Raw genomic sequence first — 121896 nt, 5'->3', positions numbered from 1 at the left:
ACTAATATACATCCATCTTTAGGTCTGGGGTCAACACTCTTTAAAGTCACTGTCCGGTCCAAATCGACACATCTGTAGTCACTCTGTGTGACTGCAGACTTATGAATCCCCCCAGGGCACGCACTGTATGGTGCGAGGATTCGCTGGTTTCTGAGCCAGGACCGGAGGGTATGTATGCGTTATACATATTCCCAGGCCAGAGCCCATCCAGTGGGCGTGACCTTGCTGCATACAAGTGTATGGAGAGAGGTCACGCCCACTAGTCAGGCTGTGGCCAGGAATATATATAACGCACACATACCCTCCGGTCCTGGCTCAGAAACCAGCGAATCCTCGCACCACACAGTGCGTGCCCTGGGGGGATTCATAAGTCTGCAGTCACACAGAGTGAATGCAGATGTTTCGATTTGGACCGGACAGCCCCTTTAAGAATTCTTAATGCAAAAATTATAATATCAGAAGCTCCACTAAGTTTTCATAGAAATATTAAGCATGTTCATTTTTTCACCTACAGACAAGAGATTATACTGTATCTGATTCTTCATTATTTTACCTTTCAGCCAATATCTTTGTGCAGCTTGTGCAGTATGTCCTGTCTGAAATGTTTGTTCTTTATGTATTCCACAAGATAATTCATAAATATGTGAGCGTTGGGGGTCTGCCTGCTGAGACCTCAATGATCACAAGGGGTCCTAAAGTTCCATATATAAATGAAGAGGTATTTCGCATGTGTGTCCACAATCCATTCACCTCTAGCAGTCTATGACAGCGGTAGTGACATATGTGACAACCACTCCCATAGACAGTGAATGTAGTGTCAGTATTGCACGCAACAACTCCATTTACACTTTGTCCACGATGGTCCCAAAAATTGGTAGTCCAAAATATCACACATTTATCATCCATCATGTGGATAGATGATGTTTATGGGACACCCCTTTGCACATGAACTTTGTTGTGGTAATCTCTTAGCTCTGCTGATCTGGAAAGTCTGAAGATGAGGCTTTAAAATGGCAGCAGGGACCAGAACCGTTCTGCTTCATTTGTCTATCAATGTTCTCTGCTTCTTGTGTGACGCTAATCTCAGTACATCAGATCAATTGCTCCAGAACTTGTATCTAGGTCCTTTGATTTTGAGAAAGGAAAATTAAAACCAGCTAATCGAATTAGAAAAATGTTTGAAAAATGTATCAGAGTGCAAACCAGGACAATCCAAAACGACTTCCCAAAGTATTCTGTCTGAGTCTTAAATAAAAATCCATCTGCTTTGTAATTAGCTATTTTCTCTGATAGATTGTGCATCTTCACTTCCGAGGAGAAGAGGATCAGGACAAGACAGCCACAGGAACCTGTAATACAAGCACATGGACATATATGAATGTGCGGTACTGTAGGATAGTACTGTATTAGTACTCACACTTGAAGTGGTATCATGCTATATATATATAAAGTTTATTCTTATACTGAATTCAGAAATCATTTTATTTTTTTTTCTGCAAAAAAGGACCAATTTTCATCCATGTGCAATATTCCATTTTTAAGAGATTGTGGCCCATGTAATGTATCCGTTTTTATAATCTGTGCGACATCCATTAATCTCATCTGCAGGAAAGAACTGATGCAGATTTCCCAAATTTCTATATTACCATATTAAATATGTGCATTATTGCAATTTTTATATACAGTACGTTTCTGATGCATTTTTTTCCCATTCATTTAAATGGCTGAAAACGCTAATAACCCCTGAAAGGATTGAAAAGCTGCAGATTTATAAAAACAAAACAATCTGCAAGGTTAGTCAACAGCATGTGCATGAGATTTCAGAAACTTTATTCACTTTGCTGGTAATGTAAACACTAGGGTTGAGCGACTTTTAGTTTTTTAGGGTCGAGTCGGGTTTCGCGAAACCCGACTATCTCAAAAGTCGAGTGGAAACGGCCGATTATCACGAAAAGTCGGGGATCGACCGAAACACGAAACCCAATGCAAGTCAATGGGGGGAGCATAGTCGGCAGTGAGTGGAGGCCAGGAAAACACTTACAGTGCCCATTTTAATGGCAAAAACATCCATTCTTGTTACTGAAGCTTGTCAATCTTAATTTACCTTACAATAATAGTAAGGCATTGGAAATTGGGGGTCATTTGGCCAAAGTTGTGGGGGGTAGGGCTGGTTAAAGTATTTAGTGGGCCCAGGAAATCTGGAACACGTAACCGCAGTGGAGCAGGGAGAGGTAAGTATTTAAACTTTGCAAGTGCTGTGATCCTGAGCAAGCAGGGGGATCCCACTCGTTGGCATTGGCACTGGCACAGGGCCCCTCAAAGTTTGCACGGCGGGGGCGCCTCCCACCGGCAGCGACCCTTTTGCGTACTATGAGGGGGCCTGTGCCAGTGACGTTGCCAACGAGTATTCCCTCCCACCTGATGAAGGAACCTGCACTTTCATCTGCACCTTCCTCTTTGTCCCCGTGTAAGGTGGTATGGTATGCGGGAAGGGGAACCTGACTTTCGGCAGGGTCACATTCTGGCTGTGTAGCGTGCACAGGGAATGTAGCGTTCTGGGTCAATGTACCAGCAGACTCATCTATCAATGGCTGGGCAATGGGCAGGATGAGGAGGAAACACAGATATAGGCCCAAATAATAAAGTGGGCTAAATGCAATTCAAAATTGGTAACAGGACTAACCAGGGGGCATTGTTTTGTTCAGTGGAGTACAACTGTAATGAGAGGCTGACACAGTGAGTAGGCTCAAATCAGTAAGTAGGCTAAATGCAGTTCAAAATTGGTAACAGAAGTAAACAGGCGGCACTGGTTTGTTCAGTGTAGGAGAACATCAAGGAGCGGCAGACACCGTTAGTAGGGCCAACAAAACAAGTAGGCCAAATGCAGTGTTATATTAAAAACAATTTAACGAGAGCCTGAAGATAGAAGCTAGGGAAAGGCAACCTGGAGAATACCTTGGAGCGGAAGACACCGTTTGTAGAACCCAGACCCAACTTGTAGGCCTAATGCAGTGTTGTTTCAACAACTACTTTAACGAGAGCTTCAAGATCGAAGCTAGGGAGAGGCAACCTGGAGAACACCTTGGAGCGGCAGACACCGTCCCTACAACCCAGACCCAACTTGTAGGCCAAATGCAGTGTTGTTTCAACAACTACTTAACGAGAGCTTCAAGATCGAAGCTAGGGAGAGGCAACCTGGAGAACACCTTGGAGCGGCAGACACCGTCTCTACAACACAGACCCAATTTGTAGGCCTAATGCAGTGTTGTTTAAACAACTACTTAACAAGAGCTTCAAGATCGAAGCTAGGGAGAGGCAACCTGGAGAACACCTTGGAGCGGCAGACACCGTCTCTACAACACAGACCCAACTTGTAGGCCTAATGCAGTGTTGTTTCAACAACTACTTAACGAGAGCCTGAAAATGGAATTTCAGGACAGGAAACCTGGAGAACAGCATGGAGTGGCATACACCGTTAGTAGGCCCCAACCAAACTAGTAGCCCCACAGCAGTTGTTCGATTAAGAAACTATTTAACAAGAGCCTGAAAACTGAAGCTCAGGAAAGGCAACCAGGAGAACACCTTGGAGCGGCAAACACTGTTAGTAGGCCCCAACCAAACTAGTAGCCCCACTGCAGTTGTTCGATTAAAAAACTATTTAACAAGAGCCTGAAGATTGAAGCTCAGGAAAGGCAACCAGGAGAACACCTTGGAGCGGCAGACACCGTCTCTACAACCCAGACCCAACTTGTAGGCCTAATACAGTGTTGTTTCAACAACTACTTAACAAGAGCTTCAAGATAGAAGCGAGGGAGAGGCAACAGAGAGAAAATACCTTGGAGCGGAAGACTCAGTTTGTAGACCACAACGAAACTTGTGGCCCCAATGCAGTTTTATAATTCTGACAAGCTGAAAATCAGCCTTTTTTTTTTTTATTAGCGGACATCTGTATTAAGTGGCGCAGACAGACACTGCTAGTAGGCCTTACACCACAAAGTAGGCTCACTGCAGGATGAAAAAAAGTTACATGGGTACACGGTCGGCATTGGTGTGCTCAGCGGAGGACAAATGGAAGGAGGGACCGCAGACAGACTTAGTAGGCATAAAATTTTAAAAAATAGGCTCAAAGCAGTTTGAATTATCTTGCAGGGGTACACAGGCAGCATTGGTGTGGTCAGCGGAGGACAATTGGAAGGAGGGACCGCAGACAGACTTAGTAGGCCTAAAATAAAAAAAATTAGGCTCAATGCAGTTTGAATTATCTTGCAGGGGTTCACAGCATTGGTGTGGTCAGTGGAGGACAATTGGAAGGAGTGTCTGACACAGTTAGTACTCCCAAAAAATAAATAGATGTTAATGTCTCGCAAAACAACAAAACCAAAAAACAAAAGGGTGGCATATTTAGGTAGAGGGGTGGGCTCCTCTGCTGAGTTTCAGACATAGTAATTTGGCGCTAAGTATTTACTGGTATCAATATAGGACACTGACCCTGACTATTTTAACTAGCATCATACATGTCAACAAATTGGTATTGTCAGTGCCAGGCATTGAAGGATGTCAGCGCATAGACTAAACATTGGTGGAGCTGTGAGAGATAATTTTGCAAGTGGTAGAACAGTGTTTGAGCTGGGGGGGAAACTCTTGTGGCCGGTGGTACAGGCCCAGGGCCCCTCATGTTACAGCGGTGTGTCTAGCGTTGGTTGCGCGCCACCACCGCCAGAGACACTTTATTGTACTATGAGGGACCCAGTGGCAGTGCCGTCGACCAAAAGCGGGCACACCCACCTCTTCAGACAAACGGCACTCTCACGGGTGCTTGCGCCAAGTGGCGAGACCACGGCCCCGTGGGGGGAGTTAGCCCATTTAGGGAGGTGTAAACATGCTGGACAAACAGCTGCTGCAAATTAAGAGATTGGAACAGTCAGTAAGACCAGTCCACAAGCGAGGCCTTTTTATAGGAAAGCTAGGTGTCAGCCGGGAAAGGTGGGGCAAAATAATTCGAAATCCATGAGTGGTTCATTTTAATGAAGGTTAGATCATCAACATTTTGGGTAGCCAGATGAGTCCTTTTTTCGGTCAATATTGAACCAGCAGCACTGAATACTCTTTCTGATAGCACACTAGCTGCTGGGCAAGCAAGCTCCTGCAATGCATATTCTGCCAATTCAGGCCAGGTGTCTATTTTGGATGCCCAGTAATCAAATGGGAATGACGGTTGAGGGAGAACATCGATAAGGGATGAAAAATAGTTAGTAACCATACTGGACAAATGTTGTCTCCTGTCACTTTGAATTGATGCTGCAGTACCTGTCCTGTCTGCGGTCATTGCGAAATCACTCCACAACCTGGTCAGAAAACCCCTCTGTCCAATGCCACTTCTGATTTGTGCAACTCTAACACCTCTGCCCTGTTGCCCCCTGCAGCTCGTGTGAGAACCATCACTGGCGCTGTGTGCTGGGAATGCCTGAATCAAACGGTCTACAAGAGTTGCTTGTTTGGTTGCTAATATTTGTTTGAGGTTCTCATGTGGCATGATATTTTGCAATTTGCCTTTGTAGCGAGGATCAAGGAGGCAGGCCAACCAGTAATCGTCATTGGTCATCATTTTAATAATGCGTGGGTCCCTTTTGAGGATACGTAAGGCATAATCCGCCATGTGGGCCAAAGTTCCAGTTGTCAAATCTGCGGTTGTGCTGGGTTGAGGGGCAGTTTCAGGCAAATCTACGTCACTTGTCTCCCTCAAAAAACCTGAACCCGGCCTTGCAATGCCACCAGCTTCTATTGGCCCCGGAGAAGCTTCCTCATTCAAAAAATACTCATCCCCAGCATCCTCCTCCTATTCGCCCGCTACCTCGTCCTGTAGATTGCCCTGACTAGACAATGGCTGACTGTCATCAAGGCTATCCTCTTCTTCGGCTGCAGACGCCTGCTCCTTTATGTGCGTCAAACTTTGCATCAGCAGATGCATTAGGGGGATGCTCATGCTTATTATGGCGTTGTCTGCACTAACCAGCCATGTGCATTCCTCAAAACACTGAAATACTTGACACAGGTCTTGTACCTTCGACCACTGCACACCTGACAACTCCATGTCTGCCATCCAACTGCCTGCCCATGTATGTGTATCCTCCCACAAATACATAACAGCACGCTTCTGTTTGCACAGTCTCTGAAGCATGTGCAGTGTGGAGTTCCACCTTGTTGCAACGTCGATGATTAGGCGATGCTGGGGAAGGTTCAAAGACCACTGATGGTTCTGCATACGGCTGGAGTGTACGGGCGAACGGCGGATATGCGTGCAAAGTCTGCACACTTTGAGGAGCAGGTCGGGTAACCCCGGATAACTTTTCAAGAAGCACTGCACCACCAGGTTTAAGGTGTGAGCCAGGCAAGGAATGTGTTTCAGTTGGGAAAGGGCTATGGCAGCCATAAAATTCCTTCCGTTATCACTCACTACCTTGCCTGCCTCAAGATGTACAGTGCCCAGCCATGACTGAGTTTCTGTTTGCAAGAACTCGGACAGAACTTTCGCGGTGTGTCTGTTGTCGCCCAAACACTTCATTGCCAATACAGCCTGCTGACGCTTGCCACTAGCTGTCCCATAATGGGACACCTCGTGTGCAACAGTGGCAGCTGCGGATGGAGTGGTTGTGCGACTGCAGTCTGTGGACGAGCTCTCGCTTCTGCAGGAGGACGAGGAGGAGGAGGAGGAGGGGGGGCGAACGCCTACAGCTGTTGTGAAAGGCAATTCAGTATCACAATGGACATGGAGGTCAGAGCACATACAGTGATCTGACAATAACCCAAAATAATAGAACGAGCTCTGAGACGTGGGAACTCTGCAGACCGCAATCCCTGATCCTCTCCAAACACAACTAGAGGCAGCCGTGGATTGCGCCTAACGCTACCTATGCAACTCGGCACAGCCTGAGAAACTAACTAGCCTGAAGATAGAAAAAATAAGCCTACCTTGCCTCAGAGAAATACCCCAAAGGAAAAGGCAGCCCCCCACATATAATGACTGTGAGTAAGATGAAAAGACAAACGTAGGGATGAAATAGATTCAGCAAAGTGAGGCCCGATATTCTAGACAGAACGAGGATAGGAAAGATAACTTTGCGGTCTACACAAAACCCTAAAGAAAACCACGCAAAGGGGCAAAAAGACCCTCCGTACCGAACTAACGGCACGGAGGTACACCCTTTGCGTCCCAGAGCTTCCAGAAAAACAAATAGACAAGCTGGACAGAGAAAATAGCAACAAATAGCAAAGAAGCACTTAGCTATGCAGAGCAGCAGGCCACAGAAATGATCCAGAGAAACACAAGTCCAACACTGGAACATTGACAGGAAGCATGAATCAAAGCATTAGGTGGGGTTAAGTAGAGAAGCACCTAACGACCTCACCAGATCACCTGAGGGAGGAAACTCAGAAGCAGCAGTACCAGTTTCCTCCACAAACGGAAGCTCCCAGAGAGAATCAGCCGAAGTACCACTTGTGACCACAGGAGGGAGCTCTGCCACAGAATTCACAACAGTACCCCCCCTTGAGGAGGGGTCACCGAACCCTCACCAGAGCCCCCAGGCCGACCAGGATGAGCCACATGAAAGGCACGAACAAGATCGGGAGCATGGACATCAGAGGCAAAAACCCAGGAATTATCCTCCTGAGCATAACCCTTCCATTTAACCAGATACTGGAGTTTCCGTCTTGAAACACGAGAATCCAAAATCTTCTCCACAATATACTCCAATTCCCCCTCCACCAAAACCGGGGCAGGAGGGTCAACAGATGGAACCATAGGTGCCACGTATCTCCGCAACAATGACCTATGGAAGACGTTATGTATGAAAAAAGAATCTGGGAGGATCAGACGAAAAGACACAGGATTAATAACCTCAGAAATCCTATAAGGACCAATGAAACGAGGTTTAAACTTCGGAGAGGAAACCTTCATAGGAATATGACGAGAAGATAACCAAACCAGATCCCCAACACGAAGTCGGGGACCCACACGGCGTCTGCGATTAGTGAAACGTTGAGCCTTCTCCTGGGACAAGGTCAAATTGTCCACTACATGAGTCCAAATCTGCTGCAACCTGTCCACCACAGTATCCACACCGGGACAGTCCGAAGACTCAACCTGTCCTGAAGAGAAACGAGGATGGAACCCAGAATTGCAGAAAAATGGCGAAACCAAGGTAGCCGAGCTGGCCCGATTATTAAGGGCGAACTCAGCCAAAGGCAAAAAGGACACCCAGTCATCCTGATCGGCAGAAACAAAGCATCTCAGATAGGTTTCCAAGGTCTGATTGGTTCGTTCGGTCTGGTCATTAGTCTGAGGATGAAAAGCCGAGGAAAAAGACAAGTCAATGCCCATCCTATCACAAAAGGCTCGCCAAAACCTCGAAACAAACTGGGAACCTCTGTCAGAAACGATATTCTCTGGAATGCCATGCAAACGAACCACATGCTGGAAGAACAATGGCACCAAATCAGAGGAGGAAGGCAACTTGGACAAGGGTACCAGATGGACCATCTTAGAAAAGCGATCACAGACCACCCAAATGACTGACATCTTTTGAGAGACAGGAAGATCTGAAATAAAATCCATAGAGATATGTGTCCAAGGTCTCTTTGGGACCGGCAAGGGTAAAAGCAACCCACTGGCACGAGAACAGCAGGGCTTAGCCCGAGCACAAATCCCACAGGACTGCACAAAAGAACGCACATCCCGCGACAGAGACGGCCACCAAAAGGATCTAGCCACTAACTCTCTGGTACCAAAGATTCCAGGATGACCAGCCAACACCGAACAATGAACCTCAGAGATCACTTTATTTGTCCACCTATCCGGGACAAACAGTTTCTCCGCTGGACAACGATCAGGTTTATTAGCCTGAAATTTTTGCAGCACCCGCCGCAAATCAGGGGAGATGGCAGACACAATTACTCCTTCCTTGAGGATACCCGCCGGCTCAGATAAACCCGGAGAGTCGGGCACAAAACTCCTAGACAGAGCATCCGCCTTCACATTTTTAGAGCCCGGAAGGTACGAAATCACAAAGTCAAAACGGGAGAAAAACAGCGACCAACGAGCCTGTCTAGGATTCAAACGCTTAGCAGACTCGAGATAAGTCAGGTTCTTATGATCAGTCAATACCACCACGCGATGCTTAGCTCCTTCAAGCCAATGACGCCACTCCTCGAATGCCCACTTCATGGCCAGCAACTCTCGGTTGCCCACATCATAATTCCGCTCAGCAGGCGAAAACTTCCTGGAAAAAAAAGCGCATGGTTTCATCACTGAACAATTAGAACCTCTCTGCGACAAAACAGCCCCTGCTCCAATCTCAGAAGCATCAACCTCGACCTGGAACGGAAGAGAAACATCAGGTTGACACAACACAGGGGCAGAAGAAAAACGACGCTTCAACTCTTGAAAAGCTTCCACAGCAGCAGAAGACCAATTGACCAAATCAGCACCCTTCTTGGTCAAATCGGTCAATGGTTTGGCAATACTAGAAAAATTGCAGATGAAGCGACGATAAAATTTAGCAAAACCCAGGAACTTTTGCAGACTTTTCAGAGATGATGTTTTTTTCCCCTTTCCCCCTCCCCCCCCTTTTCTCCCCCCCTTTTCCCTTCTTCTTTTACAGATAAGTCTGTGATTTGGCACCCTGGGAACAGACGGAGGCCGTTATTGTGTAAATTCTCCCCTCTTTTTGGGTGTTTTTTCCTCCCTGTGTTCCTTGTCTGTCAAAATTGCTATGTAACCATTGTTTGTTAGCAGTGAATGTAGTTGCCATGGATTTGGCTATGTCTGCGGTTAGCCTGTGAGCGCAGGCGCAGTGTCGCGTGTGGGCGGACCTGGAGACCCTGGCGCTGATACGCTGTGGTGTCTCCGGTGTCGGCCATGCGGTGTTCGCTGTGCCTTCTCTCTCCGGCGCCGGCGCCTGGCCTGTGATGTCTGGCGCGTGCGCGCTGGGCGGCACCACGGGGGCGGTCACATGATCGGCCGTGTGGTGTGCTTCGTGCGCATGCGCCGGCGTTCTATGGCCATGTGGATTTTCTCCTGCAGGTTGGTTATCATTGGAGGGTCATAGACTTTGCGCCCTTTTCTCTAACGCTTGGTGATTGGACAAGGAAGGGGTTTGCCCTATCAAATGCATATGATTGGATGAAGCCTCACCATGACAACGGAGCAACGAACACAGCTATTGGCCTGTGAAGGGATGCTATGTTTTTTGTACTGTTTCTGTATATATTTTCTGTTATGGGTTATGTGATTGGGGTATTATTGGGTCTGTGATTAGATGTCGAAAGTGATTTAAGCACTAATTTTTATGTTTATGTATATTTAATAAAGGCCGCCCCTTGATGGTGATTGGTGCCCATGTGGGCTCCACACTATTTAAAGATGGCCATTACTGAGATTGTGTGTACTTGACAAAGGCCACCATGGCCGAAACGTTGTAACCTTTGATGGCAGAATAAATCGTTTCTTGGATCTCTATCACCCGGTATGGATGCTGCTCTTCTTTTCTATTTGTGATTATTTGGTCCGATTGGATCCTTGGACTTTGGAGCGTGCATCCTCCAAGCTGAGTGCTGATGGTTGATTTTCTTATATTTGACTGTTGTGGATCCTAACCAGCGTGCACCAGATTGAGGCTATGGAGCCTGTTACCAATCCAGAGGTGGGTGAACTGGATACTGCCTTAACTTTCTCATACACAGAGGAGGACGCAATACGGATTTTATCCGGTACCTCTAGTGACCATGCTTTTTTAAGTAAGCCTACGGCTGATATGATATGTAAAAGACATGAGAGTGAGAAGAGAAGGTCGTTCTCTTTTGAGTTGCATGTGACTACACTCACTGAATACTATAAGGCCCGTAGGATTCCTCATGGCCTACGCCCACACCTACGTCCGACTTTGTTGGTGGACAATGTTCAATTTTGCAACAAGTTTGAGTCAATCACTAACAAATTTTCATTTGATCTGATGCTCCTGAATATAGAGTTTCTCCGTAAGGAGATGGAGCTGATCAAGACATCTGTGATTGATTTAGAGCAACAATTGACCGGCTTGATGTCTGTGCAAGAATTGGAAACTTACAAACACAAACTGGAGGAAAATCTTGTTAAATTCCGGAGTGATATCGAGAAAACAAAAAGATCAAAATGGTTCCGCGATATGGAGGATTATAAGTCGGGTCGAATTTTTTCATGGCATCCGGGTACACAATTATCATTTAATAATAGGAGATCTAGACCTCTACAGCAGAAAAGGAGAAGGAGACCTCAGGAGAGGGATCCACAGAGGTTTGGGTTTACCACGGCAGAGTCTGATTCGACGGATGATTCTAACATGGGGGCTGCTTCTTCTTCCTCTTCGAGTTTTTTAGGGGCCAAACAATTGGCCATAACAGCAACAAAAGGAGGTACCGGAGAGGGGGGAGGAAGCACAAGAGATGGCGGCATGAGCAGAGAACGGAGGAAGTTTCACAGGTCCCCCATGAGGACACGGAACATGGACGAATGGCGGAAAGCGAATTGAATCGTAATGAACTGGTGGTAAATATATCATCTGTGCAGTTGTCAGAAATTGAACATAATATGTTGTCTAAGGGCTTGTCTTTTTGTCCGAAGAATTCTCCTGACTGGTTCCAGATTGAATGTGATTTGTTTGCCTTCTATAGAAGGTTGCGGCTTACCTCTTATTTTTCTGAGATACACCAGGGTGGTGATGAACCCACGGAGGGGGCTATGGGGGGTTTTACGCTTAAAGGAGCTGGGTTATTCAACAAAAGCTCTTTTCAACCCCAGGTGAAGAATCAATTTGTGGAGTCTTATATTACTCTGGTGGAGAGGGACATTAAGAAATTAAGAGAGAAATTTCATAATGGTGGATTTAACAACTTATCCAGTGCGGAAAGACATGCCTTGGACTGTCTCTCCAAGAATACTGCGCTTACAGTGAAACCGGCCGATAAAGGCGGTGCGGTAGTGATTATGGACACTGTGAAATATAAGACTGAAATTATGACTCAATTGTCTGATACTGCGGTTTATAAAAAGTTGAAATGTGATCCTACTGCTATTTTCCAGAGAGAGTTGCAGCTTCTGATCGATGAATCCTTAAACAATGGACTCATCGATCAGAAGCTGTCGGAATATTTGTTTGTTAGTGCGCCTATTACCCCAGTTCTGTACACATTGCCCAAGATACATAAGGATTTACTAAATCCCCCTGGGCGCCCTATTGTATCGGGTCGGGGGTCGATGTGTAATAAGGTTGCAATCTTTCTGGATAGAATTTTACGTGTTTTTTCGACTTCAGCCCGTTCCTATATTAGGGACACAAATGATTTTTTGGTGAAATTGAGTACCATCTCTGTGGGTGCCTCTACGTTTTTGGTTTCTTTCGATGTTGGTGTGACGCTATCGGGCTCGGATGTGCCCCCGGATTGTGCACAGTTGGTCCTCACACTGCTGGAGTTCATCCTCGGGAGGAATTTTTTCCTCTTTGGGGATGAGTACTACCAGCAGTTACGGGGTACCGCCATGGGGTCCAATGTGGCCCCCACTTATGCTAACATCTACATGGCGGTACTCGGGGACCAACATGTGTACAGATCCATCTTCTGGCGGCACGTCCGGGCCTGGTGGCACTACATCGATGACATTTTTTGTGTATGGGAAGGTAGCCATGAGTGCCTCCTTGACTTCTTGGCGGAGCTCAATGGTATACACCCGGAGTTAAAATTCACGATGACTTGTTCGGTTGACCAGGTACAATTTTTGGACACTTTGGTCTATAAAAAAGATGATAAACTTTGGACTGATTTATTTACAAAAGTGACTGACAGGAACAGTCTTTTGTGTTATGATTGCTACCATCCAAGACGTATGATGGACTCACTACCTTGGAGCCAGCTGATTCGGGTACGAAGAATAGTTACTGACACAGAGATGTGTGACACAAGACTTGACGAAATGTGTGATAAATTTATTCAGAGAGGGTATCCAAAGGTGAAGGTGTTGGGTCATAGGGACAAGGCGATCAGATTGACTAATGATGACCTACAGACTCATAACAGGAGGGATAAACCAAAACGAGTGCCGTTTGTCTCTACGTATTGTCCAGCCAGTAATGGTATTGCCAATATTCTCAATAAACATTGGGGGATATTACATAGGGGTTTGCCCCACATTCAAGATTTTAGTCCACGCCCTATATTGTCGTATAGACGAGGGCGTAACTTGAGAGATCGTTTGGTGAAATCCGACATTGGGCCAGGCAAGGTTACCATCCAGACGACATTTTGTCCTCCTCGGATGGGTAACTTTCCGTCTCAATTGTGCTTGCTGTGGAAATATGCTTAAGGGTGACAGCTTTTGTCACCCTCGTACTGGTAAAAAAATTATGATTAACGAACGGTACACATGTTCATCAAAATTTGTTATCTATTTAATAGTGTGCCCATGTGGACTAATGTACGTTGGTGAAACAACGAGAGAAATAAGAACAATGATAAGCAAGCACAAGAGTACGATACGTACAAATTTACAGGATTTACCAATTCCAAAGCATTTTAGTGAATGTAGACATTCCATCAATCAGCTGCGTTTTAGAGTCATTGATGGGGTTCCTGCTCTGAGGAGAGGGGGTGACAGGACACTCAAATTGAAACAGAAGGAGTTGAGGTGGATCTCAGTATTAGAGACGCTACAGCCCAAAGGCCTTAATGTAGATTATAACCTACAGATTTGCATGACATAGTTGAACAACATAGTTGAATAGATGGATATCTGGATAGATATATGAGATAGGTTGTAGATTCAGTCTCAATTAATGATGTTCTTGCTCCCCCGTACTCATTTAGGGTATGTGTTTCCCCTCTGTGTATTTTTAATTGTGCGCTATTTTTGCAATTTCTGCAAATTTTATTAATTTTGATATTTCTCTTCCCCTTTTTTCCCCTTCCCCCCCCCTTTTTCTCCCCCCCTTTTCCCTTCTTCTTTTACAGATAAGTCTGTGATTTGGCACCCTGGGAACAGACGGAGGCCGTCTACTAGTCTACTAGTGTAGACTAGTGGCCCTTTTAGAAGAAAAGGTGCGGGGTCTGGAAGAAAGAATAGCAACTTTGAAACTCATCAAAGAGAATGAAGACTTTCTAGACAGAACAGAAGCATCTCTACTGGTCACAGAAGGTGCAAAAAGTGTCAGAGAACCTCCAAAAGCAGATGAGTGGAAGCATGTGACCAAAAGAAGCAAGAAGACCATGGAGAAATCACCAACCACACAACTGAAGAACCGATATCAAATCTTTGTAGAGGATGAAGATGGCACACCCAAGAATGAAGCAATACCAGCAAGCAAAAAAGAAAAGGGCACACAGCAACAAGTGACAGCAAAAAGTACAGCCAAGAAGCAACGAAGAGTGGTGGTGGTGGGAGACTCACTACTGAGAGGCACAGAAGCAGCCATCTGCAGACCGGACATAACTGCAAGAGAAGTATGCTGCCTTCCAGGTGCGATGATCAAGGATGTGACCGATAGGATACCAAAGCTCTTCAGCTCCAAGGACGTCCACCCATTTCTTCTGATACATGTTGGCACCAATGACACGGCAAGGAAGGACCTACCGACAATCTGCAAGGACTTTGAAGAGTTGGGGAAGAAAGTGAAGGAACTGGATGCACAGGTAGTTTTTTCTTCTATCCTTCCAGTAGACGGGCATGGCACCAGGAGATGGAACAGGATCCTTGATGCAAACAACTGGCTAAGACGATGGTGCAGACAACAAGGATTCGGATTCCTGGACCACGGTGTGAATTACTTGTACGATGGACTCCTCGCCAGAGACGGACTACACCTCAACAAACCTGGGAAACACACATTCGCCAGAAGACTCGCTACACTCATCAGGAGGGCGTTAAACTAGAAGAAGAGGGGACGGGAAGAAAAACATTAGACTCGAACAAAGACGACCCAGGAAAACATACTCAGAAGGGAGGTAAGAACATTTCTAAAACAATCCACAGTGAGGAGATTGGAACAAAACAAAATCCTCTGAACTGCATGCTCGCAAACGCCAGAAGCCTGACAAACAAGATGGAAGAACTAGAAGCAGAAATATCTACAGGTAACTTTGACATAGTGGGAATAACCGAGACATGGTTAGATGAAAGCTATGACTGGGCAGTTAACTTACAGGGTTACAGTCTGTTTAGAAAGGATCGTAAAAATCGGAGAGGAGGAGGGGTTTGTCTCTATGTAAAGTCTTGTCTAAAGTCCACTTTAAGGGAGGATATTAGCGAAGGGAATGAGGATGTCGAGTCCATATGGGTTGAAATTCATGGAGGGAAAAATGGTAACAAAATTCTCATTGGGGTCTGTTACAAACCCACAAATATAACAGAAACCATGGAAAGTCTACTTCTAAAGCAGATAGATGAAGCTGCAACCCATAATGAGGTCCTGGTTATGGGGGACTTTAACTACCCGGATATTAACTGGGAAACAGAAACCTGTGAAACCCATAAAGGCAACAGGTTTCTGCTAATAACCAAGAAAAATTATCTTTCACAATTGGTGCAGAATCCAACCAGAGGAGCAGCACTTTTAGACGTAATACTGTCTAATAGACCTGACAGAATAACAAATCTGCAGGTGGTTGGGCATTTAGGAAATAGCGACCACAATATTGTGCAGTTTCACCTGTCTTTCACTAGGGGGACTTGTCAGGGAGTCACAAAAACATTGAACTTTAGGAAGGCAAAGTTTGAACAGCTTAGAGATGCCCTTAATCTGGTAGACTGGGACAATATCCTCAGAAATGAGAATACAGATAATAAATGGGAAATGTTTAAGAACATCCTAAATAGGCAGTGTAAGCGGTTTATACCTTGTGGGAATAAAAGGACTAGAAATAGGAAAAACCCAATGTGGCTAAACAAAGAAGTAAGACAGGCAATTAACAGTAAAAAGAAAGCATTTGCACTACTAAAGCAGGATGGCACCATTGAAGCTCTAAAAAACTATAGGGAGAAAAATACTTTATCTAAAAAACTAATTAAAGCTGCCAAAAAGGAAACAGAGAAGCACATTGCTAAGGAGAGTAAAACTAATCCCAAACTGTTCTTCAACTATATCAATAGTAAAAGAATAAAAACTGAAAATGTAGGCCCCTTAAAAAATAGTGAGGAAAGAATGGTTGTAGATGACGAGGAAAAAGCTAACATATTAAACACCTTCTTCTCCACGGTATTCACGGTGGAAAATGAAATGCTAGGTGAAATCCCAAGAAACAATGAAAACCCTATATTAAGGGTCACCAATCTAACCCAAGAAGAGGTGCGAAACCGGCTAAATAAGATTAAAATAGATAAATCTTCGGGTCCGGATGGCATACACCCACGAGTACTAAGAGAACTAAGTAATGTAATAGATAAACCATTATTTCTTATTTTTAGGGACTCTATAGCGACAGGGTCTGTTCCGCAGGACTGGCGCATAGCAAATGTGGTGCCAATATTCAAAAAGGGCTCTAAAAGTGAACCTGGAAATTATAGGCCAGTAAGTCTAACCTCTATTGTTGGTAAAATATTTGAAGGGTTTCTGAGGGATGTTATTCTGGATTATCTCAATGAGAATAACTGTTTAACTCCATATCAGCATGGGTTTATGAGAAATCGCTCCTGTCAAACCAATCTAATCAGTTTTTATGAAGAGGTAAGCTATAGGCTGGACCACGGTGAGTCATTGGACGTGGTAAATCTCGATTTTTCCAAAGCGTTTGATACCGTGCCGCACAAGAGGTTGGTACACAAAATGAGAATGCTTGGTCTGGGGGAAAATGTGTGTAAATGGGTTAGTAACTGGCTTAGTGATAGAAAGCAGAGGGTGGTTATAAATGGTATAGTCTCTAACTGGGTCGCTGTGACCAGTGGGGTACCGCAGGGGTCAGTATTGGGACCTGTTCTCTTCAACATATTCATTAATGATCTGGTAGAAGGTTTACACAGTAAAATATCGATATTTGCAGATGATACAAAACTATGTAAAGCAGTTAATATAAGAGAAGATAGTATTCTGCTACAGATGGATCTGGATAAGTTGGAAACTTGGGCTGAAAGGTGGCAGATGAGGTTTAACAATGATAAATGTAAGGTTATACACATGGGAAGAGGGAATCAATATCACCATTACACACTGAACGGGAAACCACTGGGTAAATCTGACAGGGAGAAGGACTTGGGGATCCTAGTTAATGATAAACTTACCTGGAGCAGCCAGTGCCAGGCAGCAGCTGCCAAGGCAAACAGGATCATGGGGTGCATTAAAAGAGGTCTGGATACACATGATGAGAGCATTATACTGCCTCTGTACAAATCCCTAGTTAGACCGCACATGGAGTACTGTGTCCAGTTTTGGGCACCGGTGCTCAGGAAGGATATAATGGAACTAGAGAGAGTACAAAGGAGGGCAACAAAATTAATAAAGGGGATGGGAGAACTACAATACCCAGATAGATTAGCGAAATTAGGATTATTTAGTCTAGAAAAAAGACGACTGAGGGGCGATCTAATAACCATGTATAAGTATATAAGGGGACAATACAAATATCTCGCTGAGGATCTGTTTATACCAAGGAAGGTGACGGGCACAAGGGGGCATTCTTTGCGTCTGGAGGAGAGAAGGTTTTTCCACCAACATAGAAGAGGATTCTTTACTGTTAGGGCAGTGAGAATCTGGAATTGCTTGCCTGAGGAGGTGGTGATGGCGAACTCAGTCGAGGGGTTCAAGAGAGGCCTGGATGTCTTCCTGGAGCAGAACAATATTGTATCATACAATTATTAGGTTCTGTAGAAGGACGTAGATCTGGGTATTTATTATAATGGAATATAGGCTGAACTGGATGGACAAATGTCTTTTTTCGGCCTTACTAACTATGTTACTATGTTACTATGTATTGTGTAAATTCTCCCCTCTTTTTGGGTGTTTTTTCCTCCCTGTGTTCCTTGTCTGTCAAAATTGCTATGTAACCATTGTTTGTTAGCAGTGAATGTAGTTGCCATGGATTTGGCTATGTCTGCGGTTACCCTGTGAGCGCAGGCGCAGTGTCGCGTGTGGGCGGACCTGGAGACCCTGGCGCTGATACGCTGTGGTGTCTCCGGTGTCGGCCATGCGGTGTTCGCTGTGCCTTCTCTCTCCGGCGCCGGCGCCTGGCCTGTGATGTCTGGCGCGTGCGCGCTGGGCGGCACCACGGGGGCGGTCACATGATCGGCCGTGTGGTGTGCTTCGTGCGCATGCGCCGGCGTTCTATGGCCATGTGGATTTTCTCCTGCAGGTTGGTTATCATTGGAGGGTCATAGACTTTGCGCCCTTTTCTCTAACGCTTGGTGATTGGACAAGGAAGGGGTTTGCCCTATCAAATGCATATGATTGGATGAAGCCTCACCATGACAACGGAGCAACAAACACAGCTATTGGCCTGTGAAGGGATGCTATGTTTTTTGTACTGTTTCTGTATATATTTTCTGTTATGGGTTATGTGATTGGGGTATTATTGGGTCTGTGATGAGATGTCGAAAGTGATTTAAGCACTAATTTTTTATGTTTATGTATATTTAATAAAGGCCGCCCCTTGATGGTGATTGGTGCCCATGTGGGCTCCACACTATTTAAAGATGGCCATTACTGAGATTGTGTGTACTTGACAAAGGCCACCATGGCCGAAACGTTGTAACCTTTGATGGCAGAATAAATCGTTTCTTGGATCTCTATCACCCGGTATGGATGCTGCTCTTCTTTTCTATTTGTTTTCAGAGATGTCGGCTGAGTCCAATCATGGATGGCTTGGACCTTAACAGGATCCATCTCGATAGTAGAAGGGGAAAAGATGAACCCCAAAAATGAAACCTTCTGCACACCAAAGAGACACTTTGATCCCTTCACAAACAAAGAGTTAGCACGCAGGACCTGAAAAACCGTTCTGACCTGTTTCACATGAGACTCCCAATCATCCGAGAAGATCAAAATGTCATCCAAGTACACAATCAGGAATTTATCCAGGTACTCTCGGAAGATGTCATGCATAAAGGACTGAAACACTGATGGAGCATTGGCAAGTCCGAATGGCATCACTAGATACTCAAAATGACCCTCGGGCGTATTAAATGCAGTTTTCCATTCATCGCCTCGCCTGATTCGCACCAGATTATACGCACCACGAAGATCAATCTTGGTGAACCAACTAGCCCCCTTAATCCGAGCAAACAAATCAGATAACAAAGGCAAGGGGTACTGAAATTTAACAGTGATCTTATTAAGAAGGCGATAATCTATACAAGGTCTCAGCGAACCATCCTTTTTGGCTACAAAAAAGAACCCTGCTCCTAATGGCGACGATGACGGGCGAATATGCCCCTTCTCCAGGGATTCCTTCACATAACTGCGCATAGCGGTGTGCTCAGGCACGGATAAATTAAACAGTCGACCTTTTGGGAATTTACCACCAGGAATCAAATTGATAGCACAATCACAATCCCTATGCGGAGGTAGGGCATCGGACTTGGGCTCATCAAATACATCCCGGTAATCAGACAAGAACTCTGGAACCCCAGAAGGGGTGGATGACGAAATCGACAAAAATGGAACATCACCATGCACCCCCTGACAACCCCAGCTGGACACCGACATGGATTTCCAATCCAATACTGGATTATGGGCTTGTAGCCATGGCAACCCCAACACGACCATATCATGCAGATTATGCAACACCAGAAAGCGAATATCCTCCTGATGTGCAGGAGCCATGCACATGGTCATCTGGGTCCAGTATTGAGGCTTATTCTTGGCCAAAGGCGTAGCATCAATACCTGTCAATGGAATAGGACACTTGCAAGGGCTGCAAGAAAAACCCACAACGCTTAGCATATTCCAAGTCCATCAAATTCAGAGCAGCGCCTGAATCCACAAACGCCATGACAGAATATGATGACAAAGAGCAGATCAAGGTAACGGACAGAAGAAATTTTGACTGTACTGTACCAATGGTGGCAGACCTAGCGAACCGCTTAGTGCGCTTAGGACAATCAGAGATAGCATGAGTGGAATCACCACAGTAGAAACACAGCCCCTTCAGACGTCTGTGTTCTTGCCGTTCAACTCTGGTCAAAGTCCTATCGCACTGCATAGGCTCAGGTTTACGCTCAGGTAATACCGCCAAATGGTGCACAGATTTACGCTCACGCAAGCGTCGACCGATCTGAATAGCCAAAGACATAGACTCATTCAAACCAGCAGGCATAGGAAATCCCACCATGACATCCTTAAGGGCTTCAGAGAGACCCTTTCTGAACATAGCTGCCAGCGCAGATTCATTCCATTGAGTGAGCACTGACCATTTTCTAAATTTCTGGCAATATACCTCTATCTCATCCTGACCCTGACAAAGAGCCAGCAAATTCTTTTCTGCCTGATCCACTGAATTAGGCTCATCTTACAGCAATCCGAGTGCCAGGAAAAACGCATTGATATTACTCAATGCAGGATCTCCTGGCGCAAGAGAAAATGCCCAGTCCTGAGGGTCGCCGCGCAAAAAAGAAATAATAATCAAAACCTGTTGAACTGGATCACCAGAGGAACGAGGTTTCAAGGCCAGAAATAACTTACAATTATTTTTGAAACTCAGAAACTTAGTTCTATCTCCAAAAAACAAATCAGGAATAGTAACATAGTAACATAGTAACATAGTTAGTAAGGCCGAAAAAAGACATTTGTCCATCCAGTTCAGCCTATATTCCATCATAATAAATACCCAGATCCACGTCCTTCTACAGAACCTAATAATTGTATGATACAATATTGTTCTGCTCCAGGAAGACATCCAGGCCTCTCTTGAACCCCTCGACTGAGTTCGCCATCACCACCTCCTCAGGCAAGCAATTCCAGATTCTCACTGCCCTAACAGTAAAGAATCCTCTTCTATGTTGGTGGAAAAACCTTCTCTCCTCCAGACGCAAAGAATGCCCCCTTGTGCCCGTCACCTTCCTTGGTATAAACAGATCCTTAGCGAGATATTTGTATTGTCCCCTTATATACTTATACATGGTTATTAGATCGCCCCTCAGTCGTCTTTTTTCTAGACTAAATAATCCTAATTTCGCTAATCTATCTGGGTATTGTAGTTCTCCCATCCCCTTTATTAATTTTGTTGCCCTCCTTTGTACTCTCTCTAGTTCCATTATATCCTTCCTGAGCACCGGTGCCCAAAACTGGACACAGTACTCCATGTGCGGTCTAACTAGGGATTTGTACAGAGGCAGTATAATGCTCTCATCATGTGTATCCAGACCTCTTTTAATGCACCCCATGATCCTGTTTGCCTTGGCAGCTGCTGCCTGGCACTGGCTGCTCCAGGTAAGTTTATCATTAACTAGGATCCCCAAATCCTTCTCCCTGTCAGATTTACCCAGTGGTTTCCCGTTCAGTGTGTAATGGTGGTATTGATTCCCTCTTCCCATGTGTATAACCTTACATTTATCATTGTTAAACCTCATCTGCCACCTTTCAGCCCAAGTTTCCAACTTATCCAGATCCATCTGTAGCAGAATACTATCTTCTCTTGTATTAACTGCTTTACATAGTTTTGTATCATCTGCAAATATCGATATTTTACTGTGTAAACCTTCTACCAGATCATTAATGAATATGTTGAAGAGAACAGGTCCCAATACTGACCCCTGCGGTACCCCACTGGTCACAGCGACCCAGTTAGAGACTATACCATTTATAACCACCCTCTGCTTTCTATCACTAAGCCAGTTACTAACCCATTTACACACAATTTCCCCCAGACCAAGCATTCTCATTTTGTGTACCAACCTCTTGTGCGGCACGGTATCAAACGCTTTGGAAAAATCGAGATATACCACGTCCAATGACTCACCGTGGTCCAGTCTATAGCTTACCTCTTCATAAAAACTGATTAGATTGGTTTGACAGGAGCGATTTCTCATAAACCCATGCTGATATGGAGTTAAACAGTTATTCTCATTGAGATAATCCAGAATAACATCCCTCAGAAACCCTTCAAATATTTTACCAACAATAGAGGTTAGACTTACTGGCCTATAATTTCCAGGTTCACTTTTGGAGCCCTTTTTGAATATTGGCACCACATTTGCTATGCGCCAGTCCTGCGGAACAGACCCTGTCGCTATAGAGTCACTAAAAATAAGAAATAATGGTTTATCTATTACATTACTTAGTTCTCTTAGTACTCGTGGGTGTATGCCATCCGGACCCGGAGATTTATCTATTTTAATCTTATTTAGCCGGTTTCGCACCTTTTCTTGGGTTAGATTGGTGACCCTTAATATAGGGTTTTCATTGTTTCTTGGGATTTCACCTAGCATTTCATTTTCCACCGTGAATACCGTGGAGAAGAAGGTGTTTAATATGTTAGCTTTTTCCTCGTCATCTACAACCATTCTTTCCTCACTATTTTTTAAGGGGCCTACATTTTCAGTTTTTATTCTTTTACTATTGATATAGTTGAAGAACAGTTTGGGATTAGTTTTACTCTCCTTAGCAATGTGCTTCTCTGTTTCCTTTTTGGCAGCTTTAATTAGTTTTTTAGATAAAGTATTTTTCTCCCTATAGTTTTTTAGAGCTTCAATGGTGCCATCCTGCTTTAGTAGTGCAAATGCTTTCTTTTTACTGTTAATTGCCTGTCTTACTTCTTTGTTTAGCCACATTGGGTTTTTCCTATTTCTAGTCCTTTTATTCCCACAAGGTATAAACCGCTTACACTGCCTATTTAGGATGTTCTTAAACATTTCCCATTTATTATCTGTATTCTTATTTCTGAGGATATTGTCCCAGTCTACCAGATTAAGGGCATCTCTAAGCTGTTCAAACTTTGCCTTCCTAAAGTTCAATGTTTTTGTGACTCCCTGACAAGTCCCCCTAGTGAAAGACAGGTGAAACTGCACAATATTGTGGTCGCTATTTCCTAAATGCCCAACCACCTGCAGATTTGTTATTCTGTCAGGTCTATTAGATAGTATTAGGTCTAAAAGTGCTGCTCCTCTGGTTGGATTCTGCACCAATTGTGAAAGATAATTTTTCTTGGTTATTAGCAGAAACCTGTTGCCTTTATGGGTTTCACAGGTTTCTGTTTCCCAGTTAATATCCGGGTAGTTAAAGTCCCCCATAACCAGGACCTCATTATGGGTTGCAGCTTCATCTATCTGCTTTAGAAGTAGACTTTCCATGCTTTCTGTTATATTTGGGGGTTTGTAACAGACCCCAATGAGAATTTTGTTACCATTTTTCCCTCCATGAATTTCAACCCATATGGACTCGACATCCTCATTCCCTTCGCTAATATCCTCCCTTAAAGTGGACTTTAGACAAGACTTTACATAGAGACAAACCCCTCCTCCTCTCCGATTTTTACGATCCTTTCTAAACAGACTGTAACCCTGTAAGTTAACTGCCCAGTCATAGCTTTCATCTAACCATGTCTCGGTTATTCCCACTATGTCAAAGTTACCTGTAGATATTTCTGCTTCTAGTTCTTCCATCTTGTTTGTCAGGCTTCTGGCGTTTGCGAGCATGCAGTTTAGAGGATTTTGTTTTGTTCCAATCTCCTCACTGTGGATTGTTTTAGAAATGTTCTTACCTCCCTTCTGAGTATGTTTTCCTGGGTCGTCTTTGTTCGAGTCTAATGTTTTTCTTCCCGTCCCCTCTTCTTCTAGTTTAACGCCCTCCTGATGAGTGTAGCGAGTCTTCTGGCGAATGTGTGTTTCCCAGGTTTGTTGAGGTGTAGTCCGTCTCTGGCGAGGAGTCCATCATACCAGTAATTCACACCGTGGTCCAGGAATCCAAATCCTTGTTGTCTGCACCATCGTCTTAGCCAGTTGTTTGCATCAAGGATCCTGTTCCATCTCCTGGTGCCATGCCCGTCTACTGGAAGGATAGAAGAAAAAACTACCTGTGCATCCAGTTCCTTTACTTTCTTCCCCAACTCTTCAAAGTCCTTGCAGATTGTCGGTAGGTCCTTCCTTGCCGTGTCATTGGTGCCAACATGTATCAGAAGAAATGGGTGGACGTCCTTGGAGCTGAAGAGCTTTGGTATCCTATCGGTCACATCCTTGATCATCGCACCTGGAAGGCAGCATACTTCTCTTGCAGTTATGTCCGGTCTGCAGATGGCTGCTTCGGTGCCTCTCAGTAGTGAGTCTCCCACCACCACCACTCTTCGTTGCTTCTTGGCTGTACTTTTTGCTGTCACTTGTTGCTGTGTGCCCTTTTCTTTTTTGCTTGCTGGTATTGCTTCATTCTTAGGTGTGCCATCTTCATCCTCTACAAAGATTTGATATCGGTTCTTCAGTTGTGTGGTTGGTGATTTCTCCATGGTCTTCTTGCTTCTTTTGGTCACATGCTTCCACTCATCTGCTTTTGGAGGTTCTCTGACACTTTTTGCACCTTCTGTGACCAGTAGAGATGCTTCTGTTCTGTCTAGAAAGTCTTCATTCTCTTTGATGAGTTTCAAAGTTGCTATTCTTTCTTCCAGACCCCGCACCTTTTCTTCTAAAAGGGCCACTAGTCTACACTTCTGACAGGTGAAATTGGATTCTTCTTCTGGTCGATCTGTGAACATGTAGCACATGCTGCAGCTCACCATGTAGGTTGTCACATCTGCCATGTTGCTCCTAGATCCTGCTGACTTGCTGTGTGTTTTCCTTCTTGTGTAATCTACTCAGCCAAGCTCTCTTGCAATAATGTCCTACAGGCGCGCGGTTTGGTGATGCTTTCGAAGCAGCTGGTCCCGGCTGTACCCAACGATCTTCTAGCTTAGGGAGACTTCGCTTCTCCCAGAAGGCACCTGGAATATGCAAATTAGCCTCCTGAAGCTTGAATCCCTGGTTTGGAGATGCTTTCGAAGCAGCTGGTCCCGGCTGTACCCAACGATCTTCTAGCTTAGGGAGACTTCGCTTCTCCCAGAAGGCACCTGGAATATGCAAATTAGCCTCCTGAAGCTTGAATCCCTGGTTTGGTGATGCTTTCGAAGCAGCTGGTCCCGGCTGTACCCAACGATCTTCTAGCTTAGGGAGACTTCGCTTCTCCCAGAAGGCACCTGGAATATGCAAATTAGCCTCCTGAAGCTTGAATCCCTGGTTTTGGGATAGGAATAGGAATAGGAATTCTTGGTTCTAACATAGATTTCTGATCAATAGTGTCTTGAATCTTTTGTACTCTTGCCGAGAGCTGATCCACAAATGAAGACAGACTTCTAATGTCCATCGCTACACCTGTGTACTGAACCACCCAAATGTCTAGGGGAAAAAAAAGACAAAACACAAAGCCAAGAAAAAAAAATGGTCTCAGAACTTCTTTTTTCCCTCTATTGAGAATCATTAGTACTTTGGGCTTCCTGTACTGTTGTGAAAGGCAATTCAGTATCACAATGGACATGGAGGTCAGAGCACATACAGTGATCTGACAATAACCCAAAATAATAGAACGAGCTCTGAGACGTGGGAACTCTGCAGACCGCAATCCCTGATCCTCTCCAAACACAACTAGAGGCAGCCGTGGATTGCGCCTAACGCTACCTATGCAACTCGGCACAGCCTGAGAAACTAACTAGCCTGAAGATAGAAAAAATAAGCCTACCTTGCCTCAGAGAAATACCCCAAAGGAAAAGGCAGCCCCCCACATATAATGACTGTGAGTAAGATGAAAAGACAAACGTAGGGATGAAATAGATTCAGCAAAGTGAGGCCCGATATTCTAGACAGAACGAGGATAGGAAAGATAACTTTGCGGTCTACACAAAACCCTAAAGAAAACCACGCAGAGGGGCAAAAAGACCCTCCGTACCGAACTAACGGCACGGAGGTACACCCTTTGCGTCCCAGAGCTTCCAGCAAAACAAATAGACAAGCTGGACAGAGAAAATAGCAACAAATAGCAAAGAAGCACTTAGCTATGCAGAGCAGCAGGCCACAGGAATGATCCAGAGAAACACAAGTCCAACACTGGAACATTGACAGGAAGCATGAATCAAAGCATTAGGTGGGGTTAAGTAGAGAAGCACCTAACGACCTCACCAGATCACCTGAGGGAGGAAACTCAGAAGCAGCAGTACCAGTTTCCTCCACAAATGGAAGCTCCCAGAGAGAATCAGCCGAAGTACCACTTGTGACCACAGGAGGGAGCTCTGCCACAGAATTCACAACATACAGCCAACTGTTTCCTAGACCGTGGGCTAGGCAGAGCTGTCCCAATATTGCTGTCCCCTGTGGACCCTGCATCCACCACATTAACCCAGTGTGCCGTGATGGACACGTAATGTCCCTGGCCATGCCTACTGGTCCATGCATCTGTTGTCAGGTGCTCCTTTGTACTCACAGATTGCCTGAGTGCATGGACGATGCGGTCTTTTACATGCTGGTGGAGGGCTGGCATGGCTTTTCTCGAAAAGAAGTGTCGACTGGGTAGCTCGTAGCGTGGTTCTGCGTAGTCCATCAGGGCTTTGAAAGCTTCGCTTTCAACTAACCGGTAGGGCATCATCTCTAATGAGATTAGTCTAGCAATGTGGGCATTCAAACCCTGTGTACGCGGATGCGAGGATGAGTACTTCCTTTTCCTAACGAGAGTCTCATGTAGGGTGAGCTGGACTGGAGAGCTGCAGATCGTGGAACTAGCGGGGGTGCCGGTGGACATGGCAGACTGAGAGAGGGTTGGAGATGGTATTCTTGCTGGTGCCCTAGATGCAGTGTTTCCTACTACGAAACTGGTGATTCCCTGACTGCTTTGGCCTGGTGACGAAACCTGCACATTTACTGCAGGTGGTGCGGGAAATGGTGGGCTTACAGTGAGGGAAGGGATGTAGCGTTGCTGACTAGCTTCATTGGCCGAGGGTGCTACAACCTTAAGGGACATTTGGTAGTTAGTCCAGGCTTGCAAATGCAAGGTGGTTAAATGTCTATGCATGCAACTTGTATTTAGACTTTTCAGATTCTGACCTCTGCTTAAGGTAGTTGAACATTTTTGTCAGATGACTTTGCGCTGATCATTTGGATGTTGTTTAAAAAAAATGCCTGACTGCACTCTTTCTACTATCGGATACCTTTTCAGGCATTGCAGACTGAGCTTCTGTAACCGGATGTCCACGCTGTCCTACAACTGGTTTTGGTTTTGCCACACTTTTTGGCCAGATACGGGCCTGGCAGATGGAACCTGTTGCGATGTTGATGCCTTCTGTGGCTCCTCCTCCTCCGCTTCAGAGCTACTGCCGCCTGCACCCTGTTCCCCCAATGGCTGCCAATCAGGGTCAACAACTGGGTCATCTATGACCTCCTCTTCTATCTCGTGTGCAACTTCGTCTGTGTCACCGTGTAAGCCGGTGGTATAGCGTTCGTGATGGGGCACCATAGTCTCATCAGGGTCTGATTCTGGATCAGTACACTGTGAGGGCAATGTTCTGGTCTGAGTCAAAGGAACAGCATAGTAATCTGACTGTGGCTGTGCATCTGTGCACTCCATGTCCGATTCAACTTGTAATTGGCATGGCCTGTTAACTGTTTCACTTTCTAACCCAGGAACGGTATGTGTAAAGAGCTCCATGGAGTAACCCGTTGTGTCGCCTGACGCATCCTTCTCTGTTGTTCTTGGTGAAGAAGACAAGGAAGCGACTTGTCCCTGACCGGGAACATCCACTAACGACGCGCTGCTTTTACATTTAGCAGTTTCAGAAGAGGAGGCAAAAGAGCTAGAGGCTGAGTCAGCAAGGAAAGCCAAAACTTGTTCTTGCTGCTCCGGCTTTAAAAGCGGTTTTCCTACTCCCAGAAAAGGGAGAGTTCAAGGCCTTGTGTAGCCAGACGACGAACCTGGCTCAACAGCTCAAGACTTAGATGCAATATTGCTTTTCCCACGACCACCTGATGCTCCACCACCACTACCTACTTTACCAGCTGGCAATGACCGCCCACGGCCACGACCTCTTCCACCAGACTTCCTCATTGTTTGAAAAACGTAACCAAACTAACGGTATTTGTTACTGTAAAACCAGTTACAAGGTGAAATCAAACTTCTGTTGGGTTTATATATCCCTTTATAGGTGGGTGAGACTGCAGGGAAAATCAGGCCCAATGTATAACAGTACACAGCTTCAGTGGCAGACAGATATGCCACTAACAGGACTGACACTAATGCAGACACTACCAATAAAAATCTCCCCTTTTTATTTTTTCTGGGAGAATATTGAAGAAATGTGGCCCACTCTTATACAGTATATGTTAAGAGGCACAAAATTAGAGACAGATGCCACACACAGCACTGGCAATGAGGCAGAATTGCCAATCTTAATCTCCCACTATTTTTTTTTCTGGGATAATTTCAAAAAAACTGGCCCAGTATTACACACTAGGTTTAATGTGGGAAAAAAATTAGAGACAGGTGGCACACACAGGAGTGGCACTGAAGCAGAAATGCCAATCTTAATCTCCCACTATTTTTTTTTATTTATGGGAGAATTGGCAAGAAATCAGGCCCACTGTTAGACTGTATGTTTTCTGTGCCAGAAAATGAGACACAGATGCCACACACAGGACTGCCACTGATACATATTTGCCAATTTTAATCTGCACCCTTTTTTTTTTCTTCAGGGAGACTAGTGAATAAATCTGGGCCACTGTATTAGAGTATATTTTCTGTGGCAGAAAGTGGCTTGAAGAGATATAACGAAAAAAAAAAAAAAGGGACTGTCCTACAATTACTATCTCCCTGCAGTAATCTCAGCAAAGTATGGCAGGCAGCAATAACAAGGAGTGGACTGCTGCACAAAAAAAGTCAAAAGTGTGGACAAACAAACAAGATAGCTGTGCAGAAAGGAAGGAGCAACAGGATTTGTACTTTGAAAAAAGCAGTTGGTTTGCACAGCAGTGTACAAACAGCAATGCAGCTATCAGGGAGCCTTCTAGGGCAGCCCAATGAGCTACAGCGCTGAGGAAAAAAAAATCTAGCCTCCACTGTCCCTGCTAAGAAAAGGTGGTGTTGGACAGTGGAAATCGCTACAGCACAAGCGGTTTGGGGGTTAATGTACCCTGCCTAACGCTATCCCTGCTTCTGACGAAGCGGCAGCAACCTCTCCCTATGCTCAGATCAGCAGCAGTAAGATGGCGGTCGGCGGGAACGCCCCTTTATAGCCCCTGTGACGCCGCAGACAGCAAGCCAATCACTGTAATGCCCTTCTCTAAGATGGTGGGGACTGAGACTTATGTCATCACGCTGCCCACACTCTGCGTCCACCTTCATTGGCTGACAAATGGCGCTTTTCGCGTCATTGAAACGCGACTTTGGCGCGAAAGTCGCGTACCGCATGGCCGACCCCAAACAGGGATCGAGTCGAGTTTCATGAAACCCCACTTTGCGACTTATGAAAATGACCGACCCGTTTCGCTCAACCCTAGTAAACACAACATCTGAACAAGCCCTAATAACTAGTGAAAAACTTTTTTTTATGTATTCTTTCACATGAATGGGAAAGTTTGGTCTGCAAATCGGACTAAAGTGGACATGTCTCCATTTTTTTTTATGTGGACCATCAGTCAGCAGGAAAAAAAGCCTGATGTGAATAGCACCATAAATATGTTTCAGTATTTTGGATGGAATATTTTTGGGATTGGAAACCCCAGGAAAATGCATACTTACCAACATTTGAATTCCTAATTGTGAGACCTTTTAAACTTCATCCCATTTCACCTGGAAATGCAGTCAAAATACCAGAAACACTCTTAGGCCTTTGTCACTCGTCAGTTCTTAAGGACCACAAATACGGACACATGCACACCCACTGTATTCAATGGGGGTGCACACATGTCAGGTTTTCCACATGGACCATGTGTCCATGTGGAAACCCGTAGACATGTCAATTTTTTCCACATGTCACAGACTAAATGCGTGCAGACTTGCACACTGAGGCCACACAAATTACATCCGTGTGACATCAGTGTGACACGTACCAGAGTGAAAAGCTCTGGTGGCATGCTCCGACGTCTGGGAAAAGCAGTGCAGTTATTGCTGTTCCCAGGGGCCGGGTGCTGAATTAAACTCATAATTGTTGCCTAATCTCCCTGAGATCAGCGAGACCAAGCGACGCTGATGAGACTTGTAGGTCAGTATCCGCTGCCTGGGAACAGCGCTAACTACAAGACTCATCATTGTCGCCTTATCTCCCTGCGATCTGCAAGACCAGGAAACATTGAAGAGACTTGTAGTCAGCACCAGCCCTGATATTAAGGCTTATGAAAGTTATATATATGATCATCATTATTCCTCCAAAATATTGAGCCTTATTGCCCGCACAGTTCAGTATATACTAGGCACCAAGTATAGTCTTATTAGTGAGTTTATCCTGTTTGTTCACCATCCCCTTAGTCTCATTTCCTGCCCCCTTGCGGATATCCTATATGGATCCTTGTTTCATTTTAATATGTATCATTTTCCCTTTTAATCATTTTGTTTTGCATACTCTTTTTAGAACTCACATCATCCATTGTTGAATTTCTGTGACCGGGTGGACCTTATTATATCTGGAATTGATCGTTTCACTAGCTGGGCTGACATAATTTAATCAGTGACATCACACAGCATGGAGCGCCTTTTTACTTGAATTACTTCATTATGGACCATGTATTTCTGTGTGCTCCTGTTTATATAACCGCTGTTGTCATTGTTTTTTATCTGTGGCATTAATCCAGCCAACCTTCCTTATATGCGGTCGTGCGCATGCGTTGTGTGTGCTCACCTTGCTGACAGCCAGAACGGCATCTCTATTGTTCCGTGCGTGCGCCTGGGGAATTCTCTTTCCTCGGGTGCCCGTGATGGGGCATGACGCCCTCTCTGACGCGGAGCGTGGTGATCGTCAAACGCATGCGCCGCTGGCACCGCTCTGATTGGTTTAGTGGTGACACGTGACTTATCACGTGCACACCTACCAATCGCATTTAAAGGTCCTGGTCCCGGTCATTTGTACTTCCCCTTGAGAAAGCTAGACCACTGGAAGAAGCGAAACGTGCGTCGGGGTTTTTTTTCATCTGGATCCTATCCAGTGCCCGCTGTCTTATCGTGGTAAGCGCTGCTGACTCATATTCTACCATATGCTGTGGGGAATCATTCACCACGAGCCTGCTTAATGACTCTCATGTAGTGGCAGCCTTGCACTTTACTTTTTCATCTATATGTTTCTGACAGCCTGCACTGGTGGTTATCCGCATGTCCCATCCTTATGCACTTTATTATATTGTATGCATGTTTTTAAGACATTTTTGGTATATAATAAAATATGACACTTTATAGTTCCTATTGACTCCTATTGGTCTCCTTGTGTTATATATACAGGACAGGTGCTGGGGGCCTGGGCTGGGCGGCTGCTGAAGTATATAATATACTTCAGCAGCTCAGCTGCAGCCGCCCAGCCCATGGCCGCCCCAGCTCACTCAGACTGTCAGAATACAGCGATATCATCGCACTCACTCAGGTGCCGGTAGGAGCTCCTCCAGAATCTGCCTGATAAGTTCAGCACTGCAACCAGGGGCGGGAGAGCATAGCAGGAGAACGTGCTCTCTCCGCCCACAAACAATGTCACGCTGGCTGCGTTCTTAACCCCTATGTGCCTGCCTGCCTTGCACGGACGGAGAAGATGCTTGTGCCAGCTCCCACTGCCTGCACCTGTAACACCTCCGTGCCCGCAAATTGAAAGGGCAAGCGGCCAGATGGATCTATGACAGCGTGACTGGGCCCCCCCATCTCGCCAGGGCCCCGGGATTTGCCCGGGTGCTGACGTCGGCCCTGTTTTAAATATATATAAAAACATGACATATAGAATGTATTAAAAAAAAATATTGATAATAATGAACCTATTCGAAAGAAACATGTTAATTAAATTCCCATCTGAAGACTACAATGTATCCCAATAAATGCACAGTCCAGAAATATTGCAATCGCACAACCGTTATACGTTAGACCCATTATGCTTCAGGGGTATAAGCACACCGTATAAGCCTTTAGTCTCAATAGAAAAAAAGTTATCGCTATGTAAGCTCCACCTGGGTGCTGCTCCACAGAGAAAAACAGTTTGCATAAATGTATCCAAAACAAGAAAAAGTAACAGCGCACTCACCGGTGTTGAGCAAAAAGCGATTTATTCACATGAAGTCATGCGGTGCAGGGAGGGTAGTGAAACACATACGGATGACAGGTGTTTCGTGCAGCAAGCACTTCAACAGATCCGCACTGGATCTGTTGAAGTGCTTGCTACACGAAACAGCTGTCATCCGTATGTGTTTCACTACCCTCCCTGCACCGCATGACTTCATGTGAATAAATCGCTTTTTGCTCAACACCGGTGAGTGCGCTGTTACTTTTTCTTGTTTTGGATACATGTATCCCAATAAATGACCTTCTATTCTTTAAAAAAGAGGAGAAAAAAACCTTATGGAAAAAAATCCATTCTCTCCAGGTTGGCAGCAGTCTCTTGCAAATACATCCATACTTCAAATGGGTGAGCAAATTCCTATACTTACCTTCTCAATTAATTATATCTTACTACACTTAGATAGCGCCACATTTTTCTCCTTTACGAACTTCAACACTATTCACTTGGAGATTTATATGAGGATCCAAGGGGTAACGTTTCTTCTTGCGGAGATTGACATACTAAGCATGCCGAGATGGGGAGACTTTTAAGCTGCAATGCTCCTCTGGGATATATGCAAATTGTCTCTTTAGAGACGAAGAAGACTAGAACTCTAGTGACACCTATAGAAAGTAGCAATCCTACAAGTCAATGTCGACCCTTTAATGAGCTTTGTCACATGACTGAGGATAAAAGCCAAAACCAGAATCTCAATTTGCAGACACTGTGTTTCGGGGTACTGCTCCTCGTCAGTGCAAAATGTGAGATCTGGTTTGAATTTGAGATTTCGATGGAAACCCTGATGTAACTACTCAGCATAGAGTGCAGGATAAATGTGATCCAAAATGCTATGCAAAATGTTTCCCAAAAAAGCTTCAACTTGTTCCACAAAAAAGCAAATCCCCACTCAGGTCCGTCATCTGTTAATAGAAATATTTTCTGTTCTAGAAAAGCACTATGGCTTCACGCCATCCAAAAGAAATCCAAATTCAGAGCTCACAAATCATGGCCCCCACTCTTCTGAGCCCCACAGTGTGCATAAACCACATTTAGTGCCCACATATTTGGCAGGGGTATAATTTCCAAAATGGGGTCAATTGAGGGGGGTATTCTGCTCTTCTAGCTCTTAGGGGACTCTATATATGAAGTTGGCAAATGAAAATTTGTGCTCCAAGAGTCTAATAGCACTCCGCCTCTCCCAAATCTCACCATGTGGCTATACAGTACTGTACAGTCACATATGGGGTATTTCCGCATTTTTCATGAGTATAATACATGCTGATATTGATGTATAATGATTATTTCTACATACATACTTTGGCATCCTATAGTTTTTTACATTGGTACTATCACAGTATAAACTGAAAGATATTATGTTGGTGTTTGACAGGATACTCTGCATGACATTATTTTGTTTTATATTGGTACCATGGCAAGAATTTTTTGTATGATGTAAAATCCTTCTATCTTTTTCTATGCCAGTAAATATGATATGTACTGGATATACCTGCAATTTTGTAATTGTTTCCATTGCACACATATATGTGTCCCCCCTCCCCTTTTATCCAGTTACATTTTTTGCTTCTGAATAAAATTTGACACCTTTTTTATTATTTTGGACTATTCAATGTCATTTTTTCTTTTTGTGCATGTATTTCATGAGGAGTTGTCCTATTGACTCCATATTTATACCAGAATGTTTTATATTATTTTGATCTATTTATAGTGTATTTAACATGTTTTCTCTTTCTATGAGTTATCTCTATTGAGCTTTACACTGTGCCTCAAAAGTAGTTTCTGATTATATGTAGGGTATTGGTGCAATCAGAAGAAATTGCACAACAAACCGAGAGTTCCATTTTTCCTATTTGCCCTTATAAAAAAAAAGTTTAGAGCTAAAAAAAACATTTTATCAGTAAAAATGTAATTATTCTTTCGTCACTGCCCCATGGCATAAATTTTTGTGAGGCACATGTGGTGTCAACATGCTCACTGCACTCTAGGTGAGTTAATTGAGAGGTGTAGTTTGTAAAATTGGGTCGTGTATGGGGGGGGTCTGCTGTTCTGGCATCTCAGGGGATCTGCCATGGTGACATGGCACCTCAAACAAGTGGAGTAAAATCTGAACTTCAATATGGCGCGTATACCCTTCTGAGCTTTGCATTGTGCCTCAAGAGTAGTTTTTTTTTTCTTACTACATATGGGGTAATTGCGTACTCAGGAGAAATTGCAGAAATAATTGCACAATGTATTTTCTTCTGTTACACTTGTGAAAACAAAGAAATTTGGAGTTGAAAGAACATTTTTGTGGGAAAAATCAGATTTTTTTTATTTTCATGTCTCTGCGTTATAAACTTCTGTAAAGCACCTGGGGGTTAAAGGTGCTCACCACACATCTAAATATGTTTTTTGAGGGGTTTAATTTTCAAAATGGGGTCATTTGTTGGGAGGTTTCCACTGTTTAGGCACATCAGGGGCTCTCCAAATGGGACATGACATCTGGTAATTCCAGGAAATTTTACATTCAAAAAGTCAAATGTCGCTCCTTCCCTTCTGAGCCCAACCGTGTGCCTAAACAATACTTTTCTCCCACTATTGGGTATCGGTGTACTCAGGAGAAATTGCACGACAAATTGTATGGTGCAATTTCTTTTGTTACCCTTATGAAAATGCAAAATTTGTGGATAAAATAACATTTTTGTGATGAAAATATGATTTTATTATTTTCACGGCTCAGCGTTATAAACCTCTGTGAAGTACCTGGGGGTTCAAGGTGTTCACCATGCATCTAACTACATTCCTTGAGAGATCTAGTTTACAGTTAGGTCCATATATATTTGGACAGAGACAACATTTTTCTAATTTTGGTTATAGACATTACCACAATGAATTTTAAACAAAACAACTCAGGTGCAGTTGAAGTTCAGACTTTCAGCTTTCATTTGAGGGTATCCACATTAAAATTGGATGAAGGGTTTAGGAGTTTCAGCTCCTTAACATGTGCCACCCTGTTTTTAAAAGGACCAAAAGTAATTGGACAATTGACTCCAATGCTATTTCATGGACAGGTGTGGGCAATCCCTTCGTTATGTCATTCTCAATTAAGCAGATAAAAGGCCTGGAGTTGATTTGAGGTATGGTGCTTGCATTTGGAAGGTTTTGCTGTGAAGTGAACATGCGGTCAAAGGAGCTCTCTATGCGGGTAGAAACAAGCCATCCCTAAGCTGAGAAAACAGAAAAAACCCATCCAAGAAATTGCTACAATATTAGGAGTGGCAAAATCTACAGTTTGGTACATCCTGAGAAATAAAGAAAGCACTGGTGAACTCATCAATGCAAAAAGACCTGGGCGTCCACAGAAGACAACAGTGGTGGACGATCGCAGAATAATCTCCATGTTTAAGAGAAACCCCTTCACAACAGCCAACCAAGTGAGCAACACTCTCCAGGAGGTAGGCGTGTCAATATCCAAATCCACCATAAAGAGAAGACTGCATGAAAGTAAATACAGAGGGTTCACTGCACGGTGCAAGCAACTCATAAGCATCAAGAATAAAAAGGTTAGCCTGGACTTTGATAAAAAAAAATCTAAAAAAGCCAACACAGTTCTGGAAGAACATTCTTTGGACAGATGAAACCGAGCTCAACCTCTACCAGAATGATGGAAAGAGAAAAGTATGGCGAAGTCGTGGTACAGCTCATGATCCAAAGCATACCACATCATCTGTAAAACACGGTGGAGGCAGTGTGATGGCTTGGGCATGCATGGCTGCCAGTGGCACTGGGTCACTAGTGTTTATTGATGATGTGACACAGGACAGAAGCAGCCAAATGAATTCTGAGGTATTCAGAGCCATACTGAGTGCTCAGATCCAGCCAAATGCAGCCAAACTGATTGTCCATCTGTAGTATGAAACGACGACCAATGACCCAAAACATAATGCCAAAGCAACCCAGGAGTTTATTAAAGCAAAGAAGTGGAATATTATTGAATGGCCAAGTCAGTCACCTGATCTCAACCCAATTGAGAAGCATTTCACTTGTTAAAGACTAAACTTCAGACAGAGATGCCCACAAACAAACAGCAACTGAAAACCACCACAGTGAAGGCCTGGCAGAGCATCAAAAAGGAGGAAACACAGCGTCTGGTGATGTCCATGAGTTCAAGACTTCAGGCAGTCATTGCCAAAAAAGGGTTTTCAACCAAGTACTAAAAATGAACATTTTATTTAAAATTATTGAATCTGTCCAATTACTTTTGGTCCATTTAAAAACAGGGTGGTACATGATAAAGAGCTGAAATTCCTAAACCCTTCATCCAATTTTAATGTGGATGCCCCCAAATGAAAGCTGAAAGTCTGAACTTCAACTGCATCTGAATTGTTTTGTTTAAAATTCATTGTGGCAATGTCTATAACCAAAATTAGAAAAATGTTGTCTCTGTCCAAAAATATATGGACCTAACTGTATGTAATGGGGTCACTTGTGGGATGTTTCATCATGGGCTCTCCAAATGCTACATAGGGTCCTCTCAAAATTCCTGCTATTTTTTAATTCAAAAAGTCAAACAGTTATCCTTCCATTCTGAACCTGCCATGTGCCCAAACAGTAGTTTTCCTCCACATATGGTGCATCAGCATACTTAGTAGAAATTGCAAAATCTTAACTTAAAAAAATTGGGGCTAAAAGAACATTTTTGTGGAAAAAATTGGATTTTTTTGTTTTATGGCTCTACATTATTAACTTGGGGGTTCAACGTGCTCACAGTACATGAAGACAAAAGCGCACAATACTCTGTTGTAAAAAAGTCACAGTAAATAAGCAAGTGCTAGTCAAAAAATGAAAAAAACAGGGTATTTAGTTAATATGTTTTTTTGCAAAAAAAAGTATGTTAAGCTGGTCCACCAATCGCCAAGGTATACCCATAATATAGCAGTCCTATCTAATGTATATAATCTTTGGTGGTGTGAACAGGTTTCTACAGACTTGTTCACTGTGCAAGTAGCCCATGTGTTTTTGGTGCTCACAGTACATCTAGATATATTCCTTGAAAGGTCTAATTTCTAAACTGAGGTCACTTGTGGGGGATTTCCACTGTTTAGGCACATCAGGGGCTCTCCAAACGGGACATGGATTCCATACATTTTTAAGTTCAAAAAGTCAAACTGTGCTCCTTCCAAGCTCTGCCATCAGGGCTGGGGAGTTAGAGTCGTGGAGTTTGAGTCAGTGTTCATTTTGGTGGAGTTGGAGTCAGTATAAATTGGACTGACTTGAACTCCTAAAATATATAATAAATTGGGTAGAGTAGTTCAATGAAGTATGTGCTGTAAATTTTTTCATAAGAATTTGAGAACGTTATGAAATGTCCTATAAATGTCTGTTCTATTCATTATCTAAGGATCTAGGCTTTTAGTTGTGATTAATCTGTGCTGCACTTTACAGTAGTGAGGCAGTGCTGTGGAGTGGGAGTCAGAGTCGTGGAGTCGGCAACGGAGTCGAAACTCAGGGAAATTGAGTAGTCAGAGGTTTGGCTTACCAACTCCACAGCCCAACTTCACTGCCATGAGCCCAAACAGTAGTTTTCCCCCACATATCGGTTATTCCCGCACTCAGGAGAAACTGCATAAAACATTTTGAAGTCCATTTTCTAATATTACCCTTATGAAAACAATAAATTGTCGGCTAAGGTAAAGTTTCTGTGAAAAAAAAGTAAAATGTTCATTTTTTCCTTCCATATTGCATTAATTCATGTGAAGCACCTGAAAGGTTAATAAACTTCTTGAATGTGGTTTTTAGGACTTTGAGGAGTGCAGTTTTTTTTTGTAAATTCTTTATAACAAAACAATAGGAACATTACAGACGTTTTATAATTGCAAAAATGAACAGTGACTGTTCCAATGTGAAAATGAACCAACTCAACAAGAGAAGGGTGAGGGGGAAATCAAAAGGAAAAGGAATAGTTTAAACCGCGTGGGTAGGGAAAAAGGACAAGGTATGAGAAGGGGAGGAAAAGTAGGGGGGTGGGCTCAACATAAAATGCAGTAAACATTGCAAGTACACACGTGAACACATCTAGTGCATAATCAATACAGTAGCAGATAATGTGCAAAAGGGCGATTGCGGGCAATGGACAGTGTTAAGTCTTATCTGTTCGCATGTTTTTCCAGGGAAACCAAGTTTTCAGAAACAGGTCATGATTGTGTACCTCCCAGGTCGAGAGTTCCTCCAGTCTGTAAATTTGATCTATTTTGGCGAACCACTCACCTAACGTGGGAGGGTTCTCGCTTCTCCAGTGTAGAGTTATTAAGTGTTTTGCAGCACATAATAATAAGAGAAGAAGGCCATGTTTAAATGGTTTAAAGTTACTTGTCAGACATGAAAGAATAGCTTCTGAGGCCGATAGGTTAGTTTTAATTAATTTAAGCTTTTTAAGGGTAAGATTTACATCCTCCCCAAAATTTTTGATTATTGAGCATTCCCAGAATATATGGGTATGATTCCCCTGATAATTATGACACCTCCAACATAAGTCAGAATCAGATAGGCCAAGATGATGGAGTTTAACTGGGGTCATATGCAGGGCTGTATTTGCCACTAGACACTTGAGGGAACATGCCTAGGGCGGGGACGATGCAGGGGGCGGCACCTGAGCAAGGTTTTTTTTTTTTTAAAGTCTTGGGTCACCTCCCGACCGACCGCCCCCTCCCCCCTGCCCCCACCCACCCCCCGCCCGCCTGCCTGCCTCCCACCCACCCTCCTTGAAGACGATACTCACCCTGCTCCAGCGATGCCTGGTCTCAGCGTCTGTAGCGCATCCTGAGTGAGCGGTCACGTGGTACCGCTCATTAAGGTAATGAATATGCGCATATTCATGACCTTAATGAGCGGTACCACATGATCGCTCACTCAGGAAAAAGGTGCTGCGCCGGGAGTCGGGACAGAGCCAGAGGGATGTCGGTGCGGCCGCGCGGTGTGGGACAGGTGAGTATGAGGGACGGGGGGGAAGAAAGAGGACGGGGAGCCCGGAGCAGAGCCATGGGGGAAGGACCGGGGGGGTGGAGAGATGAGCCATGCATACGGGGGGTTTATGAGCCATGCATACAAGAGGTGGGGGGGAATTATGAGCCATGCATACAGGAGGGAGGGAATATGAGCCATGTATACAGGGGGAATTATGAGCCATGCATACAGGAGGGGGGAATATGAGCCATGCATACAGGGGGGGGGAATTATGAGCCATGCATACAGGAGGGGGGATATGAGCCATGCATACAGGGGGGGAATTATTAGCCATGCATACAGGAGGGGGGATATGAGCCATGCATACAGGGGGGGGGAATTATTAGCCATGCATACAGGAGGGGGACGATGGTGGAATATGAGCCATGCATACAGGAGGTGGGGAGAATTATGAGCTATGCATACAGGAAGCGGGGGATTATGAGCCATGCATACAGGAGGGGGGGTGGAATATTAGCCATGCATACAGGAGGGGGGGGAATTATGAGCAATGCATACAGGGGGGGATTATGAGCCATGCATACAGGAGGGGGGAATATGAGCCATGCATACAGGAGGGGGGGAATATGAGCCATGCATACAGGAGGAGGGGGTGGAATATGAGCCATGCATATGGGATGGGAGGGAGATGAGCCATGCATACAAGATGGGAGGGGGGCATTATACAGTATTGAGCATCATGTGGGGTCATTATACAGTATGGAGCATCATGTGGGGTCATTATACAGTATGGAGCATCATGTGGGGTCATTATACAGTATGGAGCATCATGTGGGGCCATTATACAGTATTGAGCATCATGTGTGGCCATTATACAGTATAGAGCATCATGTGTGGCCATTATACAGTATTGAGCATCATGTGTGGCCATTATACAGTATTGAGCATCATGTGTGGCCATTATACAGTATTGAGCATCATGTGGGGCTATTATACAGTATTGAACATCATGTGGGGTCATTATACAGTATGGAGCATCATGTGTGGCTATTATACAGTATGGAGCATCATGTGTGGCCAATGGCCATTATACAGTATGGAGCATCATGTGTGGCCATTATACAGTATGGAGCATCGTGTGTGGCAATTATACAGTAATGAGCATCATGTGTGGCCATTATACAGTATGGAGCATCATGTGTGACCATTATACAGTATGGAACACTGTGTGGCCATATTTATTTTTGTTTATAATTATTGTATATGAAACAGTGTGATCAGCAGTGCTAAATGGGTGTGGTTGGGACGTGGATATGGGTGTGACTAGTTGTGAAATGGGTGTGGTCAGAGGTGTGGCCTAAAATTTGCCGCAGCGCACATAGTGAGCCGCAAACTTTATACCTCTTTCCCTTCTGCAAAAGTTGGGAGGTATGGTACCACATTTGCCATATTACGGTAAGTGCCACAAATCCCATGGGGAATGAATGAGGCCAAACGCAGTGTTGCCGTAAGTGATCCGTTACAAGGCAGATGCAAAAAAACTGCCCGATCTCTGCTGCAAAAGGCTACTTTCACATCAGCGATTCTTGCCAAAGTCTATGCCGATAGTGTCATACTCATCAATGGGGGAGGCATCATTAAAAGTGCCTAGGACAGCAGAAACTCTAAATACGGCCCTGGTCATATGCCATCTAGTTAAAATTTTGTATGAATTTTCTTGAAGGAGAATACAGCGAGAGAAACCTCGAGCATGTAGCAAAATTTTAACAATCTGATCCTCTGAGAATTGGATATTTAATTTGGATTCCCAAGAATATATAAAGGAGGATTTAAAATTTTGAGAAGGGGTAATAAGGCGGGAGTATATTCGCGATATAATTTTAAATCTTGGAGATGCTGCTTTAAACATAAGATCTAGCCACGACCATTTGGTTTTATGTGGGTATTGTTTTCTAAATTACAGGAGAGTTCGTTTAACATGTTGCTCTTGGAGAAAATTGTTTGGAGAAGCCAGAGCATTACTAGGCCAAATATCATCTTCAAAGATTTTGTTGTCATAAAAATTGTTTAAGGAAACTTTAGGTAGCATCGACCATAGGTTGTATGAATCCTTAAAATTAGAATTAACCAGATATTGTATGACTGTAATAGGAGTCAATGATGAAGGAAACGACTCTGGTGGTAGGTCATTGAGTACCAAGCGTCTGATACGAAGGGTAGTCAGTGTAATTTCATCTAATCTCAGAGATTCAGAGGGTTTTGAACATGACCATAAGAGTGGAATACCTTTATTGCTTAGCAAGGCTGAGTCAATGGTGTCTTGGGTATCCCTCTCAAAACTAAGCACCGTTCTCAACCATCTACTCAAGTGAATGGCTTTATAACAAATATAAGGGTCCGGCACCCCCAAGCCTCCCGAGGAATTGGGGTAATAGTTTGTAGGGCAGCCTAGCTGTTTTATGTCTCCATATAAATCTAGATATCAGAGATTTTATATTTTTGAAAATGCAAGGGAGATAGATAGGTACCATAGTCATATTGTACAACAGTATAGGCATCAAGTACGTTTTGAAGACATTAATGCATCCTATCCAAGATAAAGTAGGTAAGTCGTAAGACTTCATCAGTGCTTCTAGTTTCGTTAGTAAGGGGGAAAAATTGGAACTAAACAGATCGATGGGATCTCTAGTATTCCATATCCCCAGGTATTTTATAGAGGTTGTGGACCAAGAGAAGGGTCAGTTTACGAAGTTTGGATAGCTGAGAGTTTGACAAAGTAATATTAAGGACTTCAGATTTTGAATTGTTGATTTTAAAATTTGACAATAAGCTGAAGTGATTTAGGATATCAAGAATAATGGGGAATGCTTTAAAAGGATTAGAGATAAGGAAAAGCAAATCGTCTGCGAAAGCTAACGTTTTTAATTCAAATTTACCTATTTGTAATCCCTTAATCCGTTCATCTTGTCTGATTCTTTGGATTAGCGCCTCGATGATCAGTGTGAATAGAGACGGGGACAAGGGGCACCCCTGTCTAGTACCGTTATTATATATCTTAAAATTGTCTGATAGGGTGCCGTTAACCCTAACACTGGCTGTAGGGAAGGAATATAAAGAAAAAAATCGCAGAGATAAATTGCAAGGGAAATCCGAATTTAAACAATTCTTTCTCCCTATGCCTCCAACTCACCGTATCAAAAGCCTTCTCGGCATCTGTGGACAGGAGAGTTAGAGGGATATTCCGTTTTTTAGCGTACATTATGGATTGGAGAATTTTGGCCCGAATTGTCCTTACCCTCCCGCCCTCGTACAAACCCTGCCTGGTCTGCGTGTATTAATTTAGGAAGAATATTTCCTAACCTGGTCGCTAAAATTTTCGCCCATAATTTTGTATCTACATTGAGAAGGGATATCGGTCTATAGCTTGCACAAAGATTGGGATCTTTCTCTTCCTTTGGCAAAATTGTGATAAAGGCTTCCAGGGCTTGTTTCGGAAGGGATTATCCTGTGAGGTAGGAATTAAAAAGTGTGACTGGATGAGGCAGCAGTGATTTAATTATTTTTTTTATAATAAATGATTGGGAGGCCATCAGGGCCCTAGGGCTTTCCCATTAGGAACAGTCGACAGAACCTCTAAAACCTCATCAGAGGTAATTGGGATCGTTAGTGATGTTAAGTCTTCTGCAGACAATGAAGGAAGTTTCAAGGGAGAAAGGAAATTATCAATTATGTCTGCAGCCACTGAGGGATCCCCCATGTCCTCCGATGTTTCTAAGTTATAGAGGCATTCATAGAAATTCTTAAACTCCCTGGCAATATCAGCAGTCCCAGTAACCATTGTATCGTTTGAATTTTTTAATTGTGTAATGAAAGTTTGCCCGCTGCTTTTCTTTAGAAGAGTGGTCATGAGTTTGCTGCCTCTGTTGCCATGAAAGTAGAACCTCTGTCGACTCCACATATAAATTTTAGCTGACTGAATATTTAGGAGATCTCTCAGTGTAATTCTAAGTGTTATGAGTTCTCTTTGGATTTTATCTGTCTGAGACTTTTTGTGTAATTTTTCAAAAGAGTTAATCTGGTGAAGAAGAGACATAATCTCCCTTGATCTTTCTTTCTTTAAATATGAGCCTAGTGCTATAAATTCTCCTCTCAAAACAGCTTTGTGTGTTTCCCAAACCACAGGTGTAGAAGGGCCAGAGAGAGAATTCTCTTTAAAAAAAAGATCAGGTGAGAACTGGAATCTAAGAGTGTTTCATTTAGCATCCATTTGTATGAAGGTAGAGGTAGAGATGAGATATGCATTTCCATGAAAATCGAGGCATGATCTGATAGGGAAATAACATCTATTGTTGCAGATTTCACTAGTTGTAGATGGGAGGATTGGGTTAAAAGATAATCTATTCTATGATATGGGGAGGTGAAAAAAAAGTATAATCTTTAGACGAGGGATAAAGCATTCTCCAGGGGTCAATTAAACTTAAAGATTGTAGGGTAAGATGTAATTTTCTTAAAGCCATGTGCACATGTTCAGGTTTTTTCGCTTTTTTTCACGTTTTTTCGCATTAAAAACGCTATAAAAACTCATTAAAAACGCATACATTATGCATTCTATCATTTAGAATGCATTCTGCATGTTTTGTTCCCATGGATGCATTTTTTTCCGTGAAAAAAATGCATCGCGGTAAAAAAATTAGCATGTTCATTATTTTTGCGGATTTTCTGCGTTTTTCCCGCAATTCTATGCATTTGGGAAAAAACGCACAAAAAACGCATCAAAAACGCGTCAAAATCGCGGTAAAATCGCGGTAAAAACGCATGCGGATTTCTGGCAGAAATGTCAGTTTTTTTGTCAGGAAAATTTCTGCAAGAAATCCTGGCGTGTGCACATACCCTAAGGCTTTTTGCAAGATAGAGGATTTCCCTGATGAAGTGTCTATTGTCGGGTTAAATGAGACATTAAAATCCCCTCCTACTATAAGAATCCCTTCCCTAAAGAAACTAAGAGTATTCAGTACTTTACACAACTAGCCAATTTGATTGTTGTTCGGGCATAAATATTACAAAGAGTGACTTTTGTGTTAGCTAGCAGACCTTTAACCATAATGTATCTCCCATCTGGATTGGATAAAGTATCTTTCAAAGTAAAGGGAACATTTTTTTTTATTGCTATATTCACTCCTCTTGAAGCCGTGGTACCCGTATTATTGTACAAAATAGGAAAACGCGTTCTCGTCACATCTGGAATTCTACCTTTTTTAAAGTGAGTTTCCTGGAAAAATATAATACTAGAATTTTTGGAGTGCAAAAATCACAACAACTGCCCTCGTTTCCTTGGTGATCGTATCCCCTTAACATTGTATGAGGCCACTACTACAGTGGCAGACTTATAATCGTTACCGGTCATGATGACCTAGAAGTGAGGGTGAAAAAGTGTTGCTACGTGTGTACCAAAATTGAAATACAATGATAACAATAGGGGGAACAAGGTATAACATACTAACATTCATAGTCCCATCCGTTGCGGAGGTAGGGGCACATAACATCCTTCCAGAACAGACAGAACAGTCCTTTATAGGCGCACAAGTGACGATCCAAAGGGGTGGGTGGAGAGCAAGAAGAAGAGAAGAAAAAAACAAAAAAACAAAAAAAAACATATATATATATATGTATATAATTTCCCTTTCTCTTTTTCCTCTCCTTCCCGTCTAAACTCCTCCACTCGTAACCTCCTCCACCGCCCCTGAAATCACCCAAGAGAACATTGGAGAGACCACATTTAAGTCTCTTATCAGACGCAGATCTTTACCAAATCAAACCATGACTGTAAAGTAAAATCTAAAGACCAATATGAGATACTTAGACAATATAGCCTATTGGCATTTCAAGGAGGTGGTTTCTTCTTTGCTCCAGTTTTCCCTTGTTTCGGAGACGAGAACCTCTTGGCTGGAGACCATTCACCCTGCCCCACCAAAGGATGAAGCCTGGTGGGAGCATTTAGAGACATGTCCATGGGAAGCCAAGAAGGAACATCTATGCACCTCAATGTTGGTTGGTACACAAAATGAGAATGCTTGGTCTGGGGGAAATTGTGTGTAAATGGGTTAGTAACTGGCTTAGTGATAGAAAGCAGAGGGTGGTTATAAATGGTATAGTCTCTAACTGGGTCGCTGTGACCAGTGGGGTACCGCAGGGGTCAGTATTGGGACCTGTTCTCTTCAACATATTCATTAATGATCTGGTAGAAGGTTTACACAGTAAAATATCGATATTTGCAGATGATACAAAACTATGTAAAGCAGTTAATACAAGAGAAGATAGTATTCTGCTACAGATGGATCTGGATAAGTTGGAAACTTGGGCTGAAAGGTGGCAGATGAGGTTTAACAATGATAAATGTAAGGTTATACACATGGGAAGAAGGAATCAATGTCACCATTACACACTGAATGGGAAACCACTGGGTAAATCTGACAGGGAGAAGGACTTGGGGATTCTAGTTAATGATAAACTTACCTGGAGCAGCCAGTGCCAGGCAGCAGCTGCCAAGGCAAACAGGATCATGGGGTGCATTAAAAGAGGTCTGGATACACATGATGAGAGCATTATACTGCTTCTGTACAAATCCCTAGTTAGACCGCACATGGAGTACTGTGTCCAGTTTTGGGCACCGGTGCTCAGGAAGGATATAATGGAACTAGAGAGAGTACAAAGGAGGGCAACAAAATTAATAAAGGGGATGGGAGAACTACAATACCCAGATAGATTAGCGAAATTAGGATTATTTAGTCTAGAAAAAAGACGACTGAGGGGCGATCTAATAACCATGTATAAGTATATAAGGGGACAATACAAATATCTCGCTGAGGATCTGTTTATACCAAGGAAGGTGACGGGCACAAGGGGGCATTCTTTGCGTCTGGAGGAGAGAAGGTTTTTCCACCAACATAGAAGAGGATTCTTTACTGTTAGGGCAGTGAGAATCTGGAATTGCTTGCCTGAGGAGGTGGTGATGGCGAACTCAGTCAAGGGGTTCAATAGAGGCCTGAATGTCTTCCTGGAGCAGAACAATATTGTATCATACAATTAGGTTCTGTAGAAGGACGTAGATCTGGGGATTTATTATGATGGAATATAGGCTGAACTGGATGGACAAATGTCTTTTTTCGGCCTTACTAACTATGTTACTATGTTACTATATGTAATGTTGAAGATCTCCCAAATTTTGGCAAGGTCATCTGGATGACGAACAGTAGCTTGTTTTCCTCCGCCATGAATAGACAAACTGAAATGAAATAACCATTTGTATAATATCTTGTTGGCACGGAGTGCATCCAGCAAGGGCTTCATAAACCCTCCTTTTCGCAAAAGTCTATGGAGCTCAGTCTTGGTACAGCTGAATAGTCGATCCTTCATAGGATATGTTTTTATTGTCTCTAGTTGCGTTCAAAACTGCTAAGGTGTCGAGGTAGCTGAGTAAGCCACATATCACATCTCTCGGGGGTCTGTAGATTTTGGTTTAGGCCGAAGCGAGCGATGTATCCTTTCAATCACCATTTGATCACATCTTTCTTGTGGTAATAATAATGCAAATATCTCTTTAGCTGATTTTTCAAGAATTTCATTAGAGACGCTTTCCGGTATGCCTTTAATTCTGATATTTTTCCTGCGGCTCCGGTTTTCTTGGTCTTCTAGGGATAGAGATGCCGTATTTAATTGAGCTCTATGGAATTCCAGGTGATCTTTAATAGTGTTTGAATGGCTTATTATGGAAGATTGGATGACTTCCAGGGACTCCACATGGTTGCCGATTTGTTGAATATCCGCCCTCAGGCCAGAGACCTTGGCAATCAATGGTTTCATAACTTGAACTAGTGCCTTTTTAAGAAAGGATTTTGACATCCCCCCAGAGTCCATGTGAGCAATATCGCTCCCTGAAGCTTCATCACTAGAGTCAGAATCATCAATATGATCATCAGTAGCAGTATTAGAGTGAGGGTTTTTATGGATAGCTCGAGCTGTCAGAGACTTGCTTTTCAGGAATTTCTCCATATCACTTTGTTTATTCCTCCGAAGAATAGGGGTAGAAGATTTTCCGCGCTCTTAAGTTTAACCATTATATTTGAATATAGCGCTGGCTTAAAGATCACCCCATGTGCGCCAGTGAAGCTTTTCGAACAACATGCTTATAGCTGTAGAGACCATCACAGTTTCTCAGTTCAAATGAAAGAGAATCTTTCTGCAATACTGTCTGGAGTAGCGACTAATATGGATTAAAGAAGAAAGAATATTGGGCAGACTTGAGAGCACGCTTATCAGTTTCTCGCATGCAAACCCAATTACTGGATAAGGTAGCTAGGGGTTAATCCAGTTAGGAGAAGGGAATTGGATGAAAAGCCAAGAAGTACAATTTCCCTTAGGGAAAGGCTTGCTGTTTATTGCAGCGTATCACTACACAAGCAGGAGAAGGGGGGGAGGGGACATGGAGACCAGACACTCCCACCTCTCGTGCTCAGCAGAAAGAACTTCACCACAGGTCCCCAAATCAGCACATGCTCCCGTATCACCGTCTCCTCGCCTGCCAGGGGCCAGCGGACTTCTCCTCAACTTTACCTTCAGAGTCTTGGCCAGCACCCGGGTGTCACGTCCCTATCCAGCGGACCGTACCGGCATGTGTGCAGCACTCTCCGACAGATCTTGCCCAGGGATCCCCGATGAGCTGGTGAGCATTCCTCCCCTTCGGTCACCAGCGTGATGCTGATACCGCAGTTCGCTTCTCAGACGAGCGGGACGAGCAGCGCGTGCAGCAAGATGGCGCCCAGGCCAGCCGCCGGAACTTGTCTTCGCTGCTTACCCAGTCACCGCCGGTCCCAGGCAGCTTTTAGAGACCGCAGCGCCTTCTTCCAGTACTCTGGTGACTCTTCTGACACCAGGACTTCTTCTATGTGGACTCAAATTGAGCAACAGTTGGCCTGACAGCAGGAGCCGCTCTGTCACATGTCTTCCCTGTCCGAAGTTCAGGCCACGCCCAAGGAGTGCAGTTTTTAAAATGATGTCACATTTGGGTATTTTCCGTCATATCGGTCCCCTAAAGTTACTTCAAATGTGATGGGGTACCTGAAAAAAATGGTTTTATAAATTTTGTTGGAAAAATGAGAAATTGCTGATCAACTTTTAACTCTTCTAATTTGGTAGCAAACAAAACATTATGTTTCAAAAATTGTGGTGATGTAAAGTAGACAATGTTATTTATTAACTATTTTGTGTGGCATAACTGTCTGGTTTAATGGCATAAGAATTAAAAGTTTGAAAATTGTGAAATTTTCAAAATTTTCACCAAATTTCTGATATTTTCACAAATAAGCGTAAGTCATGTCGAACAAATTTTTACCACTATCATGAAGTACAGTATATCATGTGAAAACATTCTCAGAATCACTGGGATCCGTTGAAGTGTTCCTGGGGTATTACCACATAAAGTGACACTGGTCAGATTTTAAAAAATGAGGCTTTAACCCCTTCTTTCCGAAGCCTGTTGTCACCTTCATGACCGGGTCAAATTTTACAATTCTGACCAGTGTCACTTTATATGGTAATAACTCGCTGGATTCTACTGATTTTGAAATTGTGTTTTTTTTCATGATATATTGTACTTTATGATAGTTGCAAAATTTCTGCAATAATGACTTGCATTTATTTGTGAAAAAAGGTAAAATTTAGCAAAAATTGAAAATGTAGCATCTTTTAAACTTTTAATCTTTATGCGCTTAGATAATAGAGCTATATCACATACAATAGCTAATTAATAACATTTCCCACATGTCAACTTTACATCAGCACAATTTTGGAAACATCATTTTTTTTTGTTAGGAAGTTATAAGGCCTAACAGTTGACCAGCGATTTCTCATTTTTCCAACAAAATTTACAAAACTATTTTTTTAGGGACCACATCACGTTTGAAGTGACTTTGAGGGTCCCATATAACAGAAAATCCCCAAAAGTGACACCATTATAAAAACCGCACCCCTCAAGGTGCTCAAAATCACATCCAAGTAGTTTATTGACCCTTTATGTGCTTCATAGGAATTTTTGGAATGTGGAAGGAAAAAAAGAAAAAAATTGTCACAAAATTTTTACTTTAGACCCATTTTTTTATTTTTGTAAGGGTAACAGAAGAAAATGGACTCCAAAATTTGTTATGCAATTTCTCTTGAGCTTAGGCACGCGGCAGGGCTCGGAATGGAAGGAACACTATTTGACTTTTTGAATGCAAAATTTCCTGGAATAATTAGAAGATGGCATGTTGTGTTTGGAGAGCCTCTGATGTGCCTAAGCAGTGGACACCCGCACAAGTGAGATGTGTGGAGAGCACCTTGAACCCCACCTTGAAAAAAATCAATTTAGTCCCACAAATATATTATTTAGTCCCAATTTTTTTTTTATTTTTACAAGGATAGCGGGAGAAAATAGACCCTAAAATTTGTTGTGAAATTTCTCCTGAGTACGCAGATACCCCATATGTGGGGTAAACTCCTGTTTAGGCTCACGGAAGGATTCAGAAAAGAAGGAGTGACGTTATGTAATGCAGACTTTGATGGAATGGTCTTACGGTGTCATGTCTCGTTTCGAGAGCCCCTGATGTGCCTAAACAGTGGAAAACCCCGACAAAGGACACCATTTTGGAAGGTAGAAACCTCAAATGTATCTAGATGTGTGGTGAGCATCTTGAATCCCCATCTGCTTCATAGAAGTTTATAACGTAGAGCCATGAAAATATAAAAATCACATTTTTCATACAAAAATGTTATTTTAGCCCCATTTTTTAATTTTCACAAGTATAGCAGGAGAAAATGGACCCAAAAATGTGTTGTTCTATTTCTAATGAGTACGCCGGTACCCCACATGTGGTCAAAAACTACTTTTTGAGGCACATAAGGAAAGAATCTGCATATTGGAGTTGACATTTTGCTAGACTGGTTTGAGGGTGCCACGTCACATTGGCAGAGCCCTTGAGGCTAAGGTGCCAGAACAGCAGAACCCCCATAAGAGACCACATTTTACAAACTACACCTCTCTTTGAATTCATCTAGGGGTGCAGTGATCATATTGACACTATGTATATGTCACAAAATTTTATAACATTGCGCAGTGAAGGATAAATAACTATGTTTTTAACACCAAAATTTTGTTTTAGCCCCAGATCTTACATTTTCACACTAGGAAATGGATAAATATCGCACCAAACTGTGTCCTACAATTTCTGCTGAATTTAAAAATAGATGGCTGTATAGTACTGCTTAGCCATATGGCGTGACTCGGGAGGGACAGTGCGCCATTGGCAAGTCATTATCTAACTAACTTGCCAGTGCCTGATGATCAGGATCTTGTTATGACTTCGGGTCACCATGTCAATGATCGGGACCCCATGATGTTATTACGTGGTCACCGATTGAAGGGCAGATCGCCATGATGTATATACAGCTCTGGCAAAAATTAAGAGACCACCACATCAAAGCCCTGTCATGGGCAGCCCAATCTCCAGACCTGAAGCCCATTGAAAACCTCTGGAATGTAATCAAGAGGATGATGGATAGTCACAAGCCATCAAACAAAGAACTGCTTACTTTTTTGCACCAGAATCAGTGTGAAAGACTGCTGGAAAACATGCCAAGATGCATGAAAGTTGTAATTAAAAATCATGGTTAATCCACAAAATATTGATTTCTGATCTCTTCCTGAGTAAAACATTAGTATTGTTGTTTCTAAATGATTATGAACTTGTTTTCTTTGCATTATTTGACCATTTTTCTTTGTCAGAAACAAATTACAAAAATTATTGCTTGGAAATTCAGATACATGTTGTCAGAAGTTTATAGAATAAAAGAACAATTTACATTTTACTCAAAAATATACCTATACAGAGAAAAATAAGACAAACTGAACATTTTGCAGAGGTCTCTAAATTTTTGCCAGAGCTGTATATTGCATTAGTTGGGAAGTCCTTCCCGACCATGAACTATATATAATGCAAATGTCAGGAAGACGAAATAGGAAGAGTGGCGCAAAGTGTCACAGGGGCTATATCCTGCAGCGAATCCAACAATTTCCCACAAAAAATTGTAAATATTAAAATTCAATACCACAGATATACATATCTATATATGTATAGGTTCGCGCTGGGAAAAAAGCAGCTAAATGTCTAAGTAGGTGTCCACAAGCTGGTTAAGTTTGCAATCACCTAGTCCAAATAGATATGGCTTAAAACATGGTGGTCCATAGATAAAAAATACTTCAATACGTAAGGAGTGATTCCAATCAACTTCACAAAAATATATCGCAAAACTAACTGATGTTAATCAACCCACAGGCAATATTTTTACGTGTCGGTGGGAGAAATATTCTTTTACCCGCCGTGCGGGTAGGGACCATCCCTGAGGAAGGAGACCGGTGTCTCTGAAACGCGTAGGATAGAGGTCCGTACCACACTCTGTACACATCACCGGGTTGTAGTAGCGGTCACGTGGGTCACTACGTCAGACAGGTCCTGCAGACTAGCCGGACTTACCGCTCATACCCCACGCGGCGTCGCCACTACTGGACCCCGCTTTCACCTGCAACCTGGTGAGTAGTGGCTGCTACCGGCCGGGGCAGCCACTAGCTTCGATAAAGACTTCACCTGACTTTTATTTAACACGCCACTGCATGGAAGGGCAACGCTACCTGCATCTTGGAGAATCCCAGCACGGCGGGTAAGAGAATATTTCTCCGACCGACACGTATAAACATTGCCTGTGGGTTGATTAACGTCAGTTAGTTTTGCAATATATTTTTGTGCAGTTGATTTCTTACATGTGCATGGCCCCACAGAATAACATTGGTCCAAGTGTGATCCAATGTTTGTTTGATAATACGGTTGTCTGCACGAGCTCAAATCCTGAGGAATAAAGTTGATTTCCTCAAGGCAGCAGGGCTCTCAGTGCGAAGTCAGTTTTGGGTTCAGAATGCAGTTTAGTAGCTTTTTTTTACATGACAGGTTCCCTTTAAACGTGAACCTGTGAATGATGCCTCAGATGCAAAAAAACAGGCATCTGAATGAGGCTTTAATAGCATCCTAAAATTAAGAGGTGCGCATTAATAATAGATTTCCAGTATGTATACTCAAAGCATATGTGAATAATTTAAATCATCAGTAAGTATCAGGTGACAATCCTTGTAGGCATACAATGTATAAAATGTAGGCTTTATTCCCTAGTACTTATCTCCATCTTTGCCATAATCCAGAATTGTAGGATGGTACATTGCACATCTATGGTCTCTGGACCCTACTTGTTCACTGAATAGCTGGAACATGGAAAAGAAGATTACTTACATGATATGAAGCACCAGAGATATAATCCCACTGGACCATGTAGAGATTCGTATGGTTTTCCGAAGGCGTTGAACATGAAGAAGCCAGTCCCCACCAGAGCAAACACAATAAGTGCGGTACTGAATATCACCACACTGACATGCATGCTGGCAGGAATAACATTCAGCAAGTTGGGAAAAACTAAAAAAAAAGAAGAAGTACATGTGATGTGCCAGTTGGAAAGAAAAATACTATTTTTTGCTACACGCTGCAACTCCTATATGGTAATATTATACATATAGCTGGATAAAGTGACAAAATTGTCATAGTTATTTTTTTCTCGACAGCTTATCAAAAAATCACAGACAGACGATATTTTTTGTGGACACATTGGAAAACCATAATAATGATTATAAGTGATTAGGGTTGATCGAATAGTTTTGGATAAGTGCTTATGCAGCTGCGGCGGTGAGCAGTTGATTATCGGGAGCGCTCCAGGTATACAGGTTACCGATGCAGCTATTCGGTAAGCGTTATAGCTATTCGGATAAGCTCTTATCCAAAGCCATTCGATCAACCCAATAAGTGATCCATGTCAATAAGTTTGATGTGAAGACATCAGATGCATTCAATCTAAACTGTATTTTGACTGAATTTATCATTTTAATCTGTAAAAGAATCCATGTTCTTCAGACGTTGTCGGGCGTGTTCTTTTTTTACCTTGCATGATGCTTCCTGCCTACAATTGGTCAATGTCATGCAGAGGAAGCAATCTGAGTTACCATTTCTTCTGTAATTACCATGCAGACAAAAACCATAAATGAGAAAAGTAGTCATCCTCCAGTTAATTTCTTACATTGGATGTATACTTCATGAATATTATCACTCATTGCATTCTATTGTAGAAATAAAGCAATAAGTCAATCTGTGTGCTTGTCTTTGTGCTCGCTCACGTAGCGGATATGTGCAGAAGCTGACGACTATTTGGCTGCTGTCACACTAGCAGTATTTGGTCAGTATTTTACATCAGTATTTGTAAGGCAAAACCAGGAGTGGGTGATAAATGCAGAAGTGGTGCATATGTTTCTATTATACTTTTCCTCTAATTGTTCCACTCCTGGTTTTGGCTTACAAATACTGATGTAAAATACTGACCAAATACTGCTAGTGTGACAGCAGCCTCTAAGTGCAATAGTCTGGTACATAAATCGGGCCAAACTAAACATGCTGCAATATCACTAGCGTATAGGATAACATTGGTCAGTGTGTGAACTGCTGCATTCATGGACCTGTGTGATAGGTGACAGATGATACTGGTTAATGTAGTGAGTCTCCCCCCAGGGCGCCCAAGTAAAAGGGAAAGGTCTTAAAAGGGAATAACGTTTATGTTCGTGACGCCACCTGTGGTACTCGGTCTGTGGGGACCAACGCTGCGTCAAGGGGTCCTCTGGGGCGATGTTATGGCAGCTAGATGGTATAACTTCCCACAGGCGAACAACACACCACAAAAAAAACGATATTAGAGTCAAGATTATATACCAAAATACAAATCCACTTTATTAGTTAAAATTAAACAGACACTTGTGAATAAGAATGAAGTATATGAACCCTAATCTAGAAAAATGCTATGCAAGGAAACGCAGGGGAGCACAGACCCTGGACAAGTCCCACTCCATACCAGATTGATATATGGCCACCATTATATCAAGGCATATTGCCGCTGAAAACACAGCTATGGGGCCAAAGCTCAGGGAATATATCCATGCATACCATAGTTCACACAATTATAACATAATAGTTACCAGTAGCTGATGCAGTCAGTGTGTCCAGTGGATGTGCGCCCGCCCCAACGCGCATTTTGGTGAAGCACCTTCATCAGGGGGCATACCATCTTACATAAAACGTGAGTTTAAAAAGGCCGAGACCGGAAGTACGTGTCCCGCAGTAACAGAATGTGTCATTCCGTTTCCATAGCGACCGCTGTGTAAGCCTGCGATCCGAACCGGAGAAGAGGAGGCAAACCCGGGAGCCCCACGTGGTCACCATACTCCTCCCCGGCGTGAAAGCCAGCCGTCCACTGCAGCAATGGATCCGGAGATAATTACATCCATGACCCCTCAGTCGAGGGGTTCAAGAGAGGCCTGGATGTCTTCCTGGAGCAGAACAATATTGTATCATACAATTATTAGGTTCTGTAGAAGGATGTAGATCTGGGGATTTATTATGATGGAATATAGGCTGAACTGGATGGACACATGTCTTTTTTCGGCCTTACTATGTTACTATGTTACTATGACACCTACTGCGCATACCCGGAAATGATGTAACGTATCCATGACAACCATGATGACAGCAGACGCAGCCTCCATGCGCCTGAGGAGTGATCACGGGGGCAACACATGACCACAACCTCCGGACACTAGATGGCGCATCCATCTTGCCACATAGTATCAGAATCTCTAGAATCATTTAGTATAAATCCATCGGTAAGCGTCCACAGGTGCCAGGGAATATATGCAAATAGGAATGTAACAAACCAAATCTCCAACAATTCTGTGGGCCAAGATTGGGTTAGTCATATAACAGTTTCCCCAATAAAGACATCAATTAGCAGCACATCAGATTTGATATTCAAACCAAAAGATAATATATCACAGCAAATATCAGATATTCAATACATTAATAATATCCCCGTATAAGGCTTGTAGTGTGCCATCTTCATATCAAAGTCCCCACATACAGATTTTAGGAGGCCGCCAACACAACATCACCCATATAATGTATACAGTATCGAGTAATAAAGAAATAAAGAAAAGACGCTGTATGTCCATATTTGTAACTTTGACCTCCATCGTTATGTCTTCATCATATCAGGATCCTATATAAAAGAAGCGAGCGGCATGATTCTTCTGATGACCAACCGAAGATGTAACACTTCCAATAGACACTTCTGTATTCGTAAACACGACTCACTCCGGGCTCGGTGCAAGAAATACATCAATATATAAATACTAAAAAAGTAATAAAAATTGAATTAGAGAACAATGAAAACAACACACAGCATCCTCCAGGGCTATGGTACCCAAAACAACAACTAAACCCTGTAATCAAAGGAACGGAGCGAAACTGATGTTTTCATTCAATCCTTTTGGATGGATCGTATCCAGGGTCCAGATCCATCTGGAATCAATTTAAGCCAGTCTTTTAAAGTTCGCACCCCCACGGATCCCAACCTCTAGCATGTCAATCCCTCTGATTCTGAGGAGGCTGGCATCACCACCGTGAAATTTCATAAAATGTCGGGGTAGAGTTTTCAACATGGATGGATCCTCACTGTCGCCTGCCGCATTGATCCCCCTAACATGCTCTCTAACCCGCACTTTAAACTGCCGTGTCGTCATTCCGACATAAATCTTATCGCACGGACACAGTGTGTAATAGATAACATTCCTGCTAGAGCAGGTAATACGTTTCCGTATAGAAAATTGCCGAGATCCGCTTGAGTTAGAGAACGTGTCACAGTGATCAACGTTAACACAGGCGACACAGTGTCGACAGGGCCTGCATCCATTTCTCCCCGGCATCTGATCCAAGAACGTGGTTCGCGGCTCACTAGAATAGTGACTGTGAACCAACAGTTCTTGGATCGCCTGGCCGCAATGCCCGCTCTCTCTGGAATAAAACGGGAAATTATTGGGTCCGCTTTCAGGATATGCCAAGACCTATCCAAGACTCTCCTCATCATAGGAAATTGCGAGTGGAAATTGGTGACAAATCTGACAATATCCTGATCCTTCTTGACTTTAGAGTCATATAGAAGACCATGTCTGGACGCATGTTTGGCCCTATTAAAGGCCTTTTTTATCATGCGGTTACTGTACCCACATTCTACCAACCTACCTTTCAGTTCCTGTGCCTGCACCATGAAATCACTTTCAGTCGAGCATAATCTACGAAGTCGTAGGAACTGCCCAGTGGGTATAGATTGAATCATGTGGCTGGGGTGTGATGAGGAGGCATGCAACAAAGAGTTCGTGGACGTTGGCTTACAGTATATATTTGTCTGCAACTCACCATTGACATCGATAAGTGATCCATGTCAATAAGTTTGATGTGAAGACATCAGTTGCATTCAATCTAAACTGTATTTTGACTGAAATTATCATTTTAATCTGTAAAAGTTTCTTCAGCTCCAAAAAAAAATCACAGATGCCTTAAATTTATTTTTACAGGCAGGGCAAAAAAAATACCTTTTTGTACGGACAGTCTTGGAATTTCTGGATGGTTGTCAACCCTGGTTTAGCCTCTACACAAGTACAATGAATATGATAAACAGCTATTGTAAATCCCTGGGCCTCTCACTCTAGGCCAGGACTTCCAGGTTTGATAGGCCTCGCACTGTGACCTTAGTGGGCACATACACCGAACCTTCAAGGGCTTATTAAACCCAGAGGCCGCGGCCTAGCATGATAGGCCTGAGGATTTCTGCCGATGATGATCCAAAGATGTGATGTGGACCAGATGGGTGTCAGTTAGGAGAAGAAGGGTCAAAGAGATGAGCATAAGGATTTTTTCAGTCTTTAACATTTTGATTTCCTTTTACAATTGAAAAAAATGATGACTGGTATTGGCCATTTTGCTATTATAGTGCGGATGCGAATTACAAAAAATCATGAATGCAGATTTTTGTAAAATTTAATTCCACTCAAATTTATTTGCTTATCTCTACTGCTTATCATTACATTTCACAGGAGAATCCATGTTCTTCACCCGTGTTCTATTTTTACCTTGCATGACGCCTCCTGCCTACAATTGGTCAATGTCATGCAGGGGAAGCAATCTGAGTTACCATTTCATCTGTAATTACCATGCAGACAAAAACCATAAATGAGAAAAGTAGTCATCCTCCAGTTAATTTCTTACATTGGATGTATACTTCATGAATATTATCACTCATTGCATTCTATTGTAGAAAGAAAGCAATAAGTCAATCTGTGTGCTTGTCTTTGTGCTCGCTCACGTAGCGGATATGAGCAGAAGCTGACGACTATTTGGCTGCTGTCACACTAGCAGTATTTGGTCAGTATTTTACCTCAGTATTTGTAAGCCAAAACCAGGAGTGGGTGATAAATGCAGAAGTGGTGCATATGTTTCTATTATACTTTTCCTCTAATTGTTCCACTCCTGGTTTTGGCTTACAAATACTGATGTAAAATACTGACCAAATACTGCTAGTGTGACAGCAGCCTCTAAGTGCAATAGTCTGGTACATAAATCGGGCCTGACTAAACATGCTGCAATTTCACTAGCGCATAGGATAACATTGGTCAGTGTGTGAACTGTTGCATTCATGGACCTGTGTGATAGGTGACAGATGATAGATACTGGTTAATGTAGTGAGTCGCCCCCCAGGGCGCCCAAATAAAAAGGAAAGGTCTTAAAACGGAATAACGTTTATGTTCGTGACTAGGGTTGAGCGAAACGGGTCGTTCATTTTCAAAAGTCGCCGACTTTTGGCAAAGTCGGGTTTCATGAAACCCGATCCGACCCCTGTGCGGGGTCGGCCATGCGGTACGCGACTTTCGCGCCAAAGTCGCGTTTCAATGACGCGAAAAGCGCCATTTCTCAGCCAATGAAGGTAAACGCAGAGTGTGGGCAGCGTGATGACATAGGTCCTGGTCCCCACCATCTTAGAGAAGGGCATTGCAGTGATTGGCTTGCTGTCTGCGGCGTCACAGGGGCTATAAAGGGGAGTTCCCGCCGACCGCCATGTTACTGCTGCTGATCTGAGCTTAGGGAGAGGTTGCTGCCGCTTCGTCAGAAGCAGGGATAGCGTTAGGCAGGGTCCATTAACCACCAAACCGCTTGTGCTGTAGCGATTTCCACTGCCCAACACCACCTTCGGTGTGCAGGGACAGTGGAAGCTACATTTTTTTTTTTTTCCCCCTCAGCGCTGTAGCTCATTGGGCTGCCCTAGAAGGCTCCCTGATAGCTGCATTGCTGTGTGTACGCCGCTGTGCAAACCAACTGCTTTTTTCAAAGCACAAATCCTCTTGTTCCTTCCTTTCTGCACAGCTATCTTTTTGGTTTGTACACACTTTTTATTTAATTTGTGCATCAGTCCACTCCTTATTGCTGCCTGCCATACCTGGCTGAGATTACTGCAGGGAGATAGTAATTGAAGGACACTCCCTGTTTTTTTTTTTTTTTTGTGGGAGATTAAGATTGACATTTCTGCTAGAGTGCCATCCCTGTCTGTGTCATCTCTCACTCAGTGGGCCATAGAAAGCCTATTTATTTTTTTGCTTGATTTGGGTTATAAAATCTACCTGAAAAAATCACTACATCAATCAGTGGGAGAAAAATATTGGCCTCAGGGCTTGTGTGCCACTCTTGACTCCTGTGTGCATCATCACTCACTCAGTGAGCCATAGAAAGCCTATTTATTTTTTTGCTTGATTTTGGTTCTAAAATCTACCTGAAAAAATCACTACATCAATCAGTGGGAGAAAAATATTGGCCTCAGGGCTTGTGTGCCACTCCTGACCCCTGTGTGCATCATCACTCACTCAGTGGGCCATAGAAAGCCCATTTTTTTTTTTTTTGCTTTATTTGGGTTCTAAATTCTACCTGAAAAAATCAATAAATCAATCAGTGGGAGATTAATATTGGCCTTTGGGCTTGTGTGCCAGTCCTAAGCGTGCCATCTCTCTCTCTCAGATAGTGGGCCATAGAAAGCCTATTTATTTATTTTTTTTTTATTGGGTTTATAAATTTTCCCTGGAAAAAAAAAAAAAGTGGGAGATTAATATTGGCCTCTGGGCTTGTGTGCCAGTCCTGAGCGTGCCATCTCTCTCACAAATAGTGGGCCATAGAAAGCCTATTTATTTATTTTTTTTTGGTTTTATAAATTCTCCCTTACAAAAAAAAAGGGAGATTAATATTGGCCTTTGGGCTTGTGTGCCAGTCCTAAGCGTGCCATCTCTCTCTGTCTCTCAGATAGTGGGCCATAGAAAGCCTATTTATTATTTTTTTTATTGGGTTTATAAATTTTCCCTGGAACAAAAAAAAAAAAGTGGGAGATAAATATTGGCCTCTGGGCTTGTGTGCCACTCCTGACTCCTGTGTGCGTCATCTCTCACTCAGTGGGCCATAGAAAGCCTTTTTTTGTTTTATTTGTTTTCTAAATTCTCCCTGAAAAAATCATTTTATTTTCTTTGGTTTCTAAATTCTTCCTGAAAAAATCATTTTATTCTATTTTTTTTTTTTCCTAAAGTCTCCCTGAAAAAAAAACAAAAAACAAATCAGTGGGAGATTAATATTGCCCTTTCTGCTTGTGTGCCAGTCTTGACTCCTGGGTGTGCCATCTCTCTCTCTCTCTCCAATTGTGGGCCATAGAAAGCCTATTATTTTTTTTAGCTTGATTTGGGTTCCAAAATCTACCTGAAAAAATCACTACATCAATCAGTGGGAGATAAATATTGGCCTCTGGGCTTGTGTGCCACTCCTGACTCCTGTGTGCGTCATCTCTCACTCATTGGGCCATAGAAAGCCTTTTTTTGTTTTATTTGTTTTCTAAATTCTCCCTGAAAAAATCATTTTATTTTATTTGGTTTCTAAATTCTTCCTGAAAAAATCATTTTATTCTATTTTTTTTTTCCTAAAGTCTCCCTGAAAAAAAAACAAAAAAAAACAAATCAGTGGGAGATTAATATTGCCCTTTCTGCTTGTGTGCCAGTCTTGACTCCTGGGTGTGCCATCTCTCTCTCTCTCTCTCCAATTGTGGGTCATAGAAAGCCTATTATTTTTTTTAGCTTGATTTGGGTTCCAAAATCTACCTGAAAAAATCACTACATCAATCAGTGGGAGATAAATATTGGCCTCTGGGCTTGTGTGCCACTCCTGACTCCTGTGTGCGTCATCTCTCACTCAGTGGGCCATAGAAAGCCTTTTTTTGTTTTATTTGTTTTCTAAATTCTCCCTGAAAAAATCATTTTATTTTCTTTGGTTTCTAAATTCTTCCTGAAAAAATCATTTTATTCTATTTTTTTTTTCCTAAAGTCTCCCTGAAAAAAAAAAAAAAATCAAATCAGTGGGAGATCAATATTTACATTTGTGCTTCAGTGACAGTCCTGCGTGTGTGGCATCTCTCTCATTTGTTGCCACCAACAACAGAGTGTGTAACATTGTGCCTGATTTTCATTGTGGTCTCACTCACCTGTAAAGGGCTAGCTAAATCATACTGAAGTTATAGCTCACCGTGTAATTTGTGTGACAGCAACAAATACCGTTAGTTTGTTTACGTTTTTAAAACAATGAGGAAGTATGGTGGAAGAGGTCGTGGCCGGGGGCGTTCATTGTCAGCTGGTAATGAGGGTAGTGGTAGTGGTGGAGCATCAGCTGGTCGTGGGAAAAAAAATATTGCACCTAAGTCTGGAGCTGTGGAGCCAGGTTCGTCGTCTGGCTACACAAGGCCTCGAACGCTCCCTTTTCTGGGAGTAGGAAAACCGCTTTTAAAGCCGGAGCAGCAAGAGCAAGTTTTGGCTTATGTTGCTGACTCAGCCTCTAGCTCTTTTGCCTCCTCTCGTGAAACTGGTAAATGTCAAAGCAGCGCGTCGTTAGTGGATGTTCACGGTCAGGGACAAGTCGCTTCCTTGTCCTCTTCAGCAAAAACAACAACAGAGAAGAATGCAGCAGGCGACACAACGGGTTACTCCATGGAGCTCTTTACACATACCGTCCCTGGCTTAGAAAGTGAAGCAGTTAACAGTCCATGCCCATTACAAGTTGAATCTGACATGGAGTGCACTGATGCACAGCCACAGCCAGACTACTATGCTGGTCCTTTGACTCAGACCACAACATTGCCCTCGCAGGGTGCTGATCAAGAATCAGACCCTGATGAGACTATGTTGCCCCATCACGAACGCTATACCACCGACCGACACGGTGACACAGACGAAGTTGCACACGAGCTACAAGAAGAGGTAATAGATGACCCAGTTCTTGACCCCGATTGGCAGCCATTGGGGGAACAGGGTGCAGGCGGCAGCAGTTCTGAAGCGGAGGAGGAGGGGCCGCAGCAGGCATCAACATCGCAACAGGTTCCATCTGCCGGGCCCGTATCTTGCCCAAAACGCGTGGCAAAGCTAAAACCTGTTGGAGGACAGCGTGGCCATCCGGTTAAAGCTCAGTCTGCAATGCCTGAAAAGGTATCCGATGCTAGAAAGAGTGCAGTCTGGCATTTTTTTAAACAACATCCAATTGATCAGCGCAAAGTCATCTGTCAAAAATGTTCAACTACCTTAAGCAGAGGACAGAATCTGAAAAGTCTCAATACAAGTTGCATGCATAGACATTTAACCACCATGCATTTGCAAGCCTGGACTAACTACCAAACGTCCCTTAAGGTTGTAGCACCCTCGGCCAATGAAGCTAGTCAGCAACGCAACATCCCTTCCGGCAGTGTAGGGCCACCATTTTCCGCACCACCTGCAGTATTTGTGCAGGTTTCTTTGCCAGGCCAAAGCCGTCAGGGTCAGGGAATCACCAGTTTCGTAGTAGGAAACACTGCATCTAGGGCACCGGTGGCAACAATACCATCTCCCACCGTCTCTCAGTCTGCCATGTCCACCGGCACCCCCGCTAGTTCCACGATCTCCAGCTCTCCAGTCCAGCTCACCCTACATGAGACTATGGTTAGAAAAAGGAAGTACTTAGCCTCGCATCCGCGTACACAGGGTTTGAACGCACACATAGCTAGACTAATCTCGTTAGAGATGATGCCCTACCGGTTAGTTGAAAGCAAAGCTTTCAAAGCCCTGATGGACTACGCTGTACCACGCTACGAGCTACCCAGTCGACACTTTTTTTCCAGAAAAGCCATCCCAGCCCTCCACCAGCATGTTAAAGAGCGCATCGTCCATGCACTCAGGCAATCTGTGAGCACAAAGGTGCACCTGACAACAGATGCATGGACCAGTAGGCATGGCCAGGGACGTTACGTGTCCATCACGGCACACTGGGTAAATGTGGTGGATGCAGGGTCCACAGGGGACAGCAAGTTTGGGACAGTTCTGCCTAGCCCACGGTCTAGGAAACAATTGGCTGTAGCCGTTCGCACCCCCTCCTCCTCCTCTTCGTCCTCCTGCAGAAGCGAGAGCTCGTCCACAGACCGCAGTCGCACAACCACTCCATCCGCAGCTGCCACTGTTGCACACCAGGTCTCCCATTATGGGGCAGCTACTGGCAAACGTCAGCAGGCTGTATTGGCTATGAAGTGTTTGGGCGACAACAGACACACCGCGAAAGTTCTGTCCGAGTTCTTGCAGAAAGAAACGCAGTCGTGGCTGGGCACTGTAGATCTTGAGGCAGGCAAGGTAGTGAGTGATAACGGAAGGAATTTCATGGCTGCCATCTCCCTTTCCCAACTGAAACACATTCCTTGCCTGGCTCACACCTTAAACCTGGTGGTGCAGTGCTTCCTGAAAAGTTATCCGGGGTTATCCGACCTGCTCCTCAAAGTGCGTGGACTTTGCTCACATATCCGCCGTTCGCCCGTACACTCCAGCTGTATGCAGACCTATCAGCGTTCTTTGAACCTTCCCCAGCATCGCCTAATCATAGACGTTGCAACAAGGTGGAACTCAACACTGCACATGCTTCAGAGACTGTGTGAACAGAGGCGGGCTGTTATGTTTTTGTGGGAGGATACACATACACGGGCAGGCAGTAGGATGGCAGACATGGAGTTGTCAGGTGTGCAGTGGTCGAAGATTCAAGACATGTGTCAAGTCCTTCAGTGTTTTGAGGAATGCACACGGCTGGTTAGTGCAGACAATGCCATAATAAGCATGAGCATCCCCCTAATGCGTCTGCTGATGCAAAGTTTGACGCACATAAAGGATCAGGCGTCTGCAGCTGAGGAAGAGGAAAGCCTTGATGACAGTCAGCCATTGTCTGGCCAGGGCAGTGTACAGGACGAGGTAGCGGGCGAAGAGGAGGAGGAGGACGAGGAGGATGATGGGGATGATTATATTTTTAATGAGGAAGCTTTTCCGGGGCCACTGGAAATTGGTGGCGCGGCAAGGCCGGGTTCTGGTTTTTTGAGGGACACAAGTGACGTTGATTTGCCTGAAACTGCCCCTCAACCAAGCACAACCGCAGATTTGAGAACTGGAACTTTGGCCCACATGGCGGATTATGCCTTACGTATCCTCAAAAGGGACACACGCATAACTAAAATGATGAATGATGACGATTACTGGTTGGCCTGCCTCCTTGATCCTCGCTATAAAGGCAAATTGCAAAATATAATGCCACATGAGAACTTGGAACTAATATTAGCAACCAAACAATCAACTCTTGTTGACCGTTTGCTTCTGGCATTCCCTGCACACAGCGCCCGTGATCGTTCTCACACGAGCTGCAGGGGCCAGCAGACCAGAGGAGTTAGAGGGGCAGAAATCAGAAGTGGCGTTGGCCAGAGGGGTTTTCTGACAAGGTTGTGGAGTGATTTTGCTATGACCGCAGACAGGACAGGTACTGCAGCATCAATTCAAAGTGACAGGAGACAACATTTGTCCAGTATGGTTACAAACTATTTTTCATCCCTTATCGATGTTCTCCCTCAACCGTCATTCCCATTTGATTACTGGGCATCAAAATTAGACACCTGGCCAGAATTGGCAGAATATGCATTGCAGGAGCTTGCTTGCCCGGCAGCTAGTGTCCTATCAGAAAGAGTATTCAGTGCTGCAGGTTCAATACTAACAGAAAAAAGGACTCGTCTGGCTACCCAAAATGTAGATGATCTAACCTTCATTAAAATGAACCACAACTGGATTTCGAAATCTTTTGCCCCACCTTGCCCGGCTGACACCTAGCTTTCCTATGAAAAGGTCTTGCCTGTGGACTATTCTGAATGCCTTTTCCAATCTCGTAATTTTCTGCACCTGATTGTCCAGCATACGACATGTTTACACCTCACTAAATGGCCAAACTCCCCACACGGGGCCGTGGTATCGACACTTGGCGACAGCACCCGTGAGAGTGCAGTTTGTCTGAAGAGGTGGGTGAGCCCGCTTTTGGTCGACGGCACTGCCACTGGGTCCCTCCTAGTACAATAAAGTGTCTCTGGCGGTGGTGGTGCGCACCCAACGTCAGACACACCGTTGTAATATGAGGGGCCCTGGGCCTGTACCGCCGGCCACAAGACAGTTTCCCCCCACCCCAGCTCAAACAGTGCTCTACCACTTGCAAAATTATCTCACAGCTCCACCAATGTTTAGTCTATGCGCTGACATCCTTCAATGCCTGCCACTGACAATACCATTGTATTGACATTTTTGTTATGTTAGGCCTTCGATGCCTGTCTGTGGTCACTCCTTCCACTAGGCCTCCACTGACCACACCACTGCTGCCCGTGTACCCCTGGAACCAATTTAAAATTGCCTACAGCCAGCCCAATTTTTTTATTTTAGGCCTTCGATGCCTGTCTGCGGTCCATTCTTTCAACTACTACTACACTGACCAGGGCACTGCTGCCCGTGTACCCCTGGAACCAATTTAAAATTGCCTACAGCCATGTGTTATTATTTTAGGCCTTCGATGCCTGTCTGCGGTCACTCCTTCCACTAGGCCTCCACTGACCACACCACTGCTGCCCGTGTACCCCTGGAACCAATTTAAAATTGCCTACAGCCATGTGTTATTATTTTAGGCCTTCGATGCCTGTCTGCGGTCACTCCTTCCACTACGCCTCCACTGACCACACCACTGCTGCCCGTGTACCCCTGGAACCAATTTAAAATTGCCTACAGCCAGCCCAATTTTTTTATTTTAGGCCTTCGATGCCTGTCTGCGGTCCATTCTTTCAACTACTACTACACTGACCAGGGCACTGCTGCCCGTGTACCCCTGGAACCAATTTAAAATTGCCTACAGCCATGTGTTATTATTTTAGGCCTTCGATGCCTGTCTGTGGTCACTCCTTCCACTAGGCCTCCACTGACCACACCACTGCTGCCCGTGTACCCCTGGAACCAATTTAAAATTGCCTACAGCCATGTGTTATTATTTTAGGCCTTCGATGCCTGTCTGCGGTCACTCCTTCCACTAGGCCTCCACTGACCACACCACTGCTGCCCGTGTACCCCTGGAACCAATTTAAAATTGCCTACAGCCATGTGTTATTATTTTAGGCCTTCGATGCCTGTCTGCGGTCACTCCTTCCACTAGGCCTCCACTGACCACACCACTGCTGCCCGTGTACCCCTGGAACCAATTTAAAATTGCCTACAGCCATGTGTTATTATTTTAGGCCTTCGATGCCTGTCTGCGGTCACTCCTTCCACTAGGCCTCCACTGACCACACCACTGCTGCCCGTGTACCCCTGGAACCAATTTAAAATTGCCTACAGCCAGCCCAATTTTTTTATTTTAGGCCTTCGATGCCTGTCTGCGGTCCATTCTTTCAACTACTAATACACTGACCAGGGCACTGCTGCCCGTGTACCCCTGGAACCAATTTAAAATTGCCTACAGCCATGTGTTATTATTTTAGGCCTTCGATGCCTGTCTGTGGTCACTCCTTCCACTAGGCCTCCACTGACCACACCACTGCTGCCCGTGTACCCCTGGAACCAATTTAAAATTGCCTACAGCCATGTGTTATTATTTTAGGCCTTCGATGCCTGTCTGTGGTCACTCCTTCCACTAGGCCTCCACTGACCACACCACTGCTGCCCGTGTACCCCTGGAACCAATTTAAAATTGCCTACAGCCATGTGTTATTATTTTAGGCCTTCGATGCCTGTCTGCGGTCACTCCTTCCACTAGGCCTCCACTGACCACACCACTGCTGCCCGTGTACCCCTGGAACCAATTTAAAATTGCCTACAGCCAGCCCAATTTTTTTATTTTAGGCCTTCGATGCCTGTCTGCGGTCCATTCTTTCAACTACTACTACACTGACCAGGGCACTGCTGCCCGTGTACCCCTGGAGCCAATTTAAAATTGCCTACAGCCATGTGTTATTATTTTAGGCCTTCGATGCCTGTCTGTGGTCACTCCTTCCACTAGGCCTCCACTGACCACACCACTGCTGCCCGTGTACCCCTGGAACCAATTTAAAATTGCCTACAGCCATGTGTTATTATTTTAGGCCTTCGATGCCTGTCTGCGGTCACTCCTTCCACTAGGCCTCCACTGACCACACCACTGCTGCCCGTGTACCCCTGGAACCAATTTAAAATTGCCTACAGCCATGTGTTATTATTTTAGGCCTTCGATGCCTGTCTGCGGTCACTCCTTCCACTAGGCCTCCACTGACCACACCACTGCTGCCCGTGTACCCCTGGAACCAATTTAAAATTGCCTACAGCCAGCCCAATTTTTTTATTTTAGGCCTTCGATGCCTGTCTGCGGTCCATTCTTTCAACTACTACTACACTGACCAGGGCACTGCTGCCCGTGTACCCCTGGAACCAATTTAAAATTGCCTACAGCCATGTGTTATTATTTTAGGCCTTCGATGCCTGTCTGCGGTCACTCCTTCCACTAGGCCTCCACTGACCACACCACTGCTGCCCGTGTACCCCTGGAACCAATTTAAAATTGCCTACAGCCATGTGTTATTATTTTAGGCCTTCGATGCCTGTCTGCGGTCACTCCTTCCACTAGGCCTCCACTGACCACACCACTGCTGCCCGTGTACCCCTGGAACCAATTTAAAATTGCCTACAGCCAGCCCAATTTTTTTATTTTAGGCCTTCGATGCCTGTCTGCGGTCCATTCTTTCAACTACTACTACACTGACCAGGGCACTGCTGCCCGTGTACCCCTGGAACCAATTTAAAATTGCCTACAGCCATGTGTTATTATTTTAGGCCTTCGATGCCTGTCTGTGGTCACTCCTTCCACTAGGCCTCCACTGACCACACCACTGCTGCCCGTGTACCCCTGGAACCAATTTAAAATTGCCTACAGCCATGTGTTATTATTTTAGGCCTTCGATGCCTGTCTGCGGTCACTCCTTCCACTAGGCCTCCACTGACCACACCACTGCTGCCCGTGTACCCCTGGAACCAACATCAGAAAATATAAAAATAAGTATTTTGCTTATAAAAAAGAAAATACTGGAGAGATATCAAATGCAGACATTTTAACATTAAAAACAAACACATACAACAAAAATCTGGTAGAGTACTAAAAATGGCCACCAGCTACAATAACTTTCTCCTGCAAGTAGTTAACTGAAAGGTTTTTTCAATTTTAAACACAGATATGGCATCCACCGAGTGTTGTCCTGTCGCGTCTTCTTTATATTATTGCCAAAAAGATGCAAAACAATGAAAATAATAAAATCATTATTTACCAAAAAAATAGAGTAAGTCAAAACCACATTGCAAATAAACATTCATTACAAATAAAGAAGCAGGGCGCGTCCGAGGGTGAGTATATACCTAATAAGAATATAATCACCCTCGGACGCGCCCTGCTTCTTTCCGACAGCCTTCCTTCCTAAGAATCAGTCCTTCCGTGGTGTAGAGAGAGGGTTTGTTACACTCCAAGGTGTTCCCCAGGTTGCCTTTCCTGAGCTTCGATCTTCCGGCTCTCGTTTAGTAGTTGTTGGAAACTACGCTGCATTGGGCCTACAAATTGGGTATGGGGTGTAGAGAGATGGTGTGTTCCACTCCAAGGTGTTCCCCAGGTTGCCTTTCCTGAGCTTCGATCTTCCGGCTCTCGTTTAGTAGTTGTTGGAAACTACGCTGCATTAGGCCTACAAATTGGGTATGGGGTGTAGAGAGATGGTGTGTTCCACTGTAGAGAGATGGTGTGTTCCACTCCAAGGTGTTCCCCAGGTTTCCTCGCCAATGCTTCGATCATCATGCTCTCGTTTAGTAGTTGTTGGAAACTACGCTGCATTAGGCCTACAAATTGGGTATGGGGTGTAGAGAGATGGTGTGTTCCACTCCAAGGTGTTTTCCAGGTTGCCTTTCCTGAGCTTCGATCTTCCGGCTCTCGTTTAGTAGTTCTTGGAAACTACACTGCATTAGGCCTACAAATTGGGTATGGGGTGTAGAGAGATGGTGTGTTCCACTCCAAGGTGTTCCCCAGGTTTCCTCGCCAATGCTTCGATCTTCATGCTCTCGTTTAGTAGTTGTTGGAAACTACACTGCATTAGGCCTACAAATTGGGTATGGGGTGTAGAGAGATGGTGTGTTCCACTCCAAGGTGTTCTCCAGGTTGCCTTTCCTGAGCTTCGATCTTCCGGCTCTCGTTTAGTAGTTCTTGGAAACTACACTGCATTAGGCCTACAAATTGGGTATGGGGTGTAGAGAGATGGTGTGTTCCACTCCAAGGTGTTCTCCAGGTTGCCTTTCCTGAACTTCTATCTTCAGGCTCTCATTAAATTGTGGTTAAACGGAACAACTGCATTTGGCGTAATAGTTGGTTTGGGGCCTACTATCGGTGTCTGCCACTCCTTGCTGTTCTCCTGGTTTCCTGTCCTGAAATTCCGTTTTCAGGCGCTCGTTAAGTAGTTGTTAATGTTAGACTGCATTTTGCCTACTATTTGGGTTGGGGCCTACTATCGGTGTCTGCCACTCCTTGCTGTTCTCCTCCACTGAACAAAGCTGTGCCGCCTGTTTACTACGGTTGCCAATTTTAAACTGCATTTCTACTACTTACTGATTTGGGCCTACTCTCTGTGTCAGCCTCTCATTCCAGTTGTCCTCCACTGCAATGCCCCCTGGTTATTCCTGTGTTACCAATTTTGAACTGCATTTAGCCAACTTTATTCTTTGGGCCTATATCTGTGTTTCCTCCTCATCCTGCCCATTGCCCAGCCAGTGATAGATGAGTCTGCTGGTACATTGACCCATAACGCAACATTCCCCGTGCACGCTACACAACAACATTGTGACCCTGCTGAAAGTCAGGTTGCTCTTCCCGCATACCATACCACCTTACACGGGGACAAAGAGGAAGGTGCAGATGAAAGTGCAGGTTCCTTCATCAGGTGGGGGGGAGGAATACTAGTTGGCGACGTCACTGGCACAGGGCCTCTCATAGTACGCAAAAGTGTTGCTGCCGGTGGGAGGCGCCCCCGCCGTGCAAACACACCGCTGTACTTTGAGGGGCCCTGTGCCAGTGCCAATGCCAACGAGTGGGCCCCCCCTGCTTGCTCAGGTTCACAGCACTTGCAAAGTTGAAATACTTACCTCTCCCTGCTCCACTGCCGTGACGTGGTCCAGATTTCCTGGGCCCACTAATTACTTGAACCAGCCCTACCCACCACAACTTTAGCCAAATGACCCCCAATTTCAAATGCCTTCCAATTATTATAAGGTAAATTACGCTTGACAAGCTTCATTAAGAAGAATGGATGGTTTTGACATTAAAATGGGCACTCTAGGTGTTTTCCTGGCCCCCACTCACTGCCGACTATGCTGCCCCATTGACTTGCATTGGGTTTCGTGTTTCGGTCGATCCCGACTTTACGTCATAATCGGCCGATTTCACTCGACCCGACTTTTGAGATAGTCGGGTTTCGCGAAACCCGACTCGACTCTAAAAAGGTCAAGGTCGCTCAACTCTATTCGTGACGCCACCTGTGGTACTCGGTCTGTGGGGACCGACGCTGCTTCAAGGGGTCCTCTGGGGTGATGTTATGGCAGCTAGATGGTATAACTTCCCACAGGCGAAGTATATCCCCAGGGCTCCCAGTGTGTAAATGGAAGATGGTAAATGGCGCAGTAAAGAACGAGGACACAGGTTTGCAGTCTCTTTACCTTGTTTACTGAAGTCTTCAGGCAGCCACAGTCCAGGGCACCAGATCACAGGGCAGACAGGGTCCAGCCGGCTTGGAGGCAAGTTAGGAGTCCCCTCATCCAGGTGGAAATCAAAGCCTTCCTCTAGTGCCATAGTGTTGTAGTGCCTTACTGCCTAAGGCTTCAGATAAGGTCCTTGCAGATGTTCTCTTTATCTCTGTCCCCCATATTGGATAGGACATAACCCGTATGACTGGTGACTTGAGTCTGTTTATAGGGACTCTAGCCTGCCCCGGGCTCTAAAGGTGTTACTGTGTCTCCTGGGTATTAAGGTGGACAGGTAATGTAAAGTTCAGCTGTCCTTCCGGTCTCTGATGTAAGTCATAGAGTTCCTTACACCCTCGGTGTTCCGACTACCAGTCTCTGCGCCTCAGAAGGAGGCAGCCTGCTCGTGGCTGGTCTCCCCCTGGTATCCTCTCCTGTACTTTGCTCTCCTTAACACTCACTGTAAGATATTCGGCTTTCTGTATGTCTCTTTCCGGGAGCTGCTGCACTGCGGCTACACAGCTCCGTAAACCGTCTTCTACCCCAGACTGATCCAGTCTGTTGCCTGGCAAGGACTGAACTGACCTTTCCCTCCAAAACTACCTTATATATGGGGAGTCACCTAGTAAATAGGATCAAAAGCCCCCCCTGGTGGCCTGGTGTGTGAATGTGTTGCATGCTTGTGTTTACCTGGCGACAGTTATCCCTTCTTGCCTCCAAATGTAACATCACTCTCCCTATGAGGAAAGCAATGCTACTGTGACGACCAGGACCCAGGGGCGCCACAGTAGTCTTAATAAAATATATATTTTCTCTTGAAATGGTAAGCTTGGCACATTCTTTATATAGGTCTTCTTGTAATAATTGTGCTTATTGACCTGTCATTGTCAGCTCAAAATACTAATATAGGTTTGTTTATTAGTATAATTAACTGGTTTAATGGTAAAAAGATATTTGCCTCTCCTGGGCCAGATGTGTGACTGTGCAAAATTTTGTGGCTGTAGCTGCGATGGTGCAGATGCCAATCACGAACATACACACATACATACATACATACATACACAAACATACACATAGAGCTTTATATATTAGATTGGAAATTTATATAGTAATTTTCATACTTTGAATGTTTATACCCTTAAACCAGTTGCGCAGAGAATGGGGAATCCAGTTCATCAGTCTTAGAAAATAAACCCCCTACATGTGCACATGAGCTTGTCAGGTGTTAACAGTGAAAAGATATGCAACACTGCAGCTATGAGAGCGTCATAGGCTATGTTGTGAGGCGAAATTTTAACCCAGCGCATTCCAATTCACCAAACAATTTTGCTCCTATCTACATAATGGGGAAAAAGTGAAAGGAAAAGTGTTGGAGGCAAATTGACAGCTGCCAGATGTGAACAAGGGGGACTTAAAGAACAAGAGCGATGGCGCCAAAGAGTATATGCCATACAGTTGCTAAGGTGGGGCCCCGACATGGGATACTCACCACACACAGGGATATGAACACACACAAAATGCGTCACACACTACCATGTGCTTGAACACCACCCTCAGCACACATTTAACCACACATACAAAAACCTTGCCACATAAAAGTCGAAACACAAAAGTCGCCACTCAAAACTCGCCACGTGCAAAATTCGTCACATGCAAAACTCGCCACATACAAAACTAGGTTCATGCAAAACTCGCCACACGTGCAAAACTCACCTCATGGAAACTCACCACACACAAAACTTGCACACGCGGAAAAATTGCCACATACACAAAAGTTGCAACACATGCAAAAGTTGCATCACACAAAACTTGCACATACTCAAAACGCACCACACATAAAACTCGCCATGCGCAAAACTTGCTGCACACAACTTGCTACACTAACCTGTCACATGCAACTTGACACACAAAAAGTTGCTACACGCATGTTGCCACACAAAACTCATCTCACAAAAGGCGCTACATGCATGTCGCCACATGCAACTCAACACACACAACTTGACACATGAAACTCACCCTAAAACACACACAAGTCTGGTATTATCCTTCAAAAATAAAAATCTGATTAACAAGCAGACAAACTACAAGAGCAACAAATGTACCATATAGGAAATACGGCATCTGTCAGCCACATGACCTGTCTATTATGTGTATGTGTGAGCTAATATATACTGCTAGGTGGGAGGGCTTCCTGTTGACTGGGATATATTAGGCTGCTAATAGCAACCAATCACAGCTCAGCTTCTATTTTTCTACAATTAATTAATCTGAGCTCTGATTGGTTAATATAGGCAACAAAGGACATTCTCAGTATAACAAAGCATGTGTGAGGTAATAGCATGTCAGTTAGGGTGTGTTGGTGGAAAGGCTGATGTCAGTCACATTACCTCTATGTGAGAGGATAAAGAAACTGCCAGTTACAGACTATTTTTACCACAATAATGCCTCAAGAAAAGGAATTCCATGGCACGAATGTCAGCTGATGCGAAAAAAAAGCTGCATTACGGGCCAATGAAAAATGTGGAGACTGAGAAACAAGGCTGACACACAAGAGAACAGCAGCTGCTTCCTCAAGAGCCAATGAACTTTCTGAGCAGAGGGAAGCGAGGCTTGCAGACAAGAGAACAAGAGCTGCTTCCTCAAGAGCCAATGAACTTTCTGAGGAGAGGGAAGCGAGGCTTGCAGACATGAATAAATTTTTGTTAATACATTCTATTTTGCTAACAGCAGTTATTAACCCGGGCGAAGCCGGTTAGTACAACTAGTATTTTTATAAACGCAAAACATATTGCCCTATTTTTACCATTACCAGAAAGTACAATGTGTCCTGAAAAAACAAAGTCAGAATTACCAAGATATGTAGAAACATATCAGCGCTATTATCACATAAAGTTACACATGTTGGATTTGAAAAATGTTTCTGGGTCATTAAAGGGAATCTGTCAGCAGATTTTTGCTATGTAATCTGAAGACAGCATGAGATAGGTGCTGAGACAGCTTTTCGGGATGTGTCACTTGTCAAAGTGTGTGCTGTTTGCTAACTGTGAAGGATTTATCAAGAGATTAACATGGCTGCACTGCACTATTCCAGCAATGCCCCTTCTCCTGTGAAAAGCAGCTCACTGTCTATGGACTTTGTACACAGTGCGCCTGATGTGGGCAGAGTTAGCTTTCTCAGCTCTGCTTCATTCTAAATCTATAAGCTCTGATTGTGTCAGAATGGCAGCACCCAGTAATCTAAGTGATACATTGTTGTATTCACGGTCTCTTTACCTACATTATGCTGCTCTCAGATGAGGAAGGAAAAACGTGACTGCTTCCCTTTAAGGGGATTTTACACACAGTGGGAATAAATGTCAATAATAATAAACATTTTACTTACATGTACATAGGTTTACATTGTTTGATATGTTGTAGTGAGATTATCAGAGTATGTTCAGCAATACTATTAGAGCAATGAATACTAGCAGAATATAAACGCTCATTGTATTGATAAATCCACCCACTATGTTGCTAAATATATATATGTTAAACTAGTGGATAATTCTATTCTCCTTTTTACAGCAGCCAGCAGTCAGATTGAAAATTGGATTCCTTTATTTATGTGGCCCAATGTGACATTTTATTGGCAGTTCAGCAAAGACATCATTAAAATTTTATATGTCACTCCAATCATCCACTAGGACAAAATAGGGAAAATAATGAATAATTGTCCAGGAAGATGGATGACAATGACCTTTGTTAAAATAAACTGATGACCCCAAAATTGGTGGGAATTAGCAAGAGTAGCGGAGGCAGATGAGTTTTCCCACAACAATCAAGCTTACTGAACCAGCAGATTCCTGTATAATTAAAAGAGATAGATTGGTTTGTAGAGAAAAATATAATGGCTTCTCTTCGCTGGAGTTATTCCGTGTAACATGAGGGCATCTATCGCTATATGTAAATATATATAAAAATAATACGTCTATACTATTCATCTATAATATGTATCAGCATATATACATAGCACATTGCTCATCTGGTGGAAAGATGTAGACAAATAGCCATTGGTGTATCCGCAGGTCTGCTTCAGTAAGTACCAAGCAGAAGATGTATAAGTGATTGATATTTCATGAATTGTGAAATTGACTCACTGCCATTTAACAACCAGTAGAAATGGCTGCCACGCTGGGGCCCACTGTTCAGATGATACTCATGCAAACATGCAAACTCCTTGCAGATGTGTCCTGGCTGAGATTTGAACCCTGGGCCCTATGCTGCAAACAACAGTGAGTCACCGTGCTGTCTAGTACAAGGATTTATCTTTCACATTGTGTAGGCAGGGAGCGCTCTTGTTAGAGACGCTGAGTCCTACGACTACCTACAGTGGCTTGCAAAAGTATTCACCTCCTAGGCTTTTTACCTATTTTGGTACATTAGAACCAGTGTTTAAATATTTTGGTAATCTGATTTGTGTGTGATGTATCAGCACTAAATAGTCTAAGTTGGTGAAGTGAGAAAAATATAGACATAAATTAAATTTATGGTATCCAATTGCTAAAAACTGTCTCTCCTTTTGCGATTAAGCCCCTAAAAATTTCTGGTCCAAGCAATTACCTTCATAAGACACATGCTTGGTGAAAAGACGTTCACTTGTGTGCAATCTAAGTGTACGGCCAGAGTCACACATGCGAGAAACACATCCGTGTCTCGCATGTGAAAAGCAAGCTCTGGCGCCGGCACTTGGGAGCGGAACGTGCGGCTCCATGTGTTGCTATGCGGCCGCACGCTCCGCCCTGAAGTGCTGGCGCCAGAGCTTGCTTTTCACATGCGAGACACGGACGTGTTTATCGCATGTGTGACTCCAGCCTTACATGGTCTCTCAGTATGTTACCACATTTTCTGAAAGGCTGTCAGAGGCTGCAACACCATTAAGCAAGAAGCATCACTAACCAAACAACACCATGAAGAACAATGAGATCTCCAAACAAGTCAGGGACAAAGTCCTTGAGAAATACAAGTCAGGGTTGAGTTATAAAAAAATATCCCACTCTCTGATGATTCCCCGGAGCACCAGCAAATCCATTATCATCAAATGGAAAGGACATGGTACCACAACAAACCTGCCAAGAAAGGGCCGCCCACCAAAACTCTCAGCCTGGGAAAGGAGGGCATTGATCAGAGAGGCAGCACAGAGACTAAAGGTAACCCTGAAGGAGCTGCAGAGTTCCCCTGCTGAGAAGGAGTATCTGTCCACACAACCACAATAAGCTGTACACTCCATAGAGGTAGCTTTCATTGAAGAGTGGGCAGAAAAAAAGCATCTACACATTTTAAGGCTCATTTTGAGTTTAACAAAAGACATGTGGGAGACTCACTAAATGTATGGAGGAAGGCGCTGTGGTCAGATGAGACCAAAATTTTACTTTTTGGCCACCAAAGTAAACACTATGTCTGGAGCCAAATAAACACAGCTCGTCACCCTAAGAACACCACCCCCACAGTGAAACATGGTGGTGGCATCATAATGGTGTGTGGATGTTTTTCAGCAGCAGGGACAAGGAAAATGGTCTGAGTCAAATGAAAGATGGACTGTGCTGAATACAGAGATATTCTTAAGCAAAACCTGTCTCTGCCGGTCAGTGATTTGAGACTGGGACAGAGGTTCACCTTCCAACAAGACAATGACACAAATGATACTGTTAAGCAACACTCAAGTGGTTTATGGATAAACGAGTAAATGTTTTGGAATGGCCTAGTTAGCCATGACCTTAATTCAATTGAAAATCTGTGGTCAGACTTGAAGATTGCCTTTAGGAATGGGCTAAAATCCCAGTGGCAAGATGTGGAAAGCTCAAAGAAACTTATCCAAAGTGACTTGTAGTTATAATTGCCACAAAAGGAGGCTCTTCAAAGTACTGACTTTCAGGGGGTGAATAGTTATGCACACTAAAGTTTTCAGTTATTTTGTCCTATTTGTTGTTTGCTTCACAATAAGAATAAAACAAAATGTTCACAGTTGTAGGCATGTTCTTTGCATGAACTGATGCAAACCCTCAAAAAAAAAAATCTTTTGCAAGCCACTGTATTATAAGTATAAAGTTAATATATTCCTAAAGATTGCCTACCTAACTGCAGAAGTTAAAAATAATATTAGAGCTTGACTACTGTAGTCTTACACACTTACATGACTAAATAAACAATGTGCTTCTTCTCTTGTGATCTGGTCTCCCAGGAAATCAACCCCACAACATCAATCTTTACAAACAGATGCTTAAGCTACAAGTCACAGGCTACACTTATAAAGATAGGAGAATTTTGTAAACTTGAATCTGCATTGCAGGCTCTGAACCCAGAGGCAGATTATACCAGTACATTTGAGATACATCTGTACATAGCAGTGTATTTCTATGTCCCTGTATTCTAGAGATGAAGAAAAAGTCAGCTATTTCTATAAAATTACAAAAAAGGGATAAGCAGTTATAAAAATGCCATTTATTCTGTTATGTGAGATCTTTTTTTTCTTTAATGTTAGATGACAAATTAGCAAACAACATGGACTTTTTTGGTGTCCCTGTAATCCTAATGTCCCGCACAACACAGCAATCATATTCTTTATGGTGATGGGTAAATGGGCATGATAGATTTTTTTCCCTAATAAAACCCATAAAAAATGTAATAAAAATGTAATGATGAGGCACATCTAGTATAAATGTCGTGTTTTTTCTTCTGCTTTTTTTTACTGCAGGTGTCCACACTACACAACGCAATGACAATCTTCTCTGATTATTGTGTGTTTACTGTATTTCTTTTATGTTTTTTCCTCCTTGATGTATTTTTGGTGCACATCTGAAGCAGCGTCTTTAACTCTTTTTTTTAATAAAAAGCATCTTTAGATGTACCGAGGGCTGAGTTTCCATTAAATCACAAACACTTTACTTGGATTTTTCCGTTGTATTCAAATGAAGTGTAAATGCTCCATTTACAGAAATTCTGCTGTTTAACTATACAAGTAAGGTGGATGTGATTTCATGAAAATTGATCCCCCTGTGCGTCTAAAAATGCTGTTTAACTGTGCGGTTTTGATGCTTTTTTTCTCTGTAGGCTTCTATGTGGAGTCTAGAAAAAGGCATGTAAAAACCTGGAGTTGCTATTTTAAGTGCACAGTCAAAGCTCTTCAGTACTATAAAAAAATATTTTAAATACCACTGCTTCACATCTACACCAAAAAACGCATGAAATAATGGGGAAAACACATAAAAAACAGCAAAAATGTAATAATCACATAAGATTGTTATTGTGTAGTTGCGTAGCGGACAGCTGCAGAAAACCAAAAACATGGTATTTATACAACGTGTGAACACAGCTTTATAGAGACAAAAAAGGCCAGATGTCGTATATAGCAGTTATATAAAAATGAGAAAGTTCTGGCTTCTGTGACTGTGAATGAATGAACAAAAAATGAATCCACAGGTCCCAACTAGAAATGAGCAATGTGCCAGCCTTAGTTAATCAAAAGCAGCGCTGGGGACGACGGATAGTAAGAGATTTGCTGGCCTCTATCCAGCCGCCAGGTTGCTCTGACATGCATGCTGGACCGGACTCCCGTCAATCGATACGCTCATCTCTAGGCCCAAACGTTCTAGATACAGTGAGATAGTCCTGGATTTCGGTCTACACCTTACAGTCTCAGTCACCTGCTGAATGTCCCTCATAGCTACTACCCTCTGACATCTCCTCCTACCAGGAGAGAAAGAAATTGAAAATGGCTTGAGGGTGTGACTATTGGTGAGTTCCAAATTTGGCACAGAACACTAAGTGCATTGCATGTTTTGTCCTTCTTTTGTTACTTCAAAAGTTGGGAGGTATGACTTACATCGCATCAGGATGCACACTACTTGACTGTGCATTAAGAGGTTAAGGGGAACCTATAGGGAAGTTCATGATGCCTAAGCCATAGGTGATATGAAACAGTGAAAGCCTCCTTAGTTACAAACAGCTATATTTTACACTGTGATGTTTTAGGAAAAAATATAGCTTAAAAATTACCTTGGAACTGGCTATAGCGTAAACCGGTCCAGACTATGTCAGCTACTCCCCATCCAGTGTGGCTTGATTGAAGGGTCTCTCAATTAGAGATGAGAGAGAACATTTAAATTTTCGATTCGGATTACATTTGCAATATTCGCCGATTAATTAGTCGAATATTCGCCGATCATTACCGAGCACCATTCACGTCAATGGGAGGCAAAAACAAACGCATGCCCAACACCTTAGAACGGCCTCAAATGCTGCCAAAACACATCAAATGAGGGACAGACACCAGGAAAGTGGCCTCAATTCACCCACAGAACAAATTGCAGCACGGAACTGCAGCAATCAGCCAGACATAAGGTATCGGGGTCTGGGACAGCATATAAAGCTTTCCAATGAATGTCACAGTAAGATGAGGTGAGTGAGGGATCGGTGTAGGGCCCCTTCGCTGGGAGCCCTGACACCACATGCAACACATCTACCTGCTTTCATGTTGAGCCACACTCAGGAGACACAAATATCAGTTTTCTAGACTACCATTGTCAGAAAAATGTAAGGATAGTAACACAGGGAGTTGAGTAAAAGAAAGTGGAGGCCTGACTATCTTGGAGGCCTACTGCTACAGGCAACATACATGACGGAGACCTAACCAGGACTGTTCACAAAATTATTGGCAGACACCACCAATGTTGCATCAATTTCACCACAGTAGAAATAGTAGAGAATGGACCGACAGGTCTTTCACTACACCCAGTACAGCAGATGGACACCCAACCAGGAGTGTTCAAGTTTCCAAAAATTATTGGCAGACACCACCAAAGTGGCATCAATTTCACCACAGTAGAAATAGTAGAGAATGGACCGACAGGTCTTTCACTACACCCAGTACAGCAGATGGACACCCAACCAGGAGTGTTCAAGTTTCCAAAAATTATTGGCAGACACCACCAAAGTAGCATCAATTTCACCACTGTAGAAATAGTAGAAAAGGGACTGACATGTCTTTCACTGCACCCAATACAGCAGATGGACACCCTACAAGGAGTGTTCACATTTAAAGAAATGAGGGCCTTCCACCACAGAAGTGTTATCAATTTCACCACAGTAGAAATAGTCTAATAAGGACAAACAGGTCTTTCTCTACACACAATACAGCAGATGGACACCCTGCAAGGAGTTTTCACATTTAAAGAAATGAGGGCCTTACACCACATAAATGACATCAATTTCACCACAGTGGAAATAGTCTAATAGGGACCAACAGGTCTTTTTCTACACACAATACAGCAGATGAACACCCTACAAGGAGTGTTCATGTTTCCAAAAATTATTAACAGACACCACCAAAGTGACATCAATTTCACCACAGTAGAAATAGTAGACTAGGGACCGACAAGTCTTTCATTGCACCCAAAACAGCAGATGGACACCCAACTTAGAGAGTGTTCACATTTTAAAAAATAAGGGCCTGACTCCACCGAAGTGGAATAACTTTCACGAGAATAGAAATAGTGTAATTGGGACCGACATGTCTTTCACTACAGCTAATACAGCAGATGTAGACCAACCATGACTGTTCACATTTCCAAAAATTTGTGTTAATGGGGCGCCCCTGGTTCAGTTGCCACAGAGGTACTGCACCTCAGCCAGAGGTGTGGTACTCCACTATCAGGTAAGGAGGGGGCACTACCCAGAACCCAGACACTTGCATCCAACAATATACCTCTCAGTGCCCGGGAGGAGCTAGGCAGAGGGTGTGGGTGGAGAAAGCAGCAGAGGGAGTACTGAAGGGAGTGACAGTGAGATCTGAGAGGGAGTTGGTGCTAGGGACTGGAGCTATGAGGAGCTCATCCCTGGACCAGAAGACTGTAGAAAGAGAGAAAGGAAGGACAGAAGAAACAGAAAGATAAGCTTCAGTGGAAAAGAGAAAGAAGGGGTCCTAGGGGCACGGGTAGTGAGAAATCCACCCGTGGGACCTGCATCCACGCCGACCATAGTTAGGTGGAGGGACGAGGTCGCAGTAGGGGACTGGCCCCAGACTAATGGAGGAACCGAGTACTCAGCTAGCCAACCGGAGGCTACAGCATCTGTAAGTGCTGCAACCACTTCCACATGTAAACGCCGAAAAGGCAGCCACATAGAATCAAGGAGGCCTAGAGTACGTTGCCCAACAAGATCCAAGGCTTCTGACTTGGGACACTGCATGTGAAGGCCCAGGGCAGGAGGCAGCACAGTGAGATGGCCAGGGAAGGAACATAAAAGGTTGTTCTGACACGGTGTACTCCCTAAATTACTTGAGAGCTGGCTGGATCACCAACCCAGAGGACACAGTACCCCGGCTGGGGAATGCAACTGGAGAATTGTGAGTAAAAGTGTGGAAACTGCACTCCGCTGTGTCCTCAGGTTTACTTACTGCATCACCTGCCCTGCACCACAACAACATTCACCATCTTTCGCCTCTTAACTGCCCTCGGGCCTAGCTCTACCCGTGGAGAGCTGTAACAACTCTGCTGCATCACCATCAACCCCAGCGGTCCACTTTAAGCAGCGTCGGTTATCTCCTCATTACCGAATACCACGGGTGGCTTCACAAACAATCTCCCCATAAACTTTATTCCCCATTCAATTGGACTTTTATTGGATGCCCAGGGCCACGGACCGTGTCACTGCTGCCGTGACTATCCCTATAAGAACCGTTGGACCCTGTTCTGAGTACACCACGGCCCTAGCGGGTGCTCCATTAACATCAGCAGCAGCAGCCACAGAAGCGACACTAAATATATCAGTGCAGTTGCGTGACATTAATGCATCACACTAAAAAATGCAATACCACCTAGTCTGCACAGTCTGCGATTGGGGTGCAAAAGTCCTTGGAGATCCATGACTTGTCCTTCTTAATGAAAGTTAGGCGGTCAACACTTTCAGAGGACAGCTGTATGCACTTATCCATCAAGACACCACCACCAGCACTGAAGACACGTTCTGAGAGAATGCTGGCTGCCGGGCGCGATAAAATCTCAATGGCATGTGAGGCGAGCTCAGGCCACTCATCCATTTTGGAAGACCAAAATGTGAAAGGGTCCAAACCCTCCCTGATGGTATTGATATTCAGTTATAGATACTCCTGCACCTTTCTCTCCATTGGCTCAGCACATGTAAGACTTGGACTCTCTTGTGCTAGTGCACGAGTTGGTCTAAAAAAAGTGTCAAAGGACTCATAGAAATTGCTTCTTTCACTTCCACCACTGCTGCTGCTTATGTTTTGGTGTTGACGAATTGACAGGCTGGAGGTTATAAGTCTACAGCTGCGATGCGAACTGTGTGCATCACTGCTATCTTGGGGAAAAGCTCTCTTAAAGGGAACCTGTCAGCAGATTTTGTCGCTATAAGATGCGGCCACTGCCTTTCAGGGCTTATCTACAGTATTCTATAATGTTGTAGAAAATCCCCCGGTCCAACCTGCAAGTGAAGAAAAATAAGTTATGTTAAACTCACCCGGGAGGGGGCGGTCCTGTGCAGTCCGGTCCAATGGGTTTCCCAAGTCCGGGTTTGGTGCTTCCCATCTTCTTGCGATGCCGCCCTCCTGCTTCTTCATCGCTCCCCAGCATCGGTGCTCCTGCGCAGGTGTACTTCTCTGCCCTGTTGAGGGCAGAGTAAAGTACTGCAGTGCGCAGGCACTGGGCCTCTCTGACCTTTCCAGGCGCCTCCACACTGCAGTACTTTACTCTGCCCTCAAAAGGGCAGAGAAGTACGCAGATGCTGGGGAGCAATGAAGAAGCAGGAGGGCAGCGTCGCAAAAAGATGGGAGGTGCCGCACCCAGACTTGTGATACCCATCGGACCGGACTGCACAGGACCACCCTGGGGTGAGTATAATATAACTTATTTTTCTTCACTTGCAGATTGGACCGGGGGCTTATCTACAGCCCGGTATGTATACTTTTTTGTGGGTTTGTTCTTACTGCTTACATTAGCTTGGAGCATATATACACAGACATATGAACTAGCCTCCTATTATTGTGTTCTATGTACGGTCATCTTGTGTACTTGTTTTACATTATAGGTACCTACCCCCGCCCTATTCTTGTACGTGCTATGGGTGGCACGGGGATTGTTCCTATTTGTCATTTCTTTACCTGTTATTATTAATAAAGTTTTTTGGTTTATGTCTGTGCAGTTTGTCCATTATGGTCCTATCTCAGTCCCATTTATTAATCGATAGTTAAACCCTAATTGGGAAGATAATTATGTTGGTGATGTTTTGTTTTCCACAAAATTCCTATGGTTAATCTTTAAAAATATGTGCGGTTTTCTAAATACAGTTTTTGATGCATTCTTTTGACTGCAACATAACTGCAGGCTAGGTTCAGATGTGTGTATCAAAAATGGTCTGATTTTCATCTGTGTGCCATCCGTATTTCTTCTTTTTACTTTCATAATGCATCCATATACAGTTTCCTATGTTAATAATGTCCAAGAATCTGTAAAAATCGAATGCCTTACAGACTAGCCACGTGGGTCACGATTTTGCTGCGCACCCATAGACTTAAATAGGCACGTTTAATCTGAAATGCTGAGACCAGTGCAAGCTGCAACTTTTACACTTGGTACATGTAAAAAAATGATCATCTGGACAGTCCTAATGAATAACATTATTCCGTTTGCCTCCGTTTTTAACAAGGACTGCTCGCGTATGCATCATACGTTCATTTGAACCAGCTGAACCCAGACTCAAACATCTATAATGGCTGCATTTAACTTTGGTACATGTGAAGGCAATATTCAGCACACCAGTGATACTGGTGAATTATTTAGGCTGAGTTCACACAGAGAATAAAAAATTGACGACTTTTATAAAGATGCCCTTAATGAATGTGCATTTTGGAGGAAATAAATTGCAAACAAGATTCATACACTCACCAGATCTTTAACAAAAAAAACACATTATTTTTTAAAAGACACAATTTTTTGACCTGTGGCGTGTATATTGTCTGCAGCATAGAACCAGCCTTATGTAATAACCCTGTAATCGGCTGTTACTACTTATTGCTCCAGGTGATCTCCCTCAATGATTCGTGGTGACATTTATGACATCTTGGTGGACATGACTAAATCTTCTCCACAGTCACAGACAAAAAAAACTGACAACTAAAACGTTATATTTGGGAAAGCATCAGATGTGGTAGAACAAGTCCCACTGATGGGCAGAAATATTGCCGCTGGAAGCAAACATATATCTTCTGTACATACACAGCTGTGACAATGAATAATATAAAACACCACATTTCTGATTCCTAAAGTAATGCAAACATTTTGGTTTTGTCCTGATGAAGAAGTCTGTGAACTTTGACTAATAAAACCTCAGTTCTCCACACTTCGCCTCCTGCATCTCCTTTTTCATCATATAATCCATCGTTTAAGATCCATCCTCCATGGTTTTTCTCTCCTTGTATGTATCCTGGACCTACCGCAGATGTTTTTCTAGGCTTTCCATGGTGCTGTGGTCCCACAACCCTGCCAGGTGAGCACATCCTTACACCTATCGTTCTCATGTCCTCTATCCAGGTCAAACCCTACTTTGGGTGATTGTCTTCCAAATTTCTCCTATAATGACCCTTTATCAATGACAAAATGATCACAAGTCTGTGAAAATTTGTGGCACAGACACTTGCATAACTGTTTTTGCAATAAGGAATAACTGAAGAAGCATTTTCTAGAAAAAAGCATATCATATCAGGAGATGCCACAACTGTGCAGGTACCATCTACTACACATTATTATTATTATACACATAAGTACGAGCACAAACGCAGACACATATGTAAATGTACATTTCCTTATAGGCTTTATTTTGCAATTTACAGATTTCTGGTGAGTAATATACCGTATGTACCATGGACATGTATCATCCAGAGCAGAATCACAAGTTCCCACTGTCACCCACAGCTGTGGTCCCTGAGATCTACATTTCGGGGCTGAATTGTGTCACTCAGTGCACTGCTCATGTTCTCATCTATATTAATATATTGCACGAAGGACATAATAATCAAAATATTGTCTGACATTTATGAATTTAAAAAAACAAGTACGTTTACAACACCGACTGTACTTACTTGAAAAGGTAGTAGGTCTGCCACCAAGTCCGCAATGTTTCACTCTCTGCCCATAGAACAGGCCATACTGGATCTCCCCGATAAACTTTTGCAGTTCATCCCCTGTAGCATTGACCAGCAGGGCTCCAGTTTTGCACAATACTGTTCCCTTTACCCATAGCTGAATGCCTAACGCAGCTGCGATCGCCAGGGCACAGCCAAAGCTCAGTATGCCAGCCAGACAAAAGAGAACTTTCTTCTGCAGTTTAGGCATGACTGCACCAAAAGTCTTCACTTATCCTACCTACAATCAGCACTTCAGTGCATAGAGGAAGTTACCCCACCTGCCAGTGAGCCATAGGTCGCTGACCGTAGAAAGCAGTATATTCTCATAGGATCTTTCCGCAGAGACATATAGAACAGCGTGCTATTCCTTATTTCTTCCCTTTGACTTGATGACTCAGGCAGCAGATGGAACCCTGGTGTAACCTGATAGATGCTTCTTCTCTAAGTAGATGCATTCTGCCTGATTGGCGGAGATGAAATTCCAGAAACGGGCAACATTCCCATTGTACAGTCTATTGGAGAATGGACAAATCATTCCGTAACATCCCAGGGGGTCCGTAAACTTCATGGAAATGATCCTGTACACACTCATCTCAGAATTACAATATCTGCAGCCTCAAGCAAGCCCACAGTGTAATGGTGTCTTCAATATCCGGGCTTACTTATCTTGTTTCACATCGACATCAATCAACCTTTTCATCCCACAGACATTTATTATCTGTCTATTTACGTATAAATTGAAGGATCCTGTTTATATCACATGCGAACAAAGAGAATATCAGGTCATCGTGGAAACTAAATTATGCGGCTAAATGGGTTCGGCAAATTATAATAAACTGCCATAAACAGGCACCTGATAATCAAAAAGGGGCAACCTACAATGAGAGGTACAGCAAGATCCTATCCTAATATATAGTAAGTGTAATAATAATGTTAGCAAATTTAGCAAAAATTAAAAATATAGTGTAGTTCTTCTGATTCGCTGTATTGCTTATCCCATGTGCAGGATATTGGAATAGCGTAGATATCTATGGTTATAGTCACTAACAACTAACAAACTACTGTAGATACTCGTGTATAAGTCGAGTTTTTCAGCACAATTTTTTTGCTGAAAACGTTTCCCTTCCCCCCCCCGGCTTATACACGAGTCATTGTCCCGGAAAGACGGCAGAGGAGAGGGAGCAGCAGAGCAGCGGGTCACAGAGGCAGGAGCCGGCGGCTGCAGCTAAAGCCTGTGCCCACTGCTAAACAGAAATTAGTATTCACTGCGCTGGCACATAAAATTATGTTTGGATGTGATGGTCAGTTTTTCGAAATTTGTACTCATTAGCCTTCTGACTGAGCACTCCACCTTATAGCCTCAGGCATTTTTAATCACAGCAGGACCCTACCCCTCCACAGAGATATAGATTTTAGACTAAGAGATGATTCATAATAAGTTCCCATACAGGTGAAGACTTTATTCTAAGAGAGGATTGGCATTAAGTTAAGTCCTGGAAACGAGGAACGCCTTGACGTGGCTTCCAGGTACACATGAATTGGCCAATTTATGCACTAAGCATTCTCAATTTTTCATATTTCTAGAGCAGTAATGCAATTACATTTTCATATTAAATATTTGCTTGCTATGGTGCCACAGAGTGATGCCTTTTTTGTTTGAGTGTATATGAGTTGGTGAATTTAAGTAAGCACCTGTTCACACTTAGTTTCTATTTGGATGTGACGGTCAGTTTTTTAAAATTTGGACTTAATGAATGTGTCAGGCCATAGTGGTGTTTCTATTAGGCCAAATGCCACCTATATGTTCCTCTATATGCATTAACAAGTACTGAGATAAAGATCAGCCATAGTTTTGCAATTTGTAAAATGTCTGTTATAGAGGATTTTTGGGGTTAAGACACCGTCATTACTTTCCTAAGGTGAAATAAATCTACAGATGTTGCACATTCTATAACGATATGTTCCCATAGATACATATACAGCCACGTCCCAGAGTTTATAGGGGGATCATGGTGGCTATCTACCAGTGTATCTCCGATTGATGGTCCCTTTCTGAAAGTGATAGCCGGCCTATGAGGTACAATCTTGTAAATCTGGAGCCCTCCCCAATGGTTCCTTCAAATACTCATCACTTGGTCAATCTGATCATCACAGGTCCCAATGATCCATGCAATTTGATTCTTCTTCGTTTTTTGATTGGGAACGAAAAAAGCCTGTTGGGGAGGGAAGAGAGGAGATATGTTATGGACCTGGTGGTTAGGAGCACCCGGCACGACCTGATAGTTAAACTCACACAGGACAAGCTCTGGGATGTGGGAGCTCTGCTGACCGCAATCCATAATCCTATCACAACAACTAGAAATAGCCGTGGAGCGTTCCTGACACTCCCTAGACGCCTCTTCACAGCGTAAGAGCTATCTAGCCCTAGAGATAGAAAATAAAGCCTACCTTGCCTCAGAGAAATTCCCCAAAGGAAAAGGCAGCCCCCCACATATATTGACTGTGAGTAAAGATGAAAGTCACAAAAGCAGAAATGAAACAGGGTTCAGCAAAGGGAGGCCAGACTTACTAAACAGACAGAGGATAGGAAAGGTATCTTTGCGGTCAGCACAAAAAACTACAAAAGACCACGCAGAGTGTGCAAAAAGACCTCCGCACCCCAGAGCTTCCAGCTAGCAAGACAAAATCATGATATCCAGCTGGACAAGGAAACAATGAACAAATAATAACTATCAGGAACTTAGCTTCTGCTGGAGAAGACAGGTCACCAGAAAGATCCAAGAGCGAACTGAACAAATGCAGGAACATTGACAGCTGGCATGGAGTAACGATCTGAGTGGAGTTAAATAGAGCAGCCAACCAAAGGATAAATCACGTCACCTGTGTAAGGAACCTCAGAAGCAGCAGCTCCACTCACAGCCACTAGAGGGAGTCCATGGACAGAACTCGCCGAAGTACCATTCACGACCACAGGAGGGAGTTTGACAACAGAATTCACAACAGTACCCCCCCCTTGAGGAGGGGTCACCGAACCAGAGCCCCCAGGCCGACCAGGACGAGCCAAATGAAAGGCACGAACCAGATCAGCAGCATGATCATCGGAGGCAAAGACCCAGGAATTATCTTCCTGACCATAACCCTTCCACTTGACCAGGTACTGGAGTTTCCGTCTCGAAACACGAGAATCCAAAATCTTCTCCAGCACATACTCCAACTCCCCCTCGACCAACACCGGGGCAGGAGGATCAACGGAGGGAACCATAGGCGCCACGTATCTCCGCAACAACGACCTATGGAACACATTATGGATGGCAAAAGAAGCTGGAAGGTCCAAACGAAATGACACAGGATTAAGAACTTCAGAAATCTTATAAGGCCCAATGAAACGAGGCTTAAACTTAGGAGAGGAAACCTTCATAGGAACATGACGAGATGACAACCAAACCAAATCCCCAACACGAAGTCGGGGACCAACACAGCGCCGGCAGTTAGCGAAACGTTGAGCCTTCTCCTGGGACAATGTCAAATTGTCCACCACATGAGTCCAAATCTGCTGCAACCTGTCCACCACAGTATCCACACCAGGACAGTCCGAAGGCTCAACCTGCCCTGAAGAGAAACAAGGATGGAAACCAGAATTACAGAAAAAAGGAGAAACCAAAGTAGCCGAGCTGGCCCGATTGTTAAGGGCGAACTCAGCCAAAGGCAAGAAGGACACCCAATCATCCTGATCAGCAGAAACAAAGCATCTCAGATATGTTTCCAAAGTCTGATTAGTTCGTTCGGTTTGGCCATTAGTCTGAGGATGGAAAGCCGAAGAAAAAGACAAATCAATGCCCATCTTAGCACAAAAGGAGCGCCAAAACCTCGAAACAAACTGGGAACCTCTGTCCGAGATGATGTTCTCCGGAATGCCATGCAAACGAACCACATGCTGGAAAAACAATGGCACCAAATCAGAGGAGGAAGGCAATTTAGACAAGGGTATCAAATGGACCATCTTAGAGAAGCGATCACAAACCACCCAAATGACCGACATCCTTTGAGAAACAGGGAGATCAGAAATAAAATCCATGGAAATATGCGTCCAGGGCCTCATCGGTACCGGCAAGGGCAAAAGCAACCCACTGGCACGAGAACAGCAGGGCTTAGCCCGAGCAAAAGTCCCACAGGACTGCACAAAAGAATGCACATCCCGTGACAAAGAAGGCCACCAAAAGGATCTAGCCACCAAATCTCTGGTACCAAAGATTCCAGGATGACCAGCCAACACCGAACAATGAACCTCAGAGATAACTCTACTAGTCCATCTATCAGGGACAAACAGTTTCTCCGTTGGACAACGGTCAGGTCTATCAGCCTGAAACTTCTGCAGCACACGCCGCAAATCAGGGGAGATGGCAGACAAAATTACCCCCTCTTTAAGAATATCCGCTGGCTCCGGAACACCCGGAGAGTCAGGCACAAAACTCCTTGACAGGGCATCAGCCTTCACATTCTTAGATCCCGGAAGGTATGAAACCACAAAATCAAAACGGGAGAAAAAGAGCGACCATCGAGCCTGTCTAGGATTCAACCATTTGGCAGACTCGAGATAAGTCAAATTCTTGTGATCCGTCAAGACTAGGGTTGAGCGACCTTCACTTTTATAGGATCGGGTCGGGTTTCACGAAGCCCGACTTTTGGAAAAGTCGGGTCGAGTGAAATCGGCCGATCCTATAAAAAAGTCGGGGTCGGGGGCGGCCGAAACTCGAAACCCAATGCAGTGCATTGGGTTTCCATGGTTCCCAGGGTCTGAAGGAGCGGAAACTCTCCTTCAGGCCCTGGGATCCATATTTAAGTGTAAAATATAGAATTAAAATAAAAAATATCCTTATACTTACCCTCTGACGCGCCCTGGTACTAACCGGGAACCTTCCTTCCTTAGAATCAGCCTTCCAGGACCTTCGGTGACGTCGCGGGTGACGTCGCGGCTTGTGATTGGCCGCGCGGCCGCCCATGTGACCGCTCGCGCGGCCAATCACAAGCCGCGACGTCACCCGCGACGTCACCGAAGGTCCTGGAAGGGCTGATTCTTAGGAAGGAAGGCTGTCGGAAGGAAGCAGGGCGCTTCCGAGGGTGAGTATATTCCTATTAGGTATATACTCACCCTCGGAAGCGTCCTGCTTCCTTCCGACAGCCTTCCTTCCTAAGAATCAGCCCTTCCAGGACCTTCGGTGACGTCGCGGGTGACGTCGCGGCTTGTGATTGGCCGCGCGAGCGGTCACATGGGCGGCCGCGCGGCCAATCACAAGCCGCGACGTCACCCGCGACGTCACCGAAGGTCCTGGAAGGCTGATTCTAAGGAAGGAAGGTTCCCGGTTAGTACCAGGGCGCGTCAGAGGGTAAGTATTGCAATATTTTTTATTTTAATTCTATATTTTACACTTTAATCTGAATTCCGATACCAATTCCCGATATCTTAAACATATCGGGAATCGGGACCGGAATTCCGATTCCAGATTCAAAAGATCGCCGACTTCATGGCCGACCCCCCACTGGGGTCGGGTCGGGTTTCATGAAACCCGACCTTGCCAAAAGTCGGCGACTTTTGAACAATTTCGACCCGTTTCGCTCAACCCTAGTCAAGACCACCACGCGATGTTTAGCTCCTTCAAGCCAATGTCGCCACTCCTTGAATGCCCACTTCATGGCCAACAACTCTCGATTGCCAACATCATAATTGTGCTCAGCAGGCGAGAATTTTCTAGAAAAGAAGGCACATGGTTTCATCACCGAGCCATCAGAACTTCTTTGCGACAAAACAGCCCCTGCTCCAATCTCAGAAGCATCAACCTCGACCTGAAATGGGATCGAAACATCTGGCTGGCACAACACAGGGGCAGAAGAAAAACGACGCTTCAACTCCTGAAAAGCCTCTACAGCCGCAGAGGACCAATTGACCACATCAGCACCTTTCTTGGTCAAATCAGTCAACGGTTTAGCAATACTAGAAAAATTAGCGATGAAGCGACGGTAAAAATTAGCAAAGCCCAGGAACTTCTGCAGCCTCTTCACAGATGTCGGCTGAGTCCAATCATAAATGGCCTGAACTTTAACAGGGTCCATCTCGATAGTAGAAGGGGAAAAAATGAAACCCAGAAATGAAACTTTCTGAACTCCAAAGAGACACTTTGACCCCTTCACAAACAAAGAATTCGCACGAAGGACCTAGAACACCATTCTGACCTGCTTCACATGAGACTCCCAATCATCCGAAAAGACCAAAATGTCAACCAAATATACAATCATGAATCTATCCAGGTACTCTCGGAAGATGTCATGCATAAAGGACTGAAACACAGATGGAGCATTAGAAAGCCTGAATGGCATAACCAGGTACTCAAAATGGCCATCGGGCGTATTAAATGCTGTTTTCCATTCATCGCCCTGTTTAATTCGCACAAGATTATACGCCCCTCGAAGATCTATCTTGGTGAACCAACTAGCCCCCTTAATCCGAGCAAACAAATCAGACAGCAGCGGCAAAGGATACTGAAATTTGACTGTGATCTAATTAAGAAGGCGGTAATCAATACAAGGTCTCAAAGAGCCATCCTTCTTGGCCACAAAAAAGAACCCTGCTCCCAATGGTGACGACGACGGGCGAATATGACCCTTCTCCAAGGATTCCTTTATATAACTCCGCATAGCAGCGTGCTCTGGCACAGATAAATTAAACAGTCGGCCCTTAGGAAACTTACTACCAGGAATCAAATTAATAGCACAATCGCAATCCCTATGAGGAGGTAGGGCACCGGATTTGGGCTCTTCAAATACATCCCGGTAATCTGATAAAAACTCAGGGACTTCAGAAGGAGTAGAAGGCGAAATTGACAACAATGGAACATCACCATGTACCCCCTGACAACCCCAGCCGGACACAGACATAGATTTCCAATCCAACACTGGATTATGGACCTGTAGCCATGGCAACCTCAAAACGACCACATCATGCAGATTATGCAACACCAAAAAGCGAATATCCTCCTGATGTGCAGGAGTCATGCACATGGTCAGTTGAGTCCAGTACTGAGGCTTATTCTTGGCCAAAGGCATAGCATCAATTCCTCTCAATGGAATAGGATACTGCAAGGGCTCCAAGAAAAAATCACAGCGCCTGGCAAACTCCAAGTCCATCAAATTCAGGGCAGCGCCTGAATCCACAAATGCCATAACAGAATAGGACGACAGAGAGCAAATCAGAGTAACGGACAAAAGAAATTTAGACTGTACCGTACCAATGGTGGCAGACCTAGCGAACCGCTTAGTGCGCTTAGGACAATTGGAGATAGCATGAGTGGATTCACCACAGTAAAAACACAGCGCATTCTGACGTCTGTGTTCTTGCCGTTCAGCTCTGGTCAAATTCCTATCACACTGCATAGGCTCAGGCCGATGCTCAGAGAATACCGCTAAATGGTGCACAGCTTTGCGCTCAAGCAAGAGCTGATCGATCTGAATGGCCAAAGACATAGACTCATTCAGACCAGCAGGCGTGGGAAATCCCATCATGACATCCTTAAGGGCTTCAGAAAGACCCTTTCTGAAAATTGCCGCCAGGGCACACTCATTCCACTGAGTAAGCACAGACCACTTTCTAAACTTCTGACAGTACACCTCCGCTTCATCCTGACCCTGACACAAAGCCAGCAAGATTTTCTCTGCCTGATCCACTGAATTAGGTTCATCATAAAGCAATCCAAGCGCCAGAAAAAACGCATCAACATCACGCAATGCAGGATCTCCTGGCGCAAGGGAAAATGCCCAGTCTTGAGGGTCACCACGCAACAAAGAAATAATGATTTTTACTTGTTGAACGGGGTCACCAGAGGAGCGGGATTTCAAAGCTAGAAACAGTTTACAATTATTTCTGAAATTCAGGAACTTAGATCTATCCCCAGAAAACAAATCAGGAATAGGAATTCTAGGCTCTAACATCGGATTCTGAACCACAAAATCTTGAATATTTTGTACCCTTGCAGTGAGATGATCCACACAAGAGGACAGACCTTGAATGTCCATATCTACACCTGTGTCCTGAACCACCCAAAGGTTTAGGGGAAAAGAAAGACAAAACACAGTGCAAAGAAAAAAAATGGTCTCAGAACTTCTCTTATCCCTCTATTGAGATGCATTAATACTTTTGGCCAGCTGTACTGTTATGGACCTGGTGGTTAGGAGCACCCGGCACGACCTGATAGTTAAACTCACACAGGACAAGCTCTGGGATGTGGGAGCTCTGCTGACCGCAATCCCTAATCCTATCACAACAACTAGAAATAGCCGTGGAGCGTTCCTGACACTCCCTAGATGCCTCTTCACAGCCTAAGAGCTAGCTAGCCCTAGAGATAGAAAATAAAGCCTACCTTGCCTCAGAGAAATTCCCCAAAGGAAAAGACAGCCCCCCACATATATTGACTTTGAGTAAAGATGAAAGTCACAAACGCAGAAATGAAACAGGGTTCAACAAAGGGAGGCCAGACTTACTAAACAGACAGAGGATAGGAAAGGTATCTTTGCGGTCAGCACAAAAAACTACAAAAGACCACGCAGAGTGTGCAAAAAGACCTCCGCACCAACTAACGGTGCGGAGATGCCACTCTGCATCCCAGAGCTTCCAGCTAGCAAGACAAAATCATGATATCCAGCTGGACAAGGAAACAATGAACAAATAATAACTATCAGGAACTTAGCTTCTGCTGGAGAAGACAGGTCACCAGAAAGATCCAAGAGCGAACTGAACAAATGCAGGAACATTGACAGCTGGCATGGAGTAACGATCTGAGTGGAGTTAAATAGAGCAGCCAACCAAAGGATAAACCACGTCACCTGTGTAAGGAACCTCAGAAGCAGCAGCTCCACTCACAGCCACCAGAGGGAGTCCATGGACAGAACTCGCCGAAGTACCATTCACGACCACAGGAGGGAGTTCGACAACAGAATTCACAACAGAGATAGATAATATGGGCTCTGTAAGAGGTCTAGGGAACAGCGACTGAAAATAGCAGGGGCATTGAGTGGGAAGTGAGGTATAAGGGAGAACAAAGGTGTAACACTAATGCGCCCCTGCATGGTCCCTTTTCCCCCTCCTTGCAGGGACGGCGACATAATCACAGCTCTGAGATCGTGGGGCGCGCCGTGTCTCCTGGTTGTGTAGGCAGGAGAATCTTCCCAGCTTTGGGCATGCTCCCCTGTTCTTAAAAGGGCAGCGTGCACCTTGAAAATGTCTCCAGTCAATAGCTGGGAGGCATTCAGTATAAAAGGCACCCTTCCAAATTGAGAGGTGCCTGAGCAACCTCTGTAGTTTCCTTGCAACTCTAGTATGTGCAAGTGTATGTTGCCAGGTTCCCCATCCTAATTTTGAAGTAAGTTAGTTATCTTGAACCTGCTCCCATATTCCTGTATAGTACGTTACACTGAAGCTCTTTGGCAGTACCTGATCCCTGAAGCCGCAAAGGCGGTACCTGAACTCTGAAGCTGCATTGGCAATACCTGTAGCCACACCTGAAGTTCCTTAACTCTGTAGCTGCTGCGACAGTATCTGTAACCTAAAGCCACAACTGTCCGGTTCCTGTCCAAATCGTACTGTCTGAGCAGGTTCTGAATCCAGTCCTGCCTGTAACTAGGAGTCGTGGATAGTGATTGCTTTCATGCCCTTTTGGTGTTAGCAGCTGTAGTATCGGAGACAACCTAGGATACTTACAGCTTAAGCCTCATTCCACCATCAGAAGCAGTGAAAATCATGTAGCTGCTTTGTTTTGTTCCTCCCAGGTAGTGGGTCCACTATTCCTGTGCGTCACTCGCGTCTGTGACAATAGGTGTGAGGACAGGGTTGAAAAAACACTACGGGAGTATCAATGCTAAGTGGTAGGCTCCACGACTCTCTCTGACTTCAACAATGAGGTGTTGCCAAAATCGACGAGGACGTCTTCTCCGTCTTTGTCTTTTCCTTTCTTGTTCACAAGCTAATGCAAAGGCAAGAAACAAGTTGACATCCATTTCCAGATTCCGATAGAAACTCTCCATGCAAAGATCCATCTTGATGACGCTGGATACAGCAGCAAAAGATGAGGATTTCATCTGCACAAGGGTCTATATACAGAATTTCCATGAGACACGCCCATTGGGCGTGGCTTGTGTACAGGGGTGGATTAAGGGTAGCAAGGGCCCTGGGGTGTTCAGACACTGTGGGCCCCCCGGTCATGTGACGGTGGTCATGTGATGGGGGTCATGTGACGGGGGTCATGTGACGGGGGGCATATGACGGGGGTCATGTGACGGGGGTCATGTTATACCTGAACCAGATTATTCCAGAAAAATGGCCGGGCCCTACTCTACTGTAACCTATTAAATATTTGTTAAAATATGCAATACAATTTAGGTATATTTTGACCAATATCACATACAAGGAACAAATACCACCGAACCATGACCAGACCACAAATTACAACAACAGTGATCGAATAATATCACATACAAGGAACAAATACCACCGCACCATGTCATGACCACATATTACCACCTCTTGGTGACCAAATAGCACATACAAGGGACAAATACCACAGCACCATTTCCAGACCACATATTACCACCACATAGTGACTGAATACTACAATACTGATCAGTAATAAAAAAAACCACAATACTATCACCATAAGTGCCAGTATTCACAGGAGATCTGTACTTAGCATGCAGTGTCTGTGTAGAGGTAATACAGAGATCACTGGTGACATTATACACAGGAGCTCTGTATATAATGTATAGGTAATACAGTGATCACTGGTGCCATTGTACACAGGACCTCTGTATATAGTATACAGTGTGTAGTGTCAGTGTATAGGTAACACTGACTCACCAGTGACGTCTCTAGGTGAAGTCCTTCATCTTTCATCCAGCACAGACCGCCATCATTTCTTCCAGCCAGGACTCGTTTCTGCAGGAAATAACACAGTTATCTCGAGCTCCGCTTGCAGAACACATTACTTAATTTTTCACAACTTCTACATTACACCACATGAAGAAAAAAAGGCGATATAGTGTCACTCTGCAAAGTAACAGGACCGCCCCCCTCCCCCATTTAAAACAGTATACTCAAAAAATAAAATAAATACATCACTGCAGTAATAATATCCCTTAATTAGCCCCTATGGTAATAATATTCTTCATCCTGGCCCCGTTTATCTCATTCCTGGCTCCAGCCATATGTTCTCGCATCCCGCCCTCATGAGTATCCATTCTACCCCATATGATCTCCCCATCCTGCCCCATCTGTCTCCATCGTATCCATCCTGCCACATCATCCAATCCTGCCCCATGTCTTTCATTCTGCCCCGTGTCTCCAATCATGCCCCGTATCTACATTCTGCCCATGCCTCCAGTCCTGCCCCCAGTGTGTCCAGCAATCTGCCCCAGTGTGTCCAGCATATTACCCCCAGTGTGTCCAGCAATCTGCCCCAGTGTGTCCACCATATTGCCCCAGTGTCCAGCAATCTGCCCCAGTGTGTCCAGCATTGCCCCAAGACAGTGTGTCCAGCAATCTGCCCCAGTATGTCCAATTGTCCAGCATTGCCCACAGTGTGTCTAGCAATCTGCCCCAGTGTCCAGCATTGCCCCAGTGTTTCCAGCATTGCCCCAGTGTCTCCAGCATTGCCCCAGTGTCTCCAGCATTGCCCCCAGACAGTGTGTTCAACAATCTGCCCCAGTATGTCCAATTGTCCAGCATTGCCCAGTGTGTCCAGCAATCTGCCCCAGTGTTTCCAGCATTGCCCCAGTGTCTTCAGCATTGCCCCAGTGTCTCCAGCATTGCCCCCAGACAGTGTGTCCAGCAATCTGCCCCAGTGTGTCCAGCATATTACCACCAGTGTGTCCAGCAATCTGCCCCAGTATGTCCAGCATTGCCCCCAGTGTGTCCAGCATATTACCAACAGTGTGTCCAGCAATCTGCCCCAGTGTGTCCAGCAATCTGCCCCAGTATGTCCAGCATTGCCCCCCAGTGTGTCCTGTCCAGCAATATGCCCCAGTATGTCCAATTGTCCTGCATTGCCCACAGTGTGTCCAACAATCTGCCCCAGTATGTCCAATTGTCCAGCATTGCCCACAGTGTGTCCAGCAATCTGCCCCAGTGTGTCCAGCATTGCCCCAGTGTCTCCAGCATTGCCCCAGTGTCTCCAGCATTGTCCCATTGTGTCCAGCAATCATCTGCCCCAGTGTGTCCTCCAGCATTGCCCCCAGTGTGTCCAGCAATCTGCCCCAGTATGTCCAGCATTGCCCCCAGTATGTCCAATTGTCCAGCATTGCCCACAGTGTGTCCAGTAATCTGCCCCAGGTACGCCAGAAAAAAACTCCAACTTTTTGCGACTTGCTTGTTGCGGTTGCGATACTCGTCCCAGTGTCGCCCCATTCACCTGCATCTACACTGCGATGTGGCAGCTGCACCAAGCAATCCTTATCTGCACAACTCGTAATGTGCAGGAGTCGCCATGTAGCCTCTGCCTAATGGAAATGTAAAAAAATCAATTTGTGGGATGCATATTAAATTAATAAAAACAATCTACACTAACAAAAGAGCATGGATTGGTTAAGTCTTTGCAGCTCTTTCTACCATGTCAGCCAACAACTACTGCAAAATGTGATGTGTTGAATTGTAGGACGTCACAGAGCCACCTGCTGTCAACTTTCAACATTACATCAATTGCAGAACTTTAGACTCTGGCTGCATAAAAGTTAATATATCATTGTCATTTGAGATATTTTCCCCTAAGGAATCATAGAGAATGCTCTGAAACAAAACTGTACATTGTGTAGGGACTTGAGTGACCGGCTGCAGCAATCACAATAACTCTTGTAATCGTTCCAGAAATGGAATCGAAGACTGTTGTGCGTTATTATCATTGGAGCCAATTCCACAATAAGCCCAATTTCACACTTCCAACTTTTACAGCCAAGTACAGACCCCAATTTCCAGATTCTTACTCAGGAAAGTGGTTTAACAAAATGGAACATTACACAAAAGAAACCTGAGTAAATATATAAAATCGTTTTTAATGATTTCTATTATAATTATTATTATTATTTTATTTCTGTGGGTTTTCTTAAATCACAAGTTGGTACAATAGCTCAGATCTGCTAAAGTACCGTATATACTTGAGTATAAGCTGAACCGAGTATAAGCCGAGACCCCTAATTTTGCCACAAAAGACTGGGAAAACTTATTGACTCGAGTATAAGCCTAGGGTGGGAAATGCAGCAGCTACCAGTAAATTTAAAAAATAAAAATAGATACCAATAAAAGTAAAATTGATTGCGACATCAGTAGGTTAAGTGTTTTTGAATATCCATATTGAATAATGAGCCCCATATAATGCTCCAAACAGTTCATGATGGGCCCCATAAGATGCTCCATATTAAAATATGCCCGATATAATGCGGCATAAAAGGTTAATGATGGCCCCATAAGATGCTCCATAGAATATTATGCCCCATATAATGCTGCCCAAAGGTTGATGGCCCCATAAGATGCTCCATAGAATATTATGCCTCATATAACGCTGCACAAAGGTTGATGGCCCTATAAGATGCTCCATAGAATATTATGCACCATATAATGCTGCACAAAGGTTGATGGCCCCATAAGATGTTCCATAGAATAATATGCCCCATATAACGCTCCATAAAGGTTGATGGCCCCATAAGATGCTTCATAGAATATTATGCCCCATATAATGCTGCACAAAGGTTGATGGTCCTATAAGATGATCCATAGCATATTATGCCCCATATGCTGCTCTATAAAGGTTGATGGCCCTATAAGATGCTCCATAGAACAATATGCACCCTATGCTGCTGCTGCTGAGATTAAAAAAAGTAAAAATGACATACTTACCTCTCATTGATGGGCACCGAGTGCAGGGGACATGAACAGGGGGGAACACTGGCATGCTATTGGGGCCAGGTGCCGGAGTCAGCGCTGGCTCAGGACACTTGCGATACTCACCTGTCCCAGTTCCACCGCCATACGCCGCTGTCTTCTGGGTCTCTGCAGTGACTGTTCAAGCACAGGGCGCACAGTAACCATGTCATCGCGCCATCTGACCTGAACATCACAGACAGAGGACGCGGAAGACACAGTGCGGCGGCAGAACGGTGACAGGTGAATATCGCATGGCTCACCCTCCCCCATCATACTCACCCACCCCTGACGCGGTCTCTCTGTATGTCCCTGCTTCTCCGATGTCTCCGGTACCGGCAGCTCTTCCTGTGTTCAGTGGTCACATGGTACCGCTCATTAAAATAATGGATATGCATAACACGCCTATGGGAGTGGAGTCGCGTCCATATTCATTACTTTAATGAGCGGTACCATGCGACCGCTGAACAGGGGAAGAAGCTGCAGGTGCCAGAGACCACCGGAGAAGCAGGGAAGTGCAGAGACCGTGCCAGGAGCAGGTCAGTATGATGTGACAGCCGCCACTCCTGCCGCTCCCCCTTCCCCACCGACTTCCTGGGACAATGAGTATAAGCTGAGAAGGGCGCTTTTAGCCTAAAAAAATGGGCTGAAAATCTCAGCTTATAATCAAGCATATATGTTAGTTATATATAAGGTATATTTGTTTCTAAGGTATTGCTAATCATTTACCTTTAGCACATAAGTGATGTACATAATGTTATTACTTCCAGTACCAGCAGAGACCACCAAATTGCGGGAGCTTTCAATGGGTAAATAATGCTTATTTCTTTATTTTATATCGTTCTTTACTCTTACTTAATTTTGAAAAATCTTTGCATGAAATGATAACTTGATATCAGGATCTGATGTCTTATTTGAGAGAAATCTAAGTTTTCTTATAAGTAAAGGAGCTGTTCAGGACATGTTGCGTTTGGCAGGCTCGTCAAAACATTGCACGGGGACGCATCCGCATACAACACATGACCACGCATGTCCCTGGGTACACAGTTAAAGATAGGTATGCAGGACGGATGCGGATGTATGCGGATCTGAAGGTAAGAAGTACGCAGCCCCACACTGTGTACACAAACGCTAGTGTGAAACCGGCCTAAGACATCAGATTGCAGATATCAAGGTATAATTTTACTCAGCTTCCTATGACCTACATGCCCATGTATATGGCTTACGAGGGCTGACCCTACTGACAGATTCATTTTAAAGCGCTTTTCTACATACACTACTAGCCTTATAGTATATGTGGTAGATCGGCTCACTCAGCTGCTTAACCCCTTCCCGACATGCGCCATACTAGTACTGCTCTACAGGAACTGAGTTCCTGCAAACCGCAGTACAAGTACGGTGGCACGATCGCGCGGTCTCACAGTGAGCACAGCGGAGATCGTGTGGGGGTGTCAGCGCTGATCATGGGCATTTAACCCCTCTGATGCCGCTGTCACTAGTAACAGCGACATAGAGGGGCATCGCGCAGGGACGGGGGCTCCCTGCGCTCTCCCACCGGAACAACGCGATGCGATCGTGTTGTTCCGGTGTTCTGGAAGGAGTCCCCGGATCCAAAATGGCCACAGGGCTCCTTCCGGGTCCTTCACTGAGGTGACTTACCGGTCCCTGCTCAGAGCAGGAGCCGAGAGCCTCCTGCATTGCCTGTCAGATCGCTGGTCTGACACAGTGCTATGCAGAGTGTGAGATCAGCGATCTGATGAAATATAGTGATGTCCCACCCTGGGACAATGTTATAAAGTGTAAAAAAAAATACAATGTATAAAAAAAAAATCCCCAAATAAAGAAAAAAAAAAATATATTTTCCAATAAATCCATTTACCGTATATACTCGAGTATAAGCCGACCCGAGTATAAGCCGACCCCCCTAATTTTGCCACAAAAAACTGGGAAAACTTATTGACTCGAGTATAAGCCTAGGGTGGAAATGCAGCATTTACCGGTGAATTTCAAAAATAAAAATAGATCATTATTTCCCCATAGATGTGCCATACAGTGCTCTGCACCGTTCATATTTCCCCATAGCTGTGCCATATACGGTGCTCTGCACCGTTCATTGTGCCCCATAGATGTGCCATATACGGTGCTCTGCACCGTTCACTGTGCCCCATAGATGTGCCATATACGGTGCTCTGCACCGTTCACTGTGCCCCATAGATGTGCCATATACGGTGCTCTGCACCGTTCACTGTGCCCCATAGATGTGCCATATACGGTGCTCTGCACCGTTCACTGTGCCCCATAGATGTGCCATACAGTGCTCTGCACCGTTCACTGTGCCCCATAGATGTGCCATATACGGTGCTCTGCACCGTTCACTGTGCCCCATAGATGTGCCATATACGGTGCTCTGCACCGTTCATTGTGCCCCATAGATGTGCCATACAGTGCTCTGCACCGTTCACTGTGCCCCATAGATGTGCCATATACGGTGCTCTGCACCGTTCACTGTGCCCCATAGATGTGCCATATACGCACCGTTCACTGTGCCCCATAGATGTGCCATATGCGGTGCTCCGCACCGTTCACTGTGCCCCATAGATGTGCCCATATACGGTGCTCTGCACCGTTCACTGTGCCCCATAGATGTGCCATATACGGTGCTCCGCACCGTTCACTGTGCCCCATAGATGTGCCATATACGGTGCTCTGCACCGTTCACTGTGCCCCATAGATGTGCCATATACGGTGCTCTGCACCGTTCACTGTGCCCCATAGATGTGCCATATACGGTGCTCTGCACCGTTCACTGTGCCCCATAGATGTGCCATATACGGTGCTCTGCACCGTTCATTGTGCCCCATAGATGTGCCATATACGGTGCTCTGCACCGTTCACTGTGCCCCATAGATGTGCCATATACGGTGCTCCGCACCGTTCACTGTGCCCCATAGATGTGCCACATACGGTGCCCTGCACCGTTCACTGTGCCCCATAGCTGTGCCATATACGGTGCTCTGCACCGTTCACTGTGCCCCATAGATGCGCCATATACGGTGCTCTGCACCGTTCACTGTGCCCCATAGATGTGCCATATACGGTGCTCTGCACCGTTCACTGTGCCCCATAGATGTGCCATATACGGTGCTCTGCACCGTTCACTGTGCCCCATAGCTGTGCCATATACGGTGCTCTGCACCGTTCACTGTGCCCCATAGATGCTCCACATAAATCTCTGCCGCCGCCGCTGCTGCTGCTGCAATAAAAAAAAAAAAACACATATTCACCTCCCTTTATTGCAGCTCCCAGCGTCTCGTTCCGGCGCCTCCATCTTCCCGGCGTCTCTGCTCTGACTGATCAGGCAGAGGGTGCCGCGCACACTATATGCGTCATCGCGCCCTCTACCTGAACAGTCAGAGCGCAGACGCCAGGAAGATGGAGGCGCCGGCCGGGAAGATGGAGTGACGCTCGGCGGCTGGAACGCGGACAGGTGAATATGCTATACTTACCTAGTCCTGGCGATCCTCGCGCTGTCTCTCTGCCTGGTCTTCGGTGCCGCAGCTTCTTTCTCTATCAGCGGTCACCGGCACCGCTGATTAGAGGAATGAATAGGAGGCGGCTCCACCCCTATGGGAGGTGGAGCCGCATATTCATTTCTGTAATGAGCGGTCCCACGTGACTGCTGAAGAGGGGAAGAATGTTATGGCTGGCAATCAGGCAACACAGCGTGCAGTAATCAGCGCACATACAGAGATCTGGCAATAACCTAAAACAATAGGACGAGCTCTGAGACGTGGAATCTCTGTAGACTGCAGTACCTGATCTATCCTCACACAACTGCGCCTATCAACTACCTATGCAACTCGGCACTGCCTGAGGAGCTGACTAGCCTGAAGATAGAAATACAAGCCTGACTTACCTCAGAGAAATACCCCAAAGGAATAGGCAGCCCCCACATATAATGACTGTTAGCAAGATGAAAAGACAAACGTAGGAATGAAATAGATTCAGCAAAGTGAGGCCCGATATTCTAGACAGAGCGAGGATAGCAAAGAGAACTATGCAGTCTACAAAAAACCCTAAAACGAAAACCACGCAAAGGGGCAAAAAGACCCACCGTGCCGAACTAACAGCACGGCGGTGCACCCCTTTGCTTCTCAGAGCTTCCAGCAAAAGATAATAACAAGCTGGACAGAAAAAACAGAAAACAAACTAGAAGCACTTATCTAGCAGAGCAGCAGGCCCAAGGAAAGATGCAGTAGCTCAGATCCAACACTGGAACATTGACAAGGAGCAAGGAAGACAGACTCAGGTGGAGCTAAATAGCAAGGCAGCCAACGAGCTCACCAAAACACCTGAGGGAGGAAGCCCAGAGACTGCAATACCACTTGTGACCACAGAAGTGAACTCAGCCACAGAATTCACAACAGTACCCCCCCCTTGAGGAGGGGTCACCGAACCCTCACCAGAACCCCCAGGCCGACCAGGATGAGCCACATGAAAGGCACGAACAAGATCTGGGGCATGGACATCAGAGGCAAAAACCCAGGAATTATCTTCCTGAGCATAACCCTTCCATTTGACCAGATACTGGAGTTTCCGTCTAGAGACGCGAGAATCCAAAATCTTCTCCACAATATACTCCAATTCCCCCTCCACCAAAACAGGGGCAGGAGGCTCCACAGATGGAACCATAGGTGCCACGTATCTCCTCAACAACGACCTATGGAATACATTATGTATGGAAAAGGAGTCTGGGAGGGTCAGACGAAAAGACACCGGATTGAGAATCTCAGAAATCCTATACGGACCAATAAAACGAGGTTTAAATTTAGGAGAGGAAACCTTCATAGGTATATGACGAGAAGATAACCAAACCAGATCCCCAACACGAAGTCGGGGTCCCACACGGCGTCTGCGATTAGCGAAAAGCTGAGCCTTCTCCTGGGACAAGGTCAAATTGTCCACTACCTGAGTCCAGATCTGCTGCAACCTGTCCACCACATAATCCACACCAGGACAGTCCGAAGACTCAACCTGTCCTGAAGAGAAACGAGGATGGAACCCAGAATTGCAGAAAAATGGAGAGACCAAGGTAGCCGAGCTGGCCCGATTATTAAGGGCGAACTCAGCCAACGGCAAAAATGACACCCAATCATCCTGGTCAGCGGAAACAAAACATCTCAGATATGTTTCCAAGGTCTGATTGGTTCGTTCGGTCTGGCCATTAGTCTGAGGATGGAAGGCCGAGGAAAAAGATAGGTCAATGCCCATCCTACCACAAAAGGCTCGCCAGAACCTCGAGACAAACTGGGAACCTCTGTCAGAAACAATATTCTCAGGAATGCCATGTAAACGAACCACATGCTGGAAGAACAAAGGCACCAAATCAGAGGAGGAAGGCAATTTAACCAAGGGCACCAGATGGACCATTTTAGAAAAGCGATCACAGACCACCCAAATGACAGACATCTTTTGAGAAACGGGAAGGTCAGAAATGAAATCCATCGAAATATGTGTCCAAGGCCTCTTCGGGACCGGCAAGGGCAAAAGCAACCCACTGGCACGTGAACAGCAGGGCTTAGCCCTAGCACAAATTCCACAGGACTGCACAAAAGCACGCACATCCCGTGACAGAGATGGCCACCAGAAGGATCTAGCAACCAACTCCCTAGTACCAAAGATTCCTGGATGACCGGCCAGCACCGAACAATGAAGTTCAGAGATAACTTTACTAGTCCACCTATCAGGGACGAACAGTTTCTCGGCCGGACAACGATCAGGTTTATTAGCCTGAAATTTCTGCAACACTCTCCGCAAATCAGGGGAGATGGCAGACACAATGACTCCTTCCTTGAGGATACTCGCCGACTCAGATAACCCCGGAGAGTCGGGCACAAAACTCCTAGACAGAGCATCCGCCTTCACATTTTTAGAGCCCGGAAGGTATGAAATCACAAAATCAAAACGAGCAAAAAATAACGACCAACGGGCCTGTCTAGGATTCAAGCGCTTGGCAGACTCAAGATAAGTAAGGTTCTTATGATCAGTCAAAACCACCACGCGATGCTTAGCACCCTCAAGCCAATGACGCCACTCCTCGAATGCCCACTTCATGGCCAGCAACTCTCGGTTGCCCACATCATAATTACGCTCAGCAGCAGAAAATTTCCTGGAAAAGAAAGCACATGGTTTGAACACTGAGCAACCAGAACCTCTCTGTGACAAAACCGCCCCTGCACCAATCTCAGAAGCATCAACCTCGACCTGGAACGGAAGAGAAACATCAGGTTGACACAACACAGGGGCACAGCAAAAACGACGCTTCAACTCCTGAAAAGCTTCCACGGCAGCAGAAGACCAATTAACCAAATCAGCACCCTTCTTGGTCAAATCGGTCAATGGTCTGGCAATGCTAGAAAAATTACAGATGAAGCGACGATAAAAATTAGCAAAGCCCAGGAATTTCTGCAAACTTTTTAGAGATGTCGGCTGAGTCCAATCCTGGATGGCCTGAACCTTAACCGGATCCATCTCGATAGTAGAAGGGGAAAAGATGAACCCCAAAAATGAAACTTTCTGCACACCGAAGAGACACTTTGATCCCTTCACGAACAAGGAATTAGCACGCAGTACCTGGAAAACCATTCTGACTTGCTTCACATGAGACTCCCAATCATCTGAGAAGATCAAAATGTCATCCAAGTAAACAATCAAGAATTTATCCAGATACTCACGGAAAATGTCATGCATAAAAGACTGAAAAACAGATGGAGCATTGGCAAGTCCGAACGGCATCACCAGATACTCAAAATGACCCTCGGGCGTATTAAATGCCGTTTTCCATTCATCTCCCTGCCTGATTCTCACCAGATTATACGCACCACGAAGATCAATCTTAGTAAACCAACTTGCCCCCTTAATCCGAGCAAACAAGTCAGAAATCAATGGCAAGGGATACTGAAACTTAACAGTGATCTTATTAAGAAGGCGGTAATCAATACACGGTCTTAGCGAACCATCCTTCTTGGCTACAAAAAAGAACCCTGCTCCCAATGGTGACGACTAGAGTTGAGCGACCTTGACCTTTTTAGAGTCGAGCCGGGTTTTGCGAAACCCGACTATGTCCAAAGTCGGGTCGAGTGAAATCGGCCGATTATGACGTAAAGTCGGGATCGACCGAAACACGAAACCCAATGCAAGTCAATGGGGCAGCATAGTCGGCAGTGAGTGGGGGCCAGGAAAACACCTAGAGTGGCCATTTTAATGTCAAAACCATCCATTCTTCTTAATGAAGCTTGTCAAGCGTAATTTACCTTATAATAATTGGAAGGCATTTGAAATTGGGGGTCATTTGGCTAAAGTTGTGGGGGGTAGGGCTGGTTCAAGTAATTAGTGGGCCCAGGAAATCTGGACCACGTCACGGCAGTGGAGCAGGGAGAGGTAAGTATTTCAACTTTGCAAGTGCTGTGAACCTGAGCAAGCAGGGGGGGCCCACTCGTTGGCATTGGCACTGGCACAGGGCCCCTCAAAGTACAGCGGTGTGTTTGCACGGCGGGGGCGCCTCCCACCGGCAGCAACACTTTTGCGTACTATGAGAGGCCCTGTGCCAGTGACGTCGCCAACTAGTATTCCTCCCCCCACCTGATGAAGGAACCTGCACTTTCATCTGCACCTTCCTCTTTGTCCCCGTGTAAGGTGGTATGGTATGCGGGAAGAGCAACCTGACTTTCAGCAGGGTCACAATGTTGTTGTGTAGCGTGCACGGGGAATGTTGCGTTATGGGTCAATGTACCAGCAGACTCATCTATCACTGGCTGGGCAATGGGCACGATGAAGTGGAAACACAGATATAGGCCCAAAGAAGAAAGTGGGCTAAATGCAGTTCAAAATTGGTAACACAGGAATAACCAGGGGGCATTGCAGTGGAGGACAACTGGAATGAGAGGCTGACACAGAGAGTAGGGCCAAATCAGTAAGTAGTCGAAATGCAGTTCAAAATTGGCAACCGTAGTAAACAGGCGGCACAGCTTTGTTCAGTGGAGGAGAACAGCAAGGAGTGGCAGACACCGATAGTAGGCCCCAAACCAACTAGTACGCCAAATGCAGTTGTTCCATTTAACCACAATTTAATGAGAGCCTGAAGATAGAAGCTCAGGAAAGGCAACCTGGGGAACACCTTGGAGTGTAACACACCATCTCTCTCCACCCCATACCCATTTTGTATGGCCTAATGCAGTGTACTTTTCTACAACTACTAAACGAGAGTCGGAAGACCGAAGCAATGGCAAGGAAACCTGGGGAACACCTTAGAGTGTAACACACCCTCTCTCTACACCCCATACCCAATTTGAAGGCCTAATGCAGTGTAGTTTCCAAGAACTACTAAACGAGAGCCGGAAGATCGAAGCTCAGGAAAGGCAACCTGGGGAACACCTTGGAGTGTAACACACCCTCTCGCTACACCCCATACCCAATTTGAAGGCCTAATGCAGCGTAGTTTCCAACAACTACTAAACGAGAGCCGGAAGATCGAAGCTCAGGAAAGGCAACCTGGGGAACACCTTGGAGTGTAACAAACCCTCTCTCTACACCCCATACCCAATTTGTAGGCCTAATGCAGCGTAGTTTCCGACAACTACTAAACGAGAGCATGAAGATCGAAGCTCAGGAAAGGCAACCTGGGGAACACCTTGGAGTGTAACACACCCTCTCTCTACACCCCATACCCAATTTGTAGGCCTAATGCAGCGTAGTTTCCGACAACTACTAAACGAGAGCCGGAATATCGAAGCTCAGGAAAGGCAACCTGGGGAACACCTTGGAGTGTAACACACCCTCTCTCTACGCCCCATACCCAATTTGTAGGCCTAATGCAGCGTAGTTTCCGACAACTACTAAACGAGAGCCGGAATATCGAAGCTCAGGAAAGGCAACCTGGGGAACACCTTGGAGTGTAACACACCCTCTCTCTACACCCCATACCCAATTTGAAGGCCTAATGCAGTGTAGTTTCCAAGAACTACTAAACGAGAGCCGGAAGATCGAAGCTCAGGAAAGGCAACCTGGGGAACACCTTGGAGTGTAACACACCCTCTCGCTACACCCCATACCCAATTTGAAGGCCTAATGCAGCGTAGTTTCCAACAACTACTAAACGAGAGCCGGAAGATCGAAGCTCAGGAAAGGCAACCTGGGGAACACCTTGGAGTGGAACACACCATCTCTCTACACCCCATACCCAATTTGAAGGCCTAATGCAGAGTAGTTTCCAAGAACTACTAAACGAGAGCCGGAAGATCGAAGCTCAGGAAAGGCAACCTGGGGAACACCTTGGAGTTTAACACAACGTCTCTCTACACGACGGAAGGGCTGATTCTTAGGAAGGAAGGCTGTTGGAAATAAGCATTGCGCGTCCGAGGGTGATTATATTCTTATTAGGTATATACTCACCCTCGGACGCGCCCTGCTTCTTTATTTGGAATGAATGTTTATTTGCAATGTGGTGTTGACTTTCTCTATTATTTTGGTAATTAATGATTTTATTATTTTCATTATTTTGCATCTTCTCGGCAATAATATAAAGAAGACGCGACAGGACAACACTCGGTGGATGCCATATGTGTGTTTTCAATTTAAAAAAACTTTCAGTTAACTACTTGCAGGAGAAAGTAATTGTAGCTGGTGGCCATTTTTAGTACTGTACCAGATTAGAGTTGTGTGTTTGTTTTTAATGTTAAAATGTCTGCATTTGATATCTCACCAGTATTTTCTTTTTTATAAGCAAAATACTTATTTTTATATTTTCTGATGTTGGTTCCAGGGGTACACGGCCAGCAGTGCCCTGGTCAGTGTAGTAGTAGTTGAAAGAATGGACCGCAGACAGGCATCGAAGGCCTAAAATAATAACACATGGCTGTAGGCAATTTTAAATTGGTTCCAGGGGTACACGGACAGCAGTGGTGTGGTCAGTGGAGGCCTAGTGGAAGGAGTGACCGCAGACAGGCATCGAAGGCCTAAAATAATAACACATGGCTGTAGGCAATTTTAAATTGGTTCCAGGGGTACACGGACAGCAGTGGTGTGGTCAGTGGAGGCCTAGTGGAAGGAGTGACCGCAGACAGGCATCGAAGGCCTAAAATAATAACACATGGCTGTAGGCAATTTTAAATTGGTTCCAGGGGTACACGGACAGCAGTGACCTGGTCAGTGTAGTAGTAGTTGAAAGAATGGACCGCAGACAGGCATCGAAGGCCTAAAATAAAAAAATTGGGCTGGCTGTAGGCAATTTTAAATTGGTTCCAGGGGTACACGGGCAGCAGTGGTGTGGTCAGTGGAGGCCTAGTGGAAGGAGTGACCGCAGACAGGCATCGAAGGCCTAAAATAATAACACATGGCTGTAGGCAATTTTAAATTGGTTCCAGGGGTACACGGACAGCAGTGGTGTGGTCAGTGGAGGCCTAGTGGAAGGAGTGACCGCAGACAGGCATCGAAGGCCTAAAATAATAACACATGGCTGTAGGCAATTTTAAATTGGTTCCAGGGGTACACGGACAGCAGTGACCTGGTCAGTGTAGTAGTAGTTGAAAGAATGGACCGCAGACAGGCATCGAAGGCCTAAAATAAAAAAATTGGGCTGGCTGTAGGCAATTTTAAATTGGTTCCAGGGGTACACGGACAGCAGTGGTGTGGTCAGTGGAGGCCTAGTGGAAGGAGTGACCGCAGACAGGCATCGAAGGCCTAAAATAATAACACATGGCTGTAGGCAATTTTAAATTGGTTCCAGGGGTACACGGACAGCAGTGGTGTGGTCAGTGGAGGCCTAGTGGAAGGAGTGACCGCAGACAGGCATCGAAGGCCTAAAATAATAACACATGGCTGTAGGCAATTTTAAATTGGTTCCAGGGGTACACGGACAGCAGTGACCTGGTCAGTGTAGTAGTAGTTGAAAGAATGGACCGCAGACAGGCATCGAAGGCCTAAAATAAAAAAATTGGGCTGGCTGTAGGCAATTTTAAATTGGTTCCAGGGGTACACGGACAGCAGTGGTGTGGTCAGTGGAGGCCTAGTGGAAGGAGTGACCGCAGACAGGCATCGAAGGCCTAAAATAATAACACATGGCTGTAGGCAATTTTAAATTGGTTCCAGGGGTACACGGACAGCAGTGGTGTGGTCAGTGGAGGCCTAGTGGAAGGAGTGACCGCAGACAGGCATCGAAGGCCTAAAATAATAACACATGGCTGTAGGCAATTTTAAATTGGTTCCAGGGGTACACGGACAGCAGTGACCTGGTCAGTGTAGTAGTAGTTGAAAGAATGGACCGCAGACAGGCATCGAAGGCCTAAAATAAAAAAATTGGGCTGGCTGTAGGCAATTTTAAATTGGTTCCAGGGGTACACGGGCAGCAGTGACCTGGTCAGTGTAGTAGTAGTTGAAAGAATGGACCGCAGACAGGCTTAGAAGGCCTAACATAACAAACTTGGGCTGGCTGTAGGCACTTTTAAATTGGTTCCAGGGGTACACGGGCAGCAGTGGTCTGGTCAGTGGAAGTCTAGTGGAAGGAGTGACCGCAGACAGGCTTCCAAGGCCTAACATAACAAACTTGGGCTGGCTGTAGGCACTTTTAAATTGGTTCCAGGGGTACACGGGCAGCAGTGGTCTGGTCAGTGGAAGTCTAGTGGAAGGAGTGACCGCAGACAGGCTTCCAAGGCCTAACATAACAAACTTGGGCTGGCTGTAGGCACTTTTAAATTGGTTCCAGGGGTACACGGGCAGCAGTGGTCTGGTCAGTGGAAGTCTAGTGGAAGGAGTGACCGCAGACAGGCTTCCAAGGCCTAACATAACAAACTTGGGCTGGCTGTAGGCACTTTTAAATTGGTTCCAGGGGTACACGGGCAGCAGTGGTCTGGTCAGTGGAAGTCTAGTGGAAGGAGTGACCGCAGACAGGCTTCCAAGGCCTAACATAACAAACTTGGGCTGGCTGTAGGCACTTTTAAATTGGTTCCAGGGGTACACGGGCAGCAGTGGTCTGGTCAGTGGAAGTCTAGTGGAAGGAGTGACCGCAGACAGGCTTCCAAGGCCTAACATAACAAACTTGGGCTGGCTGTAGGCACTTTTAAATTGGTTCCAGGGGTACACGGGCAGCAGTGGTCTGGTCAGTGGAAGTCTAGTGGAAGGAGTGACCGCAGACAGGCTTCGAAGGCCTAACATAACAAAATTGGGCTGGCTGTAGGCACTTTAAATTGGTTCCAGGGGTACATGGGCAGCAGTGTATGGTCAGTGGAAGTCTAGTGGAAGGAGTGACGGCAGACAGTCTTCGAAGGCCTAACATAACAAAATTGGGCTGACTGTAGGCACTTTTAAATTGGTTCCAGGGTAACACGGCCAGCAGTGGCCTGGTCAGTGTAGTAGTTGTAGAAAGAAGGGACCGCAGACAGGCTTCGAAGGCCTAACATAACAAAAATGTCAAAACAATGGTATTGTCAGTGCCAGGCATTGAAGGATGTCAGCGGCTAGACTACACATTGGTGAAGCTGTGAGAGATAATTTTGCTAGTGGTAGAGCACTGTTTGAGCTGGGGGGGGGAACTGTCTTGTGGCCGGCGGTACAGGCACAGGGCCCCTCATATTACAACGGTGTGTCTGACGTTGGGTGCGCACCACCACCGCCAGAGACACTTTATTGTACTATGAGGGACCCAGTGGCAGTGCCGTCGACCAAAAGCGGCCACACCCACCTCTTCAGACAAACAGCACTCTCAAGGGTCCAAGCGCAAAGTGGCGATAGCACGGCCCCGTGTGGGGAGTTTGGCCATTTCGTGAGGTGGAAACATGTCGTATGCTGGACAATCAGGTGAAGAAAATTACGAGATTGGAAAAGTCATTCAGAATAGTCCACAGGCAAGACCTTTTCATAGGAAAGCTAGGTGTCAGCCGGGCAGGGTGGGGCAAAAGATTTTGAAATCCAGTTGTGGTTCATTTTAATGAAGGTTAGATCATCTACATTTTGGGTAGCCAGACGAGTCCTTTTTTCTGTTAGTATTGAACCTGCAGCACTGAATACTCTTTCTGATAGGACACTAGCTGCCGGGCAAGCAAGCTCCTGCAATGCATATTCTGCCAATTCTGGCCAGGTGTCTAATTTGGATGCCCAGTAATCAAATGGGAATGACGGTTGAGGGAGAACGTCGATAAGGGATGAAAAATAGTTTGTAACCATACTGGACAAATGTTGTCTCCTGTCACTTTGAATTGATGCTGCAGTACCTGTCCTGTCTGCGGTCATAGAAAAATCACTCCACAACCTGGTCAGAAAACCCCTCTGTCCAACGCCACTTCTGATTTCTGCCCCTCTAACACCTCTGGTCTGCTGGCCCCTGGAGCTCGTGTGAGAACGATCACGGGCGCTGTGTGCAGGGAATGCCAGAAGCAAACGGTCAACAAGAGTTGATTGTTTTGTTGCTAATATTAGTTCCAAGTTCTCATGTGGCATAATATTTTGCAATTTGCCTTTATAGCGAGGATCAAGGAGGCAGGCCAACCAGTAATCGTCATCGTTCATCATTTTTGTAATGCGTGTGTCCCTTTTGAGGATACGCAAGGCATAATCCGCCATGTGGGCCAAAGTTCCCGTTGTCAAATCTGCGGTTGTGCTTGGTTGAGGGGCAGTTGCAGGCAAATCTACGTCACTTGTGTCCCTCAAAAAACCAGAACCCGGCCTTGCCACGCCACCAATTTCCCGTGCCCCCGGGAAAGCTTCCTCATTAAAAATATACTCATCCCCATCATCCTCCTCATCCTCCACCTCCTCTTCGCCCGGTACCTCGTCATGTACACTGCCCTGACCAGACAATCGCTGACTGTCATCAAGGCTTTCCTCTTCCTCTGGTGCAGACGCCTGATCCTTTATGTGCGTCAAACTTTGCATCAGCAGACGCATTAGGGGGATGCTCATGCTTATTATGGCGTTGTCTGCACTAACCAGCCGTGTGCATTCCTCAAAACACTGAAGGACTTGACACATGTCTTGAATCTTCGACCACTGCACACCTGACAACTCCATGTCTGCCATCCTACTGCCTGCCCGTGTATGTGTATCCTCCCACAAAAACATAACAGCCCGCCTCTGTTCGCACAGTCTCTGAAGCATGTGCAGTGTTGAGTTCCACCTTGTTGCAACGTCTATGATTAGGCGATGCTGGGGAAGGTTCAAAGAACGCTGATAGGTCTGCATACGGCTGGAGTGTACAGGCGAACGGCGGATATGTGCGCAAAGTCCACGCACTTTGAGGAGCAGGTCGGATAACCCCGGATAACTTTTCAGGAAGCACTGCACCACCAGGTTTAAGGTGTGAGCCAGGCAAGGAATGTGTTTCAGTTGGGAAAGGGAGATGGCAGCCATGAAATTCCTTCCGTTATCACTCACTACCTTGCCTGCCTCAAGATCTACAGTGCCCAGCCACGACTGCGTTTCTTGCTGCAAGAACTCGGACAGAACTTCCGCGGTGTGTCTATTGTCGCCCAAACACTTCATAGCCAATACAGCCTGCTGACGTATGCCAGTAGCTGCCCCATAATGGGAGACCTGGTGTGCAACAGTGGCAGGTGCGGATGGAGTGTTTGTGCGACTGCGGTCTGTGGACGAGCTCTTGCTTCTGCAGGAGGACGAGGAGGAGGAGGAGGAGGGGGTGCGAACGGCTACAGACAACTGTTTACTAGACCGTGGGCTAGGCAGAACTGTCCCAAACTTGCTGTCCCCTGTGGACCCTGAATCCACCACATTTACCCAGTGTGCCGTGATGGACACGTAACGTCCCTGGCCATGCCTACTGGTCCATGCATCTGTTGTCAGGTGCACCTTTGTGCTCACAGATTGCCTGAGTGCATGGACGATGCGCTCTTTAACATGCTGGTGGAGGGCTGGGATGGCTTTTCTGGAAAAAAAGTGTCGACTGGGTAGCTCGTAGCGTGGTACAGCGTAGTCCATCAGGTCTTTGAAAGCTTCGCTTTCAACTAACCGGTAGGGCATCATCTCTAACGAGATTAGTCTAGCTATGTGGGCGTTCAAACCCTGTGTACGCGGATGCGAGGCTAAGTATTTCCTTTTTCTAACCATAGTCTCATGTAGGGTGAGCTGGACTGGAGAGCTGGAGATCGTGGAACTAGCGGGGGTGCCGGTGGACATGGCAGACTGAGAGACGGTGGGAGATGGTATTGTTGCCGCCGGTGCCCTAGATGCAGTGTTTCCTACTACGAAACTGGTGATTCCCTGACCCTGACTGCTTTGGCCTGGCAAAGATACCTGCACAGATACAGCAGGTGGTGCGCTAAATGGTGGTCCTACACTGCCGGAAGGGATGTTGCGTTGATGACTAGCTTCATTGGCCGAGGGTGCAACAACCTTAAGGGACGTTTGGTAGTTAGTCCAAGCTTTCAAATGCATGGTGGTTAAATGTCTATGCATGCAACTAGTATTGAGACTTTTCAGATTCTGACCTCTGCTTAAGGAAGTAGAACATTTTTGACAGATGACTTTGCGCTGATCAATTGGATGTTGTTTAAAAAAATGCCAGACTGCACTCTTTCTAGCATCGGATACCTTTTCAGGCATTGCAGACTGAGCTTTAACCGGATGGCCACGCTGTCCTCCACCAGGTTTTGGCTTTGCCACGCGTTTTGGGCAAGATACGGGCCCGGCAGATGGAACCTGTGGCGATGTTGATGCCTGCTGCGGCCCCTCCTCCTCCTCTGCTTCAGAACTGCTGCCGCCTGCACCCTGTTCCCCCAATGGCTGCCAATCGGGGTCAAGAACTGGGTCATCTAATAACTCTTCTTGTACCTCCTGCGCAACTTCGTCTGTGTCACCGTGTCGTTCGGTGGTATAGCGTTCGTGATGGGGCAACATAGTCTCATCAGGGTCTGATTCTTGATCAGCACCCTGCGAGGGCAATGTTGTGGTCTGAGTCAAAGGACCAGCATAGTAGTCTGGCTGTGGCTGTGCGTCAGTGCACTCCATGTCAGATTCAATTTGTAATGGGCATGGACTGTTAACTGCTTCACTTTCTAAGCCAGGGACGGTATGTGTAAAGAGCTCCATGGAGTAACCCGTTGTGTCGCCTGCTGCATTCTTCTCTGTTGTTGTTTTTGCTGAAGAGGACAAGGAAGTGACTTGTCCCTGACCGTGAACATCCACTAACGACGCGCTGCTTTTACTTTTACCAGTTTCACGAGATGAGGCAAAAGAGCTAGAGGCTGAGTCAGCAAGATAAGCCAAAACTTGCTCTTGCTGCTCCGGCTTTAAAAGCGGTTTTCCTAATCCCAGAAAAGGGAGCGTTCGAGGCCTTGTGTAGCCGGACGACGAACCTGGCTCCACAGCTCCAGACTTAGGTGCAATATTTTTTCCCCCACGACCACCTGATGCTCCACCACTACCACTACCCTCATTACCAGCTGACAATGAACGCCCCCGGCCACGACCTCTTCCACTAGACTTCCTCATTGTTTTAAAAACGTAACCAAACTAACGTTATTTGTTGCAGTCACACAACTTACACGGTGAGCTATAACTTCAGTATGATTTAGCTACCCCTTTACAGGTTGGTGAGACCACAGCGAAAATCAGGCCCAATGTTACACACTCTTTTTTTGGTGGCTGCAAATTAGAGAGATGCCCCACACGCAGGACTGTCACTGAAGCACAAATGTTAATATTAATGTCACACTATTATTTTTTTTTTATTTTTATTTTTTTCAGGAACACTTTAGAAACCCCCCCAAAAAAAAAAAATAGATTTTTGCAGGGAGAATTTAGAAAACAAATGTAACAAACTATATGCTTTCTATGGGCCACTGAGTGAGAGATGACGCACACAGGAATCAGGAGTGGCACACAAGCCCAGAGGCCAATATTTTTCTACCAATGATTGATGGAGTTATTTTCTCTGGTAGATTTTGGAACCCAAATCAAGGAAAAAAAATGTAGGCTTTCTATGGACCACAATTGGAGAGAGAGAGAGAGAGAGATGGCACACCCAGGAGTCAAGACTGGCACACAAGCAGAAAGGCCAATATTAATCTCCCACTGTTTTTTTTTTTTTTTTTTTTTTTTTTTTTTTCAGGGAGACTTTAGAAAAAAAAATAATAAAAAAAATATGATTTTATCAGGAAGAATTTAGAAACCAAATAAAATAAAATGATTTTTTCAGGGAGAATTTATAAAACAAATAAAAACAAAAATAGGCGTTCTATGGCCCACTGACTGAGAGATGACGCACACAGGAGTCAGGAGTGGCACACAAACCCAGAGGCCAATATTTTTCTACCAATGATTGATGTAGTTATTTTCTCTGGTAGATTTTAGAACCCAAATCAAGGAAAAAAAATATAGGCTTTCTATGGACCACAATTGGAGAGAGAGAGAGAGAGAGAGAGAGAGAGAGAGAGAGATGGCACACCCAGGAGTCAAGACTGGCACACAAGCAGAAAGGCCAATATTAATCTCCCACTGTTTTTTTTGGTTGTTTTTTTTTTTTTTTTTTTCAGGGAGACTTTAGAAAAAAAAATAATAAAAAAAATATGATTTTATCAGGAAGAATTTAGAAACCAAATAAAATAAAATGATTTTTTCAGGGAGAATTTATAAAACAAATAAAACCAAAAATAGGCGTTCTATGGCCCACTGACTGAGAGATGACGCACCCAGGAGTCAAGACTGGCACACAAGCAGAAAGGCCAATATTAATCTCCCACTGTTTTTTTTGGTTGTTTTTTTTTTTTTTTTTTCAGGGAGACTTTAGAAAAAAAAATAATAAAAAAAATATGATTTTATCAGGAAGAATTTAGAAACCAAATAAAATAAAATGATTTTTTCAGGGAGAATTTATAAAACAAATAAAACCAAAAATAGGCGTTCTATGGCCCACTGACTGAGAGATGACGCACCCAGGAGTCAAGACTGGCACACAAGCAGAAAGGCCAATATTAATCTCCCACTGTTTTTTTTTTTTTTTTTCAGGGAGACTTTAGAAAAAAAAATAATAAAAAAAATATGATTTTATCAGGAAGAATTTAGAAACCAAATAAAATAAAATGATTTTTTCAGGGAGAATTTAGAAAACAAATAAAACCAAAAATAGGCGTTCTATGGCCCACTGACTGAGAGATGACGCACACAGGAGTCAGGAGTGGCACACAAACCCAGAGGCCAATATTTTTCTACCAATGATTGATGTAGTTATTTTCTCTGGTAGATTTTAGAACCCAAATCAAGGAAAAAAAATATAGGCTTTCTATGGACCACAATTGGAGAGAGAGAGAGAGAGAGAGAGAGAGAGAGAGAGAGAGAGATGGCACACCCAGGAGTCAAGACTGGCACACAAGCAGAAAGGCCAATATTAATCTCCCACTGTTTTTTTGGTTGTTTTTTTTTTTTTTTTTTCAGGGAGACTTTAGAAATAAAAATAATAAAAAAAATATGATTTTATCAGGAAGAATTTAGAAACCAAATAAAATAAAATTATTTTTTCAGGGAGAATTTAGAAAACAAATAAAACCAAAAATATGCGTTCTATGGCCCACTGACTGAGAGAGAGAGAGAGATGGAACGCTTAGTACTGGCACACAAGCCCAAAGGGCAATATTAATCTCCCTTTTTTTTTCCAGGGAGAATTTCTGAAACCCAAAAAAAAAATAAAATAGGCTTTCTATGGCCCACTATTTGTGAGAGAGATGGGACGCTCAGGACTGGCACAGATGGCACGCTCAGGACTGGCACAGAAGCCCAGAGGCCAATATTAATCTCCCTTTTTTTCTGGGAGAATTTATAAAACCAAAAAAATATTTAAATAGGCTTTCTATGGCCCACTATTTGTGAGAGAGATGGCACGCTCAGGACTGGCACAGATGGCACGCTCACAACTGGCACACAAGCCCAGAGGCCAATATTAATCTCCCTTTTTTCAGGGAGAATTTCTAAAACCCAAAAAAAAAATAAAATAGGCTTTCTATGGCCCACTATTTGTGAGAGAGATGGGACGCTCAGGACTGGCACAGATGGCACGCTCAGGACTGGCACAGAAGCCCAGAGGCCAATATTAATCTCCCTTTTTTTCTGGGAGAATTTATAAAACCAAAAAAATATTTAAATAGGCTTTCTATGGCCCACTATTTGTGAGAGAGATGGCACGCTCAGGACTGGCACAGATGGCACGCTCACAACTGGCACACAAGCCCAGAGGCCAATATTAATCTCCCTTTTTTCAGGGAAAATTGATAAAACAAAAAAAAAAATTAAATAGGCTTTCTATGGCCCACTATTTGTGAGAGAGATGGCACGCTCAGGGGTGGCTGGCACAGATGGCACGCTCAGGACTGGCACACAAGCCCAGAGGCCAATATTAATCTCCCTTTTTTTCTGGGAGAATTTATAAAACCAAAAAAATATTTAAATAGGCTTTCTATGGCCCACTATTTGTGAGAGAGATGGCACGCTCAGGACTGGCACAGATGGCACGCTCACAACTGGCACACAAGCCCAGAGGCCAATATTAATCTCCCTTTTTTCAGGGAAAATTTATAAAACAAAAAAAAAAATTAAATAGGCTTTCTATGGCCCACTATTTGTGAGAGAGATGGCACGCTCAGGGCTGGCACAGATGGCACGCTCAGGACTGGCACACAAGCCCAGAGGCCAATATTAATCTCCCTTTTTTTCAGGGAGAATTTATAAAACCAAAAAAAAAAATAAATAGGCTTTCTATGGCCCACTATTTGTGAGAGAGATGGCACACTCAGGACTGGCACACAAGCCCAAAGGCCAATATTAATCTCCCACTGTATTTTTATCAGGGAGAATTTATACACCCCACAAAAAAAAATACAGAAAAATGAAAAGGCTTTCTATGGCCCACTATGTGAGAGAGATGGCACACACAGGGATGGCACTCTAGCAGAAATGCCAAATTGCCAATCTTAATCTCCCACCAAAAAAAAAAAAAAAAAAAAAACAGGGAATGTCCTACAATTACTATCTCCCTGCCTGCAGTAATCTCAGCCAGGTATGGCAGGCAGCTACTATCTCCCTGCCTGCAGTAATCTCAGCCAGGTATGGCAGGCAGCAATAAGGAGTGGACTGATGCACAAATGAAATAAAAAGTGTGGACAAACAAAAAAGATAGCTGTGCAGAAAGGAAGGAACAAGAGGATTTGTGCTTTGAAAAAAGCAGTTGGTTTGCACAGCGGCGTACACACAGCAATGCAGCTATCAGGGAGCCTTCTAGGGCAGCCCAATGAGCTACAGCGCTGAGGGGAAAAAAAAAAAAAAAAAAACTTCCACTGTCCCTGCACACCGAGGGTGGTGTTGGACAGTGCAAATCGCTGCAGCACAAGCGGTTTTGTGGTTAATGGACCCTGCCTAACGCTATCCCTGCTTCTGACAAAGCGGCAGCAACCTCTCCCTAAGCTCAGATCAGCAGCAGTAAGATGGCGGTCGGCGGGAACGCCTCTTTATAGCCCCTGTGACGTCGCAGACAGCAAGCCAATCACTGCAATGCCCTTCTCTAAGATGGTGGGGACCAGGACCTATGTCATCACGCTGCCCACACTCTGCGTTTACCTTCATTGGCTGAGAAATGGCGCTTTTCGCGTCATTGAAACGCGACTTTGGCGCGAAAGTCGCGTACCGCATGGCCGACCCCGCACAGGGGTCGGATCGGGTTTCATGAAACCCCGACTTAGCCAAAAGTCGGCGACTTTTGAAAATGTTCGACCCGTTTCGCTCAACCCTAGTGACGACGATGGGCGAATATGTCCCTTCTCCAGGGACTCCTTCACATAACTGCGCATAGCGGTGTGTTCAGGTACGGACAAATTAAATAAACGACCCTTGGGGAATTTACTACCAGGAATCAAATCGATAGCACAATCACAATTCCTATGCGGAGGAAGGGCATCAGACTTGGACTCTTCAAATACATCCTGAAAGTCCGACAAGAACTCTGGGATGTCAGAAGGAATGGATGACGAAATAGACAAAAATGGAACATCACCATGTACTCCCTGACAACCCCAGCTGGTTACCGACATAGAGTTCCAATCCAATACTGGATTATGGGTTTGTAGCCATGGCAACCCCAACACGACCACATCATGCAAATTATGCAGTACCAAAAAGCGAATAACTTCCTGATGTGCAGGAGCCATGCACATGGTCAGCTGGGCCCAGTACTGAGGCTTATTCTTGGCCAGAGGTGTAGCATCAATTCCTCTCAACGGAATAGGACACCGCAAAGGCTCCAAGAAAAATCCACAACGTTTAGCATAATCCAAATCCATCAGATTCAGGGCAGCGCCTGAATCCACAAACGCCATGACAGAATATGATGACAAAGAGCACATTAAGGTAATGGACAAAAGGAATTTGGACTGTACAGTACCAATAACGGCAGAGCTATCGAACCGCCTAGTGCGTTTAGGACAATTAGAAATAGCATGAGTAGAATCACCACAATAGAAACACAGTCTGTTCAGACGTCTGTGTTCGTGCCGTTCTACTTTAGTCATAGTCCTGTCGCACTGCATAGGCTCAGGCTTACTCTCAGACAATACCGCCAGATGGTGCACAGATTTACGCTCGCGCAAGCGACGACCGATCTGAATGGCCAAGGACATAAACTCATTCAAACCAGCAGGCATAGGAAATCCCACCATTACATCCTTAAGAGCTTCAGAGAGACCCTTTCTGAACAAAGCCGCTAGTGCAGATTCATTCCACAGAGTGAGTACTGACCATTTTCTAAATTTCTGACAATATACTTCTACATCATCCTGACCCTGGCATAAAGCCAGCAGATTTTTCTCAGCTTGATCCACTGAATTAGGCTCATCGTAAAGCAATCCCAGCGCCTGGAAAAATGCATCAACATTACTCAATGCAGAATCTCCTGGTGCAAGAGAAAACGCCCAGTCCTGTGGGTCGCCGCGCAAAAAAGAAATAATAATCAAAACCTGTTGAATAGGATTACCAGAAGAATGAGGTTTCAAGGCCAAAAATAGCTTACAATTATTTCTGAAGCTCAGGAACTTAGTTCTGTCACCAAAAAACAAATCAGGAATCGGAATTCTTGGTTCTAGCATCGATTTCTGATCAATAGTATCTTGAATCTTTTGTACATTTACAACGAGATTATCCATTGAGGAGCACAGAGCCTGAATATCCATGTCCACAGCTGTGTCCTGAAGCACTCTAATGTCTAGGGGAAAAAAAAGACTGAAGACAGAGCTAAGAAAAAAAAATGATGTCAGGATTTCTTTTTTCCCTCTATTGGAAATCATTGAAGGGCTCCTTGTACTGTTATGGCTGGCAATCAGGCAACACAGCGTGCAGTAATCAGCGCACATACAGAGATCTGGCAATAACCCAAAACAATAGGACGAGCTCTGAGACGTGGAATCTCTGTAGACTGCAGTACCTGATCTATCCTCACACAACTGGAAGCAGCAGTGGATTGCGCCTATCAACTACCTATGCAACTCGGCACTGCCTGAGGAGCTGACTAGCCTGAAGATAGAAATACAAGCCTGACTTACCTCAGAGAAATACCCCAAAGGAATAGGCAGCCCCCACATATAATGACTGTTAGCAAGATGAAAAGACAAACGTAGGAATGAAATAGATTCAGCAAAGTGAGGCCCGATATTCTAGACAGAGCGAGGATAGCAAAGAGAACTATGCAGTCTACAAAAAACCCTAAAACGAAAACCACGCAAAGGGGCAAAAAGACCCACCGTGCCGAACTAACAGCACGGCGGTGCACCCCTTTGCTTCTCAGAGCTTCCAGCAAAAGATAATAACAAGCTGGACAGAAAAAACAGAAAACAAACTAGAAGCACTTATCTAGCAGAGCAGCAGGCCCAAGGAAAGATGCAGTAGCTCAGATCCAACACTGGAACATTGACAAGGAGCAAGGAAGACAGACTCAGGTGGAGCTAAATAGCAAGGCAGCCAACGAGCTCACCAAAACACCTGAGGGAGGAAGCCCAGAGACTGCAATACCACTTGTGACCACAGAAGTGAACTCAGCCACAGAATTCACAACAGAAGAAGCTGCAGCACAGAAGACCGTGGGACGGCAGGGACAGCGCGAGGATCGCTGGGACTAGGTAAGTATGCCTCAGCGCCCTCACCCCCTCACCCGCCGACCCTGCCACCCACCTTGACTCGAGTATAAGCCGAGAGGGGCACTTTCAGTCCAAAATTTTGGGCTGAAAATCTTGGCTTATACTCGAGTATATACGGTATTTATGTAAATAAAAACAAACAATAAAACTACACATATTTGGTATCGCCGCGTCCGTAACGACCCGCTCTATAAAACTATCCCACTAGTTAACCCCTTCAGTGAACACCGCAAAAAAAAAAAAAAAAAAA

General features: G+C 44.7%; 1 protein-coding gene across 1 annotated transcript; it reads right to left on the bottom strand.

Moving 5' to 3' along the window:
• Window positions 1-398: 398 nt before the first annotated feature.
• LOC138638315 (clarin-1-like) lies at window positions 399-84862 on the bottom strand. Its single transcript, XM_069727522.1, has 3 exons — window positions 84483-84862; window positions 52557-52736; window positions 399-1349 (listed from the first exon to the last, which is right to left on the bottom strand). The coding sequence occupies exons 1-3, from the start codon at window positions 84733-84735 to the stop codon at window positions 1084-1086; spliced, it is 699 nt and encodes a 232-aa protein (XP_069583623.1). The 5' UTR covers window positions 84736-84862; the 3' UTR covers window positions 399-1083.
• Between the last annotated feature and the right edge of the window lie 37034 nt (window positions 84863-121896).

The sequence above is a fragment of the Ranitomeya imitator genome, chromosome 5 (genome assembly GCF_032444005.1).
Source record: "Ranitomeya imitator isolate aRanImi1 chromosome 5, aRanImi1.pri, whole genome shotgun sequence".
In the NCBI taxonomy this organism is placed as follows: Eukaryota; Metazoa; Chordata; class Amphibia; order Anura; family Dendrobatidae; genus Ranitomeya; species Ranitomeya imitator.
This window is presented reverse-complemented; position numbering and strand designations above follow the sequence as displayed.

Bases quoted from the DNA above. Each gene is read 5' to 3' on its own strand.
- LOC138638315 (XM_069727522.1), bottom strand. From the start codon at position 84,735: ATGCCTAAACTGCAGAAGAAAGTTCTCTTTTGTCTGGCTGGCATACTG. The intron at 52,737-84,482 runs GTAAGTACAGTC...CTTTTTTTTTAG, and splicing joins CAGACCTACTACCTTTTCAA to TTTTTCCCAACTTGCTGAAT. The intron at 1,350-52,556 runs GTAAGTAATCTT...CTTGTATTACAG, and splicing joins TCTCTGGTGCTTCATATCAT to GTTCCTGTGGCTGTCTTGTC.